This window comes from Anolis sagrei, chromosome 3 (assembly GCF_037176765.1).
Source record: "Anolis sagrei isolate rAnoSag1 chromosome 3, rAnoSag1.mat, whole genome shotgun sequence".
NCBI classification, from domain to species: Eukaryota; Metazoa; Chordata; class Lepidosauria; order Squamata; family Dactyloidae; genus Anolis; species Anolis sagrei.
Window position 1 is genome coordinate 225,838,532 of NC_090023.1, and position 144,179 is coordinate 225,982,710.

Sequence of the window (144,179 nt, forward strand, 5' to 3'; positions counted from 1 at the left end):
CTGACCTACATCAGGAGTATTTGGTGCTTAGGAGCATTCCACATAGAACAATAGGAGGATATATATGCCTTTTTTGTTTGCCCGAGAAAGCAGAAGCCCTTGTGTGTCTGAGCAAGCCTGCCAAATTCCTTCTCCCTCTTGCCTGCACTGTACTGCCTGGCTGACATTCCATGCATATAAACAGTAAACAGCCTGTTATTATCCCGACATGCTTGGAATAACTGTGGCTATTTTTTCCCCTTCCCAGAAAAGGCTAAAAAATAATTTAAAAAGCGGCAGTTTTGGAATCAGCTCCTTCACTGTTTCTTTCCCACCACCTCTGTAACCTTGAGGCAAAGGCAAGGCAGGCATACTGCTTCTCCTCTCTTTCTTTTGTTCTGTGTATTGCATTGAAGGTTTCTCTGGCTTTACTGTTGGGCACATGAGATGCCTACCTCAGGCAGCAGGTTATGGATGTTACTGAAAGGACAGAATATTGCTAGGGATTTACTTTATTTCGATAGTATAGTTATTGCCAAGGAGGAGGAGAGATATCTGTCAGATTTCCTGCCTCTGGTGCCAAAATAACTTGGCTGGCTTTGGATACTATCTACCTCGAGGCTCTAGCTGAGGGGTAGATAGGGATGTGCTATTTTCTGCATTCCTTCAAACAGTAAAATATTTCAAGCCATCTCCGAGCATCAAGTTTCCATTTGGAAAGAACTTTTATTTAGGAAGAACTTAATCCAGCACAAGATGTGTAGACTACCAGATGCCATAAAAAACGATGTGTATGTCCATGCCAGAGTGTACATTTGGGTCATCACATAGAAGTCTGAATATACTGGGTTGTTGTAGGTTTTTCGGGCTATATGACCATGTTCTAGAAACATTCTCTCCTGATGTTACGCCTGCATCTATGGCAGGCATCCTCAGAAGTTGTGAGTCTGAATATAGTTTGGCTGTTCACTGCCACACCATTTCACACAAGAGTTTAATCATAAGAGAAAGCACTGAGGCAGATTGTAGTTTAGGAACACAACTTGACTTGTCCAAAATGAAATGCCACTCAGTAGAGGATCAACTAACACTCTCTATACAGTCAGCTCACTGTATCCACAGATTCAACTATCTATGGCTTGGAAATAATTTATTTTAAAAATCCAAACAACAAACTTTGATTTTGGTATCTTATGTAAGGGACATCATTTTAATATGCCATTGTATATAATGAGACTTCAGCACCCACAGATTTTGGTATCAGTGGGATGAGGGGACGGGGGGGGGGGGCTTGTAACCAAACCCCAGTAGATACCAAGGGAATTCTGTACTTCCCAAATTATGCTGGGCAAAAAATTATGGGTATTCTTCAACATATCTTGGTAGCAACGAAGCAGGCAAGACTGTTCAAAGGATTCAATAAGATTGTAAAGTCCCTAAATTTAAACATGGAAAAAAAATGCCTTCTCTCCACCCCTTATGGGAAATCCTTTTTTTTTTTTTTTTTTTTTTTTGAAAAGGGGATTAAAATTCATTTAGTGAACATTTAAGGCATTTTTCACATAAACAACAGTCACAAATGATTCCACGTTAATGGAGTGGTGAGTTCCCCCCCCCCCCCCCCAGCATTTAAGCCAAGCTCTAAATGAACTACCTGAAATGTTGCTAATGTTGTTATTTGCTGTCAACGACTTATGATGACTCTATAAATGAGAGACTTTTAATATCTCTGGTCATCAATCTCTTGTTGAGATCTCGCAAAATGGGCAATCAAGTCTTTAAATCACAAAGCAATACCTTTTTCACTTTACTCTCATTTTTGATATTAGCACTTCATAGTCTTTTGCTGCAATCTGCTGCTGGCCTTATTTTTGCAGAGCGAATGTTGTTGCATTCTGGTTTGAAAACAAAGAGCAGCATCTTGGATTTATCCTTTGAACTAGGTTGAGAAATGCTGCTTTAAACTCTAGAGCAGATCAACTTCCACAACGACATACATGTAAGTCACATAAATGCAGAAAAACTCAAATACAAGTGTACAACCATTTTCTCAAAGCAAAACCCATGCATTTAAATGCTATATATATGATCTCTTTCATATTTGTATGTTAATATGAGGCAAGTGGGCAAAACAAAAAATCTTAACAGCCCAATCCTATACACTGACAAATCCCACTCTCTTCAATGCAACTTTATCCTCAGGTAAGGGGGCACGAGATATGAGTTTTAAAGGCCATTTTAGTGTATTTATGGTATTTTAATTCACTTTTTATCACACTGTTACTATTTCATAGACTAATAGAATCATACAGTTGGAAGAGATCTCATGGACCATCCAGTCCAACCTCCTTCCAAGAAGCAGGAAAATTACATTCAGAGCACTCCCGACAGATGGCCATCCAACCTCTGTTTAAAAGCCTCCAAAGACAGAGCCCCTACTACATGCCGGGGCAGAGAGTTCCACTGCTGTTTAACTGTTTTTAACTTTTGTATTGCACTTTTAAAACTTGTCTAGTGTGGATTGTTAGCCGCCTTGAGTCCCAATGGGGAGAAAAGCACAGAACAATTAAAGTTAATAATAATAAGTGTGCAAAAAATCAGGGATGTAATGAAACCAGAGTTCACAGAATCAATATGGCAGGGATGAAAATGTTACCAGGCCATCGCACATATGTCTTCCCTGTTCTTGAACATAACAACTATCTTCATGGCCAGCTCCCCTTTCAAATTTGGCCTTACACCATTGCAGAAGATTGTAGACTTAATGACAGATGTGAATTCATTCTTATCCTTATGCTCTTGAGGCCTGACCAATTAAATGCTCTCTATGCTGGAGTCTCATTCTCCACTTGAGAAAAACTTTCAACCATGTGTACTGGAGTCAGTGTGACTACATTGCATTTGCTGGGGAACCTGCTCTTTTTCTGGTGCCTTGATCCACCCCATTTAACTTTGGTATGCCAAGCAGTAGACACTGATGAACATTTCTGAGATGCCACGTCTGGTCTAACTGGATGAACAACATGCAAGACAAATTGTATATGAACTACTACCAAACCGTATTAAGCAGCATCTCTATGAATACTTAAATGCACAGTAAGGTAGGTTAAATACTACTGAAAAACCAATCCTGGTAGACACATTGCTTTTTCATCAAATTATTTGTTTTTTCCTCTTATATGCTTGTCTGCATAGCCATTGCGTGCTTGAGTGTGCAATGGGGAGCATCTTTTTGTAATCTCCTTGAGTTGAATTACACCAGCAATGCAAAACCCTTGCATGCAAGTAGTCTAATCTAAAAAAGCTTTTGCTAAATTGACAAAAAAGAAACAATTCTGTGCAGTTTAATCCAGCGGCTAGTTATAACTAGCTGCTGCAGCAAATATTTGCACATGCCAGCAACTGATGAGATAAGCTTAACGTGTAATAAAAATAATAGTGGGCTACTCTGGAAAACAATTTGCAAGCATTCCTGAGCAGGGGAGCAGGGCAGAGGGAAGAAATGCCAAACTCAGTATATGGTAATTTACTGAGTTGCTCAGTTGTAGCCTTCTTCTGTAAAGGAATCAGGCAAAAGAGGGAGATAACATTTCCAAGTGCTCTGTAGTTGCCTTTTTTTACACAAAATATATAGTTCAAAATGTATTTTTAATGTTTTACAGAGGCACTGTTATATAATTCTATGTTGTTTGGTTTTTTAATTTGACATTTACATTAACATTTGTATTTGGTTTCATGTAGCCCACCTGACATCCACTGGGAAGTAGCAACCAGTAGTGAAAGGACCAAGGCAGTGACATCTCCGGCCCATCCTCTGTTTGGATATCAGCCAGCACGCCAACGACTTAAATCAAGAAATAGTTTTCTAAGATCTACAGAGACACTCACTGGAACACCTCAGCAAGCAAGAGTCCAAAAGTGGCAGGCTCAAACCCAGAACCTCAATCAATGGTTGATACCAAACCAGAGACTCCCCCCTGAGTACACAGAAAACTGGGCAACTTGGAAGGTGATACAGAGCTCTGTATCATGAGATACAGAGCCAACCTTAAGAAATGGGGCTGCAAAATAGAATCCATTATATGCAAGTGTGGAGAAGAGCAAATTACAGACCACCTACTACAATGCAACCTGAGCCCTGCCACATGCACAATGGAGAACCTTCATATAGCAACACCAGAGGCACTCCAAGTGACCAGCTATTGGTCAAAGGAGATTTAATAGAATGCCAAGTTTTCAAACTTTGTGGGTTTTTAAAAATACAATACAGCTCCAGCAGAGAAGAGTCCTTTGTCTCACCCTGGTCATTCCACAGATATATAACCCTTTTGCCAAGTTCCAACAGACCTCACTACCTCTGAGGATGCTTGCCATAGATGCAGGCGAAACGTCAGGAGATAATGCCTCTGGACCATGGCCATATAGCCCGAAAAAAACTACAACAACCCTACAATACAACTGTTTGGTGCGCTCCTGACACAATAAATAAATAAATAAATAAATAAATAGCCCATGAAGAAGGCCTCTTCTGCTTCTTTCTTAAAAGTCCTGGGGATGCTCCATACAATCATTTCTGTATTGTAATACTGAGCAAAGAAGTCTATTAGAAAACAATCACCTGATTGTTTCCCCATATTCTGATTGTCACTGATCCATAATGCTGCTGCAGAAATCCAAGAAGAGATTTGATTTTTGCAGTTAGAGAGTTTTATAACAAGTCTCCTTTGTTGCTGCTCCCAGAAACTCCCTAATATGCAAAAGATGAGCAAATAGATTTATCACACATTTTTATTTTCCTACTGCAAAATGACTCAATTATTTCAATTCTAAGTTTGGATAAGTTACTTTTTTGGACTATAATTCGTAGAACTCCACAGCGAACATGGCCAAGGGCCATGTTGGATGGGGAATAATGGGAACTGATTTCTAAAAGAAACATTTTCAGGCTCTGTACATTTCTGCATGCATTAATAAAACTTTATTTATACCCTGCCACCATCTCCCATAGGGACTCTGGGCAGCTTACACAATAGTACACAATGGTGCCATACAGTTTATAGAATAAAATACATCAACATATAAAACCAATAACACATTACATAAACCAGATATATAAATTAAGCAAAAACAACCTCTATTAAATAGAATGAGTAAAATCTAGCTATAACTGTTGATGAAAAAGTCCATACATCAATGTAGCAGCCCAGCTGTATGCCCATAGGGTGCAGATAAAAAGTGCAATTAGCCGTCAGTTCTGGCTACTGTCTAAACAATATCAAGGCCTGCTTGAAAAACCAAGTTTTTAGCTTTTTCCAAAAGTGCTGTAATGTGGGGGCTTGTCTAAGTTCCATGGGGAGGGTATTCTAGAGCTAGGGGGCCACCACTGAAAAGATTTCTCCCTCATCCCCATCAACCACACTTGAGAGAAAGGCGGGACCAAGAGGAGGGCCTCTCTGGCAGAACTTAGTGCCTGTGTTGGTTCATACAGGGAGATATGGTCACGAAGATAGGCTGGACACAAACCATGTAGGGCTTTATAGGTGATAACCTGCATTTCCTTTGAGCATTTATGTCAGAGGTGGACAAATGCTACAGATGCAGAAATCTTGCCTGTCACAATTTCCATTAATTTTTTGGACCTCACACATTTTTTTTCCAAAATCTGGAAATGACAAGGATTCTTCAGATCAACCCCTTACAAAATAAAAGAAAAGTGTTCCCAAACTGCATTAATTCTACAGTGTGGATGTGTGTGGCTAATGAATGTCATTAACTTCCAAAACAGGAACATTTGGGGGGCTTTTTGAGCACTTGGGTCCATTTTCATATTTTTTAAAGGTTGTGAAAATACTTATTACACTATACATAGGTCAACTTCATGTATAAGTCTAGGGGAGATTTTGGGGCCAAAATTATGAATTTTAATATAGCCCATGGATAAATAGAGGGTCATTCCACAGAAGGGGGCAGCACCAATGCTATTTCAGGTTTGCTTTTTTAATTACAATTTATATATATATGTGTGTATATATATATATATATATACACACACAGAGAGAGAGAGAGAGAGAGAGAGAGAGTAATACATATGTATAAATGTAGCGCTCAGTGGGTTAAACCACTGAGCAGCTGAACTTGCTGATTGAAAGGTCGCAGGTTCGAATCCAGGGAGTGGCATGAGCTCCCATTGTTAGCCCCAGCTTTTGCCAACCTAGCAGTTCGAACACATACAAATGTGAGTAGATCAATAGGTACCGCTCCAGCAGGAGGATAACAGCTCTCTATGTAGTCATGCCAGCCACATGACCTTGGAGGTACTATGGACAATGAAGGCTTTTTGGCTTAGAAATGGAGATGAGCACCAACCCCCAGGTTTGGATATGACTGGACTTAATGTGAGGGAAAACCTTTACCTTTACCTACAGAGTAATACATACAATATTGAATATATATATATATATATATCCATTTGAGGATTTGTACCTACAATGCAGCTCTAAGCATTGTAGAGGGAGCAGGGAGAGAGAGAGGAAAAAGTAACAACCTTATTTGTTACGTGTAGAAAACTAGTCAGTCTTTCATTGCCTAGGGGAAGTACAGATCATTTCTGGGCTCAGCCATACATTTCCCACAGATGTAAAGTATTAATCAGTCTTTACTAAGGTGAAGAGATCAGCTTGTTCTCCTCCTATCACCCTGTTTTCAGGGTTGTGACAAAAGCTTATCCCTTAAAGAATAAAATAATAAAATCTGGTGCTATCATGTCTGGAAAGTATTGCTGGACAGGCTATAATTTTGTCTCCAATTTGCTAGAAAATACAGTACAATATTCGTTTGAGGATGTTATGCACAGAGTCACTGTAACCAGCCTGAACACAACTGATCTTGTCTCGTTTTGGATGCAAGTCAGGACAGGCCTAGTTATTTCAAGTTGACTATCCCTTACCTGAAATGTTTGGGAACTGTTTTGGATTTTGGATTTTTTTTCCAGATTTTTGAATACAAGTATTTGCATAGAAGTCTCCAAGTTATGAACAAGATAGATTCTGTAGGTTTGTTCTTGAGTTGAATTTGTATGTAAGTCAGAACAGGCACATTTTATAAGTGTAACTCTAGTGGCTTGTTGTGGAAACAAAGATTGGTGATCAAGCTTCAGTGGAGACACCTTTCCCCCCTAACTCTTTCAGGAGTAGATTGTCCTTCCTTGGCATAGATATCTCTAACTTCCTGTTCTCTCTTCCCCATTCTTAACTAAGAGTAATTTATAAATCAGATGTTTGCAACTCAGGGACTTCCTGTAATGAGATATCTTGGAAATGGGGCCCAAGTCCAAACACAAAATGTATTTATGTTTGATATATACTCTATGGAAATTTTATACACTATTTTTGATAACAAGGTGCTACTATCTCAGCCAACCATGTAGACCATTTTGGAGTATTTCAGATTTTGGAATTCCTGTACTTAGAGGAGGGCCACCAGAAGATACTACGAATCTTCAGATGGTGCTGCGAAAGAATTCTGCCAGTGTTGGAAATTCTGGGTTAGATGGTCTACAGTCTCATTATAAAGGCCAGATGAAGCGTCCTGCTTCACCTGGCATCCAGGAGGACAGAGAGAGGGCAGAAGGGTGAATCTGTCACCCTGTGCACAGCTCCCTCTCCAGCGATGCTTTCACCCCGATTGTGGGTGGGCCTCCCCCGGAATTCACACAACGTTGTGGGGCTCCATCATCTAGGATACTGAATTCCCTAGTCCACATAATGAATATAAATCTGCTCGCCATATCTGATGGTGTTTTATTCTTTATGTATCGGAAACACAAAAACATTTGGACTTACTACAGACTGTGGAATGCATCTTGGTTACCTATGAACAACACCAATGACCTTATCAGAAAGCCCAGGTGAAGTATCCTGCTTTGCCTGGCCTCTGCCAAGAAAAAAGGAGCAATGAGGCAAATTGTCACCCCGTACGCAACTTCCTCTATGCCAGTGGTTCTCAATCTTTGGTCCTCCAGGTGCTTTGGTCTTCAATTATTAGAAATGCCAGCCACCTTTCCAGCTGTTAGTAATTGTGGGAGCTGAAGTCCAAAACACCTGGAGAACCAAAGATTGAGAACCACTGCTCTAGATGCTTTCCCCATCACATGGGGAAAGCATCTCCCTCATGGAGAAGTCCCATGCTGGCTCCATTGGAGCCAGCACAACATGGGAAGCCTCTCATGTTGGAGTAAAAGCATCCAGTAAAACTTTCACCCCAGTTGGGGGTGGGGCCTATGCCAGAATTCACATGACATTGTATGATGTCCAGCATGGGCCTCCATCCTCCAGATGGGGTGAAAGCATCCTAGGATGCTGATTTCATCCCATCTGATCAGGTTGCAAGTCAAGACTAGTGCAATACTTCATCTGAATAGTTTTAGCAGAGGTATTGCAAGAGATGTGCTGGAAGCATTCAACTTTCTTTTCCCACCCACATGTGGGAAACTGGAGTTGGTGGGGGGAGAGAAGATTTTCATAATTACACAACCCTGTTATAAGTACCTTCCATACATATTTCATTAATGAAATGACTCACATCTGTGAAATATATTTGGCAACCTTTGCCATGAAAAGCTAAAGAAGCCAACAAGTTTTTGTTAATGGAAGGTTATTAGCTTGCTATGCTAATAAAGTGAATACGTGGTGTGGCACATACTATGCAAAAACGCAGTGAGAGAAGCATGCCTTTGGTATGAAGGAATAGATCCTAAACTGAATCATCAGCCATGAAACTGCTGATAACACAACATTCATTCCTTTCCCTTACCCAGTGCCTTGCATGCAAGTGGAGATGACAGGCGTTAGTGACCAATATGCACATCATGGCAGGTTCTTTTAGTTTAAAGAAGGAATTTGGAAATTTCACAAGTTTCTCTTCAAACACACACACAACAGCATCTGGTTCCAAGCTTCAGAAGGCCTTTGGCAAATTATCTTGTAATGTCATTACATCCACCTCTTCTGTTTGGAGGCCCTATGTTCCCATCTCCCTTTAGCAGCAGTTCTCCGTGTATTTATATCTTCCCCAATATCCAAAGATATTAGGGTGGCTTAACAATAAAACTAATTTAAAACAATAAGTAACAAAAATCTCAGAGGAACACAGAGAAGGGCCTCTCTGATTCAGTTCCAACTGACCTTGGTCAGACATACATAGACTCAGACCAAACCTCTGAGACTGAGGACCCCAACTACACTGCTATACAATCCAGTTTCTGAATGCAGATTAACTGCATTGAACTGGATCATATGGCAGTGTAGATAGGGTCCAAGTTCAATGCTTCTCTGTCCAGAGGGACACAATGCGCAGCATTAGGAATTGATTGATGAATGTCAGTGGCATCTGATCTAGCTTATCACCTATTGCTAAAAATAAAAATAGTAGTAAGAGGAAAGGATGTCTTGAATTTCATAATTCAGTCCCTATCCTTGAAAGCTTTATGCTCACAGGTAAAGACCTTTGTATTTAGGAGACATTTGGTTTTTAGTATCTTGTGGCAGATAGTGCTTTTGATGGGATGTGTATGTCTATTGTTTTTTATTTTATTATGTTTTAATAATAAACATCTTCGTAATTATGTTTGTACCTTTTTTTAAATTGAAGTTTTGTTTTTTTTAAACTTTTTTGTACTAAGAAGTTTTTTTTAGCATATTCTACACCGCTTTACATCATATGCTGGAAAAATGTTGGCATATAATTTAAATACATAAACAAACAAAGAAATACACCTGTGAAGTGAAAGCTGCAGCTCTATTTTTAATAACTTGGAAGTAAGCCACTCACATAGTTATAACACTATGGGCCCTTCCACACAGCCATATAACCCAGAATATCAAGGCAGATGATCCAGCATTACTTCCCATTTTAATTTTACATTTGGCCTTCCCACAGTTTTAATCGTGTGGTTTTATTGTTAATGTTGTGTTATTTTATTGTCCATGTTTTATTTAATTGCTTGTATTGTTGTTATTATTGCTTGTATTGTTGTATTTGGGCTCGGCCTCATGTAAGCTGCACTGAGTCCCTTGGGGAGATGGTAGCAGGGTACAAATAAAGTGTTATTATTATTATTAGTATTATTATTATTATCTTCTTTGAACTGGGTTATCTGTGTCCACACTGCCATATAATCCAGTTCAGTGTGGATTTTATACAGCTGTGTGGAAGGGGCCCATGATTCCATGGTTACATATTAACAGACATCGTACTTAAGTAGAAGTCTCTAGAACAGTGGTTCCCAAACTTGGACAGTTGCAGCCATTGGCCATGGCTAGATTCAGTTCTTGTTTTTTTAACCTCTGGAAAATCATTGGAATACTTTGAATGCTTGTTGTCCATTGTGCAAGATTGCAATGACTGCTTTTCTGGCCCCACCTTGTCTGGAGGGAAAATGAACCTGTTCTCAGGTGTTTCCACAGACTTGTAGGATTATTTTAAGGGGGAGGTTGAAAATTAACATCTTGAAATAGCTAAGCTTCTTCAAAGTAACAAGCCTTACTTGTTCTTATAGGTGTCTGTCCCCAAAAACAACAAAAAAAAATGAACATCAAGAGGAATTTTCATGTCAAAAACAGCATATAAAGAGCCAAGTAGAAACATTTCCTGCCAAAAGAAGTGTGATTGCCAAATTTGCTTTAGAGTCTTGCACTGCAAATTGCCCATTAGCCAAGCACCATCTTATTAAATAATCCATGCATGACCAAAACACTAAGCATCTGATGAATTGAGCTGCAGTCCACAAAAGCTTATGCCAAAAAAAAACATGTTAGGTCTCTACACAATTATAGCTCTTTCACACCACTTTAATTGTCATGCCTGCATTGTATGGAATCCTGGGATTTGTGGTTCTGTATGGAATTCAGGATTCTCTGTCAGAAAACCCTAGTGCTACACATACTATACATTCTGGGATTCTGTAAAATGCAACCATGGGATGTGTACATATTACCCTGAAAACCACAAAGTTCAGAAGATTCATTAGGCAAAAGCATTTGCATCTTCCTTATGATGTAGAAAAATGTGTAGGGCCAACTGACTTCTGGAGAGATGAGTCCAATGTGCCCTGGATTTGACATTTCCTCTTCAATTTAGATCAGCTCTGCATCAGGTGAATTTCTGCATCAGAAATTAAAAATTAAACCTAATCTTCTGAGATGGGTTGATGAATAGGAGGATTGTTGATTTAAATGACACACTTGCTTATTTGTCCATCACTAAAATTTTAAGTCTGTTTTTGGCCAGTTCCTAGAGGTCACACAGCAAAACAGCCTGCCTCTGAAGCTAAAGACATTTCTATACTTGCACTTGTATTTTAATGTACCATTCTCATGATGGATGAAAATCTATCTAAATGTGCTTGGTGTATTTCTGGGATAGAGGAAAATGGGTCTTTGACTACAACTTCCCAATTTCCTTAATACTGGCCATGCTTGATTTGGGTTGATGTCAAAACATCTGGCAAACCAAAGGTTTGTAGTTCATTTTTCTCCCATGTGAACTATACTGTAAAATTGGACTTTGTGGTCTCTCTTCTTTGAGACAGCCAATACATTTTGATGTATTGGATGTCACAATATGTTTGTTATATTCATAATCTTCTCTAAAGGACTTTTTTGTTTTTGTTTTGCAAGTCTCTCAGATTGTCGATATGATTGACAATTCCATCTCATGCAGGAGCCACAGTGGTTAAGGTTTTTACTTGGGATGTGAGAACTAGGGCCCTTTCTACACTGCCATACAAAATCCAGATTTGCTTTGAACTGGATTATATGGCAGTGTACAGCCATATGATCCAGTTCAAGGTGGATAATATAGATTATCTGCTGTGATAATCTGGATTATATGGCAGTGTAGAAAGGACCTCAGTCAATTTTAAACTGTGAATTGTAACTGGTGTTTTATTGGTATTGGTGTCAGTGTTATGTGTATTTTGATATATGCATTTTAATGGTGTGGTTTGTCTGTTTTAACCATGTTGTATCCTATGTTGAGCCATAGGGAGAAGTGGGTAATAATAATAATAATAATAATAATAATAATAATAATGCTCTTCTTTTCCTTTAAATCCCTCCACTACTGCAACATCTATTTTCACTGGATTTTAGTTAGTTTCTGCCTCTCGGCTTCACACTTCTGAATCTGTACAATGTCACTCATACACCATTGCTTGGTTTGGCATAGCTTCAGCCTGGTGATATTTCACAGTATACCAGTGGATTTCATCATGCAAGAAATTCCCCCTCAGCACTATAAAGGGAGGAGATCATATTCACTACCAGCATAGAAGCACAACCTGGAGCAAGATCAAATTTTGCAAATTTTACTTTTTGCCTCAATCATCAAGCTAGGATTGACAGATCTCAGAGCCTGGCCCTGAGTCTCCAGGTTTCATGGATCACCTCCAGGAGATGAGAGTGCAAATTCTGACATTTTGTGTGGCTTCTCTCTGAGAAAAGGAAAGCACCATGTGCACATTTTGCTCAACTAGGAAAGAGATAGCTTGCTGCAGTTTACAAGTTTACAAAACTTGATTTCTTGCTGAAACCTGGGCCTTATATGCAGGATGAATATCCGTTATCTGAAATGTTTTGGATTTTGGAATACTTTTGCAATAATTTTACTTACATATTTGTACATAGTAAGTTATCTTAGACATGGAACTCAAGTCTAAACATGAAATGTATGCATGTTTCGTGTACACCTTATACACATAACCTGAAGGCATATTTATATAGAATATTTTTTAAAACAATTTTGTGCATAAACACAGTTTGTGTACAACCATCAGAATGCGAAAGTATCCTTCTTTCACCCATGTGGACAATTTTGCATTTTGGAGTATTTGGATATCAGAATCCAGTATAAGGAATGTTCGACCTGTATTGCTTAGCTAACTTCTTACTTCCCTTCCAGGTGTTAGTACTTATTTTTTGTCTTATTTTCCAAGTGAGCTGTCCCTAGGTCTCTGGTTCTGTCTCAGAAACCTTGGTGTATAGGAAAATCACAAGCTGGCAACCCTATCCTCAGCCAGTATGTCTACTGAGACAGTGACAAAATGTTGGGATGATTATATTTTCCTTCCTTGTAGAAAGTAAAGGCAATAGTAGGAAAATAGACCTCAGTAGCACCAGACAATCACAAATGGTTTATAAATTATCCATATTGCAGTCTGAATTCAATAGATCCTAAGTGTAAAGGGCAGATTTGGGCAAATATTTTCTCATACATCCCTGACCCTGCAAGTAAAAAATACAGTCATAATACAGTAAATAATTAACAGTACAGTATGATGCGGCAGGGCTGTATACTCTCACCCGATCTATTCAACTTGTATGCAGAACACATCATGTAATGTGCGTAACTTGATGAATCCAAGACTGGAGTTAAAATTGCTGGAAGAAACATTAACAACCTTAGGTATGCAGATGATACCACTTTGATGGCTAAAAGCAAGGAATAGCTGAGGAGCTTTATAACCAAGATGAAAGAAGAAAGCGCAAAAGCTGGGTTGCAGTTAAACATAAAAAAACAAAAACAAACCAAGATTATGGCAACCAGTTTGATTGATAACTGGCAAATAGAAGGAGAAAATATGGAGGCATTGACAGTCTTTGTATTTCTAGGCACAAAGATTACTGCAGATGCAGACTGCAGCCAGGAAATCAGAAGACGTTTATTTCTTGGGAGGAGAGCAATGACCAATCTCGATAAAAAAGTGAAGAGTAGTGACATCACACTGGCAATGAAGATCCGCATAGTTAAAGCAATGGTATTCCCCATAGTAACCTATGGATGCAAGAGCTATAACATAAGGAAGGCTAAGCAAGGAAGATGGACACTTTTGAACTGTGGTGTTGGAGGAAAATTCTGGGAGTGCCTTGGACCACGAGAAGATCAAACCAGTCCATACTCCCAAGAAATAATGTCTGACTACTCAGTGGAGGGAAGAATATTAGAGGCAAAGATGAAGTACTTTGACCACATAAAGAGAAGACAGGAAAGCTTGGAGAAGATAATGGTGTTGGAAGGAAAATGGAAGGAAAAAGGAAGAGGGGCTGACCAAGCGCAAGATGGGTGGATGTTATCCTTGAAGTGACTGGCTTGACATTGAAGGAGCTGGAGGTGGTGATGGCCGACAGGGAGCTTTGGCGTGGGCTAGTCCAGGGGACATGAAGAGTCGGAAGCAACTGAATGAATAAATAGCAACATGATGCCCTTTTACACTGCTGCCTGAAGGTGGATGCCCATGCTGCCTACTGCTAGGGCTGTTAGAATGGCAGTATCTTGGGATGCTGCCAGAGCACCTAAATTAAACATTGGTTGAAGACTAGAAGGGGAGAAATTCATATGAGACCACTGATTATTGGGAAAAGACTTAGAAGATTAGGTGTATAAAATAGGATTGATAAATGACAACCCATTGGTTGCATGCATTTCTCATAAGTTCATGCTTGGTGCCCCTAGGACACATCCTCCTGGCCACAATCTCTAGGAAACTCACTTCCAGCTTATTTCCAGGTTGAATGAAAGGACTCCCCTGGATCTAAACAGTCCAAGGAGGCCCCAAAACACAATGTAATTACCTCCCATAGACGCTTTAATTTTTTAAAGGTCTTAAGGGGTGTGTGTGAGAAAGGATTTGGATTTCCAAAGTCCTATGAAGAGGCCCCTAATCCCTGGCATTTGTCCATCTGTGTTGCAAGACAGAAACAGCACATAGCTAGCTATACCTTCTGTTTTCTGCCTTAGTTCATAGGAAATGCTAGCAGTTTAGTTGGAAAAGGAAAAGAAAACACTAGCTTTGACATATAAGTGGGAATGCACATTGTTTTCAGTTTAAAAGCTAAATGACTTGCCATCTATAAGGCAAGACAAACTAGTTTTAAGGCTTCGTGGCAATAGGCAAATCAAATTAAATACATAACTTGTTTTGCAACATGACAAGTTCATATTTAGGACATATTTGAAGCAAGGAACCAAGCTATTTCTGATGAGCTATATTCTAATGAAAAAACACATGTATTTCTTTTTCATTCCAGAAGCAAAATAATCTATTAGTCAGATTTTGTAATAGCCAAAAAATTTGTGATTCACTATGTCCTGGGGGAGAAATTTTATTTTGGGAAAAAACCCAAACCCAACCTTTTTAAATGCATTCTGGAATTATACTGGTTTGTTCAGATTTATAGTTGGAAGCTGGTTGTATATTATTAATCATTAACCAGCATATTACATTTTGCAAAAATTCTTTTTTGTTCAATTGATAGTATATAAATGTAGTAAGGACACCAGATACCCCAATCCATGTACATTTACCTTTTAACCAATGTGAGACATTCATAGAAGACAATAACAACAAAAGAGGAAGAACAAGAGACCTCTTCCACTAGAGACTATTGCAGAGGTTGCCAACATGCTTCACCCTCTTCACCTGCCATTTGAGAAGGAAGGGCAATCTGCATCCCTTTTCCTGCCATCAATCTTATAAAATAGCTGGAGAAATTTCCAATATTTATGTATGGATGTGAAAGTTGGACAGTGAAAAAAGCTGTTAGGAAGAAAATCAGCACATTTAGATTCTGGTATTGGAGGAGATTTCTACAGGTACCATGCACTGAAAAAAGACAAATAATTGGCTCCTAGTGCAAATCAAGGCTCTCCCTAGAATGACTGAAACTTTGGCCATATAATGATAAGTCATGGCTCACTAGAAACGGCAATAATGCTTGGTAAAATAGAAGGCATGGTGGAAGTGGGGAGAGAAACCCCCATTGGAGGTGTACAGAATCAATCAAGGAAACTACAGCCAGAAGATGCAAGACTTGAGCAGGACTATTTATCATAGGCTGGCCTGACTGTCTCTCATTCCTAAATTCACTATAAGTTGAATTTGACTTCACTGCTTTTGATTAACTATATAATTCCACAGAATGACCTAAAGATTTTTTCTATTTTAATCAAATCCATGAATAATTAAATTTGCAAAAGTTTAATCTGTCAGATGTGAAGGACTTACTGTATAATGAAACTATTAAACAAGGAGACTTTGGGCCCATCCAGACACATCCAAAAACCAGGACCTGTCTCAGTATTACCGGAGGTGCCCAAATGCTGCCACCAATAAAAATGAATTAGGTAATTTGGAATAAAGCAGGATTTAGGTAAGACCCAGGTCTTACCAGGTTTTGGCCCTATGTGGATTGGGCCTGGGGACCGTGTCATGCGATCCTTGGACCCAATCCACAGATTCATCTCAATTTTTCAGGCCCCAGAAGCACAAAAAAAAAAAAACCAAGAGGGCACCTACCTCCTTTTCCTAAACCCTGAAAGAAGCCCCCTTTTTTTAAAAAAAACAAACAAACAAACAAACCCACTTACTTGGCCACCATCACCACATTATTTCCTTGTGCTGGGAGGGTGCGAGGACCATGATGGCAGCCAAGTAAGTGTTTTTTGGACTTATTTTGGAGGGGGGGCGGTTGGGGTGGCTGCATGCTGTCATGATAGTTATCAGGATGGCATGTAGCCATCCCTTCCTCGGGAAAGCCCGGGGTTTTTTGGTGGGAGTGGGGACAGAAATCCACGACAAAGCAGGCTCTTACAATCCACTTTGGCACAGATTTCTCAGCTGTCTGGAAGCACCTTAAGCAGGCTTCTGAAAAAAGGGAGTTCTCAATATTAGGTAGAATCATCAAAAGAATTGTTCCTGATAACCTGTTTATTTCAGATTAAAGGGAACACAGAAATGAAAAATTGAGCCTTTGTATAGGTAGGTTCTCATGGGAGCAAGTTAAGCTGCCCTGAAGTATGATTGTCCTGGATATTACAAACAGGAGCTGTATTTAGAAGTAAAATCTACAGAGCTGATGTGCTGTTTCTTCCAAAAGCTTTCATGTCATGTCAGCATGGCTTCTATTACTCTCCTCCTGGGTGTACTCAAAAAGATGGGTGGTGGAAAAGCGTAATAAAATCCTGGAGCAGTGTTAGGTGTCAGGGCCATAAATATAAACTTAAGATGCCGAGGGTGGAAAGTGACACTTACTGAAGAATAAGTCCACCCACATTTTAATTGCCTTAACATGCAGTCTTTCTCCTCTTGCTTTTGCAAAAAAGAAATTGAAAAAGAAGTCATACCATTCTCCTTGACATTCAGCCTTAGGATCACACAGTGTGGTTTTAAATCTGAACCAATGTTAAGGATACACCACCCACCCACCTGAGGACACCCAGGCCATAAGACCAAGCTGGATGGTCTTCTATGGAAACTGTAATAGTTTCTTCTCAAATGATTGCTGGATGGCCTAAAACCCTTGGCATTCTTTTGGGCCCATCCGAAGTTTAGAAGTGCATTGCCATGGCTACAGAAACATATTATTTTTTCCAGCTGTCAAAAATGTTGAATCTGGTTGTGCAGCGGGGGAGGGAAGCAAGAGAGGAAATTCTGAGAAAATGAAATAAGCTGGAAAAATAGCAAGCAAGTTTCTCATTTCAGCTCCATGCTCCTACCCTCAGAGGGATAGCTTTTTTTTTTTTTTACAGAAAAACAACAACAGCACTGAAAATATGTATATAACTCTAATCGAAGAGAGGTTCTATTTACAGGCCCACTGAAGGCCATTCACTACTCCACAAAGATCCTATCTTCAGGTCAGCTGGGACCAGAAAACATTCCTTTCTTGAATGACAACTCCCACAATACTTAGGGAAGCCTGGCAGTTAGCACCCAAAAAGCAACCTTCCTAAGACAGATGATGCTTAGGAACCCCTAGCCATACTTTATTTGTCTGCCTAGTCTGGCTACAAGACCGGCCTATACAAAATCCATAAAAAGCCTCTGTCATTCCCTTCCAATCTAATCCTAAGTATCTAGACATTTGCCATTCTACACAGTGAGGACATCCTTCAAATGACCAAATTAAATCTACCAACATCTTGGGCTTCATATCCACTACAGTCAGCCCCTTCCCCAAATCACTACAATTACAGGCAGAGGACCTCTGTGAACATGGGGAAAAGGCAATTTTAAAAAAACAAAACTTTTTTTTACCTGATAAAATGCGTTTCTATCAATCTCTAGGTCCTCCAGCACTACTGTTGGAGAACTTACAAATACCTAGAAAAGTGTTCTTTCTAGGACTCTCCAGTGGGAAGTTGACAATAGAGGACCTATGGATTCCTAGATAATAAATCAAATCTGCAAAATGAAACCTGCGAATGTGGAGAGATGACTGTACAGTAACTCTTTGTCCTTTTAGTACAGTAGTTCTCAACATTGTTGAGAACCACTGTACTAAAAGGACAAAGAGTTACATGGACCAGTTTGACCAGGAACCACTCTCCAACATTAGTACCAAAAGGATTCTAAATCAGTTTATGGTAAACTTTAGATTCAGTTTGGTTCAGAAAATTGCATTGGATAGACCACATCAGCTGTAGTTTCTGATACAGAATATATGCCATCCAGTAGTCACTGTCTGCCCGCCCACAGAAAATCATATTTAATCATCTAGAGCTGATGTGATCTATCCAATGCAATTTTCTGAATCAGCTCCCCAAATAACCCCAGGAACAGGCCTTAAAATAAAGACATCAATGTGCCCCTGCTTCCAGGTTACACATGGAATGGCTCTGCTCATGGAGCGGGAGGAGGAGGAGATGCAGCAGTCAGGAGGCTTATTGTCACACCTTTCATGGGTAGTCACTCTCTGGGTAGACACTGGGTAGACATCCCCGTTGACTCGGTGCTATGAGAGGCTTTTGTGAGACCAGTAGCTCCTGTTGCAATGGTGTAGTAATGATGAGGCTGCAGACCATATTTTAGTTCTTGGAGACCACTGATGGTCCACAGACCACAGGTCAGGAACCACTGCTTTAGTATTAGGATGTGCAACAGTAGTGAATAGTATCCCTCCCCGCAATGTCCCTCCAAGAGCCTCATGGGCTGCTCAAAATGCCTTACAAGTGCAGAAAAAAATCCCACTTTTAATTTTCAAAACAGAGTTTGTTAAAAACTGTTCAGCAGTGCATAGGGACCTTGCAGCTTATTTAAAAGATGGGTTGCAGATTTTTAGGCAGGCTATTCAATCTTCCCACTTTTTTCTGCCAAAACAAAAAAAGAATGACCCAGAGAGTCTGTAGGAATTGGGGGCAACAAAACTGGCCAATTAAACAAATTTGAATGAGCAAAAGCAAGGGCATGCAAGTGTGTGCCAGGGACCACATTCAGATTTCCAAGACTAATTTTGATGCACTCAAACCTTCCAGACTCCAGAAACCATTCTTTTTCTAGCAGAAAAAAGAGCTGTGATTGTGTGTGCACACATGTGTGTGCATTGCCCGCTTAACCCTCATAGGCCCAGTCTTAATTAAACTCATTTTCTGCATAGACAAAACACCCATATGAATTGACTTCTGTGAAAAGCAGTGAAAGTTTGGGGGGGGGGGGGTCATAAGAAAAAAATCCAAAATCTTTGTTATTTGTGTATTTTGTGATATAGGGACTGCACCCAAACATGTCAAAGCTCTGTACAACCACAGAACGTAAGATATACATGGTACAAAATACATAATATGCTAATTAACACAAACTCTTTATGTGGTCAGAGAAAAAAGTTTTAGCTTTAACTCAAAGAGGGGAGACCACCTCCCCTCTTTGAAGTATGTTTTAATTTTGCATTGAAAACTGAATGATTGAGTACCAAGAGGGAGATAATTCCACATGGTAGGGCTACCACATTATATATGCCATATTCATTTATGGCTTTGGTGTATGGAAAGCCTATAATGTGGTCAGGTTATAGGTAATTGACCTTTCTGAGAGAGGAAGCGCAGCAGCTCCCTTTTGCTTTGGTTTACTATCTTAAGGGCACCCATTAGAAAAGTGAGACCACCTTTGAGCGCCCTCACCTCAAGCGGCAACCTTCGTCTTCTCTAACCCCACTAGCAATCCTGGAAAAACTAAACAGCAGAGGGTGGCTTATGAATAAGTAGCCACCTGAGGGCTTGTCTCCATTATAAAAATCTGCCCTGTGTTTTATGGCATTGCTTCTAGCAAAAGATCCTGGAGTATTGTAGTATGATAGTGGTGAACAGAATTATCTGTTAAAGAACCCTCAAGATTTCCTGGAGAGTGAGAAAAATGACAACTTGTTCGGCTTCAGTCTGCAATGTAGATCTATACAAATAGGTACCTGTTTGTATCCCTGTTGTTAGCAGAACAGTAAATCTGATATGAGTTTAACCCACACTTTAAGGATTCTTAATCCTGTCCCACAACTTGATTCAGCATTTTTGGTAGCACATTTTAAGGTTCACACTAAACTCTGGGGTGGGTTTACTATTCCTCTTGACCATTCTAAATATCTAGGTTGAATGAAATATGGCCCTTTTGGGGTTTCCTGTAACAGTGGCTTGAGTAAATTTACTAAGTAGCATGATGATTCCTCCTCTCAACCCAATGCTATTAAAATGCATTTTAATAGCATTGGGTTGGAGCTAAACATGTTGATGTATGAAAATCGAGCTAAACTTGTTGATGTATGAAAGTGCTATTCTGACTTTTACTCTGAAAGCATAAGAGTTGAATGCAAGAACTAAAGAGTGATATTATAAAGCTTAGACAGCAAATTATTAGAAATATGGAAAAATTAGCTAAAATCAGGGATGGGCAACAGTGTGTGTGTGTGGGGGGGGGGGGGGGTAACCATGTCGCCAACTTCCCAAAAAGTTGCTCCTCATCCAGCAATCCCCAATATTTTCATTTTCCTCTGCAGCCTCATTCAAAATTGGAGCTGGAAATGACATGCTATAATTTTTATTCCCATTTTGTGAGAGGCTGCAAAGGAAAACAAAGATATCTGAGAGTTGTACAAGGTTCTGGAATTCTTGGGGGTATTTTCATATGTTTTCACATGTTTAGGGATCTTTCTACATAGTTATGGAGGGAAATTGAGCACCCATATCATGCTAATACAACATACTTGGGGTGGGAGGCTATTTTGGATGATTGATGTGGTACTTCAGTAACCTGAAAAGTGGTGTTTGGGAGCCATATATTGCTAATGATCCATATGTTGACCACCCGTAGCCTACATCCTATTCGTAATCCAAGCTAGAGTAGACTCAATGAATCATATTGGATTTACCTATGTGTCAATTTAACATTCAGCATCTAATTAATTGGGTCTGTGTGTGTGTGTGTGTGTGTGTGTGTCAGATGCAGCTTGAGAAACTGCAAGTCACTTCTGGTGTGAAATAATTGACCCTCTACAAAGACATTGCCCAGGAGATGCCCAGATGTTTTGATGTTTTACTAACCTTGTGGGAGGCTTCTCTCATGTCTCTGCATGGGGAGCTGGAGCTGACAGAAGGAGCTCACCTGCTCTCCCCAGATGCAAACCACTGACCTGTCAGTCACTAGTCCTGCCAGCACAAAGGTTTAACCCATGGTGCCATCATGAGTTTCCATAAATTGAGACTAATGCATTTCTTCAAATTTATGTTATTAATTAAAACATTTATAAGACCCATGCAAAAATCTCAGGGCAGATTATAATGCAGTCAAATTAAAACAATAAATAATTACAGAAGGTTAAAAGGCTGAAATTATTTTAAATAGTTTTGCCATTTAAGACAGCTGAAAACCAGTTGAAACAATACTGAATAATATAATATACTTAAGCTTTGGGATTCAGGCCAATGACATGCTGAGGGCCTTCTCAGTGGTTGCTCCCAATTCTAGAACTCCCTCTCTAGAGTTTTAATACATTTAAATGTTTTTAATGTCAATTGTTTTAATATCAAGTGTTTAATTGTTTTTTAATTATATACATATACTTTTATGTACGTATTTGCATTATTTCACAGATATTGTTTATATTTATTGTTGGCTGCCTTGAGTATATTGAGAGAAAGGTGGGATAAAATATAGTAAATAATAATAAGTATTAATATTATTCATGACTGAACATGGTAGAATGTGGATGCATCTTCTTCCAATATCTTGTATCTGCTTCCGATGGCATTGTCCTCTCCATGCTCAATGATGGATGCCTTGATCCTGTCATTGCACCCATTCTTAAAAGTAGTGATCTAAAACTCTGTATCCACCCAGTGAAAAGTCCCTGACCCTTATCCCAGTGCCATGTAAAAGCACACACATTAAAAACAGCTGTAGTGCTCAATCAAGTGTCAACCTTTGCCTCACAAAGCAGATCAGGTGAGAGGAATGAGGAACTTGTGAGAAGTATGGGGTGTGTCATCTACAGCTGGAACGGAGCCTGGGAAATTCATAAGTGATTTGCTGTCCAGACAGAGCTCAGCTACATTAAGCATGGATTTCCCCTGATCTTCTCTTTGGAATTAAACTAGTTTCTGTCTCACATTTACTTGGCATACTCGGTACCACACCATTTGCTGCAGAAAGTGTGAATCACAGCAGAACTGCCAAAGAGCTGGAATTACAAAGCAGGGGAAGATGATCTATGTGAAATAAACATTTGTTTTAAACACTCTGTTATAAACAGTGAAATTGGTATTGGGTTTCATCTGGTGGTACAGACAAAAAAAGAGAGAGAGAGAAAGGAGGGAGATGGTTATCTTATGTCCAGTGGCCCTGCAATGTTCAGGGATTCTGCGATGGGCTATGTGCCTTCCAACTGACTCCTAACTTCTTGTGATTCTATCATGGTTTGGCATTGCTTTCTTATAAGGCTGAAAGAATGTGGCTTGCCCAATGGGTTTGCATGAAGGACTTGGAGTTATTATTAAAAATATTATATAAAATTACCTTCAGGGTATGTATATAAGGTATATGTGAAACATAAATTAATCTCCATGGCCTCTCATGATGTACATATGTGCAAATACAAGTATTCCAAAATCCAAAACACTTCTGGTACTAAATACTTCAGATCAAGGATACTCAATATGTAATTGACAACAAGGGGAAGACCATGTAAGAACTAAGTTGTGTAAGTGTAAAACAAGCCAGAACAAAAAATAAGAATTCTAGGTTGTACAATGATACCTACACACAACCACTATAGTTCACTGTCTTGTAGCCCTGAAACATGCTCTAGAATTCACTAGATCAAAATATTTCTGATTGAAATAATGGCTTATTCGTCTATTTCCATTACCTTCTCTATCTTTCTTTGTTTTCCTTGTGCTGAATCTTTTATTGTAAAGTTATTGTGAAAATAACTTTGGAAACTTTAAAAAATACAATGTACACCCTCCTGCCAAGAAGCAAGAAATCACATCCAAAGCACCCCCGACAGATAACCACCCACCCTCTGTGGTCGCATTTTCAATATTCAATATTTATATTTATTTAACAGGTCTTTAAAATAGTTCTTACGTTGTTTATTTGTATGGTTGTTTCTTTGATGAAAAATAAATCTGTTTGTTTTAACATACATTAAATATTAACTATTCATTTAAATTGTCATTTTATTTATTTATTTAATCTACAATAGCTATAGTAGGGGGATGTTTTCAGAACGGTTCACACTTCCGTCTTTATATTCTTCTGTGACAGCTACAAACAGAGTTCAAGCGAGGGAAAAAGTAATGCTAGCAGGAAAAGAAAATTATTCTAATGCTTAGACATTAATATTGTTAAAGCACTTTAACATTTTAACTATCGATCCTGAATAATAACTAAAAAGGGCTCACAGGAAACTGATGAAAAGCAATGTATCCCGAGGAGGGCAACTAAAATTATCAAAGCTCTGGACATTATGAATCATAGAATCATAGAATCAAAGAGTTGGAAGATACCTCATGGGCCATCCAGTCCAACCCCCTGCCAAGAAGCAGGAATATTGCATTCAAATCACCCCTGACAGATGGCCATCCAGCCTCTGTTTAAAAGCTTCCAAAAAAGGAGCCTCCACCACACTCCGGGGCAGAGAAATCCCTATGAGGAGCAGCTTAAAGAGATTGGTATGTTTAGCCTGCAAAAGAGAAGGTTGAAAGGAGATATGATAGCCATTTAAAAATATTTGAAAGGATGTCATGAAGAAGAGGGAGCGGCTTGTTTTGTGCTGCCTTGGAGACTAGAATTGGAGCAATGGGTTCAAATGACAGGAAAGGAGATTCCCCCTGAACACTAGGAAGAACTTCCTGACCGTAAGAGCTGTTCAACAGTAGGAACTGTCTGCCTTGGAGTATGGTGTAAGTTCCTTCTTTGGAGATTTTTAAACAGAGGCTGATGCCCATCTGTCAGATTGTGCTTTTTCTGTATGGCAGGGGTTGGACTGGATGGCCCATGTGGTCTCTTCCAACTCTATGATTCTATGAATTTCTAAAATGTTGCTTGAGTCTAGATGTGATGGACGCAAAACCATGAATATACAGGTAAAATCAAAACAGAAATAATGGGAAGATCTCAATACTTAAGAGATTTCTTTCTTCTTTCTGCATATGCATATCTAAATGGAACGAGGGCTTGGAAAAAATTCTTTTGGAGTCTACAGATGAGGTATTTTGGGAACTGTAGTTCCAACAAGTAACTATTCTAAGCTCTGAATTGAACGTCTGTGTCCAAAATAGTACTATTCATCTGAATACCAGCTGCCAATTAACAGAGGATGGCTAAGCACCACTCCACTCCATGACCTGGTTGTGAGTTGTCCATGTGAATCTAACTCACTATTCTTGGAAACGCGAACTCAACTGTAGTCCCTGGCTCTGATTGAATAAAGATAATTCTTATGCGCTGATTTCACAATCCAAAAATGTGTAGTATGTACGAGAACACAGGAAGGAACAGTCCCCAAGAATGCAAATATGCATCAAGGAATGTGAGATATAAAGTTCAGCTGGAATATCCTGCAGTTGTGACCCAGCCCAAATTATGGGTAAAAACATTTAAAAATAAATACATATGTGCCTGATTTAAAAGCGGTATGTTTGAAGGCTGGAAGAATTATTTGTACTTGACTGACTAGTAATGATAAACTACTGCTTCTAAAATAAATAAAGGTTGAAGATGGGCCATGCAGGCAGACCTGAAGATGACCGAGGGGAAAAAAAGATTTACTACATGCCTGAGAGTCAAGTATCTTTTTCAAGATAAGTTACCTGAAATGGCTTGTCCCACATACTTGAATGAAATCCTGAAAAGGAAGTCACACTAAGGTCAACATCCTGAATCTCCAGAGAGTTTAGTGGAAGTACACCCAGTGATAAATAGAAAAAAAACCCCTCCTAATTCATATAATTTGAACTTCATCCAAAGATGTTAGAATGTCCTTTGAGTTTCCTCTCAGAATGAAAATGTCACAAGAGAAAAAAATTAAGCAATTAAAAACAGGAGGAAGAGAGATAGCCAGGAGGCACTTTCTCAACTAGTGTAGAATCCATACTTGGAAAATGCTTAAAAGTGCCATTGTAGGGTAGGACTTATTTATTTATTTATTTATTTATTTATTTATTTATTTGGTACACTTGTATACCGCTAATATCTCAGCCTGTACGGCGACTCATTGCGGTTTACAACATATTTAAAAATACAATATTCACTTTAAAAATATAGAATAAAATATAAAATACATACATATACATACATAGTATTGGGCCACCAATACAGACCGGAACATCTCATAGTTAAAGTCATAATCCAATTCGTTATCCTTGATTGCTAGTCCATGATCAAAACATCATCACATCGGAATTAGCCGAAAACTTGCTCGAACATCCAAGTTTTCAGTTTTTTCCGAAATGCCATTAGCGAGGTGGCTGATCTTATTTCAGTAGGGAGGGCATTCCAAAGCCGGGGGGCCACCACAGAAAAGGCCCTATCTCTCGTTCCCGCAAGCCGCACTTGTGAAGCAGGCGGGATGGAGAGAAGGGCTTCTCCCGAAGATCTTAGGGTCCTGGTGGGCTGATAGGCCGAGATACGTTCGGATAGGTATGTAGGGCCAGAACCGTTTAGGGCTTTAAAGGTCAAAGCCAGCACTTTGAATTGGGCTCGGTAGCTAATCGGTAGCCAGTGGAGCTGGTACAGCAGAGGAGTTGTATGCTCCCTGCGCCCTGCTCCTGTTAATACCATGGCTGCCGCCCGTTGGACTAATTGGAGCTTCTGGGCCGTCTTCAAAGGCAACCCCACGTAGAGAGCGTTGCAGTAGTCAAGGCGGGATGTAACCAGAGCATGGACTACCGTGGCCAAGTCAGACTTCCCAAGGTACGGTCGCAGTTGGCGCACGAGTCTTAACTGTGCGAATGCTCCCCTGGTCACCTCCGAAATCTGGGGATCCAGGCTCAGCGATGAGGACTTAGATCAGTGTTTCTCAACCTGGGGGTCATGAGGGGATGTCAGAGGGGGCGCTGACAACCATCAGAAAACACAGTATTTTCTGTTGGTCATGGGGGTTCTGTGTGGGAAGTTTGGCCCAATTCTATTGCTGGTGGGGTTCAGAATGTTCTTCAATTGTAGGTGAACTATAAATCCCAGCAACTACAACTCCCAAATGTCAAGTCTCTTTTCCCCATGTGCCCAGTGTTCACATTTGGGCATATTGAATATTTGTGCCAAGTTTGGTCCAGGTCCATCATTGTTTGAGTCCACAGTGCTCTCTAGATGTAGGTGAACTACAACACCAAAACTCAAGGTGAATGCCCAACCCTTCCAAATATTTTCTGTTGGTCATGGACAGGCATCCTCAAACTGTGGCCCTCCAACTGTTTAGGCCTCCAAGTCCCAGAAGCCTTAACAAACTTGTTCAATTGTCAGGAATTCTGGGAGTTGAAGGCCCAAACAGCTGGAGAGCCGCAGTTTGAGGATGCCTGGTCATGGGAGTTCTGTGTACCAAGTTTGGTTCAATTCCATCGTTGGTGGAGTTCAGAATACTCTTCGATTGTAGATGAACTATACATTCCAGCAACTACAACTCCCAAATGACAAAATCAAACTCCACCATCCCACCCCCACCCCACCAGTATTCAAGTTTGAGCGTATCCGGTATTTGTGCCAAATTTGGTCCAGTGAATGAAAATACATTCTGCATATCCAATATTTATATGACCATTCATGACAGTAGCAAAATTACAGTTATGAAGTAGCAACAAAGAGAATATATGGTTGGGGGTCACCACAACATGAGGAACTTATTAAGGAGTTACAACATTAGAAAGGTTGAGAACCACTGACTTAGATTAGCCGGAAGATAACTAGTGCTTATTCATAGCTGGAGCAATCCGTCACATATTTCTGCCCAAAAGGGTCTCTATAATTCATGCTCAGTACCCTGTTCGGCAAAATACTATCCCTTCCCCCTGCCTTAGGTACACATCTTCCAGCACAGCACAGAGAAGGTAAATGAACTCATGTGCCAGGATTTCAGAGTGAACACTCTGTCCACATTCTTGGACACGGGACTGGAATGTCAGCTCCTGTCCAGATGCCAGCGGCCACATTCCTTCAAGATGTTGCTCCCAGAAATGCCAAAATCCCCAGAAATGCAATACTGTGGCTTATGTCTAGGGTGGAGGATGCCTTTTAAAAAACACTGGAGGGGAAATTTATGATCATGATTTGTTATTTTTGAGTGGACATCTCTGAAGGTCAGTGTGTGTTTACAGCACACCACCAAGAAGGAATGTCAAGAATGTTTGGCTTTATTCAAACCACCCCTTTCTACCACTAGCCCATATTTCTAGAGTTTGGAAAAGTTACATTTCAGGGCTACCTTACCTTAGAGGTTAGGGAATTGTAACCTGAAGAAGTAACTTTTCAATGCTGTCCCTTTCCAGGCTTTATAGCTACTTCTTCAAAATACTAGTCTCTGGCAAATGCAGGCACATATTTTAAAAGAAAAAAGCAAATCTTGATCTAACAAACAAAGGTCTCAAATAACAAGAAAATGAATGGAAGAGGAAAATAGTAAAGAAGAAGGAACAAGATAAAGCCTGTACAGAACATGGACAGTTACCTTCAAAAGCAACTTTAGATCCTTGCTCTAACGTTAATCTTATAATTCCAAGACCACTTCAAAACAAATTAACTGGTGTTATAGTCACACTTTTAAAAATAAACCCTTTGTTTCCCCCTTTCTTAAAAGTTGTAAATTCCTTTCTAGATCTCACATCTGAATGTTTTTCATTCAGTAGCACAATCTACAGCATGAATCACTATGTGAACTTTGTGATATTTTTGCTCCATCATTTAGGGAGTCACCTCCTTATAATTATAGAATTGATTTATGGTTTCAGTTATGATCATTTGAAACTAGTTTCTTCCAAATGCTAGGCAAAGCAGCACACATGCAGGCACAGACAGACAGACAGATAAAAAGGTAAAGGTTTCCCCTGACATTAAGTCTAGTCATGTCCGACTCTGAGGATTGGTGCTCATCTCAATTTCTAAGCCAAAGAGCTGGCGTTGTCCATAGACATCGCCAAGGTCATGTGGCCGGCATGACTGCATGAAGTGCCATTACCTTCATGCCAAAGCGGTACCTATTGATTTACTAATATTTGCATGTTTTCAAACTGCTAGGTTGGCAGAAGCTGGGGCTAACAATGGAAGCTCAGCCCACTCCCCGGATTCAAATCACCAACCTTTCCGTCAGCAAGTTCAGCAGCTCAGCGGTTTAACCCACTGCATCACCAATGGGCCCAGATAGATAGATAGATAGATAGAGATATATGATATGGACCTAGCAAAGTTTCCCTATCTCCTTGCTCCCACAGTAAGTAATTAGAAGCAACAGCACAGATATTAATCTATCCTAGCATTCCTGATCAATGGTATCACTAGGTGGGTACAGGGAGTGTGCACTTCACTGGGTGACATCAGAATGGATGGCCCCAACCATGGGGGTAGGGAGAGTTCAATGGAAAAGAGCTAGAGGACCCTCAAAGCTGAAAAGCAGTGCTACTTCATCCACATGGATGTCAAGACAACCAGCCTGGGAGCTGCCTTCTGCTTTCTCCGCCTTTCTCGTGGGCTGTCCCTGAGCGGTACAGCAGCGAGGTAGAGAGCAACTGGATGCCAAAACAGAAATGAATACATGTGTGTGTACATGTGTGTTCACAATTTCATCTCATCTGGGAAATGCTGAAGGGTTTGTCACCCAGGTGCCTGACTATAGATTGAATCTATTATCTATTTCTGGTATGCACATTAGCACATTTATTCACTGTTCAACTCATTCAATTTATGCACCTTCCCCTGTTTCTGCTGAAGCACATAGGGCATACTACATGCACATTTTAAACATAATTCTAACTGTCAGTCATTGCATAATATTTATTCCAATGACTTTTTAAATACAATTATGTCCCTGTATAACAGGAATAAGTTGGCATCATGTATGGCTCAATGAAGCAGAACTACGATGGTATAGCTGGCCATTCACTGACCCCTGGTCAGTCCCTTTCCCCAAAGCCATTCTGTGACTGAAGAATGTGAAGAACTGAAGAAACGTTTGCCTATGTCCTGTAGCGCTCTCCCCCCCCCCCACCTCTCTCTAGAAGTCTCAGTAGATGATCCATTGTTGTTGTTGTGTGCCTTCAAGTTGTTTCCAATTTACGATGACCCTAAGGAATTCCCATTGTGGGTTTTTCTTGGCAAGATTGGTTCAGCATGAAACTATATTTTACTTCATTTGAGGCAGATTAAATGTAATTTGCCCAAGGTCACCCATCTGGAGTTGTCCACTGGGTGAAATAATTTTATTTTAATTCTTGCATGCTCTCTGTAGCAGTTTCTTTGGCTTCCTGGCCAATGAAACATCTGTTCAGGTTCCTGATCATTCATTAAACAACAAGAAAGGTTCTTCAGGAAATACAGATCCAGAGAGGTCTTTCTTCAAAATGAGTGTCATAAGTCATATATCATGAGGCAAGTGTGTACTGGTTAACAACTGCATGTGAAAAAAATTATTTGAAAATATCGAACATTCCTTATGCTGCCATGGTTTTCAATGTTTGGTTTTAGGTATTTTAGATCTCTGCTCATACCATGTAAACTGAGGATGAAATCCAAAACATCTGACAAAGATTGAGAACCCTCACAGTCATTCTCTCCAAAACTCTCAATACAATGTGCTTCTTAACTTGTGACCTTAGCGAACACTGACATCTAGTGGTTCTACAAAATGCCTTGGTTTTGATGTCATTTGTTATTGTGTGACTTTCTTCTTCTGTCATGTTTCTCTTGTTCTCCTCCTACTATCTCATACCAAGATATTTGTATATGATTCAAGTACCCCATAGTTTCACTCTCAGGGTGCATCTACACTGTAGAATGAATGCAGCTTGGCACAACTTCAACTTTCATGGCCTAATGCTCTGGAATCATGGAAGTTGTAGTTGGTGAAGCACCAGCACTCTTTGGCAGAGAAAGCTAAAGACCTTGTCAGAGGAGATATACTTATGGAACCAAAACAGCACCATCAACAAGGAGCGTATCTACACTATAGAATTAGAGTTGTAGTTTGGTGAGGCAGAGAAGGTTAAAGGTATTGTAAAATGACAATTCCCATGATTCCATAGCATTGAGCAATAACAATTAAAGTGGCGTGAAACTGCATTAATTCTACATAGAGGCACCCAAGGACTGTGTTCAGTTGCTGAGAAAAGAAATCGTAGATCATAGAGTTGAAAGAGACCTCATGCGCCATCCAGGCCAACTCCCTGGCAAGAAGCAGGAAAATCACATTCAAGGAACCCCTGACAGATGGCCATCCAGCTTCTGTTTAAAAGCCTCCAAAAAAGGAGCCTACACCACACTCCGGAGCAGAGAGTTCCACTGTTGAACGGCTCTCACAGTCAGGAGGTTTTTCCTAAACTTCAGGTGGAATCTCCTTTCCTGTAATTTGAAACCATTGTTCCACATCGCGGTCTCCAGGGCAGCAGAAAACAAGCTTGCTCCCTCCTCCCTAATACTTCCCCTCACATATTTGTACATGGCAATCATGTCTCCTCTCAGTCTTCTCTTCTGCAGGATAAACATGCCCAGCTCTTTAAACTGCTCCTCATAGGGCTTTTTCTCCAGACCCTTGATTATTTTAGTCACCCTCCTGTGGACACATTCCAGCTTGTCAACATCTCCCTTCAATTGCGGTGCCCAGAATTGGACACAATATTCCAGGTGTAGCCTGACCAAGGCAGAATAGAGGCGTAGCATGACTTCCCTGGATCTAGACCAATTGTTCTCAACCTGTAGGCCCCCTGATGTTTTGGCCTTTTACTTCCAGAAATTTTAAGAGCTGCTAAACTGGCTGGGATTTCTAGGAGTTGCAGGCCAAAACACCTGGGGACCCACAGGTTGAGAACCACTGCTCTAGACAATGGAATGGAACTGGGTATCCTAAAAAAGAAACTTTGCATTTCAGTCACAAAAATAAAAGCAGAATGCAAATATATAATAACGACAATGGTGATGATGATGGTTAGACTCCTAAATGGGAGCACTAAATTGTACAGTTGTCAATCCTATGAAGAGAGTAATCTTCTCTTTGTAGATTTTTCATCACTCACTTGAAACAGCAGATGGCAGCAGAGTACAACTATGTAGTCTCACATTTTAGTACACACTGGGATGAAATTACTTGTAAAGTAGTCCTGAAAACTGACTTTCTGAATGTTAGACAAGCTATTCTCATGCAATAATTTGTTATTTCCTCTATGTTTCAAGAGTGAAATGATACTAGTGAAGCTTTGTGCACAAGATGCAAGGGATGATCATTCTTAACAAAACCGTTCCTCTGTAGAAACGGGAACTCATTCATGTTTCTGTGGATTCTAACCACAGCTAAAGAGTCTCCCGATCTTTCCTGCTGAACGTCACTATGATTAATTTGGAAAATATTTGAAAAATTGCAGAACGAGTGGAAGAGATTTAATGCATTCCAGCAATAGGTTAGCCAACTGTCAGTATGGGAATCCTGCAGCCGCCACATGTTGTTAAAATGCCATTTCCAGTAGCCCTAGCCAGTGTGGTCAATGATGAGGAATACTGGGAGTTGGAGTCCAACAAAATCTGGAGGACTGAATTATTTTTAACTTTAACCAACCAAATAGTACAACTAATTTAATTAGCAGCAGATAGTTTGAATTAGAGGAATTACAGAGGGCCAAGCTTTTTGCATACTTTAAAAGATACACTTTCATAACGTTACCAGAGGCAAGATATAAAAATGTGCCAACAAAAAGTATTCTTGGGGGAGTTGAAGCATTTTATGTTGACTATATTTTGGCAAATGGTAGAGTTGCCTGAAGCCCAAAGCAGTGGTTCGACAACAAATCAGATAGAATATTTTAATTATACAATCATCTCAGATAGCATGCAAGGTAGCCAATTTCTGTGCGGCAAGAATGGTTTACTGATCTAGACCAGGGCTTCTTATACTTTTTCATTTCATGACCCCTTTTCGCCCATGAAATTTGTACACGACCCCAGGTATATAAATAGGTATACAAACCATACAATTGCTGATAATAAATAATAAAGAATTTTATTTTAAAACAATTCTTTGGTATACATAAACATTTACCATTTATTAAAGATGAAAGCAACTTTGCATACTCATGAGATGGATGTACTTGTTTATTTTTACATAAAGAAATAAATCTCGGTAGAATATTTGATACTGCAGGATGTAGAGAGTCTTCCAACTTTTTCATGCCATGATGGCATGCTTGGTTTGCAGAATATCCTCTTGGCTCTCTTTTTTATGTCCAAAGCAGCCACTAGGTGGCAAGTGACACAGTTTTGTCAGGACCCCCAGATTCAGTTAGGAGACCCCAAAATAAGAAGCTATGATCTAGATTACTGACTTAGTACATAGGACATTACTGGTTTATATCATTTTATATTGTTACAATATAAATATTTTATATTTAAAGCTGTATTTTATTGTATTTTATATTTTACTGGTCATTGACCAAAATAAAAACTATTTCATTCACTCACTCACTCATTCATTCATTCACCGAGTCTTTTATATATTATTCTTTAAAATATTTTTAAAATAATAATAAAGGAAACTTTATTCCAAATAGAAATAATGTATAGAACTTACACATTATTACATTGACTGTATTCTTCAGTATCTCAAAAAAAAAAAGAGCATGTACATTACGGATTTGAGAATACACAGATCTGTGGACATAGATAAAATGAAGATAATTGATAAATTAAAATTATTTGCAAGATTCAGTCTTTCTTATGCTTTAATTGCGTATTAATTAATGAGATACCACATTCCACTTAATTTTGTAAGACTATTTTATGAGATGCATGCTGAATAAAAGATGGTGTTAAAGCATGCTTAAGAAAGGAAATCAGAGCTTGGAAACATTAATTTTCTGGTCTACAAAACTCAGAATCATCCAGCTCTAGCTGAGTGTCTTTAGAAATTAATGTTCAAAAATTAAAAATTTGTAACTTGTAATAAATGTTTGTTTATTTTTATGAGTATACCGGGAAGTATTTTTTCTGTTGCCAATACTGAAAGCTTTTTTTTTTTTTTTTAGTCAACCCGGAACTAGAAAGGGCCTTAACTATTATGGGCAAGTGGCTCTGTGGTATTCATTCAGGGTGAGTGGAAGAATAGGAAGGGGAATATTGAGGTTTGATGTAACTTTTGTGGACTACTGCATCTAGCATTACAGAAACAAGCTTGTTGTCCAGATAGTATGTATCCTAGGAAACAGATGGTTAAAATGCCAGAGGTGTCAAGTAGCCAGTTCAGTCCAAATCAGTCAACATAATGAGAAAGTGAAACAAGAGGGTGGTCTTCAAACCAGGTGTTTTTATAAGAAATCTACAGTCTAGATCCAGTCCAGTAATTGTTATAACAAATAAGCAGTACAAGAAGCTAGCAAGAAATAAATGTAGTTGTGAAATCATAACCAGTCCAATGTCAAGAAAAAAATGAATGCTAAAGTGTTCTATCAGTCACTCAGATAAGACAGTTGTGAGCTGCTGGGAGATTTACGTCCAACTGTCACCAAAGCACCAGGTGCCTAATTTATCAGCAATCTCTTTATTTACAGCATATAAACTCTTTGTTCAGAAAAGGGTAGTGAGATGTCTTCAGCTTCGTTGGTTCTTGGACATCTAACTCCTCCATAGACACTTCTACACTGACACTAAAATTCAGCCTGGAACTGTTTTGGGAGGAACCAATTTTGATGTCCAAGTGATTGAATTGCCATGACTGAAACAGGTCTAATCCACAAAGGTGATAGCATTTACCAGGGAACCTGGCCACAAATCACTTTGCATGTTTTTCCCCATCCCATTTCCAGGAGAGATGCGCATTACTGCACTAAAGGAATGTGGGTGAAAAAAGGGGAAAGTGACAGAGGCAACAGTAATCCATTACCCCTCCCAGGGGGTTGATAGCCCCCTGCTGCCCAGGCATGTTCTTGGGCCATTTTTCAGCAGTCCTTTTTCTGGAGTCTACACTGCATTTCAGCAGTTTGGTACCACTTTTAAATGCCATGGCTCAATGCTATGGAATCCTGGAAGTTGTAGTTTGGTGAGGCACCTACACTCTTTGGCAGAGAAGGCTAAAAGCATTGTAAAACGACAACCCCCCAATTCCATAGTATTGAGCTACGGCAATTAAAGAGGTGTCAAACTGCATTCATTCTATTGTGCCGATAAACCTAAAGAACAATAACTGTGTAGCATGAAAGGTTCAATCCAAGACATTAAATACTGTGCCCAGTATTTAAAGCTATATACTATAGAAGTATGTCATCCCTTTTCTGACACTTTAGCTATGACAATAACCAAGGAAAGAACAATAGGACACAACAATAGTATTTGATTGATTGCTGAATATTTATCATCCAAAAAAAAAATCCCTTTCCATCTCATGATGTTAAAACACTGCACAACAAAGAAGTATACAAGATAAAGCAATGCACAAAACTAATATGCAAAAACTGGATTATCCACACAGTGCATGGGGGGCTGAACTAATGCTGGGGAAATTTGGAAAAATATCGACTATCTCCTTGAGATGTCAACTTTATGGCTTGAGCATAACAATACTACCAAGATAGTCAGAGCTATATGCCTGCATTTCAACATTTAAGAAACAGGTAGCAAAGCCAGCATTTCGGCAGGTATTTTTCCTTTCCAAAAGGGTTCTTTTTCGGAGTGGGGAGGGAGGAAGGGAGCAAGAGATGTTTTATCTTCACTCTGAATTATGCTCTAGTCTGCTAAACACAAAGCAGAATTGTGTGTAATTGGAAACGCAACGCTCAGCTTGCAGCCAGGACAATCAATGGCTTTGTCATCTATTTACCATGAAAATGTCTTAGAAATGTAGCATAAATTAATACTCAGGCTATATTGAAGTCTGGCCAACATTCCAGGCACGTACAGAAATAGACACACAGGCAAGGGACAAATGCAAAATCCTGGAGAAAAAAGCCCTTTCATGCTTAGAACCACTACACCACACACCACTCCCCTTATAAGGCAAACAAAAGAATGGTATGTAGGCTCCTGACCACAGGCTATAATAATGTGCAGATGCTCTGTTCTCTTCCACCCTCTGCTCACATGTCTCTACTTATTTTGCTCAGGCTTAGCAATAGTTAGTTCTCAAATTAATGTTTCTAGAATGCTTTTATCCCAAATCCGCCTAACACTCATAGCTAAGTGTCCAGTATGTTTGTAATTTCTTAACCCGCATCCAAACATTATAAATTTCTTGGGACAAACTGGAACAGTGAAAATACAAAACTTTGCCTTGAGGTCTTACGACTCATGCAATAGCTTTGTTATCTGAAGAAAGAAGCTTTATCTGCTCAGCTCCTTGTGGCAACTTGATAGGCAAAAAAATGGCAGAAATCAGCTTTTCCTCCTGAATATAGGGGATGGAAGAACTCAACACAACTCCAAGGTTTAGTGCAATGCTAAGCCAATGTCCAGTCACCTAAGCATTGGGTCTGATTCACAAATGCATCCAATGATGTGTGAGTGAGTGACAACACAATCCTGTTGGGCAGAAACTGCTTTTCATGGGAAGCCATTCTAAGGAGAATTTCAATTTTTATTAGTTGAGCACAAACTATTGTAGTGGTAGCAACAGGGAATAAGGAGGTACTTCCTACAACTCAAAACATGGAAATGTTGCCTTTAAACAACTTTTTCCAGTCTTCTGGTGCATCCAAACTTAGAATTAATGCGATTTGATACCACTTTAAGTACTGTGGATCGATACTATGGAATAATGAGAGCATTCCTGACTCCCAGGAGTCCATAGCATTGCGCCATGGCAGTTAAAATAGAGTAAAACTGCATTAATTCTAGTGTAGATGCACATTTAGCCAGTTAATGCTACTGGCGTTCTGAGATTGATAATCCAAAAGGTAACATTCTCTACAATGAGGAGCATCTTTTCTTCCTGTGGCTGAATCATGCTACTGGTTGCAAAAGTGAATTATAGTCATTGTTTTCTGTTTTAAAGAAAGCATATTTCTAACCTTCAATGCTACGGGGGGGGGGGGAGGGGGGAATCCTCAATATACAGGCTGTGTGTCTTGAAAAAACATCTACAGACTCTCTTTATAACAGGGATGGAAACCTGTAGCTTCCCCCCCCCCCCCCCATGCCATTATATATTATGACCTCCTTTCTGTGGAGGAAATATTTCTGTACTTCATGTGGCGGCACAAAGCCACATTCTTTCTAGCCTTAGAATACAATAGAAACATGCTGGAAGACCCAGAAAATGCCTAGAGAAGGCATATTTTGACAGAGGAGGATAAATAAAACCAAAGATCTCGGGTTCACGGGTATGGGGATTGTACTCCAATTTATGACGACTCCAGACAGCAATGTGAATGATGGGGGAATTATGGAAGCTGTAATCAACCAGCATATGGAGGTGTACAAGTTCTCAGGGGCTGCTCAACCCATTACGCAAAGTAAGCATTTGCAGTATAGTTAATTTTGCCCAGGGGCGCTCTTGAGGCACTCTTGGGGGAAAATAGACCTTGGCATATGCCAGTTGTAGTTACTGGGATGTATAGTTCACCAAGAGCATTCTGAACTCCACCAATGATGGAATTGAACCAAATATGGCACACAGAACTCACACGATGAACAGAAAATACGTATATATATCCATGATTGGAGGGGGGGGGGGCAAAATACTGTTTGCTTACCATTGAAAATTACCTAGGGCCACCTCTGCATGTTCTCTATGCCTTCTTATTATTTTTTCATTAGAGGATCTTGGGACCTTGGCCTTACAGGTGATTACAACATACAGCCCAATATTTCACAGATGAAAACCATGACATAAATATAGCCAACATAGCAAAATTATCAATGAGGAAGAATACAGGAATTTCCTGGCTCTGAGAAAAACAACCCTATATATCAGGACTGGGAACCTGAATTAAATCATATTAGAGGATTATAGGTTAGTCTCCCATATTCCTTTCTTGAATAAGATTGCAGAGTGACTGATGGCCTCCCATTTCCAGGGATTCTGGGATGAAACTGATTAATTAACTCATTTCAACTCAACTTCGTGCCTGGCTACGGCATAGAGACAATTAGTCACTTTGATGGACAATCTATGCCAGGAATTGGACGGGTGGGCTGTATTACTCTACTGATTTTGCTAGACCTATCAGTGGCTTTTGACATCATCAACCATAGTATCTTTCTGGGACAGGGCTGGTGAGCATTGTTTAATGTTGGTTCCTGGAAGACTGAACTCAGAAGTTAGTGGGTAGGGATCCCTGGGGGCCAATTCTGTCGCCCATGCTGTTTAACATATACATGACATCACTGGAAAAGGTTATCTGGGGTTTTGGTATCACCATTTTACAAGCACTATCCTTCTGATCTAATTTTAAGGCACTAACTTGGTACTGAACCAGTGTCTCCTGTCAGCAATGGACTGAATGAGGGCAAATAAATTGAAACCTCATCACTCTATCTATCTATATTTGTATACTGCTCTGTCTTCCTGAGGGGACTCAGGGTGGTTTCCAACATAGAGCAAAGCTTCAATAACCAACACAAAATCATACAAAACGAACATTAAAAAACATAAACATAATACGATTAAACAATCACAACATTTAAAAGCCAGTTTTAGTATTATTCCATCAGACAAGATCCGAAATACCAGAGGTCAAAATTCCAAAGTGAGCCAAGACAGTTATGAGCGAGCTGGGCTAAGGCTAGTAAAATGAAGTAGCCTAGGGCCGGGGAAATGGATAAAGTGCAGAACAGGGTCCTAGCTGATGGCCAGGGTAGGGCCTGAGGCTAATAATTTTCTAAGGCCTACTGGAACCACCAGGTTTTCAGGTCTACTGATATAAACTATTATTATGCTATACAATGGTCAGAACCTTCTATTCTTTAAAAGCCCAATATATGTCAGGCTTATCACAAATCAGACATCTTCAAGTTTCTCATATTTGATGGTCCACTTGTCCAGATAATGCATCTTGCAACTACAGAAATGTATAAATATTGATTAGTACCTGAATAACGCCAATTTCCGATAATGCCACAATGTGTTCGGCTTTTTCAAACAATAAAATGTTTTGACCACAACACAGCAGTGAAGCCTGGCCTCCTTTTATACTTTTACAATGTTTTGGTGCTTTCTTAATTTTTTTTAACTTTGAAGTATAAAAGGGGCAAAAGAAAAAGACAGAAGTGTTGGGAAGAACCAATGACAAGTGGGATAGAGAAAAGAGAAGACTAAAAGAAAAGCATTTTAAATCTGACACTCCTATGCTCCCTCCTTCACTATCCTTAGAGAAAGACTACGCGCCACGGGACCTAGAGAGAGAAAAGGCAAAAATTGATGTCCAGTGGAAAATAAGAAGCACCTTGAAAAACAAAGCAGTGTGCCTATAAGTTGGAGTGAATGAGGAGAGGGAAATAATGATACAGAGAAGCGTAAGTACACAGTGGGTTAAGAAACAGAAAATAGTGTGCTATTAGGCTCATCTTGTAACCTGAGCAACCAGATATAATTTCAGAAATAGTCCTTGTAAAAGGCAACCAAATAGCATAGACAATGTTCAAAGCTAATGATGTCCATTTACTATGGAAAAGCATTTCCTCCCCCTGCTTGTCTAGTCTGCTTAGAAGGACTGGGATACTCCATCAAGCAGATCTGGGAGACATGGAGGATAGATGATGGGAAACTTGCATTGAACTAGTAGACACCTGCTTATGCAATGAATACATTTGCTTTTTTGTATGTCAGGAGCGACTTGATAAAACTGCAAGTCACTTCTGGTGTGAGAGAATTGGCAAGGATGTTGCCCAGGAGACGCCCAGAAGTTTTGATGTTTTACCATCCTTGTGGGTGGCTTCTCTCATGTCCCTGCATGGGAAGCCAGAGCTGACAGAGGGAGCTCATCCACAATCTTCCCAGATTCAAACCTGCAACCTGTTGGTCTTCAGTCCTGCGGGCACAAGGGTTGAATGCATTGCGCCACCGGGAGCTCCAATAAGTGCTTAACAGTTTCCTATTCTTATAGCAAGTGATTTCAAGACAGCTGCAGCATAGGTTTCAGTTCTTGTGGTCTATATGGAGCGAGTGGTTGCTGTTGTTTGCTTTCAGGTACTTTTCAACTCATGGGGACCCAGTCGGTCTCCATGATCAAGCAGGGAATCAAACCCTGGACTCATAGGGTCTCACACTCAAACCACACTCCAAGTGGCCAGCTACTGGTCAAAGGACATTTAATATAACGCCAAGTCTTTTAAACTTATTGTTTTTGATGTGTTGTTTTTTAAATAAATTACAACTGCACCCTCAGTTTGCTTCTGATACAATAAATAAATACTCAAACCATTACACCACAGTAGTTTTCAGATGTCATACTAAGTCACACACTCCTGGAACATTTTGGTTTCTGTAAACCAAATCCTTTCCTTTCAGGATGCATTACTCTTGGAATTTAGTAGGTTCTTATCATCGTTCTGTATCTTGATGTTGTAAGCTGTCTCAGTGTTCAAAACTTTTCCACAGCCGCTTTGTTCTTTAGTCATTTTATTTGTTCTGGTCTAGGATTTGAGCTTGTCTGTATCTGATAAAATAAGAAGAAAGTCGTACTATGCTATAAACATTCTGAAATCTAGATCTACAATTGTTTGTAGTCTATCTTTATATCACTGTTATTTCACTAATGAGTTAGTGGCATACTGACATAGACATACAGAGGTCACATTTTCGCCTTATATTTAAGTAATACTCTCGAAGGATATGCAGGAATGGACCATCTAATCCTGCAGAATTAGCATCTATTGATAGATATACCCTAAATATTTCACTTCTAAAATGACAACTTTATTCTTTCCTATAATCATTTTCAGATTCCTGTATATCTATCTCCATGCTCTCCTGATATTATGTCTAGTCTTTTTCCACACAAAGATGTGTATCAAAACAATCACAAAAGAATCATCATGCCAATCAATGCTTGCCAGAAACTAAATAACCACAGCATGGGATGATTTTCATCCAGCTGAACTTCTAAAATCCAGTATCAGCCTCAAGGGTGGCAAAACAGCCACACTTCTGGTCTCTTGCTGATTGCCTGAGTAGGCAACTGAAGGTATTATTTTAAAATTACTTTGACCTAAATTCAAAGACATGGTTGTGAGTCTGCCAGGAATAATAGAACAGTTTCCTTCTTGCCTGTTTTTTTACAGCTCTCTGCACTGACCAAAAATCAACAGAGTCACAATTGTTGATTCTAATTGTGGAAAGAGTTTCATCATTAGAGCCACCCTGTTGGATCTTCTACCTGTATTTCGTTTATATCACTTGGGTAATTCTTGTTTAGTCCAAGTTTAGTCCACCTAAACTTTTGGCTAGATTGGTTTTCTATCTTGGCTATCAAATTCACCTTTTTTGGGTGGGTGGGTGAGTGGGTGGGGGATCAATCTCTGCAACATACTGATGAGCCAAAGTGTATTTAGGAAACAAGTTAAAACTTGGCTATTCAAACAGGCGTTCGGCGAGTGACGGAAATGAAATTCAACATCTTGCCACAAGACAAATGAAACAGCTGAATTATGATTAAGGATTTGTGCAATGTGTTATTTGTGTATTGGATTTATTGTTTTTCATATGTTTAAATGGTTTTAAATTGTATTTTATGTCTACTGTTTTAACAATTCTATGTTTTGGTTGTTCATAGAATTGAGGCACTGAATGTTTGCCTAGATGTATGAATTACGCCACTCTGAGTCCCCTGAAAAGTGAGTAGAGCAGGATATAAATGAAGTACCATAAATAATTAATTATACATTCAAAATTCCTAGAGATTCAGGATTTTACCAGCAAAGATAATTCTTTCATTAGAACAACTATTCTATAATATTTTTGTTTTCCAAGTTACTGCACACCAACTGTTTTGATATGCATTGTTCTTATATGTTCTTTTAAACTGATGTTATGTGTTTTTATTAAATGTCTTATGTGTTTTTAACTGATGTTATGTGCTGCGTTTAAATCTGCTATTGCTGATCCCTGCACTAACTGGTGTTTCCATGGCAGGCACACAATCTGCTGTTAGACCATATTCAAAGTCTTAGTAGTTTGATAAAACCTTCTGCTCCACTAGCACAGCCATTAAAAGCCCAAGGTCACTTCTCCCCACAACAAGGAAGCAGAGAAGGTTTTGTGCAGCTGCGATGATACCTATATATTTAGTAATATTGCTTTGGTACTGTAAGCAAATTAAACCCTAAAACCTATCTTGTACTTTGTATCAGCACTGCATTGATCTTTTGTCTGATTCTATAACATTAACTATTTGTACCACATGTGTCACAGATCAAGTGCAGTCTGAGCAGCAAAACCTACTACACATAATTCCAGTTGAGCTGCCTTGACGTTTCAATTAATTTAGTAAAATATTTGTAGCTTTCCAAGTATGTCACTTATGTGGTATTTGAAAGCTGAACTGGTTCAGCTTGTAATGATTTGTAACCTTCTAAAGACATTATATTAAAACTTCCGCCAATTTAAACATTCTCTGGCTTGTAATAATTCATGAGACAATACTCATTGCCCAGAGAATTACCAGTTAAGGACTTATATGACCTTTTGTCTGTTTATCCTGCTAATGCAAAGACATCTCTATGTGGGGATGTTTCGTGTGCATTTTTACAGATTTTAGCAGAATATGTAAAGTAACCACACCTATATTCTCCTGCTCCAATAATCCACAAACCCAGATCCCCATATCACTAACTATATCTTTCCATAGCTTGCATGTGTCAAACGCAAGGCTCACTGGCCAAATTCAGCCCACCGTGTCATTTTATGGTGTCCTCCAGAAGGTGGACTACAACTCCTACATCATTAGACCTTATGATTAGAACTGACGAGACTTCTGATACTGTAACATCTGGAAGACTGCAGTTTACTCTGTTTAGTCAAGCTATTGGGGGTTGAATTCAGATACAAGGCTTGTGGATATGATGGTTTACTTTAATAAGCCCTTTAACATTTCCCCAACCTCAGAGCCACAAGGGCTGTTGGAAAGCAGTTTCCATTATCCTAAGTCTTCATGGCAGATCATCAAAAGTGATGGGAATTGTTGTTCTATAACATTTAGGGACCTAAACTGGGTAAAAACTAAGGAGCACCAGCCACTGTGTAAAAAATTATAGCTGGCCTTTGGTATCCATGGATTCTCTGTCCATGGACTTAACCATAAGGCTGATGTAGCCCTTGACGTAAATGAGTTTCATACTCGTGATCTAAGCTGCTCTAAGCACTGCTTCTGAAACTGTGGGTCCTAACCCCAATGTTGGGGTCCCAAAAATTGGCAATAGTAAAATGTTTCTGAATCCATTTATACAATTCTGTTAGTGCAATGTTTACAATGGACTCTGCAGAATATGCTTCAGTTGTACTCTACAAAAGAGAAAATCAGTCTGTTAGCAAGCCTTGCAAATGCTGATTTGTTATCAGTAAATGTTTGACTTTTATACTTATATTTCAATATACCTGGGGTCACTTACACATTTCTCGGGAGGAAGGGGGTTGTTAATAGAAAACGTTTAAGAAGTCCTGGTCTAAACTCACCTTATAAAATTTATTTATTTATTTACGACATTTCTACCTCGCCTTTCTCACCCCGGAGAGTAATCAAGGTGGCTTTACATACAGACAACAATTTAATGCCCTTAAACACAATGTACACTTAAATAAATAAATATTAAAATAGAATTTAAAAGTACATTGAAACAATTAAAACTTTAAAAAAGCAATACATTAAGAGTTAAACATGTAATCCACGAGCATAATCCGGGCCGTTCCAATAGTCATTGAACATTGTTCCAAGCCTATCTATTGCACAAGTTCTTTAAAGGCTTGGTCAGAAAGCCATGTTTTCACTCTCTTGTGGAAGGTCAGAAGAGAGAGAGCTGATCTAACATTGCTGGGGTGGGAATTAATATTGTGACCCTTTCCTTAACTATGAAACAACTGTAAGCAACCACACCATCTTCCTCTCACATGGTGAACTCCCACACACATTGCTTCTAATTACTCAAACTATTTATCAGTTTATGACCATTCACAATATGCCAAAAGCTGTGATAGACTGAATACTAACTCTTTTTAGTTCATTAGTGGGCTGCAGTCACATATCCACTTCTGTTCACCCTCAGCAACTCCCAAAACTAATTTTACATCTACTGCTATTTGCTTAACAGGCAAGCGCAGGCTTTCTGCAAACTTTGGCCTTCCAGGTGTTTTGGACTTCAACTCCCACAATACCTAACAGTCTGCTAGGAATTGTGGGAGTGGAAGTCCAAAACACGTGGAGAGTTGAAGTTTTCCACTAAAACCAGAATTATATTTATTAGGGATGTTCGAGGCAGATATTTTCAAAGATAAAAATAAGGATAAGCTCTTTACCTTCTTTGCCACAGCTGAAAGAATGGTGTATGCTAAGGTATGGAAGCAGGAGAAAATACCGACAAAAATGGACTGGATTGGGAAAATAAAAGACATTAAGGATATGGATGAACTAACATATTGGCTTAGGCAATATAATGGTCGAGCAATAAACCCAACAGATTGGACGGTTTTACAGGAATATATAGAAAGAAAAGACTGGTTAAGCTAAACGAAATAGGAGAAATAGAAAGAACATACAAGATGCTTTCTCTCTGGACATAAATAAACACCAAGGAGGGAAGAAGAAAAGAAATACAGAGGACTTAATAAAGTAAGAAGAATGGAGGTCACTATAGGGTGTAGGTTTTGTGGGTTGTTTGATGGGTTGTGTGTGTGGGTTGTGTTGTGAGTTGAGTGTGTTTTTGCTGCTGTTGTTTTTTTTCTTTCTCAATCTTTTTCGCCTTTTCCTTCTCTTTTCTTTCCCCCCTTTTCTCAATGTTGTTTTAATGTATACTTTGACAAAATTCAATAAAAATTACTGAACGAGAGTTGAACTTTTCCCATGCCTGAGCTAGACAGCCGAGAGAGCATCCCAGGCTCTTCCATTCCAAACAATGGACTTCTTCTTAGACTGGCTATGTGTTTGCGTAATTATATAATAATCATAACAACAACAACAACAACTTTATTTTTATACCCTGCCTACATCTCCCCGAAGGGATTCGCCCCGACTTACATGGGGCCAAGCCCAATCACATTGCATAAAAAATATGAAAGCATAAAAACAACATTATAACAATAGTAAGACTAACAGCCTGAGGCGGAAAAGGAAAAGGCCTAAGGCTGTTAGCAATGGTGGGAGTTGAAGTCCAAAAGGCCTGAGGCTCTTAGGAACGGTGGGAGTTGAAGTCCAAAACACCTGGAGGGCCCATGTTTGCCCATGCCTGATTTAGCACCACGCCCCTCATTCCTCAAAGTGGCTGAGGGAGAAAAGGAACAGGCCTGAGGCTGTTAGCAATGGTGGGAGTTGAAGTCCAAAACACCTGGAGGAAGGCCCAAGCTTGCCCATGCCTGATTTAGCACCACGCCCCTCATTCCTCACTGTACTGGCTAGGATTGATGGGAGCTGTAGTCCAACAAAATCTGCGAAAGAGTATCAATTTAACCCTCCACGATCCCAGCTGCAGAAAAATTGTCTCTCCAAAACTGGAAGGAAGAGAGAAGGGAGAAATATGACGTCACGAAGTTTGGACAGGAAGACGTTTCCCAGTGGCTCTTCTGCGCAAGCTCGGAGGCAGCGGCGAGTGACGCATGCGCACTGGCGTTCCGGCGCAGGGCTTCCCCCACCCTCCTCCCTATCGGCGCGCGACGGGTCTTGGCTCGCGCCTCGGCGGCGGTTAAAAAAAAAAAGATAATAAATAGAGAGGGCGCGCGCTCGCTCGCTCGCTCGTGTCCGGGGCGCGTCCTCGTGTTGTTGCCGAGGGAGGATGGCGCCGAGGAGGCCGGCGGGCCTGGGCGCAGGGGCGTCGCGCGGCGGGAGCACGAGGGCCTGCCCAGGAGCGTGAGGGGGGGGGGGCGCTCGGGCGGGAGCGAAGGGGGCGATGGTGCGGGGCGGCCAGGGCCATGGCAGCTTCCTCCGCCCCTTCGTGCTGCTCGCCGTCCTCTTGCCGCCGTGGCCCCCCGCGGGCGCCGAGACTCTGAGGGAGCCCCTCGAGGCGACCCTCGCCGCCGCCGCCATTGGGCCGGGCCTCAGCGTCTACATGAGCCAGGAGGAGGTGCGCCGCCTCATCGGTGAGTGAGCGAGGCTGTGTGAGGGGCGTGTTCGGGGATCCCTTCCCTCCGCCAGGCCCCGGAATCGCCAGGCCCTCTTTCAACCCATCGAGAAGGCCCAGGCGCAGCCCTGGGGGGATCATCAGCCCCTCCCCTCGCCCCTGGCACGGCCTTGGGAAAGCTCCCCAGCAGCAGTAGATCTTGAGCCTGGGTTGGAAAGCAGCAGCCAGGCACGTACGTGGCCTTGGAGGAATCGCCCCTTCCCTTTGCTTGAACTTTGCGCCTACAAAACATCCCGTCTTCTCCTTTCGTGAGAGTTAGACCCCTTCCACACAGCTGAAAAAAAATCGCACAATATCTGCTTTGAACTGTAGTATATGGCAGTGAGGACTCAGATAATCCAGTTCAAAGCAGATATTTCTACCTTGATATTCTGGCTTATATGGCTGTGTGGAAGGGCCCTTATTATTATTATTAAATTTTATTTGTACCCTGCTAGCATCTCCCGGCGCAGTGGGTTAAAGCACTGAGCTGCTGAGCTTGTTGATCGAAAGGTCGCAGGTTCGATTCCGAGGAGTGGCGTGAGCTTCCGCTGTCAACCCTAGCTTCTGCCAACCTAGCAGTTCGAAAACATGCAAAATGTGAGTAGATCAATAGGTACCGCTCCGGCGGGAAGGTAACGGCGCTCCATGCAGTCATGCCGGCCACATGACCTTGGAGGTGTCTACGGACAACGCTGGCTCTTCGGCTTAGAAATGGAGATGAGCACCACACCCCAGAGTCAGACATGACTGGACTTAATGTCAGGGGACTACCTTTACCTTTAGCATCTCCCGAAGGACTCGATGCGGCTTACAAAGGCCAAGGCCTCAACACAACAACAACAGACAATAACAATACGATGCAAAGCAAATTAAAAACATAAGCAATAACACAACAAAACATGACACTATTACGCAATAAAACCAGAGCCGGGCCAATGATGGGTATAGGTTAAAAAGTGCTGGGTGTGTGAGGTGGTATGTTGGAATTCTGGGCAAGTGCAATGTGCAGAGAGTCTTAAACTCTAATAAAGTGCTTCTGGGACGTAGTGCTGGAGGTTATCCTATTCTGGAAAGGCACATCGGAATAACCAGGTCTTCAAATTCTTCCTAAATACTGCCAACGTGGGTGCTAGTCTAATGTCTTTGGGGAGGGTGTTCCAAAGTCGGGGGGCAACCACAGAGAAGGCCCTGTCCCTCGTTCCCACCAAACGCGCCTGCGACACAGGTGGGATCGCGAGCAGGGCCTCTCCGGATGAACGAAGTGAGCTCATGGGTTCATAAACGGAGATGCAGTCACGCAAGTAGGCAGGTCCCAAACCGTTTAGGGCTTTGTAGGTAAAGCACCTGCACCTTGAATTGGGCTCGGTAGGTAAACGGCAGCCAATGCAGCTCCTTAAACAGGAGGGTTGACCTCTCTCTGAAAGGAGCGCCAGTTAACATCCTGGCCGCCGCCCGTTGAACCAGTTGGAATTTCCGAGCCGTTTTCAAGGGCAGCCCCACGTAGAGCGCATTGCAGTAGTCCAATCTGGAGGTCACCAAGGCATGGACCACCCCGGCCAGATCAGCCTTCGCGAGGTACGGTCGCAGTTGGCGCACGAGTCTCAATTGTGCGAAAGCCCTCCCAGACACCGCCAACGCCTGAGCCTCAAGCGTAAGCAATGAATCCAAGAGGACTCCCAAACTGCAGACCTGTGGCTTCAGGGGGAGTGTAACCCCGTCCAGCACAGGTTGCCACCCTATACCCAGGTCACGCAGCCCCACGTAGAGTGCATTACAGTAATCCAATCTAGAGGTGACCAAGGCATGGACCACCCCCGGCCCTTAGACTGATTTGCAAAGCAGGGAGGGGTCTTGTGGTCTCCTCCAACAATTTTCAGTGCTAATCATGGTGATTAATTGCAACATTCACACTTGCCTTTAACAGACAAGTTCTTTCTCCCACCCTGGACCTTCCACAGATTTATTTATTTACTTATTTATTTATTTACATTATTTCTATCCTGCCCTTATCAGCCCGGAGGCGGCTCAGTCGGCACAATTCGATACCATAAAATACATACATTGATAAAGCAAAAAGAAACATTACAATACATTTAAAAATCTGGAAACTATGTCCTCTCGTTCAAATACTCATCCGTTCCATCGTCTTGGTCGTTCCTGGGTCAATTTCCGATTCAAGTTTTGTCTGTTTAACCCGAGGTTCCGAATGCTTACTCAAAGAGCCAAGTTTTTACTCTTTTTCGAAAGGTCAGGAGGGAGGGGGCTGATCTAATATCCCTAGGCAGGGAGTTCCACAGCCGAGGGGCCACCACAGAGAAGGCCCTGTCTCTCGTCCCCGCCAAACATACGGGGACGATATATAAACCTCCCTTGTCTAGTTTCCAATATACCTCACAACCTCTGAGGATACCTGCCATAGATGTGGGTGAAATGTCAGGAGAGAATGCTTATGGAACATGACCATACAGACTGGAAAACTCACCGCAACCCACTTTGGTTCTGATTGTACATATCTTACTGGATGGCCCTTGGGATCTCCCTCCCACTGATATAATTCTAAGCTGAAGTTGGCAGACTGTGGACCCTTCCACACAGCCATATAACCCAGAATATCAAGGCAGAAAATCCCACAATATCTGTTTTGAACTGGGTTGTCTTGAATCCATGCTGCCATATATTCCAGTTCAAGGATTAAAGGATTTTTTTTCCAGATTTTGGAAAAGCTGTATTTCCAAATATATAAATAATGAGATGCCTTGGAGATATGTAGAAGGGCCCTTAGATTGCTTTTCTAAGCAGAGATGGGATGAATCCCTTCTGGTCTCTTTCAACACTTTGGTTCTGTTTGTACATATCTTCCCACATGAAAGAAAGTACTGGGTGGACCTTGGGGGTCTCCCTTCCACCAATACGATTCCAAGATGAGGTTTCCGCTTATGAACCAGTTCAAGCCCTGAGGTCCGCAGGGGAGGTCCTCCTCTCAGTCCCACCCCATCACAAGCATGGTTGGAAGAAACAAGAGAGGGGTCCTTCTCAGTGGTGGCTCCCTGGCTCTGGAATGCCCTTCCCAAGCAAATTAGATTGACTCCTGTCTTGCTGATTTTTAGAGAGCAACTTAAAACTCGGCTCTATTAGCTTTTGGGGACAATTCATCTTAAATTGAAGTATTTTAGTAAGATCGATGGTTTTATCATTTTTAATGCTTTTATTTCGATAAGAGCAGCTATTTTTTATGCTGATGTTATGTTCTTATATGTTTTCAGTAATTGCAATGGTTCTATTTTAAGTTATGTTAATTTGACCTATGTACTTTTTTGTATCGTTTTAACAGTTAACTTGCTGTAAGCTGCCCTGAGTCCCTTCTGAGAGAGGGGTTGGGATATAAATGAAACGGATTATTATTTATTGGCAGACTGTGCTCATGACAAATGGGACAACTGCTGTAGCCAAGGTCATCCAGCTGTAGAAGCAAGCTGATTTTAGTACTTACTTTGTGTTGAGGGCAGTAATTACTTCATGAGCAATTTTCAGCTTCACTTGTTTCAAGAATGGAGCATGGTTTAAAACAACATCCTAATCCAGGCATGGGCAAACTTCAACCCTCCAGGTGTTTTGGACTTAGACTCCCACAGAATTGTGGAAGTTGAAGTCCAAAACACCTAGAGCGCTGACGTTTGTCTATGCCTGACTTAACCCCTTATCCAAAACACTTGGGACCAGAAGTGTTTGGGATTACAGAGTTGTCCCCCCCCCCCCACACACACACACACATATTTTGGAATATCTGTATTTTCATATAAGTACATATATGTACATAATGAGATGGCAAATAGAGGGAGAAAACGTGGAGGCCGTGACAGACTTTGTATTTCTAGGTGCAAAGATTACTGCAGATGCAGACTGCAGCCAGGAAATCAGAAGATGCTTACTTCTTGGGAGGAGAGCAATATCCAATCTCGATAAAATAGTGAAGAGTAGAGACGTCACACTGGCAACGACGATCCACATAGTCAAAGCAATGGTATTCCCTGTAGTTACCTACGGATGTGAGAGCTGGACCTTAGGGAAGGCTGAGCGAAGGAAGAGATATACTTTTGAACTGTGATGTTGGATGAAAGTTCTGAGAGTGCCTTGGACCGCGAGAAGATAAAACCGCCCCGTACTTCAGGAAATAAAGCCCGGCTGCTCATTGGAGGGAAAGATAGTAGAGGCAAAGAGGAAGTACTTTAGCCACATCATGAGAAGAAAGGAAAGCTTAGAGAAGACAATGATGCTGGGGAAAATGGATGGAAAAAGGAAGAGGGGCCGACCAAGGGCAAGATGGATGGATGGCATCCTTGAAGTGACTGGCTTGACTCTGAAGGAGCTGGGGGAGGTGACGGCCGACAGGGAGCTCTGGCATGGGATAGTCCATGAGGTTACGAAGAGTCAGAAGCGACTGAACGAATGAACAACAACAACACATAATGAGATGTCTTGGAGATGAGACCCAAGTCTAATCATGAAATATGTTTATATTTCATATACACCTTATACATACAGTATAACTTGTAGACATTTGGATACACAATGTTTGTAACAGTTTGGTGCTTATAACAAAGCTTGTGTATATCAAACCATCAAAAAGGAAAGGTGTAACTATCTTAGTCATCCATGTGGACAGGTTTTTTTAGTATTTTGTATTTTCAGAATTCCAGATAATGGATTCCCAACCTGTAAATTGGTGTTTTTCATGTAGAGTACTTCGGTGTTGCTGACTTACATAGAAGTCAGCAACACTGAAAAAATCAGAGTAAATGTCATTTAGGGCGGACACGGATTGCTTATTCCTTTCCTGTTTCAGGTAAAGGGTAACATTTTAATCATCTTTCACATTAAGCCATGAGGAGGATCTCCCAAGTGTCTTTGCTAAACATGCCTGTATTATGTGCGGAAATGCAATAGTTGTGGAGTGATGAAAATATTTTTATCAGTAGAACTCTTTCAGTATCTTTCAGGTATGTAGTTCTCACATATTGGAAACCCTTATTTGAAATCAGTTTCTCATGATCTCCTGTGTAATGGTACTTTAAAATTTCTCACTATAGACTGCTTGGAAATTTTTCAATCTTGATATATGTTGTCAAAGGCTTTCGTGGCCGGAATCTCTGGGTTGCTGTTAGTTTTCTGGTCTGTATGGCCATGTTCCAGAAGCATTCTCTACTGATGTTTCTGCCACATCTATGGCAGGCCTACTCGGAGATTGTGAGGGCTGTTGGAAACTAGGCAAGTGGGGTTTATATATCTGTGGATTGTCCATGGTGAGAGAAAGAACTCTTGTCTGTTTGAGGCAAGTGTGAATGTTGCAGTTGGCCACCTTGATTAGCATTGAATGACCTTGCAGCTTCAAAGCGTGGCTGCTTCCTGCCTGAGGGAATCCTTTGTCGGGAGGTGTTGGCTGGTCCTAATTGTTTCTTGTCTGTCATTCCCCTGTTTTCTGAGTGTTGTTCTTTATTTACTGTCCTGATTTTAGAGGGTTTTTAAAAAAACTGGTAGCCAGATTTTGTTCATTTTCATGGCTTCCTCATTTCTGTTGAAATGCTTGTGGATGTCAATAGCATCTCTGTGCAGTCTGACATGATGGTTGTTAGAGTGGTCTGGCATTTCTGTGTTCACAAATAATATGTTGTGTCCAGGTTGATTCATCAGGTGCTCTGCTATAGTTGACTTCTCAGGTTGAATAAGTCTGCAATGCCTTTCATGTTCCTTGATTCGTGTTTTTCAGTTGCGTTTGGTGGGCCCTATGTTGCATGGTATACAGTAGACTTCAGCAGAAGTGAGAGGACCCCTCTTGTCCTTTGCCGAATGTAGCATTTGTTGGGATTGTTTTAGTGGGCCTGTAGATAGTTTGTAGGTTGTGTTTCTTCATCATCCTATATGTAAGACCATTTACCGTACTTACCTCTGTGTAATATACTTCTTCATAAGCCCCTTAATAGGATGCCTTCATTTTTTTCAAATGAAATGTTGTTAACTCAGAACATTCTTCTGTGTATGTGTGTGTGTGTGTGCATTCTTCTACTACATCTAAAATTGTAATATCTGAACATCTAGTCTGGCAAACTATCAAATATCTTCTGAGACAAGCCATTTCTGCCTCTATTCTATATTGTTTCCTTTGCAATTATTAGATAACCTAAAACTTCTAGAAGAGGATTTTAGGAACTGTAATGGGGAGAGATAGCAAGATAATCCCTTTTTGCAGACAAGCACTTTGGAAACAGCCAATGAAAAATTACCTTGCAATAACTCTTTGAGTTAGTGTTAGAAACATTTTAAATACCAGATCCTTTATAAGTAACAAAAGCCCTAATTTGTGGCTGACAGATTTGGAGGACAAAGGCAAGCCAGAGTGGGTAGAGATGTTACAGCAATGTAGGTTATGATACTGAGAAAGCAATCTATGTAATACAAACATGGGCAGTGCCATATTCATTCATAGAACACATCAAAATTCAGCATTCTGTGTCTGAATAGAACCAGTGGATGTTGGATACTTTACTTTCCATTGCATGCAGGTTCTTGAATAAGGTACTATTTACTGCTATTACTACTGACATTTCTGCTTTCATCCTCCATAACTATTAGTTTGAATTACAATAAGTGCTTTTCCAGATGCTATAGATTTAGACTTGGCTGTTCAGTTTTAAGGTTTTCTATGATAAAGTGAGTTCATATGTTAATGTATTTTAAAGTATTTATGGGTGCAATTCAATCTAGAAAGTTAGCATGCAGTAGTTGTTTGAGTGCTGGTCTAGAAATCTTGGAGACCAGGGTTCAATTCCCTACTGGGTGATCTGGGGCTGATCATACTCCCTCAACCTAAGAAGGTGGCATTGGCAAACCTCCCCTAAGGAAAACCTTTGAGAAAGTCTTAGGATAGGGTTGCTGTAAGTCAGAACCAACTTGAAAGCACATAGCAACATTTCAAGCTGCTTTATAGTAATAAAATATGCAATGACATACACACTAGCCATCCCCTGCCATGCATTGCTGTGGCCTAGTCTGGTGTGGCCTAGTCTATTACTGGAAAATACAGTACAGTAATGTGTAAGTATTGGTTACTAATATATGTAATTTCTTTATGCTTGTGGGTAAACAGTATTTCTTGTTGTTTCTTTGTCAGTGTTGATGTAGAGATTGTCTGGTTTGCCTACCCTGGAATATGCAACATATAATTATCCTTCTTTAGGGAGCCCTTTCAAATCTATGATACTATATCTGTCATATACATGTGTGTGTGTGTGAATCAGATCTATCTATCTATATACATCTATGGCTGGATGGCTCTTTGTCAGGAGGGCTTTGATTATGTTTTCTTGCACTGGTGAAGGGAGTTGGACTGGATGGCTTTAAGGCAGCATTTCTCAACCTGGGGGTCAGAAGGGTTTCCAAAGACCACCAGAAAACACAGTATTTTCTGTTGGTCATTGGGGTTCTGTGTGGGAAGTTTGGCCCAGTTGTATCATTGGTGGAATTCAGAATGCTCTTTGATTGTAGGTAAACTATAAATCCCAGCAACTACAACTTCCAAATGTCAAGGTCTATTTTCCCCAAACACCATCTGTGTGCATATTTGGGCATATGGAGTATTCGTGCCAAGTTTGATCTAGATCTTGATCGCTTGAGTCCACAGTGCTCTCTGGATGTGGGTGAACTACAACTCCAAAATTCAAGGTCAATGCCCATCAAACCCTTCTTGCGTTTTCTGGGAGTCCTGTGAGCCAAGTTTGGTTCAGTTCCATCACTGGTGGAGTTCAGAATGCTCTTTGTAGGCTAACTATAAATTCCAGGAAATACAACTCCCAAATGATAAAATCAATTTTTTTGAGTGATGGTCACTACTTGGGTTAGTAGGTGTCTTGTGGCCAACTTTGGTAGCAATTTGTGCAGCGGGTTTTGAGTTATGATGTCAATCAAAACTAACAGAGCATTTTTATATAGAGAGAAGAAGATTTATACACACATGCATATATATATACACACATATACAGCTTTTATTACTACATAGACTAGGCTATCTCCAAATAATATTTTCCCCATGTGCCAACCTTGGTTTTAAGATCATTAGCAAAAACCTTTCTTTCTGTTTGATAAGACTCCCCTATGAGGGATATCTAGCTAGTGCCATCTTTGTTGTCTTTCTTTAGACCAGGAATGAGGAATGTCTGGCCCATAGGCTGTATATAGCCTGCAAAATCATTTGGTATGACTCTGGTGTCTGTAAACAAGTAAATCTATCTCACTGTCTCCCTTGAGAATGTGAAACCATTGATCTTTATGTTTGACCACATAAGTGGATATCATTTTTTTTAAAGTGGAGACTGCTACTAGATTTTGGGATCAGGGCTACAGAATAGTCTTATGTCTTTGAAGAACTCTCCCAGATTTCAGCAAATTACTGGTATAGCATGCTCTCTTACTTTACAGGGCAGACTTTCCTAAATGGGTGCCTTATAGACGTTTTGTACTCTGTTTTGGAGCATCCCAGGTCATTGACCATATTGGACTGATGGATGTTGGTGTTCAAACCTTCTGGAAGGCATTAGATTGGAAAAGACTAACCTACAAGGTTTCTGCTTTGGTTACTGCTAACTTCCTCCCAGATAGACTGTTGGGTGTGCTAAAGGTTCGGCTTTAAACTAATTAGTAATCTGGAATAAACCTAATCATTGCAGTCGACAGCTATGTGATTAAACTTATTTTCAAGAATAGAAGCATGCCATTTTTGACTACCAGATAGCTGAAATAGCTTGTGTAGCTTGATTTGATATATTGTGATGTGGAAAAAGTGGCAGTATCAGAAAATCAATGCAGTCATCTTGGCTTCTAGGAAGAGTTCAGGTTTGGTTTAGGTCCAATTTATTCCTTTTTTTGGTAGTCCAGAATAGCCACAGAACTTTTCTCTGTCACCACATTTCAAAGAAGTTGATTCTCTTTCCATCAATTTTCTTCAATGGCCGACTTTCACACTCATACATAGAAATTGGAAATACAATGGCATGGGATGATCTTGACATTAGTATTCAATTATATATATTTACACTTGGCTGTCTTGTTTCTTCATAGCTGCCTTCCTAGTCTTAATCTTCTGACTTCTCCATACTGATTAAGGACCAAAGCAAGGTATAGGAAATCTTTGGTGCATTCCATTATCCCTTATGCCTCTTAAACTCACAGTGTATGTGTGTATTATGTGAGGGATCCATTTTAGAACCTTTTGTATAATATATTTTTTGTACTATGTATGGAAGACTTTTACCCCAGCCAGTATGACACTGAAATACTGTACAGTACAGATTCAGTAAACTTCCCCTGGACCTGCTATCCTGTGAAGATGAGAGCACCTAAAGCGATGGTTCTCGACCTGTGGTTCCCCAGATGTTTTGGCCTAAAACTCCCAGAAATCACAGCCAGTTTACCAGCTGTTAGGATTTTTGGGAGTTGAAGGCCAAAACATCTGGGAAACCCACAAGTTGAGAATCACTGATGTAAAGGAAAGACATGCATGTGCTGGAGTCTCAAACACACTTTTCTCTGGTTATCAAATCTGGTGGAAAGCCCAACTATGTGGTGCTGTGCACCTCTGTGCAAAGAAAGAGTCCATTTCTTTCCTTTGCAAAGAGAAGTGACCGAAGTCTGGATGCACTTCTGTCTGCTAGGAAAGAAGTCTGCTTCTTCTGCAGAGAAGTGACAGAAGCCCATCTGCTTCTGTCAGTTCAGAAAAAGTCTGGCTCCTTTATCTGCAAGGAGAAGCAATCAGAGCCCGGCTGATGTCTCCCCAGAGGAAAAGTGTCCATCTGCTTTCTCGGTGGACAGAAATTCAGCCGGGCTTCTGTTGCTTCTTCACAGAAGAAGGAAATTGGCTCCTTTGGTGGACAAAAGCAAGTAAAGCCAAGTTGCATTTCTTTCTGTCAAGAAAAGAGATGGGCTCTTTCTCTGGGAAGAGAAATGCAGTCGAGCTTTGACTGCTTTTCTGCACAAGAGGCACAGTTGCAGTTTCACAGTGGTATGGGTTGTTCTTACCAGCACTTAACATGTTAATTTTTTGGGATCAGCACAGTTTCTGTTTTGTGTGGATTGATAGAATGTAATTGGCATTTAGGAAATCTATTTGTAAATGCTTAAAGATGCCAAAAGAGGAGCAAATATCAGTCAGTCCATGTATATCTCAGTTAATGGATATGTTCCTTAGCATTACTACTTTTACAAAACGTGTGATACCAGAGGCAGAATAATGTGAAAAGAATAGGGACCAGTTCCTACCCTACCAAAATAAAATAAAAATGAGCAGTTCAGCATGTTCAGTATTAAAAATTTAACAATATACACATGTGAAATGAAATAAGTAAACCTTGCATAAGTAAACAAACATTTTGAACCTCCTGGAGACCACCTGAACATTTCTTCAAAAAGGTATCTCAGAATGACTTTTTCTTTCAGGAAGGTCTTCTTTTCTTATGGGTTCCATCTTAGTGGCCAAACATACAGATATATTGCCCCCCGCCCCTCCAACCATGCTGAGGCAGGCTTATCTGCTCTTCACTCTTCTTTGTTTTGTTTTTCACGCATGCTCAATAAAGAATTCTGGAGGCAGGCATACAGTTGTATTGGTTAGAGTAGAATCTTGTTCTTTTAAAGCTTGATCTTTAATGTATTTCTCAATCTTACACTTCAGGCTTGTATTTTTCTAGTCATTGTTCACCACCTTTTCAATGACAACGTTAAGGAAGAAAAGAGGACTGAACAGGTACCAATAGTTTTTTAAGGAAAGTAAATTATTTGTCAGAGGCTTTGTTAACTGAGGCATATCTGTACTATAAAAGGGGATTTTTGAGACATGAAAAAATCTACTTGGAATTTCTTATAGTTGTTTACTCAGTTTTTAGAGCCAGGAGCTCCCTCAACTTAGTTTCAGTGGGCAAGTGATTTATAATGTTTCATATTTTATAGGACTTGTTAAAGTAGTTATACTGATAGCACTGTAGAATTGCCCAGTAATAGGTCTTGAAAACACCAGAATACAATAGTTAATGAATTGTTGTTGAACATGGGGAGAGTATTAAGACATTCTAAAAGCTGTTTGACAGAACTGTGACAAATGGAAACAGTGACAAGTGGAAAGTGATTGTTACTATGTTGATTTGTTTTCCAGTGTTTTGCATATTCAGTTGTATCCGTGGCACTTTACATTTGTTGCCCATCTTCATGTCAGAAATTGTCAGCATTGATATTGACGGTGCTACAACAAATTCAAAAGATGAGCAGCTGAAACCTTCCTTGCCTTGTTGGTTCTCTTGGGACAATATTCAATCAATACTGTAAAGTCCGAGAGGACAAAGCTGGAAAATTTGCCTGTCAGCTACAAACAGCAATAAGGAGGAAGATAGAATAGCATAAGCAGTTTCTACCTCCTTGTTCTGTAAGATGAAGTGGGCTGGAAAACAGAAATTGGAGAAGAAATGCTTCTTTGTGCTTTGTGGAATAATTCCAGTGAGGCATACTATTCTACTGTTGGCATTAAAATTATCTGAATATTAAGACTGCTGTATATGATATTACAAAGATGTGAATAGCAGCATACTATTAGTAGTAGCAGGACCATGGTGATACAGCTGGTTAAAGCACTGAGCTGCTGAACTTGCTGATCGGAAGATCCGCAGACAGGGTGAGCTCCCTCCGTTAGCCCCAGCTTCTGCTAACCTAGCAGTTTGTGCAAGTGTGAATAGATCAATAGGTGCCACTTCGACGGGAATGTAACGGTGCTTCAAGCTTTCATGCCGGCCACATGACCTTGGAGGCATCTGCGGACAACAATGGCTGTTCGACTTAGAAATGGAGATGAGCACCACTCCTCAGAGTTGGACACAACTAGACTTAATGTCAAGGGGAAACCTTTACTTTACTAATAGTAGTATAGTATTAATAGTAGCATGCAGAAATGTACTACCTAGATGTGTACTTGTATTTGAAAGTTTTAGCTCTTATTTAAATCAAAGAAGAGTGAGTATTGTAACAAATTAATGTTGTACATTTAGAATAAACATGTACCTAGAAGTATAATGTACCTTACATATTTCACATGTAAAAGCTGAACTATCAAGTAATAATGAACAGTGTCTTAAATTTCTGATATAATGTAGCTAATGTAAAGTTGCCAGTTACTAACAAAAGTAAGGAAAAGTGAACTGGTAAAGTTGTCTTTTTTCCCCCCGGGGAGGATTAATACTTTTTAAGATACTCTATGACATATTTAAACAAAATTATTTATTTATTATTTACTTAAAACATTTATATTCTGCCCTTCTCACCCCGAAGGGGACTCAGGGTGGAGCACAGCATATACATGGCAAACATTCAATGCCGGGACACAAATTCACACACACATAAATATTTTTTAAAAATACGGATGCACAATAATAAAATAATTGCTAGTAGTAATGCAAAATCTGTTAAATGTTTAGAAAATGAATTCATGTATTGTCTGTTCTGCTCTCAAGGAAAGGGAGTTCTCACAAGACCCTAAATAAGCAAAAAAACCAAAAAAAAAACAAAACACTTTCACATGCTAATTGAAGAGAGCTGTTTTGTACCTAAAGCTCTATGGACTTCAAGCTATTCTGCTTTTGTGCAAGAGGCCCTTGAAAAAGCCCTGTTTTGTTACTCTCTTAGAGTGACATGGTATAGTTTTGTAATGAACCAGGACTTCTCCACTTTTTTATAGTGAGAATAAATACTCCCCCATTCTTTGTATCTGCTTCAAGAAGGGCCTTGTCTTTTTATGGTGCTGTTTAAGTCCACCTTCTTCTATGCTTGATTTAATTTATTCTCTTTGGTTTATGTCCAGATGTTGAGCACAAAGATATATGTTAATGTGCTTTAAAGTACTTGGGCAAAGCAAAGTGCTTCCTCTTAAAATCTAAAGGAGGCTAAAAACAGGCCTTATCATATGGTTTGTTTTAAATTAGGTAAGATCTCTGAGCTTCAAGTAGTGTATACATGATCTTGCCTAGTGGGGGCAGCAAACTACTAAATAATTTGTTTAGTGGTTTTCTTAAAAGGTTTTAAAAGCCAGTTAATTAAATTGTTTCACTAGTCTTGAATTTCATCTACAAAGGAGTATAATATTCTGAGTGCACTTTTCTTTGGAATTTATAACTTACTTGAAGACAAGCTTTCTGTTTATTTTCCTTCATACAGACTTACTAATCATATGGACCGATACAGAATTTAGGGTCTTTGTGCACTGTAAATGTGCATTCGAATACAAAATGTGGACAACAGCATGCTAAATAGATTGAGATGGGGTTTCAGAGTTTTTGTATATCCATTGATACTACTTATCTGATGTAAATATAATTTTTCAGTAAGGTGTTTTATTTATTTGTTTTTCATTCTATAATAGCTAATTATTGATTTTATCATTCTGTTGTAGGATTTTCCTATATTTATACTAAGCAAAACTGAAAAAATAGTTAAGAAGTTAGAAACCCATATCACAGATTTTGAACCAGCTTTACATTCCAAATCACCAGCATAACATTTCTTGTTGTCCACTAACCAGGCCATTTCATGGTGGTTTGAGTGTAAGAGAAGACATAGTATTTGGGAGCAGTATTGGATTGTGCTCTCTGATATGAAAGTAAGTTGTAAGTATGGAAGTAATTCTCAGCATGACAGAAATTTAAATCATCCCGAATCACATTTTGGTGATGTTGTATTGGTTCTGAAAAGCTATTTGGGGGATAATCCAACTGAATCATATTAAATAAATGTGAGAAATGCATTACTAGAAAACTAGTTGTTATGATGAGATCCTTATTTGGATGCTTGCTTGGAAAGGGCAGGAACACTGTTGTGAATAATAAGAAATTTTAAATCCTTATTAGTAGGAGTTTAATGAATCTGACCATTTTTAAACAGCATTAATTGTAGAAAAAAGGTTATGCATAGTAATACAAGATTAATAACAGTTGCTACATAGGCAGAGGAGTGAAAACATTGGCTTTGTTACATGTAGTTATAATTTTATTTTCCTGTTAAATTTTGGTCAAGTTGTATAATTTAGTTAGCAGTAATTATAGTTCAACATAGAATGTCCATATTTGCATATAAATTGAAGCCATATCAGTAATTTAGTTTGTTGAAGCATGATGAGGTTATATGTAAATCTGCCTATACTAAGAAATTATAATTTTGTTAACCAGTTTATATACCACAATATAAGCCCATAGTTTGTTGTTGGCCAATGACCTCAGCCTCTTTAAATGAGACCTAAAAACTTGTTGAACCTCATGGTTTACTATCAGTTCCCCTCATTGATACAGAGCTCACAAAATATAAGAAAAATAAGCTAGAAGCCAAACAGAGGAATGTGCACCATTGATTTTTGGGTGGTGGAAGGTGGGGAAAGGACGTCTGTTCAGGTCTTGGCTTCAGTAACAGACCATAAATAACGCAAATCATGTTTTTTTTTTATGTGCAAACATACCCATTTACAGATGTGATAGATCATAGAATCTAGAATTCAAAGACGTTTCCAAGCACTATACAATTCAACTCCCTGCCATAAAGGAATGCACAAACAAGGCACTCCTGACAGATGGCTATCCAGCTTATGTTTAAAAAGCTCCAAAGGAGGAGATTCCACTACATTCCAAGGCAACCTATTTCATTGTCAAACAGCTCTTACTATCAGGAGGTTCTTCTTTATGTTTAGATGGGATCACTTTTCCTGTACTGTTAAATCCATTGCTTTGTGTCCAAAGAATGATCTATATGGGTGAAAAAACAAGTACTTACCTCATTTCCAGTGCTGTTAGAACACATGATGTATGATTAGTTTCACAGTGAAAGTTCTTTTTACGCTACAGTTTTAGGGTAGAATGGGGGTGGGGGCAGGAGAATGGAAAGATATGATATTTTGGTTGATTTTTTTTTCATCTGGCCAGCTTGGTGAATGTTGCCTTTAAAAATCATTCAGTGCCTCTAACCAAAGACTAGCAGGGTGTCTAAATGGGGTCCTTTCAGAACTAACATTTGCTCATTGACAGTGTAAGAGCTTGACATTGCAGTAGACTACCATGGAGAGTTGGATAGGCATCTTTCAGGAGTGCTCCAGCTGTATATAGCTGCATGGCAGGGAGTTGCCCCCATGGCACTTGCAACCCCTTCCAGCTTTTAAGATCCTATGATTCTGTGGACTACAGAAGAAAAGATTTTGACAGATAGTACAGGGTTCAGAGATGCCTATGAGCATGGAGGGCTGCACTATTTGCTCAACAGTTATGCTGAAAAAGTCTGGATGTTTTGATAACCTTACAAACAAAGACAAAATATGCATATGCATATATTAATCATTTGATGTATATATAATTGTGATAACTTTCATGGATGAAACAACCAACTGTAATGCGCCAGAACCTTAACAAAATAAACTTGCTTTGAATGAGTTTAGGGGGAGTTTTCAGTCCAGTGGCAATTCCAATATATTGAAGTTTAAAAAGAGTTAGCAATGTGGTTGAGGTTAAGGTTTTCTATAATTCTCATATTTCCAGTGAGAATTCCAGTGCCTATCCCAGTAAATGAGCCCAGCCTACTTAGAACCACAGTACATAACTTGAATTTCCGCTGCATTGTTTATTGAAAACAGAATGGAACTTTATTTGTCATATTACGTTAACATTTGTTCAAATAAAATAGCACTCCAGCGGCAAAAACAGTATTTTTATCCCAGCTGTTCTTGGGTTTTTGTTTTAAATACATAACATGGCAAGTAACTGAAACTAGGTCACTGTGCAAGTGACACTGATAGCTCTGGGACTAAAACATGCTGTTCTGATGCTTAAAAGGAAACTATATTGTGTTTTATAAATAAAATATTGCATTGCCTTGCATTATCTCAGATATATACACATTTTAATGTAGTTTGCACATTTGGGTTGTGAAAGAGTAATATTGTTTTCTGATGAAGTCATAAATGGGTATATAGCGAAGTATATGAATTGAGCCTAATAGAGAGTATGTCAAAAGTTGGTGTAATGTAATGCCTAAAAGAACAGAGCTTAGTTGAATATATATATATATATTCGTGTCAGGAGCAACCGCTCCTGTTGTGAGAGAATTGGCTGTCTGCAAGGACGTTGCCCAGGGGATGCCTGGATGATTTTTGATGTTTTATCATCCTTGTGGGAGGCTCTCTCATGTCCCCACTTGAGGAGCTGGAGCTAATAGAGGGAGCTCATCCGCCTCTCCCTGGATTCAAACCTGCGACCTGTCGTCTTCAGTCCTGCCGGCACAGGGGTTTAACCCACTGCGCCACCAGGGGCTCCTAGTTGAATATTACTTCTACCATACCTTGAACTGTGACTTTGAAGACCAGGGTCTGAATCCCAACTTGGTAACTTTGGCAAGTCATAATCTCTCACCCTCTCTGAATAAATCTTGCCAAGGAAACCCTGTGATAGGTTCCCTTTGTCATCGCCTAAGTAAATTGAAATTATTTGAGGGCACACAACAACATGGATTCCTTGAAAGGTCTTGGCCAAGCCAGTTTCATCCTCATTGTTCCACCCAGGAACCACAAGAATAACTTATACAGGGTTATCAAACAGAAGAGCAGGGGAATTACAAATCCTCATTATATCACATTCTGTTTCTATTGTATTACACAAAGCTTTTTGAGCAAATATTTCAGCACCATCTCATTATTCTTAAGCACATACCAGGCTTTTGCAGTCACACAGACAGCCATTCTCATTCTAATGTTCTCTGTCTCTCACACACATATCTTCCTGCCATTTCCTTTAAGTAAATGGTAGAGATACCAAGAAACATGTGAGGGACGCTTTCATTTACAAAGTACTTAAAGCAGGGGTCCTCAAACTAAGGCTCAGGGACCGGCCAGCCCTTTACGTCAATAAGTAATGATAAAATTACATGATTGATTGCATCTGCAAAAAGGAATAAATAGGTGGGTGTGTCTTGCAGGTCCCCTCCAACTCAGTAGAGGAAGGAAATGGATGTCAGGAGAGTTTGGATAGTGCCTTTCTGCCCAGAAGAAAGGGGTCAGTCTAGATGTCCCTTGATAGGGTCTGTACTATGATTTTGGTCTCCACCAATTTAACACAGTTTGAGCCACACAAGCGAAGTTTCTGGAGTAGAGCAACTATTTTCAAAGTAAAAACCACCCAATGAAAGATGAAATAACATTTTCAAACCAGGAATAGATTTTCTTTATTATTAAAAAATGTTTTTTTATAAAAACTTTGAAAATTTGCCAAAAATCCATGGATAAGTCAAAGGTTATGAAATTTGGTGAACGAACAGTGGTCCATGTGTTCTACCACTGTAGAAAGTTTCATCAGGATTGGTCTATAAATGAGAGAGGGAGAAGCCCCTGAACTTCCCCCAGTGCCAGTGCTGGTTTTTTTCCTACTGCGCATGCGTGTCTGCCATTAAAGAGACAATTCAGAAGTTTCTGAAAGTTTTGATTTTTTTAAAAAAAATATTAGGAAGTGATTTTAGAATTGAACCACCAGCGCCCCTACATCCGAAATGATTTTTGAACCTTTTTTTTTTCAACCAAGCCTATATTGCATGTCCTCCCCCCCCCCCCCCCCCTTGCGTAAAGGGCTGGGTTGGTGATTTCAAATGAAATCAGGCTGTCTTCATTGAGTTTTTGATAGACAGTCAAATCTATGCTTTTCTGTCTTTGATGACTAATATCTTTAATAATAAATAGTACTAATAAATAGTGAAACTAAACCAGTTATTATTCAGGTTACTGGAATGTTGTTGAAAAAATATCTGCTGTCAGAAGAGAAAAGCATGTGATAAAGAATGTGACTAAATCACAAGAAACTAGTTCAGCCTTCTTTAAATCATTCTGTGGGTTTTGACATGGGGTGAATTTCTTAATAGATTCAACATGATCGAACAGGCATGGGAAATTGTAATCATAAGGAATAGGTTCAAGATTGTCATAATCTGCCAAAATGTTTTTAAAACATTCACCACCGACGAAATTTCAATATCGATTTGTGCAGGGAGTTACAAATGTTACTTTGTATAGTTAAAAAGAAAAGCTCATGTTTGGGTTGTCTCCTTAAAATTGCTGGAATCACTTTTGTCTACAACCCTTATGGTGTCTGTAACATTGAGTAAGTGCCAACTTGATTTATATATATTTTGACATTTTTGCTGACACTAAATACAGTATTTGTTTTCCTCCCTCTTAAACATGAACAGCTGTTATCTTTGTTTCTTGTATTGAACATTGATTGTGCCTGTAGCTTAGTTATTCATTATTTTTCTTTTTTCAATATTTTAGGTATTGATGCAGAACTTTATTATGTGAGGAATGATCTTATCAATCACTACGCTTTGTCATTTAATCTACTAGTACCTGTAGAGACAAACAACCTCCATTTCAGTTGGCATGCTAAGGCAAAGGTAAGCAAAACGTGTGGAACAGAGAAGATTTTCTACTTTCAACTCCAGACTTGGAACGTTAGGAAAGAGCAGTGGGTTATGCTTGCCACCATAGGGCCCTGGATGTCCAGGGCAGTTTATAAAAGCTCACACCTGTCACTCCAAACTGGAGAATTTGAAGTACAAGGCTGTTTTGGAACTAGTCATCTAAAGTACACATAACACCATTGTTTCACATTGCTCAAAATGGAAACCCAGCCCTATCCTCCACAATAGAGTCTCATTTCAAACAGTTCAGCTGTCAAATCATTATTTGGTTTTAATGAATAAGCTCAGCCTTCCTTGCTTTTGCCTCTTTTTCTAAGTTCAGATTCTCTTCCCCATTGCAATTATTCATAGTTCTTTGTGGAGTCTGTACCTCTCTCAAATGGGTTTTGTGCCTGAATTAGACTTGGTTTGGAATGTTCCAGAGCTCAGTAGCTTGACAATTTCTCCCCCTTTCCCTTTCCTCCACCTTCTTATTGCATTTGTCCCTACTGCTAAGCTACCGTTGCCTCAGTTTTGTTTCACCTGCCAACAGAACAGCTTTAATTCTCCAGGTTTTTCAGTATCTTTATTCAAACTCTGCATTACTTGCAAGAGAAAAGATTTATTATCGGATCAACATGAGAATGTCCTTGTTTGAACACTAAACATGTGTTTCAAGTCATCCCTCCACATTTACAAGTTTGACTTCTAGGGATATAATTAAATTGTTCTCTGTAGGAATAGCTAGGTTCTCCAGTGCTATTCTGTGGTCAGCTTCCTTTGGAAGTTGACAGTAGAGCTGTGGTGGAGACCTAGAGGTTCGTCAAGAGGTGTTCCCTCAGGAAAAATGATAATGGCCATTTTTAATTTGTGGCTTTCCTACTTTTGCGGAGGTCCTACACATCTAATCCCAGTTAATGTGGAGAACTGACTATACTTGTCTTTTAGTTTAAATATTTGAGTATGATTCCGAGACTAATAATTTCATACCTAGTTTAATAAAGCAAAATCCAATATTCAGGCGAATATGTAGGCTGTATTTTTTTCTGCTGAGAAAAATGTCTGGTAAATGCCATGTTTTAGTGGTGGAAAATACAACCACAGACAGCCTGAATATGTAATCTGCTGGAAAGTGCCTGGTATTTTTCCCATGTCTGCTCCTATATCCTGGTTTTGGCATAGTTTATACTTCTCTTCAATTTTTCATTAAGATATCCAACCCCTCAAAGACACAGATATTTCTGTAGTTGGGACACATGTAGATACTAACCACAAAATGATGGTAAACAACTGTCTGGTGTAGTCTTTGAAATTTGCCTTACGATTGTTGAGTTTAGCACTTAACAGCATAGTCGAAGGCTTTCATGGCCGGAATCACTCAGTTCTTGTGGGTTTTTTCGGGCTATATGGCCATGTTCTAGAGGCATTTCTCCTGACGTTTCGCCTGCATCTATGGCAGGCATCCTCAGAGGGTGAGGTCTGGAGCTGGGAAAAAAGAGGGTTTATATATCTGTGGAAAGACCAGGGTGAGACAAAAGGCTTTTGTAAGATGGGCTAGGTGTGAATCTTTTCAATTGACCACCTTGATTAGCATACAATGGGCTGACTGTGCCTGGAGCAAACTCTTAATGAAAGGTGATTAGATGTCCCTGCCTGTTTTTCTCTCTGTTGTTTTAATTTTAGAATTTTTTAAAACTGGTAGCCAAATTTTGTTCATTTTCATGGTTTCTTCCTTTCTGTTGAAATTGTCTACATGTTTGTGGATTTCAATGGCTTCTCTGTGTAGCCTGACATGGTGGTTGTGAGAGTGGTCCAGCATTTTTGTGTTCTCAAATAAAATGCTGTGTCCAGGTTGGTTCATCAGGTGCTCTGCTATGGCTGATTTCTCTGGTTGGAGTAGTCTGCAGTGCCTTTCGTGTTCCTGGATTCTTGTTTGGGCGCTGCGTTTGGTGGTCCCTATGTAGACTTGTCCACAGCTGCATGGTACACGGTAGACTCCTGCAGAGGTGAGAGGATCCCTCTTGTCCTTTGCTGAACGTAGCATTTGTTGAATTTTCTTGGTGGGTTTGTAGATAGTTTGTATGTTGTGTTTCCTCATCAGCTTCCCTATGCGGTCAGTGGTTCCCTTGATATATGGCAGGAACACTTTTCCTCTGGGTGGATCTTCATCTTTACTCTTGTGGCTTGTTCTTGGTCTTGCAGCTCTTCTGATGTCTGAGGTGGAGTATCCATTGGCCTGTAGAGCCCAGTTGAGGTGGTTCAGTTCATCTTGGAGGAGGTGGGGTTCACAGATTCTTTTTGCACGGTCTGCCAAGGCTTTGATGGTGCTTCTTTTTTGACTTGGGTGATGGTTGGAGTTTTTATGTAGATATCTATCTGTGTGTGTGGGTTTTCTGTAGACGGTGTGACCCAATTGTTGATCTGGTTTGCGGATGACTAGGACATCTAGAAAAGGCAGTCTTCCTTCCTTTTCTTTTTCCATAGTGAACTGGATGTTAGGGTGGATGCTGTTAAGATGTTCCAGGAACCTGTTGAGTTCTTCTTCTCCATGGCTCCAAATGGTGAAAGTGTCATCCACATATCTGAACCATATAGTGGGCTTTTTGGTTGCTGTTTCAAGAGCTTGTTTTTCAAAGTGTTCCATGTAGAAGTTAGCTATGACTGGGCTGAGAGGGCTCCCCATAGCTACTCCATCTTTCTGTTCGTAGAATTCATTGTCCCACTGAAAATAGCTGGTGGTGAGGCAATGGTGAAACAGCGCCGTGATGTCTTCTGGGAACCTCTGGTTGATGAGTGCCATGGTGTCTGCAACTGGGACCATGGTAAATAGAGACACCACATCGAAGCTGATCAGTTTGTCGTTTGTATTTAGCTTGATATTGCTGATTTTTTCAATGAAGTGGGCTGAGTCCTTGATGTAGTGTGTTGTGAGCCCAATGTGGCTTTGTAACTGTGCAGCAAGAAATTTGGCTAAGTCATATGTGGGGGACCCAATGGCACTCACGATTGGTCTGAGTGGGGTGGAGTCCTTGTGGATTTTGGGGAGTCCATAAAGCCTGGGTGGAAGGGCTTCCGATTTGCATAGCTGCTGTCGTATGTCGAAGTTGATGGAGGAGTTTTTAATTAGAGTGTTGGTTTTTCTGGTTATTTTGGAAGTTGGGTCTTGCTTAAGTTTTCTGTATATGGTAGGGTCCAGGAGTTTTCTGATCTTCTCCTTGTATTGCTCTGTATGCATGATGACTGTGGCATTCCCCTTGTCTGCTGGCAGAATGAGGATATCAGGATCTGAATTTAGGTCTCGAATGGCTTCTCTTTCCTTCCTAGTAATGTTACTGGAGGGGAGTTTTGCCTTTTTCAGGATCCTTGCTGCTTCCGCTCGTACTTCTTCTGCTTCTTCCTCTGGTAGGCGGTAAATTGCTGATTCGACATTGGCAATGATGTTTTCTACTGGGATCCTGGTGGAGGTTACAGCAAAGTTTCCTCCTTTCGCTAGTATGGATACTTGGTCTTCAGAGAGTTGTCTGTCTGTCAGGTTGATGATGGTCCGTGATGTATCCAGTTCTGGTTTCGGCTGTTGCTTTTGTCGTTTGTGGAATTTTTGTTTTTGTCTGTTGGTGTGGACAACCATATTCTTCTCCATTTTCCTGTAGGTGAGATTGTCTATTTTGTCCCAACCAAAAACTCCAACCATCACCCAAGTCAAAAAAGAAGCACCATCAAAGCCTTGGCAGACCGTGCAAAAAGAATCTGTGAACCCCACCTCCTCCAAGATGAACTGAACCACCTCAACTGGGCTCTACAGGCCAATGGATACTCCACCTCAGACATCAGAAGAGCTGCAAGACCAAGAACAAGCCACAAGAGTAAAGATGAAGATCCACCCAGAGGAAAAGTGTTCCTGCCATATATCAAGGGAACCACTGACCGCATAGGGAAGCTGATGAGGAAACACAACATACAAACTATCTACAAACCCACCAAGAAAATTCAACAAATGCTACGTTCAGCAAAGGACAAGAGGGATCCTCTCACCTCTGCAGGAGTCTACCGTGTACCATGCAGCTGTGGACAAGTCTACATAGGGACCACCAAACGCAGCGCCCAAACAAGAATCCAGGAACACGAAAGGCACTGCAGACTACTCCAACCAGAGAAATCAGCCATAGCAGAGCACCTGATGAACCAACCTGGACACAGCATTTTATTTGAGAACACAAAAATGCTGGACCACTCTCACAACCACCATGTCAGGCTACACAGAGAAGCCATTGAAATCCACAAACATGTAGACAATTTCAACAGAAAGGAAGAAACCATGAAAATGAACAAAATTTGGCTACCAGTTTTTAAAAAAATTCTAAAATTAAAACAACAGAGAGAAAAACAGGCAGGGACATCTAATCACCTTTCATTAAGAGTTTGCTCCAGGCACAGTCAGCCCATTGTATGCTAATCAAGGTGGTCAATTGAAAAGATTCACACCTAGCCCATCTTACAAAAGCCTTTTGTCTCACCCTGGTCTTTCCACAGATATATAAACCCTCTTTTTTCCCAGCTCCAGACCTCACCCTCTGAGGATGCCTGCCATAGATGCAGGCGAAACGTCAGGAGAAATGCCTCTAGAACATGGCCATATAGCCCGAAAAAACCCACACTTAACAGCATACTTTGAATCATTTGGTTGCTAATTTATCATTAAAATACATGCCATTTTATTTAGCATATTTTCCCTTTTTTATTCTTTTGCATCTCATTACAGATTGAATATAAGCTGGGGTTTCAGGTTGATAATCTTTTGGCTATGGATATGCCACAGGCCAATATTTCTGACCAAGGAGAAGTTCCTCACACGTTATCTGGTAATAAATCTTCTATTGGATAAGTAAATAGTTATACGCTGTATAAAATGTTTCTTACTACTTGCTCTAGTATCTTGAATTGTCATTTTGTGAGGGTGGAGAGGATCTATAATCTCAACCTGTAGTGACTCATGCACATAAAATTATGAGAAAAGACAGAATAAACTAGGCACTAAATAACTAAAATTTTACATCAAGAAAAGTTGAATTCTGCAAATTCTCAATATTATTTTGTCGAGTTCATTCTGGTTTTGTTAATCAATGAGCAGTATAACCTGGCATTGACATATAAATAGTATATGACAGCCTGGTTCTTTTTTGGGCTTCACAGAAAAGAACAATCTTTAAAGAAATGGTAGTAAATCTAGTGACATGCATCCTGTTCAAATGCATGCTGTTCATTCCTAAACTGGTAATTTGTGGCATTTGAAAATCAATGTCTGCTCTTGATCATATTATCCAGATATTTCCATATGATGGACTGTATTACTAAATATGTTACCGCAACATTGTTTTAACTGGACTTCTTTGTTGCAGCTTAGATTATAACCATTTGTCTGCTTGGTCTGATTCTTTCCTTTTTGAATGTATTAATAGTTGCTAAAATATTGCCATCTTGACTTCATTACATTCTGCCTTCCACCGTATACAAAAAGTCAAAAGTGCTTCTTTATGTACATGGGGAGAGATGTATTTTCATCCATCTTCAGCTTCTTGTACTTCATGTGATACTTCTGTATAAAACTCCTACTGCTAAAAGGACAGGCAGAGAAAACCCTCAGATGTGAGCAATCAATGCTTAGTCATTTCTCAGTACAGCAATGAGCACCATGTGAACTTTGTTCCTGTTTTTTGTTATAGAATTCAAGATCATATGGTAATTTCTAGACTTAACACCATTGTAGACTGTCTGCTTGACTCTGAAGGAGCTGGCTTGACTGAAGGAGCTGGGGTGGTGATGGCCAGCAGGGAGCTCTGGCGTGGGCTGGTTCATGAGGTCATGAAGAGTCGGAAGCGACTGAACGAATAATAAACAACAACAAAAACTGTCAGCATTGGTGCAGTTACAACAAATGCTATAGGGCCCTAAGTGTCTAGGACACCGTGCTGTTTCTGCTAATATGTTGTCAAGTTTCTTCTATAGTGATGCTGTGAAGGCAGGAATGCTCCTGGGGATATCAAGGGTCTGTGGATCATGCCTTCTCCCAGAGCTGCCCCTTCTTTGAAGGAGCCCAACCACCTTAATTTAGTTTTGGTGGCCACCAAATAAATCCTTTGTAATAGAGGATCAGAGGAGGCATTGTGCCCAATTTGGTGTTTTAAATACATTGGCAGACCATAGACAAGGATACCTTTACATCTTTTTCACTTAGGAAAGAGAATCAGAATTGCTTGGTTGCATTCAGCCAAAAAGCTGTGGGCTTCCTCATGTGTTGGTCTTTCCTTCTCTGGAGCATGACAAGATGGAGGAGGGGCTGATTGGTTTGATTCTTCATGGTCAAGTGTGTTCTTTTCCCTCTGATGCTTTGGCAGTTTTAACAGGTCATCTATTCTGAGAAGGACTGATTGAGACAACTCTTGGCATGTAAGGTGTACTAGGCAAATTTCTCATTACTTTTAGCAAAGTATACTGAACATTTTAATATTGTCTTTTAAAGGTGATATATGCCTGTGCAGTGGCATTAGAGGTTGAATATCAAGTGCAAAGAAATTGGCATGTACTTAGTAATGAATTAAAATTCAAAGGGTTCATTACAAAGAAAATTTAAATTGTGCTGTAATGGCCATTAGAAGTCTGACACATTGTTTTAGGAAGGAAAATGATATTTTTGTGTAGCAAAGAACTTGAAGGAAATAATAAGAATTGTACTTTTTAAATCTTATCAGTGGCAATATTGTTAAAAAAATACCCTGAAGGTAAGAAGTACATCATTTAAAATGTTTACTTTTTAAAAGCATGTACATTTATGGTTTTTTTTTTTCTATTTGCAGTATTTCGAGTGGAACTTTCTTGCACTGGCCGACTAGACTCTGAGGTTACAGTACTAATGCAACTCAACATGACAGTAAATGCTTCCAAAAATATCACAGTCTTAAATTTCAAACGAAGGAAAATGTGCTATAAAAGTAAGGCATTTTGATTTATTCATTTTATAGGCATTACTCTCAACAAGGATCCTTTTCTCGCCATCTTCTTCTCTTCTCAATGTACAGGGCCCTTCTTAAGGTCCAGAGAAAGTGAATTGCTAGAAGGTGCAATTACATTTAGAAATTGAAGTTTCCATATCTGGAAACAAATGTCAAACCTATTTGGTCTGGCTTTTGGAGTGTAATGAAGGATAAAGAAAGTTTCAAAAATTCTTCAGATAAATGGTAGTAAAAGAATTCAAAAGAACCCGACGTCAGGTACAGATAAAAAAAATTAGACTACCTAATAGCTATAATAAATATTTTTATTGTCTCTAAATGCAGTGCTCCATCTACACTTTTATTATTGGCTATATAAATGTATAGGATTGCTGAAATGACAGAACATTGCTGAGATTGTTCAATTAAACATATGAAGGAATAAGCATACAAGTGCAGTTGCTTGTTTACCATTAATTAACTCTAGAAAACACTGATAAACTGTAAAAACAGTAATTTGTGTTATTTATGATAATGTTTCAGTATCCTACCATGATATACATGTCCCCCAATGCATTCAGACATGTTTTAATGAAGATGTTAACAAAAATCAAGTGTATGTTTGACCAGAATGGTTTCCAGAATTAATAACTTAGAGATTATAGAAAATCCATCTGTAAACTGTTGTAGTTATAGTTCATTTTAATATTTCTTCTTGGCAGGTTTGAACTATACCATGCTTTTATCAAACTGGACACGACCTTGTGTCCCAGTTTTGGGGGTTAGGTGGAATATAGAAGATGAAGAAAAATCCTGTCGAATATCTAAAAACATAGCCAATTTGGGTTTTGTTGGTGTGTGTGTGTGTGTTTGATGAAATGACATATTTTGCTGCTTTTAGCAATGATGCTTAATTTTGTGTGTCACTTGTATAAAAAATACTCCAGTTAAAGAATAGACCCTGTAGAGTGGAAGAAAGCTGCCCAGGAGTTTTCCTCATTAGCTTACATTTGTAAGTATGCATATGCAGGATCCAGATAAAATGACATGATCCACCAGTATCTGGAGAGTAGCAGCCCCTCTTCTTGCTATGAACCCATCCACTCACCATACACTCCTAGAATGAGTTCTGGAGAGCTGGGGGCCTCCTGGAAATTGAGGTCCCCCTTCAGATGCTTGAGGCAGTGGGAAAACGAGAGAATTCATTTGTGACTTCTAGTGCAACACTGGATTTAGCTTTATTAATTAAGTAACATATTATTAAAATATTTATTTATTTATTTATTTAGAGCATTCTACCCTGCCCTTCTCAACCCCCTAGGGGGGACTCAGGGCGGCTTGGATTTATTTCATATTTCTTTGAAATGTGGATATAGTCTGGTTCCGGCTAATGTCCAACCTTTGTCCTTTATTCTTTGACTAAAACAAATCATAATGTAAAACATAAGTTCCCTCTTGCCACTAAAGGTTTAGTGAAGAGCTCGTCTTTGAACAATTCTTAAGCTATCCATCATGGTGGTAATGCTTGTGATCTCCCTGCTACTATAATCTTCAGGTTGGTGATACTTCATAAGGCAGATTAGGGACTGGCTACTTATGGCCTTCTAAATGAAACTGCATTTCCCAACAGCTCTAATCAGCATAATCAACAATGCTAAGAGATTATGAGAGTGTCAGTGCAACATCTGCAAATCCACCCCTGATGAAGATCAAGATTGGATTATACAAATTCCTTGCATAGTGAAATCTTGAGATAAAGAACTCTTCAGCCTTAAGTAAAATGCTTTCTTCTAGCATAAAAGACAACATTTACCAAAGACTCAACATTACTGGTTGTCAGGATTTGTTATTTAAGATGCATATTTTCTTTTGCTCTTAGAACTTGAACAAGAAGTAAAAACTCCAGTACTGGACAAAAATAGCAGCAAAGCTATTTGTAAGTAAATGCATTCATATAAATATATCACAATGTATATTTTCTCAATTTTTCAATATAAAATAACTGAAAATATAATTTGCATGTTACATCGAAAAGAGGGGGGATTTCAACACGCCAATCAAAAACCTCTTTCATTCCCAGACATTGAATAAGGAATATCAATTAGATCAGTGGTTCTCAAGCTGTGGGTCCTCAGATGTTTTGGCCTGGTAAATTGGCTGGGATTTCTGGGAGTTGTAGACCAAAACACCTGGGGACCCACAGGTTGAGAACTACTAAATTAGGTATTCAAAATTTGTATTTGTTGTATAAATATAAAAGAGTAATACATATTACTCATGTGAGCAGCGTATGCTTGAAATGTATAGTTTATGCTTCTATTTTACAAATGAAATTCTATAGTTTGCAACTCTATCGTTGTAATGACAACTAATTACAGGTGAGTGACCTTTGGTCCCTTGCATATCAATGTTGCTTGTATGCACTGCTAATATCTCACTGGTAACTGGACAGAAAACAGAATTTGTTTACTGTGTAGATGCATTTTGGCAGGTAAATTGATTCGGTTTCTGTCAACAGTAAATGGGCAACCATGGGAGGATTGGACAACTGTCAGTACAGATCTCCTATAGTATATTTGTCTTTTGGCTAAAACTATTTCATAATGTTTACTTTTGTTATTAGCATAATATTTATTGTTTCATAGTATAAAAATATACCCTGGTCTCAGCATTCATCGAATCAGTCTTCTGTTTCTTTTCGTGGGAGAAAAATAAGAGAGTAACTCTTGTTGTGTTTACTTTTTCCAGGCTTCTTTTTTGTAACTTTCCACTATTCTGGCTTTAACCTTCTAACATACCAGTTGACATTGGGGTTTTTCTTTGTCATAGACTTTAAATACAGCATTATTATAGTGGAGTAAGATAAAAAATAAACTACTTGTATTGTATTATATGGACTTAATTGAATTTGGCGTATGTTAGTTATATCTATTTTGTTTCAGTAATGTTTTGCACTTCCCTTTCAGTTGATCCTGTAAATGCAGCGCCCACTACATCTACACGTGTGTTTTATATCAGTGTTGGTGTTTGCTGTGCAGTCATTTTCTTAATAGCAATAATACTAGCAGTTTTACATCTTCATAGTATGAAAAGAATAGAATTGGAAGACAGGTAAGAAACAAACGTGAATTTGAGGACCCATTATTTAATTTATTTTTCTTAATGCTCCTAGTTAAAAAGATGAAGCAATAAAATTCCCAAACAATGCTAACAAATAAGAAATGCTAGAAGTTCTCTGTAGCTTCTCATGTCCTTCTTAGGCCGTTTCTATCCTGATCATTTGATGCATTTTCAAACCAGTATGGAAGAAAATACTGTATTTTCTGGCGTATAAGACTACTTTTAACCCAGGAAAAATATTTTCAAAAGTCAGGGGTCATCTTATAGGCGGGTGCTGAAACTTCTGAGCCAGACTGGAAAATTACAATCGCTTAATATGGTGGGGGAGGAGGGAGCTCAAAAACTACTGCGGTTGCATCCCCGCTGTATGCGGCAACTGTGTGAAAGCAGCAAGAGCAGCACTGTACAAGTACGGTAGAAGAAAATACACTCACGAGGATTTGTGGAAAGAAGTGACTAAATGTGGTTCTGATGACAAGGTGAGGGGGCGCCTCACCGGGAAGGGCAGAGCAAGCTGCAGGCTTCTGGGATGCCCGGGGTATGGAAAAAAGAGATAGAGTGGTGCTGTGCCCAGAAAAACATGCCTCTTTCACCCATCTGGCCCGCCCTTGTATCCTATTACCGTACCGCCTTCTCTGCCTCTCAGATCTTGTTCCTGAGGTCTGCAGTGAAGCAGCACAGGCGTGCATGTGCGAGATCTGAGAAGAAGAGAAACAGGTACAGTACTAGGAAAATTACCATATTGAAATCAAATCTGATGTTTTTTAAAAAAATTATTTGGTGTGCATTGGATGCAGGATAGTCTTATACAGCGAGTATATCCCAAACTGTATTTTAACTGAAAAATTTGGAGGTTGTCTTATACACCCAGTCATCTTATATGCCGGAAATTACGGTAATTTGCTGGCACCAGTTTGAGACCCAGATGATGGTTACACAATCCACAGAGCACAGATCCATATTTAAGGGCTTTCTTTCATGCACTTTTGTGATAATTTGCTATCTAGCCACCACGGTTTGAAGCTAGCTATCTTCAAACTTCATTAAATGGTCAGTGTAGATGGAGCTGTAATGGTTTAATGTTAATATTTTCTTTATTTTCTTATTCTTAATATCAATAGTAATGTGTACAAAACCTCAAGCTCAGCTTTTAAGGTGATGTTTATTTGATCAGGCAATGAATACTAGGCAGAAACATCTGTCACTAATACTTAAAATTAGAATTGAAACTATGTTGCTTTCTTTAAAACTAAAATATATTCATGTTCTATTCAGTCAACTGTAAAAGTATAATTGTTTAAATATTTCTCAATTGATCATTTCCAATTACAAAGTTATACTGAATTTAAAATTACTACAGCACTTTTTAAAACTTTAATCAGTTTCTCTTCATTTTCATTCCCTCTGCTAATCTTTGGTTGATGGGCAGAAATCATACTGCTGTGATGGCTGGGTCTGCTCACATGTGTTTCCTTGCTCACACTCTCTGGCAGGAAGGAAGGGGCAGCCAGAGGAGGGAGGTAGTGCCAAACAATCTGCAAATAATCAAAGCTGCGAAAGTTAAACCCACAAAAGTTGAGGGTTAACTGTAGCGGTCTTTCCTTGAATTACTGTTTATTAGCCTTCAAAAGCTAGCGGTTCACTTTAAACATCCTCTAGCAAAACAGCACTCTCTTTCTCTCTACTCTTCTCTGTCTCCCTAGTGTTGAAATATATGTTTCCTGTCAACTTAATTTTATTGGAAACATTAGAAACTTCCTACATAGAAGGAAGTTCCATACAGTAAAAAATTATACCAAGAACAGAGACTATTGTAACATCAAATGAATATTTAATTTACCAGATATTGAAATGTTGTTTTGTCACTGACATAAATTGCCATGTCACAACAATGAATAATTAATTCTTTATTAGGGACACATTAGAAAGTTCTTTTCATTATTTTTTATTAATAGAGTGGCATAAAAAGAGCACTATTTTTAAATGAATATATTTACACTGACATCATTACACTGACTTCATGTTAAGGGAATTTATGCTACCTTGCAAAAAATAGCATTATCCCCTCCTTACCTTTAAAAGTGGATCCCCCGGTGGCGCAGTGAGTTAAACCCCTGTGCCGGCAGGCCTGAAGACCGACAGGTTGCAGGTTCGAATCCGGGGAGAGGTGGATGAGCTCCCTCTATCAGCTCCAGCTCTTCATGCGGGGACATGAGAGAAGCCTCCCACAAGGATGATAAAAACATCAAATCATCCAGGCGTCCCCTGGGCAACATCCTTGCAGACGGCCAATTCTCTCACACCAGAAGTGACTTGCTCCTGACGTGACAAAAAAAACGCTTTAAAAGTATTGCTAATATAATTCATTCCAGGTTATGGAATTTTCTGTGTGCACATGCACTGGGACAATCCAACATGGATATATTCCCAAGAATAAAAAAAGATGTATATGGATATTTTAGATTCTTTGGTTCCCTCCAGTTACCGCCCAGTTTTGAATCTCTCTTTCCTGGGCAAGGTGATTGAGAGGGCAGCAGCGGAGCAGTTGCAGCAATTCCTAGACACAGTCAGACTAGATCCCTTCCAGTCCGGCTTCTGTGCGGGGCACGGGACAGAGACTGTGCTGGTCTCCATCACAGATAACCTTCGATGCCAGCTTGACCAGGGCGGGTCAGCGCTGCTTGTGTTATTGGATCTCACAGCAGCATTTGACACAGTCGACCACAATCTTTTGACCCACCGCCTTGCTGTTGCTGGAGTCAGGGGGACAGCTTTAAACTGGCTGTCCTCCTTCCTTCACAACCGTGGACAGCGAGTGGAGAGGGGAGGTCTGGTCTCAGAGATCCCCTCTATCTTGTGGGGTTCCTCAGGGGGTCATTCTCTCCCCTCTGTTGTTTAACATCTATATGCGACCACTAGCTCAGCTGTTTCGAAGTTTTGGGCTGGAGTGCTACCAGTACGCTGATGACACTCAGCTGGTGCTGAAGATGGAAGGCCAACCGGACTCTGTACCCGATTATTTCCATCAGTGCCTCGAGGCTGTTACTGGATGGCTGTGTGCCAGCAGGTTGAGGGTGAATCCAGCAAAGATGGAGATCCTATGGCTGGGTCAACCGGGCAGTGGGGATATCCAGCTGCCTACCCTGGATGGCGAGGCGCTATGCCCGTCATCATTGGTAAAGAGTCTGGGAGTCCTTTTGGACCCTCTGCTGACGATGGAGGCCCAGGTTTCCGCCGTTAGCAGAACCACTTTTTTTTATCTGCGGCAGGCTAGACGGCTGGCCCCCTACCTGTCCAGGGACAACCTAGCTACGGTGATCCAGGCTACGGTCATCTCAAGACTGGACTACTGTAACACCCTCTACATTGGCCTTCCTCTGTCGGTGATCCAGAAGCTCAAGTTGGTACAAAATGCAGCTGCTCGGCTTCTTGCGGGAATTCTGATGAGATGCCACATAACACCAATCTTACTACAGCTGCATTGGTTACCAATTGAGCACCGGATCACTTTCAAAGTGATGGTACTCACCTTTAAGGTCTTGCATGGTCTGGGGCCGATGTACCTGAGGGACCGCCTCACCCCCTACCAACCCCAGAGATCCCTCCGTTCTGAGGACCAAGATCTATTGGAAATTCCCAGTGTCAAGACCTTGCGTCTAACAGCAACCAGACGCAGAGCCTTTACAGCAGTGGCACCATCACTCTTGAATACTCTGCCACCTGAAGTCCGTGCCTTGCGGGACTTATCAGCTTTCCACAGGGCATGTAAGACGTACCTGTTTCGACAAGCCTTTGATTTGTGATATTGTGATATTGCTGTTTTTAAATTGTTTTTAAATTGTGTTAGATTTTAGCCATTCTTGTAAGCTGCTCCGAGCCCCAGGGGAGTGGCGGCATATAAGTTCAAATAATACATACATACATACATACAATATCTGCACATGGTTTTCAGCTGTTCCATATGATTTTAACAAAAAAATTATAGTCTTTGAAGTGTTGCTTAGCTTCATCCCACATATAATCAAGAATGATATCATTTAAGTAGGTTGTTGAATGATAGGACACTGTCTTAAAAGAATGTCAGTATTTCCTCAATATTCTGTGTACTTGGTTCAGTGCTGTTGTGTATAGGGAGCACGAATAAAACACTCAGAATTAGCTAGCTGTTCTGCATATCATTGGTTTCTTGTAAATTATTTGTAAAATGTTCTCTTTTATACATCTACTCTTGTTTGAAAAATAAAAAGATATCAAGGTTTGGTATATTTTGACTTGTGTCAACATGCTACAGATTAAGCAATATGTTCAGTTGGGAGAAGCAGATTTGTATTTATTATTTTCTGGTTTCACATAACATACCACATGTTTGTTTGTTTGTTTCTTTTTACATCTTTAACAGTACTTAAGGTGAGTTTAACAGATATAAAAGGTGATGTTTGGAGAGAAGATGAAATGAATTTCCAGAAATAATTCCAAATCCTGTATTTTATTTTTCCAACACAGCATTAGTGACAGCAGTAGTTCACAAGGCTTATCCCAACCTTCAACGCAAACAACTCAGTACTTGAGGGCTGATACACCTAACAACGCAACACCCATTACCAGTAAGTGTTAATCTGATTATAGGATAGAGGTATGTCTATATGTGTGTTTTAATAAAGTCGCTCCTTTGAAGAGATTACAGAAAGATTAATGTGCCATCTTTGTGATTTGTGAAAGCAGATCTTAGTGGTATATGAGAAACATGGGATTCCAGCAGAACACTAACGAGAAAACAATGAGGACTCTTTGTAATGAAAAATGGTCCATTCTTACCATAAGGGGTTTTTTTTATTCTTGGGTTTTGGCTAGAGATCAGAACAATGAACAGAAATAGTGGATAGGAGCAGATTTGTTGAGGAGAGAGTGTAAGAAGTATTGGGCACAGCTGCACACTTATTCTCTTCTACAGCAAAAAGAGTGGAATATGAATTAACCTTGGATGTGTGACCTTTTTCAAAATATTGGCTTTGATTATTGACCTCAGATTGCATTGATGCAGACTTATGGCAAAACAGTTGATATGGAGGGATAGGAAAATTACCTTAAAAGAAGATTGCATTAGCTTTCTTGTTTTGTTCCCTCAGACTACTGAAAGGCCCACTCTGTCACTTCTTCTTTCTTGACTATTGCAGATGTTGTGTTGTGTTTAGACTCTTCTTGGTAAATGTAGGAACTAAAATGAAAAAATATTGATATTTGTGTATTTTAATCACTTGAACTCATGAACTCCAATTTACTTGTTTGAGTTAATGTAAGCAAATAAATAGAGAGGATATTTCTTGTCATCCTTCATAGAATTTGGTATCCCAATTTTTAGAAGCATCCCACCCCAACCTGTGAAGCTTTTTGGTCAAATGCATTTGTCTTATAATACTTATAATACAACCTGTCAAGTTTGAAAACCTCTTCTGAAAACTACTGTATTTTTAAGGCTTATTGTATTTCATTTTAAAATAAATAAATACATTTTATTTATATTCCACTATTATCTTCCCAGAGGGACTAGAAGCAGATTATAATTTATAGTTTTATATATATATATATATATATAGAGAGAGAGAGAGAGAGAGAGAGAAAGAGAAAGCAGACATTCAATGCCTTTTTACACAGTAAACAACAGCATACAATTACTTACTTAGGAGATCCCTTATTGCCCGAGTATGATGCATGATGCCTCTTCAGCAGCACCGCTTTTATCTCCCCGGAAGGGGTCAGAGCAGATTACAGTTTTACATATATAAAGCAAACATTTGATGCCTTTTTACACAGTAAACAGCGACATACAATACACATAGAGGTAAAGGTCTTCCTCTTCCATTTCCAGCGTCTGGAGGCGACGCTCAACTAGGCCATAGGGAGGTGCTCTTGTTCCATTTTTCCATGCCAAGGAGCCTGCTGTCATAGACTTCTCTGTGTTGCTGGCATGTGTGCATGGGGTGCCCTTTTACCTCCCCACTGAGGCCGTACCCATTGATCTACTCACTTCATATGCTTTCGAACTGCTAGGTAGGCAGAAGCTAAGGCTGACAGCCGGGAGCTCACCCCGACTCATGGCTTCAAATTGCTAACCCTCCAGTTAGTAGATTTCCTGCAGGTAGCTGTTTAACCCACCACACTACTTAGCCATGTTTATTACCAAGATTGAAGTGTGGCCAGGTGAAATACTGGAGGGTTTGTTGTACAGACAGAGTAAGATTAGTGGAGCATTGCAGATAGTTCCAGAACAAGTTGAATAGTGGCATCTTTCATTGTAGGCACAATGTGTTCAGATATTCTTGTTATATCAGTACACTTCAATCCATACTGAGGGGAAAATGTTAACCTAGATACCAAACAAGCATCTGGTCATTCTCACAATACATAATGTGGATCAGGCTTATATTCTGCCTGGGTTTTGTTTCTGTATAACAGTTACTTTGATATAAACAGAGAATCTTATATTCACACTGCCAGTTCTAATGTTCTGTATCCTCAGCATCTGTTATCTGGGAAAGCTATTTCATGAGGTTTTTATTACAAACAAACTACACCATTGGGGTGGGTTTGCTCAGCACTGGTTCCCTTAATTCATAAAACATGGTGTAATGAGTCAGCAGGCAACTTCAGGGGACATAAGAGGACTTGTGCTACCAAATCAGTATAGAACAGCTGAACTTTGCTGGTATCCTGGGTCAAGGGGGTGACACAGTATCAACTCTATCAATACATCATTTGTCAAAACGTTCTTGGGGTAATAATTTATGCATTTGGACAGTTACTATTTATTTATTTATTTATTTATTTCTGCTACTTATACCCCGCCCTTCTCACCCCCGAGGGGGGACTCAGGGCGGCTTACAAGAAAGGCACAATTCGATGCCCTTATACAAATACATACAACTATAAAAACAGTAATTAAATAATTAACAGATTAAAAACATCAATATATAGCACCATAGCACAACAGTAAGCAATCTCATGGTCAGTGTTTCGCGTTCTATAGGTCCAATAGGTTAAAATAGGTTCCTACAATATTTGCCCTTCATTATGGTCCTTCTTTTTAGCTGCCAGAGTTTCCGAAAGCCTGGTCCCACATCCAAGTTTTCAGCTGTTTCCTGAATGAGAGAAGGGAGGGCGCTGTTCTAATCTCCCCGGGGAGTGAGTTCCACAGGCGGGGGGCCACCACTGAGAAGGCCCTGCTCCTCGTCCCCGCCAGTCTCACTTGTGATAAAGGCGGGGTCGAGAGCAGGGCCTCCCCAGAGGATCTTAAACTCCGAGGTGGGGTGTAGAGGGAGATCCGTTCGGACAAGTACACTGGGCCGGAACCGTATAGGATTTTATAGGTCAAAACCAGCACCTTGAATTGTGCTCGGAATTGGATCAGCAGCCAGTGGAGCTGGCATAACAGGGGGGTGGTATGCTCCCTGTATGCCGCTCCGGTGAGCAATCTGGCTGCCTCCCGTTGGACTAGTTGAAGTTTCCGAGCAGTCTTCAAGGGCAACCCCACGTAGAGTGCGTTGCAGTAATCCAGCCGGGATGTGACAAGAGCGTGGACCACCGTGGCCAGATCCGACTTCCCAAGGTACGGGCGCAGCTGGCGCACAAGTTTTAATTGTGCGAAAGCTCTCCCGGCCACCGCTGAGACCTGGGGTTCCAGGCTCAGCGATGAGTCCAGGATCACTCCCAAGCTGCGAACCTGCGTCTTCAGGGGGAGTGTAACCCCGTCTAACACAGGCTGTAACCCTATACCCTGTTCGGCCTTACGATTGACCAGTAGGACCTCTGTCTTGTCTGGATTCAACTTCAATTTGTTAGCTCTCATCCAGTCCGACACAGCAGCCAAGCACCGATTCAAGGTCTGGACAGCCTCCTTGGTGACAGGTGGAAAGGAGTGACAGATTTGGACATCATCTGCGTAGAGATAACATCTCATTCCGAAACTCCGAATGATCTCCCCCAGCGGCTTCATGTAGATGTTAAATAACATCGGGGACAGAATTGAACCCTGTGGGACTCCACACAACAACGGTTGTGGGGCCGAACAGGTGTCACCCAATGACACCTTCTGAGACCGACCCTCAAGGAAGGATCGGAGCCACCGCAGAGCAGTGCCCCCGAGCCCCATATCCATGAGGCGTCCCAGAAGGATACCGTGATCGACGGTATCGAAGGCCGCTGAGAGGTCCAGCAGAACTAACAGGGACACACTCCCCCTGTCTAGTTCCCTGCGCAGATCATCTACCAAGGCGACCAAGGCTGTCTCAGTACCATGTCCCGGCCTAAAGCCAGACTGTGCCGGATCTAGATAATCAGTGTCTACCAGAAACCCCTGGAGTTGTGTCGCCACCACACGTTCCATGACTTTGCCCAAGTAGGGGAGATTGGAAACTGGCCGATAGTTGTCGAATTGGGTGGGATCCAGTGATGGTTTCTTCAACAGCGGTTTTATAATAGCTTGTTTTAAGCTCGCTGGAAACTCTCCTTTCTGTAAGGAGGTATTAACCATCACCTTCACCCACCCTGCCAAACCCCCTCTGGCTTCCTTGATCAGCCAGGAAGGGCAGGGGTCTAGGATGCATGTGGTGGGTCGTACCTCTCCAAGGATCCTGTCCACATCCTCAAGCTGAACCAATTGAAATGAATCCAACAAAACTGGACAAGCAGATGCTCTCGCCACATCCCCAGAGACTGCCGTTAATGTGGCGTCAAAGCCCGACCGAATCCGCCCAATTTTATCCGCGAAGAATCGAGCAAATGCTTCACAGCGAGCTACCGAGTCATCAGAGGCCTCGCTTTTCGGCGGATTTAACAGACCCCTGACAACTCGGAACAGCTCAGCTGGACGGTTCTTCGCAGATGCAATGTTGGCGGCAAGAAATGTTTTCTGTGCCGCCGCTATTGCCACACCATAGGACCTTAGGAAGGCATTCAGGTGTGTTTGGGCAGGGTTGGTGGGGTTCCGGCGCCACACGCACTCTAGCCTCCTCTTCTTTCGCTTCATCGCTGCCAGCTCCTCGGTAAACCAAGGATCTGGTTTAGCTCGGTTACTCGAGAGGGGGCGTTCCGGAGCGATTGTGTCGATTGCCCTGGTCATTTCCCTATCCCAGCGAGAGACCAAGACATCGACAGAGTCGCCAGCCAAGAAGGTGGAAAATTCCCCAAGAGCCGTCAGGAAGCCTTTTGGCTCCATAAGCCTCCTGGGGCGGACCATTCTAATAGGTCCACCACCCCTGCGGAGGTTGGGAGGCGCAGCAAGTCTAAACCTGATCAGGTGGTGATCGGTCCATGGCAATGGAGCGGTGGTCAGCTCCTCCACACCGTCACTTTCACCCCATCCTTGAGAGAAGACCAAATCCAGTGTGTGCCCGGCACTATGGGTGGGACCAGATACTAATTGGGACAGGCCCATGGTTGCCATGGTGGCCATGAAGTCCTGAGCTGCACCCGTAAGAGAGGTCTCGGCCTGGACATTGAAGTCTCCCAGGACTATAAGCCGTTGGAAGCTCAATGCCCAGTCCGAGACCACTCCCGCTAGCTCAGGTAAGGAGACTGTTGTGCAGCGGGGTGGTCGGTACACCAACAGAATCCCTATCCTGTCCCGGTCACCTATCCTAAAGCCGGCACACTCAAAAGAAGATGATTGTGGGATGGGGCACCTGATCAGTGGAATACAAACCTTATAGACCACTGCGACTCCGCCTCCCCGCCCTCCAAGCCTCGGTTGGTGCTGAACGGAGTAACCCGGCGGACAGAGTTGGGAGAGATTTACCCCTCCCCCCTCGTCCAACCAGGTCTCCGTTATACAAGCCAGGTCAGCTTGTTCCTCCAGGATTAGATCTTGAATAATGGAGGTTTTCCCATTTACCGACCTGGCATTGAACAGCACCACCTTTAGCCTGGAGGGGCCACCAATCTGGCACCTCAGTTGTATCTTGTCAGGAGAATATTTTGGAGATGTCAATGAGTCGTTGTTACTTTCGGGCCGAATAAGTTGTTGAGATGTAAATTGAGTGATCTTTGGAGTTGCCAATATTCTATTATGAATTTTGGGCCGAATTTGTTTATGTCTGGGATTGCTTAGGTTCGCCAATTTATTGTTATAAATTTTGGGCCAAAATAGATCTTTTGTTCTCCCTTTCCCGTATCTCCCTCTACCTGTCACCACCTCTATGGCGGCCCCCCCACCCACAGAACCACTGCCCCCGGGGAAGTTCCCTCCATTCTCCTCTGTTGTTAATCCGACAGTCAGCATTTGATAACAAATATTGTTATTATGATTGCACATAGCTAGGTCCTGGCCTCCCCGCCCCTTAATACATCCTGTTCCTTTCCCTATGCCAAGGATCGTAAAGTGCACTTGTGTAAGTAGTTGATAAATTGTCAAAAGCAGCACAATTGGCATAGGTGGTGACATACGGCGTAAAGTGCAGCTAGTTAACAGTATGTGTGATTAGTTCTAAAGTGACAGTGCAGGACCGTGCATTTGTTACAAAGTGCTATAGTTACATAGATATGATAATTTAGACCAGTCAAGTTGATGGCGCGGACTCTGGCAGATTAAAAATTAAAGAAGGACTGTAAAGTGCTCGGGCTAAAGTGCCTTAGTGCAGGAGCCAGTTCTGTAGTTCAAAGTTAATGTCTCTGAGAATAGGTCCAGATCATTCAGTCAGGGCAGTCAGTTCAAATCGTGGGAGCCCAGCTTCTTGGCCCCGTGGAGAGCAAGCCGGCAGCCAATGATCAGGTCCCCGGATCTTCTTGGCTGTCCAGAAGAAATGATGGAGATGTTAGCGACTGAGATGGTACAATGAAGACAATAACTGTGTTTCCACTGGCTGTCAGCACAATATTCCAAGTTTTGCGAGGTGATATAACTTGCACCACTCGGCTCAGCCAGAGGGGGCAGTGTGGAACAATTGGCTAGATCTTAAGTCTAGGGCACTGATGGTAAAGCCGCAAAAACACTGAGTCATGAGGCGGACATATCTTCCGGTGGCTGTTAGGTCCTGTGCGTCCGCGGCTATGGTGTTGTCAAATTGGTGTCAGTTTGATGTTAGAAATATTGACACCACACAGCACAGGCCAGCAAGATGAATAGCCCTTCCCTGACATTTCCATGTGTGATATCTTGTGAGAAGGTAAGCTGCCTATTAAAATACACTAGATCAGATGCTCTTTGAAAAGATGGTACTGTAGTTATTTGTATGTGACTGAATTTTCTAAGTTAAACAGTAGTCTGGGGAACCATGCTTATATCAGAAAATAGAAAATGCTTAAATATGGGACGGTTTTCTCACTGTATTTGTTTGAAGTGATGGAAATAAGTTGAAGCAGGAGAGTTTTTTTCTCTCTTCATAATATTTTCCCAACCTCTCTGACCTGCCTAGAGAGATAGCTCTCTGTTAGCCCATTACTGTGAATGTTCCAGAATAATGCCTTACAAATAATTAAGTGCATTATTTTTAATGTTGATAAATAAAGGAGCCACTTAGCTGATAGCAATGTCTTATAAAACCCAGAAGGGGGCAATATGCCTGCTTTTTTGTTTGTTAAACTTGTTTTACAGATTACCTACATATTTGTGGTATTCTGTAATTAGCAAGAATTTATAATTGATTTTGTAACACGTTATGTAACAAAACATTGATTACTAGTGTTTGTCTTGAAAAATAATTTCATCTAAATTCCTGCATATTTCTGCTACTGGAATATGATTTCATGGTTTTGAAAGAATTTACATCTGGTATTTATATTGGTATTATTTGGGTCTGCTGGCTCCTCAGGTTATCCTACATTACGGATAGAGAAGAATGACCTTAAAAGTGTAACCCTGATGGAAGCAAAAGCTAAAGTGAAAGACATAGCAATCTCCAGGGAGAGGATAACACTAAAAGATGTTCTTCAAGAAGGTAAATAGTTCTTCATACTTTTTGATTGTATACACAGAATATTTCTGTTTTTCTTGACATATTCTCCAAACATGTTTCAAATACTTGATAATGGTTATGAATAATACAGTGTGCAATCTAAATCACCAGGAAGAAGAGCCGGATTTACTCATTTTAATCAAACCCATGCTTCTCTTTCATTTGTTTTTTAAACAACTATATATACAAATTTGGTTAGGGTTGTCATCAAAATAATTTATAGTACAAATGGAAAAGTGCTGCACATGGGCCTTCTGCAATTTCAAAGCACTTTTTTTTATCTCCCAAGACACCCCAGTGAGTTTTTAAAAAATTAAACTTAGCCACCCAAAATACCAAAACTGTTGCAAAAACACTCTAAAACATGTTTTGGTTTCTTCCACTCTCCTTGATTCCTCTCAAATACAAAAATGCCAAAGACCATCCAAAATTAAACTGAAAGTGAATCCCCTTCAGTTCTAGAAGGCTTGAAACATACTAAAGTAGACAGCCAGAGGGATGCAAGTGTAAAAAAAAAATCAACAATTTCGCACGCCTGACCTATGAGAATGTACTTGTCTTCATATTGCTATACTTCATTTCACTTTTTTCCCTTCTGCATTGGATGGCTCTTTTGCTTTGCCCCAATTTTGCCAAACACTAGGATATAGTAAACAATGCAGACTTTTCCCACCTCTCTGAGTCCCCTGAGGAGTGAGAAAAGCGGGATAGAAATGAAGTAATTAAATAAATATTTCAGACTATGTATTTATGCTTATATTGCTATCTCTGAGAAGCAACTAAGAGCTGAGAAATTCAGGAGCAGTAGGTAATAGATAGGGAAATGCCCTAGTTGTCTTTATAGAGATTAATCATAATCTGAATGCTTTACTTAAAGCCCAGAGAAAGCATGTTATGATCCGCTCACTATATCACATCCATGATGGCGATAATGATGATGATGACATTTGAGTTCAGAAAATTTCCTCCCTATTTTATTTTTTGTTTTATATTAAATTAGTCTAGCTCAGTTACATTGTCTATCCAAACTATAGTTTGTTTCCTTGCGTTGACATACTGTGGCAGATACACACATTTCTTAGTTACCATAAACTATAGTTTTCCCAACTCTCGGGTATTGTGATAGTTTGTGGTTTTATTGCAATGTGGAAGTAGGAAACATAACATTGAAGTCAATTTGTATTTGCCAAACCTTGGTTCAGTGATCCTGTCTGAGCTGTGGCATTGCATTATATTTTGGTTGTTACTTTCAGGGTTATAATTGCAGAATTACATTTTATAAGGCTTTTGCTAGATCCTTAAAACTGCAATATCCAAAACCTTTCCAGAATAATTTTTATTTCCCTTGGCTGTAATAATCATTATTGGGAAGTGGAACCATGTAACCACTGCTTTCATAGTTGGTAGCTTATTGACAGTGTATTGTTGAAAGAAGGTGCTTCATCTTTATTCTGTCCGATCATCTCGTGTAGCTTAAAATATATTTCAAAATGTTTGTTCAGTCTCTCTACTATGTTAAGGGATCTTGCAACTAAATATAAAGGTAGCATTATTAATATTACACAACATCTGAAGAAGAGGAATTACCTAAAATTCTGTCAGCTTCTCACATTTGGGTTGATAGCTCAGATCTGAATTAAACTATTGCATGATTGCCTAAAATGTCAACAATGCTTGGATATAAAGCTTAACAAGAGAATAATCTATTACTATCAATTTTAGTTCACAGTGAATTATTGAAAATGTGTTCATATATTTATTAGCCTCATTTCCTCTTTTGTTCCTTTTATCAGGTACATTTGGGCGAATTTTTCATGGAACTCTCATAGAAGAGAAAGATCCTAGTAAAGAAAAGCAGATGTTTGTCAAAACAGTAAAAGGTAGGTTTTCAACTTGAATATTCTTCAGTCTTAACTGTAGGGTAGTCAGTGTTTTGGCGCTCTGAGATACAGCAAAAATTAAAATAAAATAAATCCACAAATTATGATTTATTAAAATGGTTTTGTGCATTTCAACTTTTTCTTTGGAAAAACAGCTTGGAAAGCTCAAGAGAGAGAAAATAGTTCCATCAGGGAGTTCGTATACATTTAGGAGACTGGGGAAATATCACTATGTGAAAATCTTACTCTAGGTTCTAGATCAGTGGTTCTCAACCTGTCCCCAAATGTTTTTGGCCTACAACTCCCAGAAATCCTAGCCAGTTTACCAACTGTTAGGATTTCTGGGAGTTTGAAGGCCAAAAACATCTGGGGACCCCCAGGTTGAGAACCACTGTTCTAGAGCAATAAAAGGAGTCACATGAAGGAAATAAACATCAATAAGTTGGTAGTAACATGCCCCTGAGAAAAGGAATATTACATGTCTGACCAAGCGGTCAAACCATTTTGTTTATAAGTTGCTATTGACCCTTTTTAACAATGAAACTCAAATAGTGTTCTCGGAAACTTAGAGAAATGTAAGTAGAAAGACCCAAAGAATTATCCAGTACAAAACAGGAAAATACTGGTAAAGTATAAGAAAAACTTCACCACCAGGTCAGACATAACTCAGTGATAGATCAATGTTACGTTTGCATAAGGATTCAGTTCCTGGCACTAGGTCTAGTTAATGAGGCCGAGTAGCATGGCTTGAAAAATGTTCTTGAGTAGTCAATTCTCGTCACCATAGATTGTTTTGGCCATATGAAAAAGTGGTTTGACTGTGTATAAAGCAGTTTGTATGTTCCCTAGTCATGCTCTTCCACAATTTTTCTTTAAAGTCATTTCAAATTGAGTTATGTGCTCTAAATTGCTGAGTATAGATTCAACTTATATAACTTGTTTTCTTGGAGAAATGAGGTGATCTTGATATGAAAAACAAGGAAATAATATTGATAAGAAAGCACAATAAGTTGGATCCAAATTGTTTGGCTCAATCCGTGGAAGGAGAGGTCTGGTATGGTTGGGATAATAATTTTGTTGTTCATGGATATGAAATTTTGGGTCCAATCCAACAGTAATAGTGAAACTGTTTTACAAGATAAAACTTGAATTTTTGTGTGTACTTGAATACAAGTCAGTTTTCCATTGTTCAACTGGTGTAATGTCTCTGTCAGATTCTTTGAAGAGTACTGCTTGAATTTTATAACCCTAGAACATTGTTGCCTGTTGAGAAAAAATAATGTGTACTGTGTCTGCAAATGAAAGGAGAAGGATTTCTAGTTATAGTATATACATAGCTTTTATACATATGTCCAAGTCAACCTCATATATAAATCAAGGTCAAACTTTGTGGCCAGAATGATGGATTTTGATATTACATGTGGGTAAATCGAGAGTTATTCTACAGAGAGGGGAAAGCAGCTGTTTCGCCTTGGGGGCAACCCCACCCCTGCCACCTGTCCCACCCAGACATTCAAAAAGACCAGAAGTGGCACCACAGCGAGGAGAGTACATGGATCGGTGCTTCTTTTAGGTTATTTAATGCAAATATGCTGTCCTGTATTCTTGTCCTTTTGGGCATGACTAAAAGTATAGAAAAACTATTTGAGGGCAAAATGATTGTGTGACTAATACAAATACTATTTTCGTTTTGAAGAATGCAATGTTCCCTGTTGCTGAGTCACTGAAGAAAGAAATGAAGGAAGGAAGGAAGGCAGGCAGGCATAGGTGCTATATGATATGTTCATGTCATATACATAATATCCAGAAAGTTCACATGTCAAATTATCCTTGAAAATAATACATTACTGAGTCTTTTGTACTGCTTCAATTTGTTTAAAATATGCTCTCCCCCCCCCTCTACATATAGACACATACACACACAAAAACGCACATCCTCCTTTAAAAAATATTTTAAATAAACAAAATCAATAATTGGGCAACACAGTTTACAGAAAACCTCCACACACTGATGGACACTGTCATAAAAACTCCAGCCATCACCCAGTCCAAAAAAAGAAGCACAATTAAAGCACTGGTAGACCCCACAAACCAGATCTGCGAACCCCACCTCCTCCAAGGTGAACTGAATCACCTAAACTGGGCTCTACAGGCCAGTGGGTATTCCACCACAGACATCAGAAGAGCTGCAAGACCATGAACAAGCCACGAGAGTAAAGGCAAAGATCCACCTAGAGGAAATGTGTTCTTACACACAACAGGGGAAACACTGACTGTGTAGGGTAGCTGATGAAGAAATACAACCTACAGACAATCTACAGACACACTAAGAAGATTCAACAAATGTTACATTCAGCAAAGGATAAGAGGGATCCTCTAACCACTGCAGGAGTCTACTGTATACCATGCAGCTGTGGACAAGTCTACATAGGGATCACCAAATGCAATGCCCAGATATGTATCAAAGAACATGAAAGACACTGCAGACTAATACAGCCAGAGAGGTCAGCTATAGCAGAGCACTAGATGAACCAACCTGGACACAGAATATTATCTGAGAACACAGAAGTGCTGGACCACTCTGACAACCATCTTGTCAGACTTCACAAAGAAGCCATTGAAATCCCCAAGCATATGGACAATTTCAACAGAAAGGAGGAAACAATGAAAATGAACAAAATCTGGGAACCAGTATTTAAAAACACCAGAATCAAAACAGTAAATAAGGAACACTAAGAAGCATGGGAATTCCAGACGACAAACAACCAAGTGCCAGGTAACATCTTCCAAACAGGCACAACAGCCAAGCTACCTCTGTGCAAATACCCCCACAGACTTTGCAGCTGCAAGGCTACTCAATGCTATTCAATCTTGCTAACTGAACATTCATACTTGCTTCAGACAGACAAGGATTCTTTCTTTCACCCTGGACATTTCTCATATACACACACACACACCCCACTTGCCTCATTAGCAGCAGAACCTCTGAAGATGCCAGCCACAGATGCAGACAAAAGTCAGGAGAGATGCTACTGGAACATGACCATACTGCCCGAAAAGCTCACAGCAACCCAGTGATTCTGGCCATGAAAGCCTTCAACAACACAATATATTCTAATTCTATTTTCCCTAAAAGCAGCAGCCTCAAATTCCAAAATTAGTCTACACCATCAACAATTTCTGGGAATAGCAGAAAAAAACTGTTTCTGAATAACCATGTTTATGGATCACTATGTTTTAAAAAACATATGGATATTGCATTGGCCTGACATTTTTTTTTTGTTTGGTAATTAGTTATTAGTTTATGTTTTTAATGCATAATGAACTGACATTGTGTGTATCCACACTCATATTTTAAGAAAACTGTTTGAGACTATACTTTTTTCATTTTTTAGATCAAGCTTCAGAAGTTCAAGTGACCATGATGTTGACGGAAAGCTGTAAACTCAGAGGCCTTCATCACAGGTTAGTCCTTTTGCTTAAGACGGGAAAGTTTTATTTAAGGGAGTTGAATAGTTTAGATGTAAGTGATGGTCTGGTTTAAAAGCAAGGAACTTCTTATCTTCTGCATAACTACTTCACCCCATTTTTCAACTCATGTTCTCATTTGTGTCTACATCATAGACTGCCAAGAGACACACATGAAGTCTTAGAGAGAGAAAATAGTCTGGATGTTTTACCCCCCAAAATTCTGGATAAATTATAAATAGTCTAAGATCAGCCACCTCGCTAATGGCATTTCGGAAAAATCTAAAAACTTGGATGTTCGAGCAAGTTTTTAACTAATTTCCGATGTAAGGTTATTTTGACCATGGACTTGCAACCAAGGATAACGAACTGAACTACGATTTTAACTATGAGATGTTTTCGACTTGTATTGGTGGCCCGATACTAAGTATGTTCATACTATGTATGTTTTATGTCTTGTATTTTGATATCTTATTTTATATTTTTAAGTGACTATTGTATTTTAACAAGTTGTAAACCGCAATGAGTCGCCGCACAGGCTGAGATATTAGCGGTATACAAGTGTATCAAATAAATAAATAAATAAATAAATAGTCTGAAATCTAACTCTGAAAATAAATTTTGAGGTGATTGGGAGCAATTCAAGCTGTACAGACCCTAAAAAAGAATAACTTATTTTATACAATATGAAATGGCCCAAATATTTCATTTGCAGACACCACTGACTATAGAGAAATATTTTTTCAAGTAACCAGAAAATGAATTTAGTCCTACTAAAAGTTTGCTATCATTTGATGGAAGAAATCACAAAAAGAAAACACTAGGTAACAGAGAGGAGTGCCAAATCTGCATTTTTAGAGCAGCAAAATCAGGGAGAGATTAAGAAAGGGATACTTTTTCTTTTTACCTTTTCTAAGTGGACTTCCTATAACATATCTTCCTATCAGCTTACTTACTGAACATTGACAGCAACCGGTTTTGGGGTTTTTTTTAACAAGTACCAGAACCAAGGCAAGCTCTCTTCTAAAAAAAGCAGAAACTAGGTAACATTCAGTGAAGTTCAGAGAAGAAACTGGAGACATGGTTCAAGGTGCTCAAAATATTCTTGTTTTATTACTTTAAAATACCCAGTAAGTTTCAGTTTGTGTGTACTCATAAAGCCTTCTTCATGAAGTGCTTAGAATCAAAATTCAAACATTTCGGATCAGGAATTCTCAATCTATTTACTAGACAAGTAAGTTATGCCAAAGCAGTTCTTCAAAGGTAGTTGACTAAGCTCTGTTCATAAATTGCTGTTTTGAGAGAGTATCTCTTTTTACCTCATTATAAATATTTATGAAAACATATGGTGGGATAGTATGCTGATTCTGTGATGTGCATGTGAAGCCCTTTGATTATAAAATAAACTTCACTGTGAAATTTTTATAATGTGTGATTTACTTTTTTTTTATTAACCGTATGGATTCAATACAAGTATTTAAGTGGCTAATAAATTTTCAATGTCCTCTTTTATCTAGTCACTTTGCTTTATGCAGTCATTAAACATGTTTGTTTTCTCCACTATGCTGCTTTGTAACATGTGTGGATAGAGATTTTGGAAAAGCTGAAATAGCACTATCAGCTAGCTTGCTTTGTATGAAGAGCAAATGCTGTCTTTAAAAAACATTAAATTGGTAATTGAAGCAGGTAACAGTGCAATATAAACCAGTCTGTGTTTGGACATGAAACTGTTGTTTAAAGTTCTAATGGTGGCAATTCAAAATTATATTTATTTCAGGAATCTTCTCCCTATCACTCATGTTTGCATAGAAGAAGGAGAAAAGCCTATGGTGTTGTTGCCTTATATGAATTGGGGAAATCTTAAATTGTTCTTACGGCAATGCAAATTAGTAGAAGCAAATAATCCTCAGGTAAGAAGTGGCTAATCTAGCATATAAAATAGTTTAAATCACCAATTTAGAGTTCCTCAATGTTCACATTGTGAAGATCGTGGTGAATTTTCAGTGGGATATATATTGTTGAAAAGTTATGAGGTAGAATATGAGAAGCAGGTATGATAACAATCTTTATTGTATTTTATACTAAAACACCTACTGATTTTTAAGAATAGCCAAGAGCTATAGGATAGAAAATGCTGTAATGATGAGTTCATGGCTGAAGCAGCAGCTATACTGATTTTTCCTGTTCTTCCAAGGCAGCTCCTCAAAATGTTCTACTCCTTCATAGCAGTATTCAATGTTTCCTTGGTCAAATAAAGCAAATATCCAGTAAGGCACAAGTGTGCTGTTTCCTGATATGCAAACGAATCTTCACAAGAGACATGTAACACAGTTGGCATCATCTAGCAGAAAGAGAAAAATATTGAAGTGACATAAGTTTACAAGTTTGCCTCTACAGAAACTTCTACTTTACAGCACTGCCTCTTAACGGTGGGTCTCGACCCCACATTGGGTCTCCCTAGCTCAATGTTGGGATCGTGAAATATTTGGCAACAATAAAAGGTTTCTGAATGTCACCCATTTATAGTGAACTTGACAGAAAATGCTTCAGCTGTACTCTACAAAAAGCAAAATCATCATGTTTGGCAAGCCTCGCAAATGCTGGTTTATTTTCAGTAAATGTCTGATTTGTGTGTGTGTGTGTGTATATATATATATATATATATATATAATTTGCATGGGGTCACATAAACATTTCTCAAACAGGAAAGGGTCAAAACATATTTGTATCTTTCATCGTAAAATTGGAAGGAAATTGATAATAGCTTTTTCTCTGTAGGCAATTTCACAACAAGATCTTGTACATATGGCTATTCAGATTGCCTGTGGAATGAGCTACTTGGCCCGCAGAGAGGTCATTCATAAAGACCTGGCTGCTAGAAACTGTGTGTAAGTACTTAAGTATAAAAGGCTAAACATACTCAAATCATGGCGGCATTCCCTTAATATTCTGCTGTTTGTGCTGTGTTTATCTTCATCATCATACATTTTATTTCTTACTTGCGTCTTCTCATAGCTCAAGGTAGGGTACAACTCAGTTAAAACACCCAGATAAAACTCAATACCATAAAATTAAGAGATGCTTAAAGAAAGTATCAGAATTAGATACTGTGACTCTCCGTCTCATTGGAAAACTTGGCAAATGTTGACCATCAATTGAATTTTACCACATTCATCGAAAGTAGGCTAGGTTATATTTGGAAAGATTATGCAAACAGATATTTCCATCAAGCTCAAACTATATATTTCCTACTTGGCTGGTATTAGCATAACAAGCTGGTTCCCAGTATTTTATCACAATTTTGTGCAAATTGTATGCAACCATTTTTCCATTGAGGATCAAATGCAGCAAAGGCAGCGTGGTTGGGGTTGTGTATACATATGTATAGAGGCAAATTTACACACACGTGTGTGCAAATGGTACATACATCCATTTTCCACTCATGGCAGGGGGAGGAGATTAAACTTTACCTCCTTGTGTCCTTAGATTACTTTGTGATTGGGCAGACACTAAGGGGAGTATGCAATTTCAGTGGAGAAGAATGCTCTGCCTGCCTGTTGTCTTCATTTAAATCATGCTTCTGTCATCTTGTGCAATGTCTTGAAATGGCTGTCTATCTAAAAAATGGATACAGAAAAGCTCAGTGATATCAAGAACTTTCCTAATACAGGAGATATATAGGAGATGATAATTGTTTCAATTATCAATCCATTCAACCTTAAGTGATTTGAAGTACTTCATCCCAGTAGGTTGTATTCATGCACACATCCTGACATTCGGTAATTTGATGAGCCAAAGTATTAATAACGGGAGGGTGGTGTCTTGTGTACATCAGTAAGGATTTCCATTCAGTTCTTGTGAAATAAACTTAGGATTCTCCTGAGGCAATAGATTAATATGTAATTTTCCATTTCTCATATCCTGCTTATATGGATACCACATCAAACATTATTTTAAGTTTGACTGTAAATAGTTTAACTGATCCGTCTAAGTGCTTATTTGTATGTATTTTAATATGCAGCATTGATGATGCACTTCAGGTAAAGATTACAGACAATGCCCTGTCCAGAGACCTCTTTCCCATGGATTATCATTGCCTTGGAGACAATGAAAACAGACCAGTGCGGTGGATGGCTCTTGAAAGCTTAGTTAACAATGAATTTTCTGGTGCTAGTGATGTGGTAAGTTAACATTATATCATTGCATATAAAACATGGCATTTTAGTTCATTCTTATACATATGATTGTTGTTGTTGTTCATTCGTTCAGTCGTCTCCGACTCTTCGTGACCTCATGGACCAGCCCACGCCAGAGCTCCCTGTAAGTCGTCACCACCCCCAGCTCCTTATGAATATGTTACAGCTTTTACTTGCCTCCTTAGGTATTTAGTTGGCACTTTAAACCCCTTCCCTTATCTGCTTCCTAGCTGGTCAGCAATTTGAATCTGTACCCCATACTCATTTTCTACACTCTTATCAGTTGCACCAAATGTTTGTCTTTTATATCAGAATACATAACATCACTATACAATGTCAGATCTCAACAGGACCTTTATTTCAATTTATTTATCGTGTCATCAGCAACCATTGTTTTACAATTCTAACAGAGCAAAACAAACACAGAGATTAAAATGAAAAAGAAAAAAAAAGAAAAAAAACCACACAGATTTTGTAAATTTGGTATTTGGTTAAATGTCCTTTGACCAGTATCTGGCCACTTGGAGTGCCTCTGGGGTTTATTTCAATTAAGAAATAAGGAGAAAGTATGTTGACCTATGAATCTAGTGCCCAAATATGACAATGAACACAAGAAATGCTCCACTGCAATTCAGAAATGAATACATATCTATTTCCAAAACACTCTTAAAGGGGACTCATGCATTACTTCTCACAAGATAGCTTGTCAGAATCATACATCTAAGTACAGGGAAGTGGCCAAGGGAGGAGAGTGAATGGGTGTCTTTTCCTGGGCCTATTGACATCTTGGGAGATGAAATATGCCAGCTGCCAGCTGCCATTGTTTGTTGGGCTAATACTTTGGTTTGTTTGGACATAGAAGGGTTTGACTTCTCTTGTGCCATGGGCCTTTAAGGTGAAATACCGTGCTACTGGTTGTGTGGTACTTCTGCTATAATCTCTGGCCCCAACTGTCCTTTAACTAGCTTTTAAATTGTTAATAGCAGATATACCTTAATATTAATGTGCTGCATATCTGCATATTTTCATATTCGCTTAGAGAAATATCATTGTACCGCATATTTGTTTGGTGTAGTGGTTTCAAGGTTGGACTATGGCTCTGGCTGACCTTGGACTAGTAACACTTTCTAAGCCTCAGAGGAAGGCAATGACAAACCATCTCTGAACATGTCTTGCCAAGTAAACTCTTGGTATTCTTGGGCAAGTCACACACTATCTCAGAATTCAGTGGCATTTTCCCTCTGAACAAATCTTTAACTAGAAAACATCATGGTAGATTCAACTTACAGTTGCTATAAATTGAAAGGAACTTGAAGGCACGCAACAACAAACATATTGTTTAATATTCATTTGATTAAATCAAAAAAATTATAGACAAAGCATGTAACAAGAATACTTTGAAATTGTAAATTTTTAAAAGACATAATGTAGAACTGATATATTCATGATACTCTTTTAGAACATGCCTGCATAAGCTGGCTAGGGCTTCTGGGAGTCCCAAGCGGGCCACAGGCTGTAAAAGCCTGTTTTAGAATATAAAATATACACACAACCTTATAAACACATGCATTTTAGATAGGGACGTGTTTTACATGTGCTGCATAGTACAAACTAATAAACTGCCAAACAACACTAGGAAATCATATTTTTTTGGCCTGATGGGTCAGTTTGTACTTCAACATGTGTGCTAAAATGAGAAGTGTATGGTATATATTATACAAAAAGTTGCTTTAATTATATTAATTTACATCTGTTGAATGGAATTAAACTGCCTGATGAGTTATTTTGTGCATTGCTCTTTTGTTTTAGTGGTCTTTTGGAGTGACCTTGTGGGAATTGATGACTTTGGGACAGACACCTTATGTAGATATTGACCCCTTTGAGATGGCAGCGTATCTAAAAGATGGATACAGAATAGCTCAGCCCATCAACTGCCCTGATGAATTGTAAGTGGTGGTAATTAGGGTTATATGGTGATTCATAGCCCTTTTCAGACCTTAGGATTGTGTACATACAAGCAGGGGGCAGATGGTAGTTCTCCCCCCCCCCCCCAAATCACTATTTCTACTTGCTGTCACAGTTCAAAGAAGAGAGCCTTCTTATATGTGCAGAATCTTCATGAATAGAGAGAGTCTCATCTTCGGAAATTTGTACTACACACATAGGCAATAATAACAAAGGGGAAAAAAATCTTCCCTTTAAGTGGTAACACTAGAGGTGGGAAGGCCTGAAAAAAAAACTGGAAAAATTGAGGAGGAGGCAGGGTTGTTTGTGGTTTTTTTTTTTTTTTTTTTGGGGGGGGGGGGGGGGTTGCCAAGCCATTTTTCCCCAAAAAAAATTTGGGGGGGGGGGGGGTAAGTATGTAGAAACAAAATGTCTTAGAAATATTTCGTTACAGTCTTCATGTTATATAGTTTGAATACATTGTCATAAATATATTATTTATCATTGGAAAAGAACATAGTCTACACACTTGTTAATTGGGGGGGGGGGGGCTGGGCTTTGGAAAAAACCAGAAGGAAAACTTTTCCCCCCAGTTTTTCAATTTTTTTCCAGCTCTTCCCATCTCTAGGCAATACTTCAAAATAATGACTCAATAAAGCTTGCCTACTTCTTAAATATATAAATAATTGTAATATGACTGTGTGGTTGTCATTGTTCCCCTACTACTTACTTGCTGTGGAAAGCAGAGATGCCGCTCCATGCACTCTGTCACTCAGTATAGAAAAGTAGATGAATTAACAAGTTCTAACCCTTAGATTCACTATTTGTATTTCCTGTTAAATGCATTGCATAAATAAGTATAAAACTGATAAAAATAGAGAAAGCACAAGTGACTAAATAATTTTAACCAAAAACAGGCAACAATTAGATTCCCTATAAGAGTATAAGAAATTAAATTTAAAAGCTGTTACAGGCTGTAGTAAGACATTTGTCTTTCCTAGCTTAAGTTTCTCAGTCTCTGCCCAGTGTATACACACAATAAATAGTCATTTACTGCTGTTTAAGTTAATAGGAATTATATTTCTATATTAAAAATAGTCCCTTGAAAACCCATCAAGTGCTTTAAATCTAAAAACTGGGAATGGGAGTAATGATACCCTCCAATATTTATTTATTTATTTACTGCATTTGTATACCGCTTTTCTCAGCCAGAGGCGACTCAAGGCGGTTCACAACCGGCAGCGATTTGATGTCATAACAATATCAGAATACAGTTAAAAACAATCATAAAAACAATTCAGCATTTAAAATGTAATATAAAAACATTATCTCCTATTCATACATTAAAATATGTTGTGGGTGGGAGGGGTTAAGGTTTGACAGGGGAAACATTCAGTAGATTGTCTTAGTACCTGGTAAGTTGTTTGAACTGCTATTATTTTAAGGGATCGGGACAATTGTTGAGATGACAAGGAAATGATTATGACAATCTTAGTTAACCTTTTATCCTTTTTATGTTGCAGATTTGCTGTGATGGCTTGTTGTTGGGCACTAGATCCTGAGGAGAGACCTAAATTCCAGCAGCTGGTGCAATGCCTCACTGAATTCCATGCAGCATTGGGAGCCTATGTTTGATACCAGATGCCAATCTGTTCTACTTGGAAAGGGACACTGTTTTCACATTACAGTGAAATTTGACATTTATGTCTATTTATAAACACCATGCCCTCTATCTACAACGCTTTACCTGGATGTAAGCCCCACTGATTTCAGTGGAATAATCCACATCGTGTGTTTAGGATCAAGGAACCAGCATGTAAACTTTTAGAAGAAGATCTTCCCAAATCACCGTGCCTTAAAATAGTCTGTCCTTCTTTAAAGATTAGGCTTTATTCTACATGCCACTTACATGGAATACAAGACTTGCACTTCCCCAATATTTCCTGAAATGTAGTTACAATGGATTGGAACATGAACTAAGTGGATTCTGGCACTGTTTAAAAAGCGCACAAATACCCAAGGTGTTTGACTAACAAGTATGGGAGTGCTTTTGTTTTTGTTTTGTTTTTAAAAGACAACAACAAAAGTGACAAAAGGCATTCCCCCCTTTCTCCCCTATGCCAAAAGACCTGTATGTGGAAGCATCAAAATATTTAGGATGATTTGACTCGTTTTGGTGTTGGTAATTATAGCTGGAATAGCTCTTTTTGTATCTGTTACTTTCCATTAAGATGACAGCACAATATGGTAAAAACCACAAGTGGCCTTTTACTCTGTTTTAATACCATTTTTCAATAGGCATTATTGTGAGAGGGGGAAAACTTCTTAGAAGAAAAGCAGTTATGGAAACTGATTCCAGTTAATCTGAGAGCAGGTAAAATGCAGTTTTGTGCTAAATGGATAATTGCAGGCAGGATATACCAAGTGCTAGATCTTCAGAGAAGCACCAAAGCAGCCTTGCATTAGGAGCCTTTCACCTCAAACTGTAGAATGAAGTTTTTCTTTTTAAAAAGGTACGGTTTATGTGTTTAGGATTTTTTTATGACCTGAAAATGAATAAAATATATAAATATATATATATTTGTAAAGATGCATTTGAAAACAAAAAATACCTGTGTTTTCTTGAATTAATTAGAAACTTTCGTCTCTGACATTTTGATGTTTTGACACGTTTAAATTGTAGTTCTGTATTTAACACACATTGTGGTGAATATGAAGCCATTTGATCAACTTTTTTAAGTCCTTCCCAACAATGACTGTGGTTACCTCTTTAAAGTTCCACTTATCTGACCATATCAACAATGTTTAAGGTGTGGTGACTGCTGATTTGAGAAACTGCCAATCATGTCAATTTTCGGTAGCTGTTCTGCTCATACATTTGAAAGGCACAATGGGCAGATAATTTTGCAGGGTAAAAGATCCCTGCTATTACTACAAGCTCAGTCACTTGCAAGTTGACTGCACAAACAATTCAGTCTGTTGTACCACTGCTTTTTTGGAAAATTTTGAAAATCAGACTTACACCCAGTTCTATCTTCTGTTTTAACTTTCCCAGGATGTGTCCTTATTGATTTTTTTATTGTGTCAGAAGCAGCTTGAGAAATTGCAGTCCTTAGTGATACATGCATTGTATTTTTTTTCTTGGCATATCCTCCTGGTTGACTATTTTCTCAGTTTCCTTTGCCAGTGTACTGTTGGGGCAGCCACAATAGTATGAATAGCAAATTCTGAAGAATATTGATGAAAAAAGCCCAAACAAAGTGGAAAATAAAAGTTGACCATTCTAAAAGTTTGATTAACCCAGGAAAATGGGAACAACCACAGATGTGATGGGGAACAGGACAGGAAGCACATGTTCAGTTGCAGGCACCAATCATGATTACATGGTTATTAGGATTCAGATAAAATTAATGGCTTGCACTTGTGCAGTTCTAAAGAAAAGAAGCATAATTGCCCCTAGAATAATTATACCATATTTTTAAATAAATAAATAAATGTATTTCTAGTGCTACCTTATGGAGATGATAGGGGTAAGATCCAAAGTTTTTCTTCAGATTGTAGAAGGCATGTTTATTTTGGAAGCTTTGAATTCTCCCATTGCTCAGATCCACATGAAATATGCATATTGATGGCATCTTAATCCAGAGAATGAGATCCAGAACCGTATACCTTAATACGGATGTAAAAGTTCAGAAAGGCAAAAGAGGACTCTAGTTGCAATCAGTCTCCAAGTTACAAACATCTGACTTACACATAATTAAGAATGGGGGTGAGACAACAGGAAGTGAGATGAAATTTACCACTAGGATGGGAAATTCACTCCTGTAAGAGTTATTGTGAGGAAAAAGTTTCCCTAATGAAGCTTTATCACTAATCCTTGTTTCCACAACAATCCAAAGTTTTCACAATCCAATTGCTACAGAGCCAGAAAGTGAGGTGAAATTTTCTGAACGGGGGCACAGACAGTGAAAGAAATGGTACAATCTTTTCCTATGCTATCTTAAACTAAAAACAAATGGCTGGAATTAAAATTTAATATGTATCTGTTCCAACTTACATACAAATTCAACTTAAGAACAAATCTACATAGCCTTTGTTGTCCATAACCTGGGGATTGCCTGTATTTACATAGCCTACTATTGGGACCTCTAGGAGATACATTTCAGTTATCTTGGCATTACCAAATACTTTCAGCACAGTAGCAGTAATCTTAATACAGAGCAAAATTACATGAAAACAAGGGGAAGTATGAAGGCAGTAGATCTATATTAATGTAGTATATGTCTCATGAACAAGGATAAAAACTAGCAAGTTGTTTTGCATTAGTTTGTACTTTAGAGTCTGATAGACATCTGAAAAATGTTTACAAATTGTGGTTTTCCAGAGTAATAAGTGTTCGTCTAAAGCTGTAGTCAACATATTTTTCTATTGAGTTTCATAGATATGAAGCTCAGCCAGAATTAAGTACTTTTGAAAAAATTCCTCCCTTGTAGTTAATTCTAGCTGCAGGGCACCGATGCTTCTTTGGATTGAATTATGTACACAAAAATCGCACAATCTCTGGCTGACAATACACACAATGACATTCAGTAAGGTTTAATGAGAAATCTAATCTGTCATAAGTAAACCTATCTCATTGTTGATTTATGCCTTTGATTTTAATACCTGCGGCAAATTGGCTCATACAGTCTGAACATGATAGAGGTGCTTATTCTAGTTTTAATAAAACATCTAGAGAGGTGCTGAAAGAAAAAATAGATTCAAAAGGTCTGATATGAAGAAATAGCAAGAGAAATATTCCTTCTGAAATCAAGTGAGACTAGGCTTGAACTGATAGCAAACAGTCACGTAACCAAAATATTGAACTACTTTCCACACAAGAACATAAAGCATATAATGTGTACAAGACCTTAGGCAAGATCCTGAGGATGGTCCTGTCATTCTTAATTTTGAGCACATGATTCTGTTACTCAAGTAGATAAGTACACAGCCAAACTGTGAGCTATTTACTCTATAATGATGATTATGCTTATTTATCCCACTTTTTCTCTCCATAAGGAGACTCAATTTGTATTATAAAAGCATTACAATATTAAAACAGTATTAAATCAGAATTAAAACAATTCAGATTAAATCCATAAAAAACATATAAAATATCAGCCGCTCCTGACATGATCTTTAAAACCTCTTTAAAAGCCTGCCTGAATAAAACGTTTTTAGCCTGTCGCTGGAAGGACAGCAGGGAAGGGTACTGGTGAGAGGAAAAGGTACTCTTATTCCTTAACCATGTCTGATCAAGTCAGCCTAACCAAACTAACACTTGCATTCCAAAACTACTTCCTTGGTTCATGTGAACTGCTACTTATAGGAATTGTTCTATTTATTTATTTATTTTGTAGTCTGTTGCCAACTCTTTTTTGGTAAATAAGAGTTGAAAGGGGAATGTTATCTTTTGGACAGCGTAATTGATTTACATAATCTGCCTTGTCAATTGCAAAAAACCTTAAGAAAACATTTAAATCACAAACAAGAGAAGCTTTTTCTTGAACTGTTTAAGCTCAAAAGAACCCTGAAAAATTTCAAGAAAAAATATTCTTTTTCTGAAATGTACTTGACAGATGAACTGTTTTACTACAGAAACACAATTAGAAGTAAGCTAGATACTAATGGGAGACAAATTCCACTTAAATGTTTGGAAAAAGTAGCAGTGTAAACTATGGGCTGTCATTGAGAATGTTGGTAACATAAAATTTTGCAAAGCATGGAATCATTCATCCAGCACCAATCCTCCTAGCCTTTGACTGAGCTAGTTGATTGTTCAGCAATAACTGGGGGTGCGAACCTTACTTGGAGTCAACTCTGCTGAATTCAGTAGAACTTTATTTTGGATAGAAATGTCAAGGATTGCCCTGCTACCAGAAGAATCCTATATGTTTTTCCCAAGACACAGCAAATATCAGTGAAGAGGAACCTTCTGAAACAATTGTCTATGACACACAGCATAAAAGAGATTAATGAGTTGCAGATTCAACACTGTTGTCTTTCAACTATGAAAAAGTTCTCAAAATAGGTTGCAAGCACTGTACACCTGCATGTGGTATTGTATTCAGTGGCTTTAAGCCTGGGCAATCCATATGACCTTTATAAATAGCCATTTTGAGACTACTGGCAGTTTGTATGGGCGCCATGACTAGTAGCCATTATATTCTTCTTTTTTTCCACATAAGCAAAATTAAATACTTCGGTTTATGAAAGGAAGGCAAAATCTATTGTGAAGGACCTCTCCAGTGTCTGACCTTTTCCTCCAGGGATTGGAACAACCAAAGCTATGCTCTACAACAGATGTTATGACTTGTCATAAAGATGGGATGAATTCATCAATATGGGAGCAAGAGAAGAAGAAAAAGTGCTTTTTGAAAAAAATCTTTAAAGAAATCCCTTCTACCAGAGATCATGGAAGGCAGTTATAAATTAGTAGCAACATGACTCAGTGTGATGGACAAATAGCCTGATCTGGAAAAATGTCTGCCATGTTCCTAACAGGCAGCAATTATTGGTGTGTTTCAATGACAAAATTCATATAAAAAACACGAAATTCTTTGCTTGTTTCTCCTCCCCACTTAAACCAACCTATTCCAACCTCGTTACCTCCCAAACCAGTGTGAAACTTCAGTGTGGATCACTTGTGGCTAGAATCCTCTCTTTTGATGTACAAAATGAAAAAAAAAATCCATATAAAAAGATTTCAATTTGATGATATAAATATTTATATCTTGTCCTATATCTATCTGGAAATCTCAGGATGCATCCTTATGTATAGATTAGAGCAAATTAAAGCAATACAGATACTTGGAATAAAACAGTGGAAATAAGTAGACTCCGTATATTAAAGAATTCGACAAGCTAAAAACAGCTTATGAAAGTTAATACAATTTAAAACCATGTGCATAAATATTTTGGGGTGAATCTGATTTGAAAGGTTTTTTGGAACAGTTTGTACTTTGTGCTTACATAAAACTGGCATTGGTGCTAACTCAGCCTCCAAGAAAAAGGTGTCCCTCCCTCACTTGGGCTGCCACAGGAGTGGGTAAGAGGGGTTTTATTTTACAAGACAGAATCCCAGTAGCTGTAAGTGGGACAACTTCACTATATCAACAGGATTTTGCCTCCCCAATTTTTCTATTCAAAATTAAGGCGTGAGTGAGTTTCTCAAAAATCTTAGAAACATTCCACATGGTGATAAATTAAACTTCTGTACCCCATAAATCTATTTATTCCTAGACAGTATCAAGGCAGGAAATAGTTATTGCAGAGTGCCTGTCTAAAAGAAAGGGCTATTATGTTAGCCTATTCAAGTTGAGGAAGTATTTGTGATTACTGATTAATTACTGTAGTCTACAGAATATTCAGAAATCTCTTTGTTTCATATTGAAGTGCTTATAGCTTTTCCTATTCTGAATAAAGGTTCGGTATCCCTTATCCAAAATTCTTGGAACCAGAAGTGTTTTCAATTTCGAGTTTGATTTGAATATACATTCACAATGAAATCTTGGAGATAAAGACCCAGGTCTCAACACGAAATTCAATTATGCTTCATATACATCTCATGCACATAGCCTAAAGCTAATTTTATACAATATTTTAATGATTTTCTGCATGAAACCAAATGTGTGTACATTGAGCCATCAGAAAGCAAAGATGTCACTATTTCAGCCACCCATGTGAACAGTTTGGATTTTGGATAAGGGATCCTCAACCTGTATACAATACCTTCATGGTTAAGAATATGAATAAGAAGAAACAAGATATGGATAAACGAAACTGCTTTCACAAAGGAAACCTCAGGGATCTAGAAGAACCTGTACTGTTCAACTTGTTTGCAATTATCTTTAGTTGTATAGGAAGAGAATTATCTGTAGTTGTATAGGAAGAGTAAATTGATCCAGTTTGCAAATAGTTCTGAATTGTTCATGATGGTGAAACCAAGATAGGCTGCATTGGATCTTCTCAAAGCTGAGTGCAAAACAGAAGGGGGTTCCACTGCAAGAGCATGCGCACACACACACACACAAATATATACTGATAGGGTCTCAACTAGCGGTGACTAACCAGAAAAGAATATTAGATTGGTGGTGGTGGTGGAAGACATTGTGGGGTGACAAATTAGAACAGAGACTGCAAATGGAAGTTCCAGAATCATGCTGCTTGTTTATGAACTGATGGTCTTCTTTCCCTATATAGAACAGTTTGGTTGGCTTCATCTCAGAAAGGATATTATAGAGCTGGAAAATATACAGAAAAGAGCAGCCAAAATAATCACCAGTATAGTAACTTCCATATGAAGAAAGGGTGAAATGTTCAGAGGAAGAGAGATTTATAATATGTGTAGAAGGCAAGCACTCTCCTGGATCACCCAAGCCGTATGTCATTCTAACCAACAGCAACCAGCCATATGGCTCCAGAGAAGCCCACAAATAGGACATAAGTCTGATGGCTCTTTCTGGTGTTACTCTGCAATTATTACAATGAGTATTCAGAGGGATGCTGCACCAGTTCAAGGAGAAGGTATATAGCTATGACTAGGAACCATCCATAGTGTTATTTTCCAGGAACTTGATTTCCCCCTGAAATTAATGGGCAGCAGATTCAGAACAGTTTTCTGCAAATTAAAATGATTTGTGGAAGTTGCTGCCATAACAATGGTGACACCCAATGGTTCATGTCTCTGGAAGATGTTTAGACAAAATGATGGAGGATTTCTTGCTTGCCATGATAACTATAGGGAATTCCCATGTTCAGAGCAGTTATGGCAGGGGAAGGCTAGCATGTGCCCCTGAAAATATGTTGGTTCCTATGTGAAGCAAGAACCTAATAGATTGATCTAGCAGGGCTGTGTTCACCTATAGTTAGGAGGCTTGATGGCTCTGTGCATTGCAACTCCCATAAATCTTAGCCAAAATAGCCAAGGGAAGGTAAAATGTACACAAAACTGGAATATTTGGCAAAAAATATGGAGAAAGAGTGTGTTACTCAACAAAGCAGAGTCAATGTTTTGTCGAAGGCTTTCATGGCTGGAATCACTGGGTTGTTGTGAGTTTTCCAGGCTGTGTAGCCATGTTCCAGAACCATTCTCTCCTGATGTTTCACCTGCATCTATGGCAGGCATCCTCAGAGGTTGTGAACCTCTGAGGATGCCTGCCATAGATGCAGGTGAAATGTCAGGAGAGAATGCATCTGGAACATGGCTACACAGCCTGGAAAACGCACAACAACCCAAAGCAGAGTCACTTTGGGTCAGCCCTGGATTTGAATACCAAATGGGAGTTGCTGTTATATGGCTAGAACTGGACTTAGACTTAATATCATTAGACTGCATGTGCACCTGCGGATGTGTTGTCACTTCAGTAGATTAAAACTGCAACAATGTATACCTGTTTAAAGAGGAATTATGGAACATGGGGTAATTTGGCACCATAACTACTTAGTTACTGACACTGTCTTTGGCATTGACTGTGTGCCTTGATAAGGTGTCCAATGCTGCCAAGGATTGCGCTTGTCTGTGCACACTGAAGGAAACAATTCTGGTTTTGTATTGTTTATATAGGCACAACTGAAGGCAGAATACATTTGGATGCTTACAGAATGTGATATTGATCTGCTTCCTTTTCTAGCAAGATGCCAAGAATAAGTTAAATGGTATATGTTGTAATTTTGCAAGCCTCTCTTTTTTTTTTCTTAAGAAAACTATCATATCCATTGGGAATAACAAGATGGGTACTACTACTACTACTGAGAATTAGTCTAGAATCTGACCTGCAGAGAATTAGTCTTATAGTCTTGCAAGAGAAACCATTTTCATGCGTGGGGGGGGGGGGGGATAAGGCAGTATTTCACCTGAGCTGCCAAAGCCAAATTGATTACCATCACCACCCCATACCAAGGAAACCGCTTGTGACCAGCTTCAAAATTGAATTGCATCACTATAGTGATAGCAGTCATTGTTTCATGGTCAGGGCACATGAATAGCCATGTCAGAATTGTTGGCAGTGGAGGAAGCTTTTTGTATAATAAGCGTAGCTTGCCCTGATTCTCTGAGGATTGACAACATGATGACAGTGTTGTGGTGTTTTGCCAAGAATAAATGCCTGCAGAGGAGTAAGCCTTGAGTAAACATGGGGAAAAGAGACATAAGGACTGGGGAGTCGAAAAGGGAACAGGTTAGCCTTTGACACATGTACCCTGCAGCACACTGAATAAAGCTTTATTTGCACCTCTGCCCCGTGCTGTTGTGCAAAGATTGGTATAAAATGCTGTACGATGTTAAATTATTCAGTATTTTATAATTAAAACATGATGAAAACCTTGCATCACAAGTCATTGATTTGTTCATTTCTGTTGGAACAAAAACACTGTTCCTTTTGTTTCTTTTAAAACTGCCATGTCTAAATGCTGCAAAATTATTAAAGTTGTAGTTTTACAAACTTTTTAGTCTTCTTTGCCAAAGAGTAGTGGTGCCTTACCAAACTACAACTCCCAGGATTCCAAAGTATTGAGCCATGGCAGTTAAAGTAGTACCATGCTTGCTTAATTCTACAATGTCTGTCAATCTTCCCTTAGTGCAGGGGTTCTCAACCTGTAGGTCCCCAGATGTTTTGGCCTTCAACTCCCAGAAATCCTAACATCAGGTAAACTGACTGGAATTTCTGGGAGTTGTAGGACAAAACACCTGAGGATCCACAGGTTGAGAACCACTGCCTTAGTGGAAGCAACATATGGTTTGGGTTGAGAGATTCATCTTCCGTCAAAGTTCTCAAAACTGAGGTTAGGATATGCATATAAGTTTAATAATCAGCACCATCCTGAAAATAGATCTGTTTCTGATTAGAATGTATAATTGGTGATATTCTGCCTCATTGGGTTTCCTTTACCACCAGTCAAGGAGCAGCAGTCCTAAGAAATTGTTGTGACAGCTGGAGAATCTACAAGCTAGAATTGTATCACCGCAAAATATTATGATAACTTGATTGGTCTTTAAGATCTGGCAATGGGGTTGGGTTTCCTTTTCTACATGCAACATGTTGTATTCTTTATGTCTTAACATTCCTGCACTACCCAGGAATCTAGCATTTCGCCTTCTGAAATCCAGGTGCCACTGAGTCTGTAAACAGGAAAGTTTTAATCAGTTTGATCATATCACATCTGCAACTTTTTCAAAAGGGTGTTTGTGACTTACAAAGACCCAATTAACATCCTTAGTTTCAACACATTTGTCCTCTTGTTCTTAGGGTCAAACAGGACTGTACTTGCTCCAATTAGATTTTTGGTAGCACCAGAAAATGTGGTTGTAAAAGAAATGGCAAATACATTTAAGTACTCTCACCCCTGGCAGAGAAATAAAGAGTTGGCTCTGCCAAGAATAAAGAATACAGGAAGTTTTGCTAGTTGCCAGCCAGTTGGGGGTGAATGTAGGGAGTCCGGCAAAAGATTAGAAAACTTACTACTTGATCATGATACCAAACTCAGATCTGGCAGAGTGTAGTTGGATACAAATGACAAAGGAAATATGTTGTTCTATGCTTGGCTAGAACTGAGTTTGACTTCAAGAAATATGTTCCTCAAAACCATTATTGACGTTAATCAGTTGAAATGAATAAGACTCTTCTTTTGTTTTCTGTAACACTGATTGTATGTTGAAATTTAGATGGTTGAATAGCTCAACATTGCATCAGATTTGTACATAAGAGTCCTGCTGGATCAGGCCAGAGGCAAAAACTTTGAAACATTAAGCTTGAACTGTACTTGTTGGGGAATTTTTAACTCTACAGGATAATTACTGGCCAGTTTCCAATATTTCATTTTTGGTGAGGTACTGGAATCTATGGTGGTTTCTCACCTCCAGGGTTTCTTGGATAAGACAGATTGTTCAGATGCAAATTGATCTGGTTTCAGGTTTAGTTGTAATACAGAAACACCTTTGGTTGTTCCATTGGATGACCTTCACTGAAATCTGGATGGGGATGTATGTGTCCAGTACTGACTATAGTATCCTTCTGGGTTTTCTTGTTTGGATGAAGCTCTAAATAATTGTTTTAGTGACTTTACTCTTACCTATAGCACTGCACCCAGAATATGATAGGAAGGGTTTCCGTTTGACTTCTTGGTTATTGGCTTGTGAGCCCCCAGAAGGTTCTGCTCTTTGAAGTGTACATGGAACCACTGGAATGAGATTTCCAGCTCTCCATAACTGTGAGAGCTGTTCAGCAGTGGAACTATCTGCCCCAGAGTGTGGTGGAGGCTCCTTCTTTGGAGGCTTTTAAGCAGAGGCTGGATGACCATCTGTCAGAGGTGCTTTGAATGGGATTTTCCTGCTTCTTGGCAGGAGGTTGTACTGGATGGCCCACGAGGTCTCTTCCAACTCAACAATTCTATGATTCTATAGTTTTAAGACTTAGTGTTACTAATACATTGATGAGATCCCCAACTCTATCTTTCCTTTCCATTTTGCTCCATCACAGTTGTTTTGGGTCTAAATTGGTGTCTATCAGTAGTAATAAACTAAATGAGTATAAACAAATGTAGGTCCCAATCTTGGAGGGGAAAAGTGAAATATAAATATAGTGATTGTTTGACCATGCTGGACTTCATTGGGTATCTCTTACTTATTATGTATATGTTGAACTTTATAGCACTAGTTACTGTTCTCAATCATTTCAGAAAAGCCTATACAATGGAGAAGACTTGATTTTAACCATATTTTTTATGCTTCATGTAGATAAGACGGAGGGACAATTGTATAATGATAGAACGTTACGAAAGCAATTATTGTTTTACAAGAGGTATGCACTGAAGAGAGATTGTGAGCATTGTTCACTCTTGAAATATGGCAGCACAGGGCACATCTTAAAAGCAATGAACCCAAACTGTTGCGGTCTGGGATATACACTCCTCTGAGCAACAGGTGCTGGGGTAAATGGACCGTTGCTGAGAACAGCTGGATTCAGTTACTCCTGGTTTCTTTATGTAAGCGAAGGTTATTTGGAGATTACAACTTGCAGACGTCAATCGAACAAGTTTCACTATTGTGTGTTCAACAAGGAAAAACCACAGCTCATGAAAAAAATGCCTGCAATTTAATTGTTTTTAAAAAATTCCTTTGTTTGCTCATCGAGATAAGAGGCAGGGTCACTTGCCTTGTTGGAAAAAGCAATGCTGTGCATGGTGTACTGGCTGAATGCAGCATCCCCAAGGGGACGGAAAGAAAGCCTTTCCTTCAGATATCCAGTTCTTTGCAGAGACAGTTGGAAAAGCAGGAAGCAGAGCACTTACTTTGGCCCACTGCTGTGGGTACATGCTTATCTGGTGGATCTTTTCTACAGCCAGACTAGGACGTCTGGTCCTTCCTGGGGGAATAACATTTCTAGGTCTGCTCAAGGAGGCCATGTTTCTAAGTACAGAGGGGAGTGAGAACTGGTTTCTGTTAATTGTTCTAAGCACAAACAGCAATGAAATTGCCATTAAAGTGGAGTTTGTTTCAGCTTAATTGGCACTGTACATGTAGTTTACAGAACGGGAGACATAAACTGAAAATGAGAATATCTTGTTACACTTTAGAGATGAAATTTTTGCAGGCTGGAACTCACTTCAGCACAGACAGCTTGCTGTATAATATTTCACAAGACATGACACTGGATTCTGATGCATTCTTACCCCCCATTATCCTGGTGCTGCTTCTTGTTTTAACCTGTGAGATTTAATATAATTTTCTTATAATGAAGGAAAATGTCATTTTTTCTATGGAAGAACTGAAAGGAGAATATTTGTATTACAGACTAGCAAGAATTCTGAACACTAATCAGACATGCCAAACATAGTGCTTTCATTTTGATTGTCAAGACCATTTCCCAACAGCACACTGCAAAGAATTTGGTTTAGCACCTTCTGACGGCTGGCAGTTACGGGATTATTTTTTCTGTGTTTCTCACATACCCCTCCATTTTAGATTAACAAATGTAGTCAAACATATAATACTCTTAACAAAAGACACAGTGAATCCATGATGTTTCAAATATTCTTGTACTCAAGACTTCCATTAGGCCTACCTAATGTCTGGTGGTGGTGAGAGTTGTAGTTCAGAATAATCAAGATGATCACAGGCTTTCTACCCCTACAATGCACAATTCAATATTTACAACCCGGAGGGGGGGACTCAGAGCAGCTAACAAAGGCAGCAATTCGATGCCACAAATCAATAACACAGTATAAAACCATAAATACATACAGAGTTAAAACAATAGCAATTAATTATAACCAAGTTATCATAACAGTCATTAAATTAAAAACAATACTCAGTCCACAAACCCATTCATAGAACAATACAACCGTATCCTCATATATATCGTCTTGCCAATTTCCAGTCAAAGTGCTGCTTTATGTTTATTGTCCGAAAGCCTGGTCCCAAAACCAAGATTTTAATTTCTTCCTGAACACCAGGAGGGAGAGGGTCAATTGTATTTCATTTGGAAGTGCGTTCCACAGGCAGGGGTGCTACGGCCGAAAAGGCCCTGTCTCTCGTCCCCGCCAGCCGCGTTTGCAATGTTGGCGGGAGCGAGAGCAGAGCCTCCCCGAATGATCTTAAGTTACGAGGTGGGACGTAGAGGCAAGTAAGCTGGGCCAGAACTGTATAGAGCTTTATAGGTCAAAACCAGCACTTTGAATTGAGCTCGGAAGTGAACAGGCAGCCAGTGGAGCTGACACAACAAGGAAGTGGTATGCTAACTGTATGTAGCTCCTGTTAGTAATCTGGCTGCTGCCCATTGGACTAACTGCAATTTCCGAACTGTCTTAAAAGGCAGCCCCATGTGGCGTGCATTGCAGTAATCTATTTGGGATGTGACCAGAGCGTGGACGACTGTAGCCAGATCTGACTTCCCAAGGTACGGGTGCAGCTGGCGCACAAGTCTTAACTGTGCAAAAGCTCCCCTGGCCACCTCCAAAACCTGGGGTTCCAGGCTCAGCGATCACTCCCAAGCTGAGAACCTGCGTCTTCAGAGGGAGTGTAACCCCATCCAACACGGGGTGTAACCCTATGCCCTGTTCGGCCTTTTGACTGATCAGGAGGATCTCTGTCTTATCAGGATTCAGTTTCAATTTGTTAGCCCTCATCCAGTCCAACACAGCAGCCAAGCACCAATTCAAAGTCTGGACAGCCTCCTTAGTAACAGGTGGGAAGGAGTGACAGATTTGGATGTCATCTGCGTACAGATAACACCTTATTCCGAAACTCCAGATGATCTCCCCCAGCGGCTTCATGTAGATGTTAAATAACATTGGGGACAATACTGAACCCTGAGAGACTCCACAAGACAACGGTTGTGGAGTCGAACAGGTGTCACCCAATAACACCCTCTGGACCAATCTACAGACTACAGACTTTGCATTGCCAACTTTTTGTTGTCAATTGATATGTTCTTTCACACTGTCAGGATAGTCATTGCTGTGTGTCATATGATGGTGAGAAGATTTCTGTGCAACATAAATTCTGGATGTTAAAATATAAATTCTGTGGCCTAAATCCAATTGCTAGACTATTTTATCAAAGCAAATTTGAAAAGATAAAATTTGTGCATCATTCATTGCTTCCAAGGATATTCTGTAGCTCAGGCATGGACAAACTAAGACTCGGGGGCTGGATGCTCCCCCCCCCCCCACTCCCCCGGGTGCTTACCTAAGGCCCTCCTCATTTTCCCCATCCTCTGCATAAGGACATGGTGACCAACCACATCCTTATGCAGAAAGGCATTCAGCAGCTGAGAGCCCTCTGGAGTGCTCTCAACCACCGCATGTCTCGCTTGCCTCCCGGCATAAAGACTGAGCAAGTAGTCCCATTCCTACGCCGAGAGGACAGCCTGAGGAACGCACGCAGAAGCTGAGAGCCCTCCAGAGCACTCTTGGCTGTTGCCTGTCTTGCCCTCTTCCTGGCACAATGCCAAGAGGACAGCCAGAAGATTCGGGGAGGAGGATTGGGGAGTCACCACAAGTCTCGTTTTTCTCCCAGCATAAGGTGAGCAGCCCCATTCGTATGCCAGGAGGACAGCCTGAGGATGACCTGGGCCTTGCTCTGCCCAATCCTGTCCCCACCTTCTCACAGGCCCTCTCCTTCCTGGGCCTTTCTCACCCAGCGCATGCTCAGCCACCCCCTCTCCCCGGCCTGGCCCTCTTGGTTGGGCCCAAAGCAAAAAAAGTTAGCCCATGCCTGTTCTAGCTGTAACCAAAATTTACATTTAGCCTCCATATACTATATATACATCCATCATACTCGCCAACATAGTATATAAAAATATTTTAAGTTAGCTGGAATTGTTTAATGAATGTTTTTCCAGAATCACGGGGCTCCCCATCACCACATGAGCCAATGACTTCCTACCCTTACATATTTATTCTATTTTGATAATTATCGTTATGCAGTCATTACCTTTAAACCATATTCACACAAACATGTTTGGCTCAATCTCCCAAATTAGTTTCCAGCATTCTACTGTTACTTGTTTTGTGAGCAAAGCATTAAGTTGGCTGGGTTGCATTCGGACATCAGAAACATCAAACACTCAACTGCACTTTTGATCATTGTTAATAGATCATAATAGTGGATAGCTTCAAGGAATTCAAAAGCCAGCACAGCATGTTAATGGACAGACACAGCTATACAAAATTATACTAGTTTTTTTTTAATGGAAAAGCAAACCATTTTCACCCAGAATTGCAATTTCATGCCTTTGCAACAATCACATTGATCCCTCTTACAGTAAAGAGTCTGTCCATTCTTTTCATTTTTCTCAGATGAGTTAATGAGGCTTCCTAAACAATGCATGGAGGAACAGAAAGATGCTGCTGGGTATACACGGAGCTGTTAAATAAAATCCCTTGGATTCCAAAGATGAGTCAGTTAAGACAAACTGGAGATAAGCCTTATCTCTTTCTAAGTCAACAGTTTTGAAACCTGCTTTAACTTTCTGTTTGAAGAAAGAGATTATGTGGCGTAGTGGAAGAAGACAGCAATTAGTCAGTGATTATATGATACAAATTCTACTAAAGTGGGCTCTTGGTACGCACTGGAGTAGGTTCCAGGACCCACCCAACCACCACAGGTGGATACCAAAATCCTTGGATTCTCAAGTCCCACGATATACAATAGCATAATCAAATGGTGTTCCTAACATAAAGTGGCAAAATCAATCTCCTCTGGAACGTTTTTAAAAATAATTTCAAGCTCTGTATGGTTGAATGATGATTCCTTGGATACAAAGGCCTGACTGTACCTTCTCCTTAGTCATTAGACACATGATCTACTACGCAACAAGTGTGATGAAGGAGAAACCAGAGGTTCTAGAAGACTAGGGTATTTTAAAGGATTCCCTCAAATGAACAGTTCAATACAGGGAATAATTCCACTGTCAGCAAAGCAATGCAATTCATCCAATTCCCTTCTGATCTATAGAAAGAGTTTCATGTGAGAAATCATTAAAAACTTATGATTTTGCACCTGGAGATTGAACTCATGGTATCTCATTCTACTGCATATTTAAAGGAGCTTGGTAAGACTATATTTTCAGATTTGATCTCCATTTCTCATTCTGGCGTAACGAGAGGGTGTGTAACATTTCCAAGCAAAGTAACATTTCCAAGCACATTTTATTTATTTATTTGCATGATTTCTGTGTTAGCCTTCAGGGCTACATGATTGCAAGATGGTTTCCAAAATGCAAAACACATCAACATCAAAATATACCAACATAAAGGACGATAAGACAATTTTTTCATGTCAGGAGCAACCTGAGAAAACTGCAAGTCGCTTCTGGTGTGAGAGAATTGGCCATCTGCAAGGACGTTGCCTAGGGGATGGTTACCCAGATGTTTTGATGTTATACCATTCTTATGGGAGGCTTTTCTCATGTCCCCACACGGGGAGCTGAAGCTGTCAGAGGGAACTCATCCGCACTCTCCCCAGATTCAAACCTCCGACCTGTTGGTCTTCAGCCCACCAACATTCCGTTTTCCGTTCTTGCATGAAAGGTAAGGTTCACTTCATCACTTTAGACAGTTGCTCTTTGGTCCCTTCCTTCCTAGAATCATCATTGCCTATTCTGGTTATTATAATTTGCACAACAGTGAATTCTGGGAACATTTCCAAACTCTGATCAAACACTAGGAAAACCAGTAACTGGGTCTAATATTTTTTTCCTTCTCCAGGCCTTTCACCTCTCATATTGTGTTAATTAGATGGTATCCGTTAAAAAAACACTGAAATCTGTGAACTGCTGTGATTTTATTGGCAGGAAAGCAATATGTAAAATGCTGATGTCTGGAAGAAAGCCCACCAATAGGATTTATCTTTCTTTAGGTCAAATCTCTGACAGTGACAGAAATCCTTTATGCCCATCAGTTATTTAGCCCATGAATACAGTGTTCCCTCGCTACTTCGCTGTTCACGTATCGTGGACTCGCTGTTTCGCGAGTTTTTGCCTCCCACTTTATGAATGATTGCCGTTCCCAGAGCGGCATTCTAATCCCACCTCGGGAGAGAGGCAGCCAATCAAGAAAGAGAAGAGATACCAAAGCAGTATGTAAACCATGGCCTTATAGCCCCTTCCTTATAGCTAGCAAAACAAAAAACAAAAACGATGCGCAGTGATTTTAAATCTCTCCTCGCTTCTGCCTCACCCTTGGAATGTAATATACAAATATAGCATCCCTATGTTGCGGATTTTCACTTTTCGCAGGTATAAAATATTACCAATTTGATTGCCTATTCATGCAGTTGCTTATGGGCCATACCATATATTTATGGTTGGATATGGTTTGGATATGTGTCAGGTGTAGGTATTTATGAAGAAATGTATCAGGCCTTTTAATCTTGACAGGATTCACACGCAGTCTCCAAATAGAAGAAACAATATAAGCTACATCATTTTGTACTGCAAACAATATAATTCATCAGAACTGAAATATTGCCTGCCTCCTGGGATTCTATTGAAGCGGCCTGAAATAACATTGGGGTAGCTATTTACATACCTACTGAAGAGCCTCTGGAGAAAACCTCCTGTACCACTTGTTCCTAGAACAGAGAGCTGAGGTCACCCAGTGAGCAAACACCCCTCCTCTCCTTTCAAAACAGTTTTTCCTCCATTGTGTGGTTCGTTTGCATGTGCGTACACATATGAGTGCAAAGAAAAGTGTACCCACAGATGAAAGATTTATGAAGGGGCTTGAATTGGTAGATTGCAGTGAGCCGAGGAAATACACCCGTCTGAGAGCAAATGATAAATCAGCAGGACCTCTTGATCAGAAAATGGCCTGTCAGGAATGGCGTAGCTGGAAGCTGGGCAAGAAGAGGGCTTTCTGTGTAAACAGGAGTGAAAAATGGGTTTTTAGGCACTCAAGCTGAAAAATAATAGGTTATAGTCATGCCAGAAAGCATCAGCAAAGCCAAGTGGTCTAGTTCATATGTTCCCAGATGCTGGTTGTTTCGTGTACCTTGGGTCAGAGTGGCACTCAGGTATTAGTTTAGTTAGTTAGGCGATCCCTCGTAACTTGAGAATGATGGTCTTCAAGATGTAGTGTCTTGGCAGAGGGTCCGTAGGTGGCTGTGCAGCCCTATTCTTGATCCACATGTTCTCCCACAGTGAGGGCATCAGTTTCCAGACGGAAGGTGGCCCCAGTCAGAGCTGGCTTGACATACTTTCCTCTTAGCATGTTTCACCCTTTTGCCCCGCATTTGTGCCTCTTTGAATTCTGCAGCACTGCTGATCACAGCTAACCTCCAGTTAGAGTGCTCAAGGGCCAGGGCTTCCCAGATTTCAGTGTCTATGCCACATAGTTTGAGGTTGGCTTTAAACCCATCTTTAAATCTCTTTTCCTGTCCACCAACATTCTGTTTTCTATTCTTGTGTGCGGAGCAGAGTAATTGCTTTGGGAGACAGTGATTGGACATTCAGACAATGTGGCCAGTCCAGAGGAGTTGATGACAGAGAAGCATCGCTTCATTGCTAGTGGTCTTTGCTTCTTCCAGCATGCTGACATTTGTCTGCCTGTCTTCGCAAGATATTTGCAGGGTTTTTTGGAGGCGGTGCTGATGAAATTGTTTCAGGAGTTGCATAGACAGTCCACATTTTGCAGGTCTATAGCAGGGTTGGGAGGACAATGGCTTTATAAACAAGCACCTTGGTATCCCTACGGATGTCCGGTATCCAGGTTTGAAGACCTGGATACTCAGGGATGCCATTGCTGACTGGGCAGAACAAATGCAGGTTGGCAGTTCTCTCCACCACCCCCCCCCCCGCCCCCCCCATTTGAAAAGTTACATTAAAAGTAAAAAAAAATGAATAAAAACACACAAAAATGCCAGAAAGAAAATAAAAAGTAGAGGATTCTGATCTATTCTCACCTGACCAAAAGAAAACAACATAAGCTTCACCCTATAGGGTCACCCAATGCTGACTCCTTTCTCCAACAACCCCCTCCCCCCATTCTTCAAAAGTCAAAATTGGTAAGTCCTTCTCTTCTTTATGCAAAAAGAGAACAAAAAAATCCATTGTCCCTCCTTTTAGGAACCAGGTTAATTTGCCCATCTCAGCCAAGTCCATAATTTTTAGCATCCCAATCATCTCCTGTTGGTGTCGCGAAATTCTTCCATTTCTGAGCATATACCAATTTGGCTGTGATCATGTATTGAAACAGTCTATCCTAATACTTCATCACACTAGAGAATGAATCCACTTTAAATCCGGTTGCTGCCTCCTGCAGAATTCTGGGGTTTGTAGTTTAGGGAGGAGCCTTTAACAGCCTCACTAAACTACAAGCCCCAGAATTCTGCAGGAGGCAGAAACCGGATTTAAAGTGGATTCATTCTCTAGTGCAGTAGTTCTCAGCCTGTAGGTCCCCAGGGGTTTTGACCTACAACTCCCAGAAATCCCAACCAGTTTACCAGCTGCTAGGATTTCTGGGAGTTGAAGGGCCAAAATATCTGGGGACCCACAAGTTGAGAACCACTGCTCTAGTATGATAAAGTACCTAGTAATTTATATCAGTCAGACCAAGTAGAAAATTCTCAGGTTTTAACTGGATATTTCCCCCAAAACTTTCTGGATCATCGTATGTATTTGAATTCAGTATTTCTCTGTATGTTTACATGTCCACCACATATAGTAGAAAGATCCCACTTTCTGTTTACATTTCCAGCAAGTGTTGGAAACCTCTTTAGACATCTTAGAAAGCTTTTAAGGAGTCATATACCATCGATACATCATTTTATAAAAATTCTCTTTCAGATTATAACATAATATATTTTTTAACCACTTGGTCTACATTTTCTCCCATTCATCCAACATTGTATTACTCCCAACATTTAGTTCTCACTTTGTCATGCATTATTTAACTTTCTTGTCTGTGGCTGCTCATTTCCAGGAGCCTATTAGAAGAATGACCATGGTAATACATAGGTCCAAGACCATATCCGACAATGTCTGGGCTGGGCTATAATGGTCACTCTCAAAGATTTGTTGAAACCACTCTCAAAGATTTGTTGAAAACAGGTCTTCAAGCTCTTACGAAAAGAGGGAACGCCTTGGGAGGGTGTTCCAGAGGCGGGGGGGGGGGGGGGGCACCGAGAAGGCCTTCTTTCTCATCCCCACCAACCGTGCTTGTGACGGTGGTGGAAGCAAGAGGAGGGCCTCCCTGAAAGATCTTAGCATTCACGCCAGTTCATAGACGGAGATGTGATCACAAAGATAGATGGGGCCTGAACCATTTAGGGCTTTATATGTCATTACCTGCACCTTGAATTTACCCCAATTCTGGCTTTGGAGTGTTTTTTCAATATTGACTCCAGTTTCATTTTTCAGCAGTATTACACAATTCATGTTTCTAGACTAGCATGGCTCAGTCATGACACAGAGTTGCCAGATTTAACACAGTACATGGCAGAGTTTGACAGTTACATGGAAGAGAGAATGTCAGCAATTGTATAGGAGACCCTTCTCCTGTCACATTCCTGTCCAAATATTTCTCCATTTATCACTTTTACGCTAGCATGGGAACTCCATATTTGACCATCCAAGGTGTTGCTAGATCCAACTCAAAAGATTTTTATGTGTGACAAGTCATTGCGCACACACATAGACAAATACACTCCAGAAAGCAACAAGGAACTGAAAATTCAGCATAATTCAAAGGTTAGGGTCCACCACTACTCCTGAAGGCTTCAGGCTGATTTACAAGGTACATGATATAGCAGAAAGAAAAGTTGTCCAGTTGCTGTTGTTACCTGCAGCATCTGCTACTTACATGTGGAGTCTTTCTGCCCAGTTGGATGTCTGCCCTTTGATATACATTGTTTCTAAAAAAAATGTACACACTATTTAACCGTTAATAGTAGTTGCAGTGATTATTTGAAGACTAAATCTTCAATTACGTTAAAGAATAAATGTCATAACAATGCTTACATCAGAATTACAATTTTTTTCTTAAATTACAATTTTGTGTAAGAATGCATTATTTAACTTTCTTGTCTACCATTTTCCATTTCAATGACATATTATACATTTTAGCAATTAAAGGTTTATCATTAGCACGTAATTGCAGCTCAAATTCTGATTTACTCTTTTCAATTGCTTGTCTTACCCGAATCTCTCCATTAACTGTAATGGTGCTCTTCATATGCCACCAACTTCTTGGTCCTGGGATCAAGAAATTCTCTGCTGCAGGTGATTATACAAACATGCTGGGAGCTAAGGTAGAACCAAGAAATTTGTGCACAACAGAGACCAAGGGGACCCAAATATTTTGCTGCTAACCAGGCTGGAAATTACAATAAATATAACTTTAGGCCTCCATTACTTGAGTACAGTGAGCAGCAGGAAACTTGTGCAGCATTCATGAATGTAGTTCTGCTTTTCAATGTCTTTCTGCTGCTTCTCATACATCAGATTCTACCATCCAAGGCATCTCTTTCTCACAAACACACACACTTGCCCCATACAGCCACAGAAAATGGGAGTGTTTGTACATGTGCAGCACACTGCTTTCTTCAAGGGATGAAAAGTAGAGATACAGCTGGCCTTAGTCCTAGGGTGAAGAAATGGGATAGTGGGGGAACTTAATCATCTTTGTTTGCATTTTCTTCACCTGCATGATGCTCCTCATAGCACCCTCACTTCCTTCCTTCCTCTTTGTTTCTCTAGGTAGATGTGCTCCAGGAATGGTTCTAACAGCATGTCTTTTTGTGCAAGAATTGCTTCTCTGCAGGTCGGTCAAATTTGCAGGAGGTAATTTTCAATGCAGACCAGCCATATGATAAAGACTTGGCAATGAGTGTGCTTAGAAAGGATAATAAAACAAAGATGTTACATGTTCAATTTGAGATCAAGGATATTCCACATACCCTCCAGCTGTCCTGATTTTGCAGGGACCATCCTGACTGGTCATCTGTTGTCCCACTTTTTCAGATGGTTTTAAAATGTCCCAGTTCCTCATCCCTTTTCCAAATTTTGCCCTTTGTCATCAGCAATCATTGCAGACTAAATTGAAAATTAACATAGTGTGCACTCAGCTAACTTAACAGAAAAGAAAAGAGACAGAATTACAGGGCGGACTATAGAAAAAGTAAAGTACTGTAGCCTCTTCTAGCTTGTGAGTTCTTCCTCATTATTTTCCGACTTTATCATGTTGCTCACCCACAGGTATGTTTGTTTTCATCTGTGAAATATTGGAAAGTATGGTTTCAAAGGGCCCAGATACCTTAAATCTTGAATGTTAAACAGGGTCAGTCCAAGATGGGAGACTACCAACTACTACCAAGTGCTCTAGGCTAAATTTCAAAGGAAGGAACCAGCAAAATTACTTCTTAGTACTTCTTGCCTAAGAAAACTTTATAAAATTCAGGACCATAGGTCAACACGTGATGTGAAAGCACATGCATGCGCAGACACACACACGGTGCTAGAATAAATTGGATTTCTAATTCAGGAGATGAATCAAAATACTGTCAAGCGTTTTCTCCACTCCATGAATACATCCTGTTGTGTTTTCCTTGTTACTCTGCTATCTTTGCCTCTACATGTCCCCCATAGCAGCCCTGTTTCATTTGATGCTTCTCTGCTCATTTCGTGGGAAGTGAGAGAAAAAGCTCCCCCTCCCATCATTGGCTTGTGCCTGCCAAGTTTTAATCTCCATTGTCTGACAGCTCGTTACCTTTTGACGTCAGTATGATGGCTCAGGGGGCTTTCCAGGAGTCTGTGGGCAAGCCTTCACACACACTTGTGAAAATGCCTGAGCATCATAAAGATCTGGGAGCCTGGTTGGTGGGCTATTGCATGGGGAGCCAGAGCAGCTGTGATGGCATTATTAAGAGCACAGAAAGCCTGGGGTTGTGTTATAAATCCATAAACTCAGAAAAATCAGATTATCTTCCTGTGCAAACATATCTCTCACACACAACTAAAGCCCCACAAACACAGTTTACCTCTCCTCTGTAGCATCCATCTTTGGAAGAAAATCCATCTTTTTCCTTCGCTCTGGCTCTGTAAGGTTGTGTGTTTGCCTCCAGCGACTATCACATACCTCATTATGCAGTTCATTCCTTTTTGGAACATACTTCACTTCTGTATGCAATACTGTGAACTATCACTCGGGGGCATCTGTTAATTAATGAGCGAAAGCCAACTTGGCTGAGCCGTGCGGCTTCTATCCATGTAGAAATATCCTTCTTTACAAAATGAAATCCTAGCCAAGTTTTTTGTAGGATTTTCACATTTCAAAAGATAACTATATTAGGGTTCCAAACGGAAATTTGAGTGGTAATACTGCAATTCCTTTTTAGGTTATGGGAGTATACTGAGGCCTTCTCAAAGTGGTTTGATTTCATTTCCCTCACTATCCAATATCCACAATCAGTGATACTTTCATTGGGTGAACTCCAAAGCACAAAATTCACTGTGCAAGCTTTTGTAGCTTCACTAGCTTCCTCATCTGGCAAATATGTTAAAAATCAGTGTGCTTTGGATTAATAATAATAAAATTTTATTTATATACCACTATATCTCCCCGAAGGGACTCAGGGTGGTTTCAAAGTATCAACACCAGCACATACACAACATAAGCACAAATAACAATAACAACATAAGCATAAAATTATGCCAATAACACATATATTAAAAGAAATCCTGCCTGTTTTCCGTGCCTTTTATTTGTTAGGGCACGGGAAGGAATGAGTCAGAACAATTAAAAAGGCCAGGCCAAGACTGGTACAAAATCAGAATAAGATGGGCTCAGAATTTGGGTACAATACTGTCATAGGCTAACAACAATAGTGGGAACGGGCCTGTGGCTGCTCATTTCCAGGAGCCTATTAGAAGAATGACCATGGTAATACATAGGTCCAAGACCATATCCGACAATGTCTGGGCTGGGCTATAATGGTCACTCTCAAAGATTTGTTGAAACCACTCTCAAAGATTTGTTGAAAACAGGTCTTCAAGCTCTTACGAAAAGAGGGAACGCCTTGGGAGGGTGTTCCAGAGGCGGGGGGGGGGGGGGGCACCGAGAAGGCCTTCTTTCTCATCCCCACCAACCGTGCTTGTGACGGTGGTGGAAGCAAGAGGAGGGCCTCCCTGAAAGATCTTAGCATTCACGCCAGTTCATAGACGGAGATGTGATCACAAAGATAGATGGGGCCTGAACCATTTAGGGCTTTATATGTCATTACCTGCACCTTGAATTTACCCCAATTCTGGCTTTGGAGTGTTTTTTCAATATTGACTCCAGTTTCATTTTTCAGCAGTATTACACAATTCATGTTTCTAGACTAGCATGGCTCAGTCATGACACAGAGTTGCCAGATTTAACACAGTACATGGCAGAGTTTGACAGTTACATGGAAGAGAGAATGTCAGCAATTGTATAGGAGACCCTTCTCCTGTCACATTCCTGTCCAAATATTTCTCCATTTATCACTTTTACGCTAGCATGGGAACTCCATATTTGACCATCCAAGGTGTTGCTAGATCCAACTCAAAAGATTTTTATGTGTGACAAGTCATTGCGCACACACATAGACAAATACACTCCAGAAAGCAACAAGGAACTGAAAATTCAGCATAATTCAAAGGTTAGGGTCCACCACTACTCCTGAAGGCTTCAGGCTGATTTACAAGGTACATGATATAGCAGAAAGAAAAGTTGTCCAGTTGCTGTTGTTACCTGCAGCATCTGCTACTTACATGTGGAGTCTTTCTGCCCAGTTGGATGTCTGCCCTTTGATATACATTGTTTCTAAAAAAAATGTACACACTATTTAACCGTTAATAGTAGTTGCAGTGATTATTTGAAGACTAAATCTTCAATTACGTTAAAGAATAAATGTCATAACAATGCTTACATCAGAATTACAATTTTTTTCTTAAATTACAATTTTGTGTAAGAATGCATCCAAGAATGTTCAAATTATCTTCCTTCCACAGTCATCCACTGCTTGCATTGTTGAAGCATAAGATTTCAAACCTCACTTCAGGGTTTTCTAGTAATTTTGTGACACTTCTCTACTATTGGAATCTTTGATCCTGTTAAGGTGGATACATTCTTTGAAAGACATTCCAAACAAAAACTATCCAGAATAATAGGCTGTTAAGTGTACATATTTTGGGAAGGACACACTGTATGTGAAGCTTCTTTGTATATGTACATGCATATCCCTGGTTGAGAACTATTCTGTACCTGGGCTGTGTTAGTCTATGCCAGCCCTATTTATTTATTTGCCATAATTGTACCCCATCCTTCTCTACCCCAACAGGGGGACTCAAGGCGGCTTACAATGGCACAACATCATGCCTCAACAACAGTCACCTTAAAAAAAATTGCAATATATTAAACAGAGTTAAAATAGATTTAAAATTTTAAAAACATGCCATCCAAAGTTCATGGCCTGAATCCATTCCAAGGTAAAATTGCACGAAGTTTTCAATTCAGGATACTGCATTGTCCTAGTTTCCAAAGACCTGCTCACAGAGCCAGGTTTTGACTCTTTTCCTAAAGGCTATTAGGGAGGGGGCTGCTCTGATGTTGATAGGGAGAGAGTTCCACAACAGAGGGGCCACCAGAGAGAAGGCCTTGTCTATCATCCCCGCCAGCCGCTCTAGTTAGGCCAGCAGAACCGAGAGCAGGGCCTCCCCAGATGAGCTGCTTCATCCTCCATAGGCCACATAATACAACCCATACAAATTTGTTGAACTTCAGTTGGCTTTGTAAATTACTATGGATGACTATTTAGATTTTATGTCACTATATAACTCTTGACTGACTCAGTCTGACTATGTTGGTTTAATTTATTGATGTTATGTTTAACTCACTAATATTAGGTTTAATTTTATGTTAGGTTTTTAACATATGTGGGGTCTTTCTGGGATTTTATGTTGTTGTCTGTCTGTTTTATGAAGACATTGAGTGTATGCCACTGTATGTTGGAATTCGTCCTGAGTTCCTTCAGAGAGATAGGGTGGAATAGAAATAAAGTTATTGTTATTATTATTATTATTATTATTATTATTTTCATTGATTTTTTTGTTCCATAAGATGAGGGGTTTTTTGTTGTTTTTTTACAAAAGAAAGAACAATGCAGAATTTCTTTTTCACAACATCATAATGTGCTGCCTTTTGGCCAGTCTCTGATTTCCCCTTTCTAGTGTGTTGACATTTGAGTTAAAGCCCTGGGATTGAATTTATTTGGCAATTGCAGGAAGGTGCTCCCACTGCATCTACTTCTCTAGAATGATGTAGACTTTTCTTAATAAGTTCAGAGCTGCAAAACAAAGGGGGAAAAGCCACTGACATCATTCTTATTCCCACCCTGTATAGAAAAGAAAGACCACCAGGCTCCCTCGGGAGGTGGCAGCCTTTTAACCTTAGCCGCTGTGGGTGGGAACAGATTTGGTAAAAATAATCATGAGTAAAGCTAGGATTTTTCTATTACTTTATGCCCATGAAATGACCTGGCCAGTTTTCCAAGATTATGGATTGGCTGCTATTGTGGATATCGAGTCTTTTGTAAAAAATAAATAAATAATCAATGTTCAAGGACTGAGCTAACATTAGAGAAGCTATTATGATCCAACACTTACACACTCACCACTTCATCGCATGGATTAAATTCTACTGAGCCACCCACTTAAGAAACGGCAACCTACTGTGTCCATCACATGACGTAGGCTTCAAATGTAGAATGGAGATATCTTGGCATTTTTAAAGTGTTTTAAAGGATTACCTTTTCAGACGCTTTCTAAGCTGGTTAGTAAGTGCCTTTTTTGTAAATTATCCACATAAAGATGAGCAAAATAGTCAGTTCTGTCATGTGATGAATTACCCCTGTTCTCAGCTTTAAAATGGAACAGTTGCAAAATATGTGGGAGGAGATGAAATGCCCTTTTGAGAAAAACCTCTGCCATTACCATTTGCTCATCTTTTGCTCAAGGAGAAAGAGAGAGAGAAGGATGGCTGGCCTGGTGGTAGAAGGAAGGGGGGCCATTGGCTTGATCTCCTGAAGAGAGAAATCTCGTCATTTCTTCTTTCCCCTTTCTTTTCTTCTCCTGCCTTTCCTCCTTTCCTCCCCTCTTTTCCCTTTTCTCCCCCCCCCCCCCTTTCCTCTTTACTCTCTTCTTTCTCCTTTCATAGCATCACAGAGTTGGAAGAGATCTCCTGGGCCATCCAGTCCAACTCTGCCAAGAAGCAGGAAAATCGCATTCAAAGCATCCCCAACAGATGACCAGCCAGCCTCTGTTTAAAAGCCTCCAAAGAAGGAGCCTCCACCACACTCTGGGGTAGAGAGTTCCACTGCTGAACAGCTCTCACTGTTAGGAAATTATTCCTCATGTTCAGGTGGAATCTCCTTTCCTGTAGTTTGAAGCCACTGTTCTGCGTCCTAGTCTTCAAGGCAGCAGAAAACAAATTTGTTCCCTATGACTTCCCTTCACATATTTATATATGGCCATCATATCTCCTCCCAGCCTTCTCTTCTGCAGGCTAAATATGCCCAGCTCTTTAAGCCATTCCTCATAGGGCTTGTTCTCCAGACTTTTGGTCATTTTAGTCGCCCACCTCCGGGCACATTATCAACACCTCTTCAATGGTGGTGCCCAGAACTGGACGCAGTATTCCAGGTGTGGTCTGACCTAGGCAGAATAGAGGGGTAGCATGACTTCCCTGGATCTAGACACTATACTCTTATTTATGCAAGCCAAAATCCCTTTCCTTCCTTTCTTTTTTCCTATCCTCTCTTCTTTCTTGTTTCCTTTCTTTCCCTCTTTCTCCTTTCTTTCTCTTCTCCCCCTTCCTTTTCTTCATTCTTTCCCAACCTTTCCATCCTTTCCCCCTTCCCTCTCTTCTTTCTCCTTTCCTTTCTTTTCCCCTTCCCTTCTTTTTACTTACTTTTCTTATTTCTCCTTTCCTTACCTTGTTTTCCCTTTTCTTTCTCATTTCTCTCTTTTGTTTCCACCTTTCTTCCCTTCTTTCTCCTTCCCTTCTTTCCTCTTCCATCTCTTTTTTTCTCCTTTTCTTCCCTTCTTCTCCCCTTCCATCTATGAACAAAGTAACATAGCTCCCTAAGACACCAAATGGCAGAGAGACAGAAATAGCAGACCCTAATCCACACTATTCCTCTCAATTGGGGACTTGAATGAATGTGTTGAAGGATACCAAGCCTGTAGCGAGGGGGGGGGGGGGGTTAGGGGTTCAACCCCCCCCCCCCCCGAAATGTTTCAGGTTTTTTAAAAAAACTGGTTTACTCATGAATTTTAACTGGTTAACCAAATCCCCATGCTAAGTCACTGTTGTATGTTTTTATGTTGAATGTTTTTATATTGTGTAAATGCTATTTTATTTATTTATTTATTTATTTATTTAGAAGTTTTGTATACCAGTCTTCTCACCTCGAATGAGGGACTCAGGCCGGTTCACAATATATGTTCAAATACAATAATATACAAAAACAACACAGTGCATCATCATTACAGATTAAAATACAATAAAAACATCATCATCACATTACCCAAGCCAAGTCGTCAATACAGTCACAGTCACAGTTCATCATCCTCCTTCCATGTGGATGAAGGTTATAGAATCAGTGCTCAAATGCCACGTTCCAAAGCCAGGTCTTTATTAGTTTCCTGAGGGTCAGGAGGGAGGGAGCAGATCTGATCTCTAGTGAGAGGGAGTTCCAAAGCCGAGGAGCCACCACCAAGAAGGCCCTGTCCCTCGTCCCCACCAAACACGATTGCGAAGGTGGTGGGACCGAGAGCATAGGTTCATAGGGGAGAATCCATTCGGATCCATTTTAAATTGCAAGTCTCTCGGAGCACCTTGGTGGAGAGCGACTAATTAAAAAATAAAGTGAAGTGAAGTGAAGTGAAGATGCAAAAATTTAAGAGTCCCTCCAGAACTGCAAGCACTATCTCAAGCAAATATTGACAATTTATTCACACTGTCATTACTTGCAGCAATAGCTGATGTAGTGAAGCAACCAAGTTGGGGGGGGGTGTGTTGAATGCTCTCATTAAGGAGGCCAGACTTGGTGGAGGTGGTTGACAGGGGCGGAGTTGCAGGCTATTAAAGGCTGCTCTGCCCCCTGCTGTGCTTTTTGCTTCCGCGTGAGCTAGGAGGCAGGTTTCAACACCTCCCCCGGTGAAATGTTCAAACACCTCCCCCCCCCCAAAAAAAATTTCAACCTCTCCCGAATTTTTTTTCTGGCTACGGCCCTGAAGGATACTTTTCCACAACCAATACTTATGTAAGATTTATCCACTGGCTTCTGTATCTGAAATGTTAGAGAGGCCACCTTCTTTTTTACCTCCAATGGAAAAATGTGTTTGGGCTGATTTGGTCTCTCCTAAACAATTTTTTTTCCCTCATTCAAATTTATTTCTTGGAAGGATAGCTATCCTATTTCCTAGCTACTTCAGTAAAGGTCAAGCTAAGATGATAACAGCAGAAATGGAAGGCTTTCCTGCCTAGTATCAGTGGTGAAGACTGGCTCAAGAGTGTCACTAGGGAGTCTGAAAGCGTCGTTTCCGGATGCCGCTGCTGGCTGCCTTGGCTGGTCCTGCTCTTGGTCACTGCCTTGCTGCAGAGGTCTGCCCTGTATTTGCCTTGCCATTGTTCCACTTCAGGAATGTTGACTTAACCCTGCCTCTTTGATAACAGGATATCCCTGCAAGGGAGACTGTTGCATCTCAGTAGGGACTTATCCTGTCTAAATATTAATTGAGTTAATCAAATGAAAGCAAAGAATGGGCCTGAAAATGGTACAGTCATAAGAGGTTTCCTGAGAAAAACTGAGCAACACTTTTAAAAAGCCGCAAACATCTTCAAGATGGCCACAAATTGCAAAGGCAAGGGATTCCAGCACAAGTGAACTTATTTTCCTCATTATCCTTGTACTCAGTAAAGACAGATAAATACAAAATAGTGGTAAAGAATATTACTATTTTACACTTCCTGTGAAATATTTATGTTGATTTCAAGGTGAGATTACCTGGGAGCCTGCAAGGGGTGCACCTACATTATAGAATTAATACAGTTTGACACCACTTTAACTGCTATGGCTCAATGGTATGAAATCCCGGGAGTTATAGTTTTACAAGGTCTTTTGTATTTTCTGCCAAAGAGTGCTGGTAAGTCACCAAACTACAAATCCCGACATTCCCTAGCATTGCGTCTTGGCAGATAACTGCATTAATTGCAGTTGAAGTTTTTTTTAAAACATTCCTGGTTCTAGGGGCCTTTCCCCACTGCCCCTTTATCCCAGGACCTGATCCCAGATTATCTGTTTATCCCAGATTAAATTGGAGTGGGGACTCAAATATTCCAGTTTAAAGCAGATAATCTGGCATCAGATCCTGGGATAAAGAGTAATTCACATTCCTTATTCACCGGGAAAATGACCCTTTGATGTTGGTGAAGACATGATTTTGAAATACAACTTCCAGGGACCATGCTGGCTCAGAAGTCCAAGGAGTTTTTATCCTAAAATACGAGGGCCGTTCATTAAATATTTATCACAGGACCCTGAAACTGCACATGTGTAATGATATAAGTTTCTATAGGTTATGTGCCAATTTACAACTCAGAACTGATAACAGTCTTGATTTTACAGGTGCCGAAGTGGTGAGAGGTTTGAGAATGGACCCAGTGGAGTACAGAACAGTTCTCAATTTCCTTTACTTGAAAGGCTGCACACCAAAGGAAACCTTTGATGAGATGAAAGAGGTTTATGGTGATGATTCCCCATCATATGATGTAGTCAAGAACTGGCATCGTCAATTCAAATGTGGTCGGACTTTGGTGGAAACCACTCAAATTCCAGGGCGATCCCACTCTGCTATTGATGAACACACCATCCAGCAAGTGGAGGTTGCCATTTTGGAAAATTGCCACGTAACCATTGGCCACCTAGCCCAAAATGTCAAGATTAGTGTGAGGTCCATGGAAAAAAAATATCCAAATCATCTTCACATGCATAAGGTATCCCCTTGCTGGGTCCCCCGACTGCTCACACCATTCCAGAAGCAGGAACGAGTTGAATGCTCTCAGTCTCTATTGATGATGTGCCATGGAAGCCAGGAGGACTTTTTCAGCAGCATGATCATACAGGATGAAAACGTCCATCACTATGATTCTGAGACTAAAGTCCAGTTGGGGCAATGGAAGCATCATGACTCACCACCTCCAAAGAAGGCACATGCTCAACTCTCGGCAGGCAAGGTCATGCTCACGGTATTTTGGGTCCAGTAGTATTAATGGATTTCCTAGCAAAGGGTATCACGATCATTTGGGCACACTATGCTTCACTGCTGTAGAAATTGTGGGAGGCCACCAGAACCAAAATATATGGCATGCTCACCAAAGTGTATTTATTTATTTATTTACTATATTTGTATACTGCCTTTCTCTGTGCCAAGTTTCATTGCTCTCAGTCCACAGAAAGTGGGTCGGGGAAATCTTTAATAAATGCCCCTCATATAACTTGGCCAACCTCTGGTGGATGACACTATGCCATTGCACCTCAAAATGGCTTGGGTTAATTGGGAGGGGGGGGGGAGATTATTTAACTCATTTTTTTCTAAATTCAGTGGAAAGATCCCTCTGGAAATTAGAGTAAGATTGCTGTCTGGCACTGAATATCTGATTGAAACTCATCTGACTTCTATTACCTCTTTTACAAATAAAATTCAGGTTGAGGAAAAAAATCAAAATTCCCTCAACAGTCCTCCCATCCAATGAAGTTTCTGCAAAGAGTGTGCATTTTTCTCCTTCCTTCTTTAATGAGTCTCTAGAGGAGCAGAGAGGAGGCAGAGACTCCAGGAAGAGGAGTATCTATTTCCGTCAATCCATGGTAGACATAGCACTTAACATTTCCAGTCAAAAGAACAATATTAAAGGAAAAGATAGAAGAGACACTGGCAGAAGTGTGGGTGGAAATTATTTCCATAGACTCCTGCCCCTGGAAAAGAAATAAAAGGAAGGGGGGAACCAAGCAGTCAAATGACAGGAAGAGCCAATGTGGAAATGGGACATTATGACTTGGAGAATTTCTCAAAGGTTAACCTACTGCTTGGGTTTGAGTCATAGTTTTTCCCATTTCAATTAACTGGGAAACCCAAAGAACAGTGGTTTTATTGTCTTCTTGGCGCCTGTTAGAGGAGGGCATGGACTCTGTCCAGTGTTGATTAGGATAAGAATCCAATCCAAAGAAATTCAGTGGAGATCTGTGATGTCTCTCTCTCTCTCAAGAATATGAGTCTGCAAATTCAGATAAGTCAATGCTAAAAACTTTAGCCTCTCAGCCAACGAGTGCTGATGCCTCACCAAACTACAAACACCAGGATTCTCTACCATTTAGCCATGACAGTTAAAGCAACATCAAACTGCATTAATTCTACAGTTTAATATACCCTAATTCCCTCCACCTGGAATGTAGTCTTTCTCTTTTCCTATTGCCATCATCTTTACCAAGAATTATTTTCTTTTCCAATAAGTCAAAATATGACAGTGCCAGTTTAGTTCAGTGGTTTCCATCCTGTGGTCCATGGACCACTAGTGGTCCGCAAGAATGAAAATATGGTCCACAGCCTCACCATTAATACAGTTTCCTTGAAACCACGCAGCAACGAGACCAACCAGTCTCACAAAACCCTCTTATAGTCCCAAGGCAATGGGGATGTTGGGAGGGGAGAGGCTGACTACCCACAAAAGATTATTACTACCGTCCGCATCAGCTCTAGACAATGAAATATTGTTTTCTGTGGGTGAGCAGATCAGAAACTAGAGTTGATGTGATCTAGCTAATGCTATTTTCTGAATCAGCACCCCAAATAACCAAACCGAATCTAAAGTAGACCAAAAACTGATTTATACCCCTTTTGGTACTAATATTGGAGAGTGGTCCCTGGACAAAGTGGTCCCTAGTCAAGTGGTCCCTGGTCAAAAAAGGTTGGGAATCACTGGTTTAGTCACATACATTAAAAATCTACAAAACATCTATTATCTATCTACCATATCTATCTTTCTGTATTTTGTATAGATATTATTTTAGGAACAAACAGCTTAACCATGGTTTTAACTTTGCACATGATTTATTTGTTTCTAAAAATGTCTGTAAGTTGATGGAAATATGTTTTTGTATGCTTTTAAATATTTTTAATATTTGCAAACAGCTTTTATTTTTTGTACTGAAGAAAATGTGCTGCTTATGACTTTGCTTGAGTTGTTTGAAGTGTAAGACATGTACAGGTTCTAAGAGTTTAAGTTTCCAGAAATCTTGTTTGAAGCACCTTCAGCAATTGACTTCTAGATAAGTAACTCTTCCTTGTGTTGTCTCCTACTGCTTTCTTGTGTCAATACTTAGTTCTGAGTCACTCTCAACCTTTCATGAAATAATTAGGAAAATATATTGGCAGGAAGATTCACTAATAACCTGTTGACTCCATACAAGAAAGTCTCCCCAAGAAGCAAGAGTTCAAATGAACTCCAGCACTGAACTATCAATGAGAAGAAGGGAAGAAGGAATGAAAAAATGTTTTTGGAAGGTGGGAAGAAGTTTAGGAAACTTCAATGCAGAGATCAGGACTGGTGAAAGTGCAGTTCTTCAGATGTAGCCAGACTGCAGTCCCTGGGCGCATCCAGACAGGACCCAAAGTGTCCAGACAATGTCTCAAAGAAAAACAAATGGTTTTGGTATAAAGCAGGAAAACTTTCCCCGTGCTGAGACAATTTGATAGTGGATTAGATCCGTACCTTCTTGAAAGGCGCAGATAGAACTCACTATGGCTGCTGTATGGACTGTCCCCTCCTGTCTGATGGAACATATCAATGATGCCCAAAAGGGGGGGACGGACTTCTGGTTCCCCCTACCTTTTTGCTGTCATTGGTTTGTTTCTTCAGGCTGAAGGAGAATCCAAATGGTTCCCAGTAAGTTTCCTTTTTATTTTTAAGGGGTCCTTGGGGGGCGGGGTGGAGTTAATGGCCACATGTAATCCCGGAAATATTCAGAATGGCATGCAGACAACCAATGGGCAAAGCCCATTTTTCCCATGCCTGAGTAGATTTAAATCCTCTTTGGAGCAGGTTTCTTAAACCTGCTCTGAAATGGGTTTAATGTATGTGTGCAACCAGCCTCAATGAGCATCAGACATGGCCAATGGTATCAGAAGATAGGAGCTGCAGTCCAACAACATATAAAGAATCCTTGAGTATTCTCCAAAGAAACTGAGCTCTATAAATCATGTTTAGAAGAGCAACATATAAAACATCTCATGTCCCCTCTAGAGGAAAAATGCCAAGTTATCTTGGAATGAAATATTCAGGGGGGAAACACACACACACAAATATTCAAATGGTCATGTTTCTAGCTGATTCTTCTTCCATAGAAATGGGCTTTCTCTCATAGAAATTGTGAGTCAGTATCTTCTACAAACTTCTATCTTTTGCAATAATTTTATCATAGCAATGCTTATTAAGCAACTTAAATAAAACTAGGATAAATCCTTTTTTTAGGAGGCTTCTCATTTTTAAAGACATTATCAAGAAATATGTTACATTTTTTCCAAAAGATTAAAACCAGAAGACAAATTGCTACTCACCAGGCTAAAAGGATGTGCTTACAACAGCATTTTTTTCTTTATCTCCTATTTTTCAAATTAATCTTTATTAAAGGGCTAAATAGATAGTGCTGAAAAGAAAAAAAAATACACATGCAAACTCGATGCCAAAAAGCTTTATATAAATATATGGGGCAATCACACTTAGACAAATAAAATTAGCAAGTACTAAAGCAATCCTCTAAGAAGAAAGGCTAAACTGTGTGAGTCCATTTTTTAAAAGGTAAGCAATGGCGGTAGGAAGATAGGAGAAAGATATTTTAAAAGTTTGTGTATAGCATGGAAAAAATGCTGTTAGCTCTCTTAATATTATTTTGATCCTAGATTTATAGAAGTTGAATGGTGGGATATTGAGTACACATACATGGAAATAATTCTTAATGGAGAAGATAGAATCATAGATTTGGAAAAGACCTATGTCAAAGGATTGGGGAATCATAACTCCTCCTCCTCCTCCTCTTGTGTGCTTTTAAGTCAACTCACATTTATGGTGATCCATTTCTAGAGTTTGTTATCAAGATTTATTCAGAAGAGGTTTGCCATTGACTTCCTCTTAAATTTGCTCAAGGTCATACACGGGTTTCCATAGCTGAGCAGAAATTCAAATCATAGTCTCCTAGGATCCTAGTCCAGCACTCAAACACTACAGCACACTGGCTCCATCATTTTAAAAAACGGAATAGAAATCTTATGAAAAATAAGTATTGCAGAGCTAACAAATGAAAGGCAAGCAAAAATATCTACAGAAGCCTTTTCCCCATTAGAAGAGAATAATACATGATTGCTACTAGCCTAGGAACTAATGTAGCCCCTACTATAGAGAAAAAGTTCCTTTTGTGAGCTATTATAATGGCCGTAATAACTCCTCCCAAATTACCACCACCACTACTCCAGGCTATGAGCTAGCATACTTCTTATATTTGCAGTGATTTTTACACTAACAATTGCCCATGCAAATAATCCAAGTGTATCTAGCAGCCTATCACTCTTATCAATCCTGTAACACAGTGGTTCTTAACCTTCCAAATACCACAACCCCTTAATACAGTTCCTCATGTTGTGGTGACCCCTAACAATAAAATTATTTTTGTTGCTACTTTCATAACTGTAATTTTGCTACTATTATGAATTGTAATTTACATATCTGATATGCAGGTTGTATTTTCATTCACTAGACCAAATTTGGCGCAAATACCCAATATGCCCAAATATGAATACTGGTGGGTTTGTGGGGGAAACTGATTTTGTCATTTGGGTGTTGTAGTTGTAGGGATTTATAGCTAGCCTACAATCAAAGAGCATTCTGAATTCTACAACCAATGGAATTGAACCAAATCTTGGCACATAGAACTCCCATGACCAAGAGAAAATACTGGAAGGGTTGGTGGGCATTATTGACCTTAAGGTTTGGAGTTGTAGTTCACCTACATCCAGAGAGCCCTGTGAACTCAAACAATGTTGGATCTGGACCAAATTTGGCATAAATACTCAATATGCCCAAATGTGAACACTGGTGGAATTTGGAGAAAATAGATCTTGACATTTGGGAGTTTTAGTTGCTGGGATTTATAGTTCACCTACAATCAAGGAGCATTCTGAACCCCACCAACGATAGAATTGGGCCAAACTTCCCACCCAGAACCCCCATGACCAACAGCGAATACTGTGTTTTATTATGGTCTTTGATGACCCTTTGGCACCCCCTCGCAACCCCCCCCCCCAGGAGTCCTGACCCCCAGGTTGAGAAATGCTGCTGTAACCCATCCCTGAGATCCCATTGTTCTTCTCAACTAATATAGACCTATTCCATAACTAGGAAAGTAGTAAATAAGAAGGAACAAAAACATCAAAAATGGATATTACTAAGAAAATAAAATTCAAAATACAGTACATTTGTAAAGTTAAATGGGACTCAGATGGAAAGAGCTCTGTGTGGGCATAGTATTTAGTGCCTAGAATTCCAATGATTTTTTCCCTCACATTTAGCTGGTCAGCAATGTTTCTCTTGGTCAGAGAGCAGAACTTCTTTCACTGGCAATCTGGCATTCTTCCCAATGCACCACCCTCCAAAAGAGAAAACACATCCTCCTTTTGGAAGAGAAATCCTTCTAGTTTCAGGTACAGCCAAAAATCTCTGGCATAGCAGTGAAGAACATTTAGTTACCTTTCAAAGCATCAAGATGAATCATCCCATAGCAAAGAAGGTCCTAGCTCAGTAAAGCTTGACTAATGGAGAGCTGGGAATGTGCACCGCTTCTAATAAGTAAATTCAAATGGGAATAAGTGGTGTAGAGTTTCTATCCTCTCTTAAAATAGGCTTTACAGACTAAGGAGATAATGGGAGTTGAAATCCCATTATCTCCTTGTGTATGGCCACATGTTACCCAATCCTGGACCAGAACTTCAAAAGCTACATTACTGGACTAGCATCTTCTAGAATCTGCCAGCCAGCATGGCCACTAGGATACTGGGAGCTGTAGTCTAGAAAAGTAACTTTCTGAGTCCCAGGACAGGCTATATGCGATGGACATATTCAGCATATGTGCCTCTCCTCCAACCACCTGAGGAGAGAGGCACAACTGGCATCTAGGAGATGGGCCTTTTCAATAGCTATGTCCCATTTGTAGAACTCCTTCCTTGGAGGGAAATCTCTCTCTCTCTCCCTCCCTTTTTTTTAGTGAGGGGTCAAATTATCTTAAAAAGTAACTGAAAACTGCTGTGTATTAAACCATTAAAGTAAAGTTGTTCTTACCATTACATTGATTTTGAAATGTGCATTTGTTACACTCTTGTTTCTCAATAAAGTAATTAGTTTCAGGAGCTATGTGACTTGTAACTACCGTATTGGAGGGAGTGAACCTCCTCTCCCTTAAAACTAGATGATGCCTCATTTATATTTACTTATTAGAATGTACTCTAATAAGTAAATGCAACCTTTTGTGGAAACAACTTTTTGTTTTTTTAAAAAATTAACAAACATACTGCAAGGCTACCCACTTTCACAATATTATCACATGATTTAATAATTTTCTCCCCCCACCCCTTTTTTCTCTCTTTCAAAACAGTTTGTTTTGTGACATTAGAAAATGGTGACTATTTCTGCTACCTTGGCAGCCACCTCTCCACAAAAGTCAACATTGACACAAATACAACAACACCTGAGCTCTGTGAGTCCAGCGTTTTCCCAAATGAAGCAGAGAGTGTTTGAGGGTTGGGACCTCTGTAGGGATACTAAAGTGCTTGTTTATAAAGCTATTTTCCTCCCAACTCTGTTCTATGCCTGCGAAACATGGACTGTCTACAGACATCACACTCAACTACTGGAACGATTCCATCAGCGTTGCCTCTGAAAAATCCTGCAAATCTCTTGGGAAGACAGGCAGACAAATGTCAGCATGCTGGAAGGAGCAAAGACATCCAGAATTGAACCAATGTTCCTATGCCATCAACTCTGCTGGACCAGCCAAGTTGTCTGAATGCCTGATCACCATCTCCCAAAGCAGTTACTATACTCCCAACTCAAGAATGGAAAATGGAATGTTGGTGAACAGGAAGAGAGATTTAAAGGTGGGCTTAAAGCTAACCTTAAAAACTGTGGCACAGACATTGAGAACTGGGAAGCCATGGCACTTGAGTGCTCTAACTGTGGCCCCTGAGTGCTCTAACTGGAGGTCAGCTATGACCAGCAGTGCTGTGGAAATTGAAGAGGCATGAATAGAGGGCAAAAGTAAGAAATGTGTCAAGAGAAAGGCATGTCCTTCATGGCCTTACAGAGATGAAACCATCCCTTTGACCAGAGGTCCACAAACTTTTTAAACAGAGGGCCAGGTCACAGTTCCTCAAACTGTTGGAGGGCCGGATTATAATTTGAAAAAAGCATGAATGCATTCCTATGCACAATGCACATATCTTATTTGTAGTGCAAAAAAAACCCCACTTAAAAACAATACAATAATTAATATGAAGAAAATTTTTAACAAATATAACTATATTAGTATTTCAATGGGAAGTGTGGGCCTGCTTTTCGCTGATGAGAAAGGATTGTTGTTGTTTTTGTTGTTGTTGCTGTTGTGTTCTTTCAAGTTGTTTCAGACCTAGGTTGACCCTGAGCGAGGGCCGGGTAAATTGCCTTGGAGGGCCATATTTGGCCCCCGGGCCGTAGTTTGAGGACCCCTGCCTTTGACAATCATGTCATTCGCCAAATTATTTTTCATCTTTTTAATGCTTACCAATAACGTGAGAACTTGTGAAATGAAGTTTGAATAAAGACCATGGCAAAGGGGAGGGGATTATTCTGGAAATAGTGGTTAAGAGTACTATTAGTAAAGACTGACCATTCCTAAAATAAGCTGCCAATGTGACACTGTTATAAGAATGGCAAATATTGTGCTCTGTAGTGTGAGCTAGCATCATGTCCAAGCTAGAAACCATGGGATGGTAGTAGCCAAATCTAGATGTGAATGCTGTATCTTCCAGGTCCCTGAGTGGCTGCACAAGAGGATGTTGTTGGCACTGCCTCCTGTGACCTCTGCTCCATCAGGCCCACGGGGCACCAGCTGCAGTGGTCCTGATGTCTCATTTCTAATTTTCTTGGGGACTGAAATTGCAACCACCACGCTTGGCAAGGAAGTCCTGTCGCCTAGTATTTATGATCCCTGATCAGTCCAGAGGCTTCAGACTAATACTGGTCTTTATTACATTTGGTTGGGTCTTATCACACAATGTCATGTCTGCCATGTAGCTGCATTCTGCTTGTATTGCGATTAGATTGCCTGCTTTCATTGATAGGAAAACCCATCAATTAATCAAATATCGCTGCTCTTTCACCACTATTTCATGCATAATAGTTTCCTTCTGCTGCAGTTCCGATATTGTGAAGGTTTTGTAAGAATACCAAAACTGTGCAACTGTGTAGTTGTGACATTTTTTTTTTAAAAAAAAAAACCATATGTACTGGGTAGGGCAAGCATGGGTAAGCGAGGCTATGGGGAAGCCTGATCGTGGGAATTTGCCTCACCAAAGCACTAGCATATCACAGTTGAAGCGAAGTATGAAAGCAATAATTCCATGATGTTTCCATTTGCTTAAACAGGATTGCCATGGGACAACAGGATGGCATCATAAAGTCTTTTGTTATGTTCATTTGCAGATGAACAGGACACAGAAACCACAGGTCCTATAAAACCCTCAGTTTCCATCTCAGTATTCAGAACAATTCTGTTTGCAAGGTTACCAAACAATAGTTCTCCCTTAGAAAGTACCCCTTTTTTCAAGGGAGGTCCAGTAGAAACCTGGATTAAAGAAACAGCAACAACCCTCTCAAGAACGAGAACCCTCAGAAAATTATTCATCAATAACAAATAGTCACCCAGAAAAGAAGCTTGAGCCGAAACACAGCTTAGCTGGTCATGCTAATGTGAGACATATTCATTAATGTTGTTATGTGCCTTCAAGTCAACTCTGACTTATAGTGACCTTGTCATAGGCTGTCATAAGATGCACAAAGCCGATTGGTCAGGCTATGCCCAGGGAGCTGGCTGAGCCTGGGACTTTTGGTTACTGTTACATTTTTCAGGCTTGAGCTATGCAGATGCTCAGAGAGAAGCAGAAAGAAGCTGAGAGAGACAGAGTTTGGACTGTGCTCTCACTTCATGAGCTGCTGAAGGAGTTTATCCACATGGACAAAGAAAGACAATTTTCAATCTCTCATAAAAGGACATTATGTGAATTGATGCAACTGATCACATGATTGTAAATATGTTGTTCTAAATTACGAAGAGTAAACTACTTGTTCTTTATAGATCATCTGCGTGGCATATTTTCTTTTTCTGGCAAGGCAGTGTGTGAGCTACATGTGGTTTATTTTACATTACGCCACAGTTTCCACATCTTTATGGGGATTTCAACCCTGTTTTCCTGGAGTCCTAGTCCACAATTCAAACCACGATTTCATACTGTCTCTCAGTATATTCTACTCCTATTATATTCCTATAAATATTTTGTATTCCCATTGACATTATATGAATTATTTCTAAATTGGCATTATTACACATTCAGCTTTAGCAATTATTAATCCACTTAATTGAGTGATGCCTAACGATGATTTCACAATCTTAAAAGCTGCAATATGTACAAGTACATAGGAAGGAACAGACAAGATTGTAAGAACCCAGTAACCTTCACAGACTAGGACAGGACGTTTTAGGTCCACAGAGCCATGTTGCATTACAAAATGGAACCAGAGCTGGAATGTAAGCTTTCAACGAGCCTTTTCAAAGTGTTATAGTGCTATATTGCACTTTAGGTGCTATGGTAACATTTTGTGGCATTCTGTGGTTTGCACTTTATTAAGGTTATAGAGTTTTCTGGCTGATAATTTTCAACATTCCATATAATGTTGCAATGGCAGTTCAAGTAGAAGAATAGCACTATTACACAGAAGTGTGAAAGGGTTGTATTGTTCCCACATTTCAAGCACTTGCTGCATATCTTGTTCTTTTTCTTTTTGGATACAAATGTTACAACATAATGATCAATTTCACATTGCATACGGATTTATACCCTAGGAAAAGGAGTGCATTAGGACCCACAAATCTCTCATAATTTTGGGGGGTAAAAAGCACGTTAAAACCAAAAAGTAGCATTTTCACTTTGAAAACAAAGGGATGTCACGTGTTCCTACAGCACCAGGATCAAAGTGAGGATGGATTATTTTATACTGGTGGGGTTGGGATTGATTTTGTCATTTGGGAGTTGTAGTTGCTGGGATTTATAATTAACCTACAATCAAAGAGCATTCTGAACTTCACCAACAATGGAATTGAACCAAACTTGGCACACAGAACTCCCATGACCAACAGAAAATACTGGAAGGGTTTGATGGGTGTTGACCTTGAGCTTTGATATTGTAGTTCGCCTGCATCCAGAGAGCACTGTGGACTCAAACAATGATAGATCTGAACCAAACTTGGCATGAATACTCAATATGCCCAAATGTGAACACTGGTGGACTTTGGGAAAAATAGACCTTGATATTTGGGAGGTGTAGTTGCTGGGGATTTGTTGCAATCAACGAGCTCTTTCTGATGGTCTTTGGCGACCCCTCTTAAACCTCCCTCGCGACCCTCCCAGGGATCCTGAGCCCCAGGTTGAAAAACACTGCTATATCACAATATCTCATCCCAGGTTTTCTGTTGCTCCCAGATTATCTGGAAATGGGGACTCATAAAATCCAGTTTAAAGCAGAAAACCTGGGATCTGATCTTGGGATATAGAGTCTGTCTGGAAGGGTCCTTAACTGGAACCATCTCTGCTAATTGCTGTTTCTCATACTCAAATGTACATTCTTGATTTGCTAATAGGCAGGAATTATATGATGAAACCATATCAAGAGGTCATTGTTCTGCTGTGATCAGGCAGGCAGTCACTACAGTTCACTTAGGGGTGCTGCCTGGTTCACAAAAGATATTGACAAATGGATGGTGGTTCAAAGGCCAAAGATAAGAAGTGTTTGGAATGTCAGGCCTATGAAGAAACACTGAAACAAATGGGCATATTTACTTAAGGAAAGAGTGAAGTGTGAAGGTGATGAATGCTCTTTTGACTCTTTACAGCGAGAAAGAAAGCACAGAGACAATTCTCATCTACAATTACATTCCTACTGCTTTTAAATGCAACGTTGTTTTCTAGTCCTCCTCACCTTGCAGTTAGACAGCCTGGAAAGCTTACATTTTGGGGGCTACAACTACAACATGAATCAATTTAATTTACATAGTTGAATCACCATTCAATTCTGGTTGCCCATTGGCTGCCCATTCTTGTTGCATACCCACTAATTCTCCCAGTTTGGCAGGGACAGTTCCAGTTACTCCTGTCATATTACTTTCTCCTCTGCTTTCAAAATATCCTAGGTTTTTTCTCTTCATCCCATCCTCCCCTTTTGTCCATGGACCACTTAGAGCAGAATGGACCTAAATCAGCTCCATGGTAGCTAAACGCTGCAAGACCACCTTAACACAGCCTTGCCCCATGTTAAGCAGAGTCAGGAGATTGTACGAATTCTACCCAGAGTTCTCAGTATCCCCTGTCTTTTAACCCATTTGAATAGTTGAGCAAAACTGGTTGCAACTCTTCTCACCATCATCTTGTGTTTCCTGGGCTTAAGCGACCTAGGAACACAAGATAGCACTTACCATTCCCTCTTTCATAGCGGTTCCCCACCATGACATGGCTCCTATCTGTCCACAATTGGCTGCAATGACATCAGCCATGGAAATGGGGCAATTGGGGAAAGGAATACTCTTTCCCCGGCCCTCCCTTGTCACTCCATGACACTGGACAGACAGGGCCCATGTTGCAGCTGGAGACTGCAACATGGGAGTGGGCAGTAAGAGTAGCTGTCCAGTGGAGACAAATAACATTCAATGTCACTGAACAGTCATGACTCCCTCCACCACTAGTGTGGCCAAGGGAGTGCCTGTCTGACCATCCTGAGGCTGATAGGGCATGTGCCACATCAGTCAGCTCTAACACATTGGGTCAATGTAGATCTGCCCACTCCCTTACTTCTGTTGCTGCAAGTTGAGTTCAAAATGTAAATGTTTGTTGTTTATTCATTCAGTCGCTTCCGACTCTTCATGACCTAATGGACTAGCCCATGCCAGAGCTCCCTGTTGGCCGTGGCCACTCCCAGCTCCTTGTGTCACATACTGTGTCACACAGTTGTTGCCATCCTGGTGGTTGACCTCAACTAGAATGAACACATGCAGTCAAGCCAGTCACTTCAAGGATACCTTCCATCCATCTTGCCCTTGGTTGGCCCCTCTTCCTTTTTCCTTCCTTTCCCCCCAGCATAATTGTCTTCTCATTATGTGGCCAAAGTACTTAATCTTTGCCTCTAATATCCTTCCCTCCTGTGAGCAGCTGGGCTTTATTTTCTGGAGTATGGACTGGTTGGATCTTCTTGTGATCCAAGGCAGTCTCAGAATTTTCCTTCAGCACCACAGGTCAAAAGAGTCTATCTTCCTTCGCTCAGCCTTCCTTGTGGTCCAACTCTCATATCCATAGCTTACTACTGGGAATACCATTGCTTTAACTATGCGGACCTTTGTCACCAATATGATGTCTCTACTCTTCACTATTTTATTGAGATTGGTCATTGCTCTCCTCACAAGAAGTAAACGTCTTCTGATTTCCTGGCTGCAGTCTGCATCTGCAGTAATCTTTGCGCCTAGAAATACAAAGTCTGTCACTGCCTCCACGTTTTCTCCCTCTATTTGCCAGTTATCAATTAGTTCTCAAATGTAGTTGGCACTTAATTAACACAACTAGAGGGAAAGGAGATGGGAGTGGAGTCTTGTTCTTTCCAGTAAGGACATTTGGGTTTCTTTTTCTTTTTTCGGACTTTCTGAAACACAGTAAATAGTAGTTTTGTGTTTTCTTCTTTGTGAATAAATTTGCCATTCATGTACCTTTACCATATCCTTTTGGCCACACTCTGATGTGTCCCATGTGTCCCATTTTTATCTATGAAATGCTGGAGGTTTTTTTTAGCAACAGCTTCAGTTGGAATATTCGAGTTGAGACTAGCAACTGAACTTAGTCTTGCATGCTTGCACTATTATACCATTTCCTTGAAACTCATTGAATGAAAAACATGTTGCTGAGTCAATTTTTAGTCTGAAAATTCAAATACTGCAACTGTTTGCTATAGAAAACTTCCTGTCACAGGACACCTGAGAACCCATCCTGAGACCTCTCTTGTGACACATACAGTGTCACGCAGTTGTTGCCATCCTGGTGGTTGACCTCAACTAGAATGAACACATGCAATCAATTGTTAAGCACTGAATCAACATATAGATAAATCCCATCAATTTAATGGGCCTACTCTAGGAAAGCCTTTGAAACAGCATTTAGGCCAATAAGTGCTTTAGGCTGAATCCTAGGATATATGAAGGTTATATCCTATCTCCATTGTGCAATATCCTGACCTGGTTTGGCCCTGATAATGACATGCTGGTCTGTTCTAATCTGAACTCAAATTGGCCTTGAAAGCCACCCAATTCCCCCTCCACAAAGTCACTTCAGTACAAAAGGACATTTCTGGCCAATTCACATGTTCACTGTATCAGATTATTTTTGGTCACACGACCATGGCAGCTTTGGGGGTTTTAACTTTCTGGCATGCATGTGAATATATGTATATAAACCTAATCAATTAATGGCCTTTCT

General features: G+C 40.0%; 1 protein-coding gene across 2 annotated transcripts; it reads left to right on the forward strand.

Annotated features, from left to right (window-relative positions):
* The first annotated feature begins 45,211 nt into the window (after positions 1 to 45,211).
* On the forward strand, positions 45,212 to 100,329 carry RYK (receptor like tyrosine kinase). Of its 2 annotated transcripts, none has more exons than XM_067465929.1 (15): positions 45,212 to 45,695; positions 64,089 to 64,210; positions 68,976 to 69,075; positions 71,068 to 71,202; positions 73,082 to 73,138; positions 74,169 to 74,313; positions 78,826 to 78,926; positions 86,115 to 86,249; positions 88,061 to 88,147; positions 91,543 to 91,612; positions 93,393 to 93,525; positions 94,394 to 94,503; positions 95,637 to 95,796; positions 97,621 to 97,757; positions 99,279 to 100,329. In XM_067465929.1, the coding sequence occupies exons 1-15, from the start codon at positions 45,506 to 45,508 to the stop codon at positions 99,388 to 99,390; spliced, it is 1,794 nt and encodes a 597-aa protein (XP_067322030.1). In that variant the 5' UTR covers positions 45,212 to 45,505; the 3' UTR covers positions 99,391 to 100,329. The 2 variants fall into 2 exon arrangements, with proteins under 2 accessions (XP_067322030.1, XP_060623979.2); XM_060767996.2 differs by having other exon boundaries at positions 86,124 to 86,249.
* Positions 100,330 to 144,179: the final 43,850 nt, after the last annotated feature.

Coding starts and splice junctions, on each gene's coding strand:
- RYK (XM_067465929.1), top strand. CDS start 45,506: ATGGTGCGGGGCGGCCAGGGCCATGGCAGCTTCCTCCGCCCCTTCGTG. Junction 78,927..86,114: donor CAACGCAACACCCATTACCA/GTAAGTGTTAAT, acceptor TTGGGTCTGCTG/GCTCCTCAGGTTATCCTACA. Junction 97,758..99,278: donor ATCAACTGCCCTGATGAATT/GTAAGTGGTGGT, acceptor TTTATGTTGCAG/ATTTGCTGTGATGGCTTGTT.